At 41.9% G+C, this 143,760-nt stretch overlaps 8 protein-coding genes, 1 long non-coding RNA gene, 1 other non-coding gene and 1 pseudogene across 12 annotated transcripts; 4 read left to right on the forward strand and 7 right to left on the reverse strand.

Annotated features, from left to right (window-relative positions):
• Window positions 1-3,438: 3,438 nt before the first annotated feature.
• LOC120107273 (Ribosomal protein L18e/L15 superfamily protein) lies at window positions 3,439-10,420 on the forward strand. 2 transcript variants are annotated; one of them, XM_039120483.3, is made up of 5 exons: window positions 3,439-3,576; window positions 3,661-3,750; window positions 3,882-4,010; window positions 4,091-4,273; window positions 10,058-10,420. In XM_039120483.3, exons 1-5 carry the CDS (start codon window positions 3,574-3,576, stop codon window positions 10,214-10,216), a joined length of 564 nt encoding a protein of 187 aa, XP_038976411.1. In that variant the 5' UTR covers window positions 3,439-3,573; the 3' UTR covers window positions 10,217-10,420. The 2 variants fall into 2 exon arrangements, with proteins under 2 accessions (XP_038976411.1, XP_088573094.1); XM_088716968.2 differs by lacking the exon at window positions 3,439-3,576 and having other exon boundaries at window positions 3,732-3,750.
• LOC113461175 (small nucleolar RNA snoR53Y) lies at window positions 6,396-6,477 on the forward strand. The gene has a single exon (XR_003383277.3). It is a non-coding gene; the product is annotated as a small nucleolar RNA snoR53Y (small nucleolar RNA).
• Window positions 10,421-17,455: 7,035 nt separating the features above from the next.
• LOC120105568 (epoxide hydrolase 1-like) lies at window positions 17,456-19,701 on the reverse strand. The gene is made up of 4 exons (XM_039118149.3): window positions 18,835-19,701; window positions 18,564-18,746; window positions 18,164-18,399; window positions 17,456-17,873 (listed from the first exon to the last, which is right to left on the reverse strand). The coding sequence occupies exons 1-4, from the start codon at window positions 19,123-19,125 to the stop codon at window positions 17,624-17,626; spliced, it is 960 nt and encodes a 319-aa protein (XP_038974077.3). The 5' UTR covers window positions 19,126-19,701; the 3' UTR covers window positions 17,456-17,623.
• Window positions 19,702-21,789: 2,088 nt separating this feature from the next.
• On the reverse strand, window positions 21,790-24,353 carry LOC103696229 (epoxide hydrolase 1-like). Its single transcript, XM_008777771.5, has 4 exons — window positions 23,810-24,353; window positions 23,539-23,721; window positions 22,560-22,795; window positions 21,790-22,241 (listed from the first exon to the last, which is right to left on the reverse strand). Exons 1-4 carry the CDS (start codon window positions 24,098-24,100, stop codon window positions 21,995-21,997), a joined length of 957 nt encoding a protein of 318 aa, XP_008775993.3. The 5' UTR covers window positions 24,101-24,353; the 3' UTR covers window positions 21,790-21,994.
• A 12,801-nt stretch (window positions 24,354-37,154) lies between these two features.
• LOC103719777 (epoxide hydrolase 1-like) lies at window positions 37,155-39,777 on the reverse strand. The gene is made up of 4 exons (XM_008809170.5): window positions 39,380-39,777; window positions 38,550-38,732; window positions 37,736-37,968; window positions 37,155-37,563 (listed from the first exon to the last, which is right to left on the reverse strand). The coding sequence occupies exons 1-4, from the start codon at window positions 39,737-39,739 to the stop codon at window positions 37,317-37,319; spliced, it is 1,023 nt and encodes a 340-aa protein (XP_008807392.5). The 5' UTR covers window positions 39,740-39,777; the 3' UTR covers window positions 37,155-37,316.
• A 5,025-nt stretch (window positions 39,778-44,802) lies between these two features.
• LOC103719784 (subtilisin-like protease SBT1.5 pseudogene) lies at window positions 44,803-47,943 on the reverse strand (annotated as a pseudogene). The gene has a single exon (XR_015975828.2). The product of XR_015975828.2 is annotated as a subtilisin-like protease SBT1.5 pseudogene (transcript).
• Window positions 47,944-53,216: 5,273 nt separating this feature from the next.
• Window positions 53,217-53,957, forward strand: LOC149768398 (uncharacterized). Its single transcript, XR_016399688.1, has 3 exons — window positions 53,217-53,306; window positions 53,396-53,497; window positions 53,592-53,957. It is a non-coding gene; the product is annotated as an uncharacterized LOC149768398 (long non-coding RNA).
• Window positions 53,958-61,638: 7,681 nt separating this feature from the next.
• LOC148714913 (zinc finger BED domain-containing protein RICESLEEPER 1-like) lies at window positions 61,639-72,082 on the reverse strand. Its single transcript, XM_089928436.1, has 3 exons — window positions 71,117-72,082; window positions 61,768-62,275; window positions 61,639-61,677 (listed from the first exon to the last, which is right to left on the reverse strand). The coding sequence occupies exons 1-2, from the start codon at window positions 72,080-72,082 to the stop codon at window positions 61,790-61,792; spliced, it is 1,452 nt and encodes a 483-aa protein (XP_089784562.1). The 3' UTR covers window positions 61,639-61,677; window positions 61,768-61,789.
• Window positions 72,083-76,475: 4,393 nt separating this feature from the next.
• Window positions 76,476-85,715, forward strand: LOC103719775 (enolase (DUF1399)). Its single transcript, XM_008809169.5, has 8 exons — window positions 76,476-76,928; window positions 77,012-77,135; window positions 77,214-77,597; window positions 77,688-77,951; window positions 82,817-83,334; window positions 83,421-83,545; window positions 83,709-83,854; window positions 84,815-85,715. Exons 1-8 carry the CDS (start codon window positions 76,708-76,710, stop codon window positions 85,295-85,297), a joined length of 2,265 nt encoding a protein of 754 aa, XP_008807391.3. The 5' UTR covers window positions 76,476-76,707; the 3' UTR covers window positions 85,298-85,715.
• Window positions 85,716-86,595: 880 nt separating this feature from the next.
• On the reverse strand, window positions 86,596-87,880 carry LOC103719783 (ethylene-responsive transcription factor ERF071-like). Its single transcript, XM_039118156.3, has 2 exons — window positions 87,573-87,880; window positions 86,596-87,462 (listed from the first exon to the last, which is right to left on the reverse strand). Exons 1-2 carry the CDS (start codon window positions 87,682-87,684, stop codon window positions 86,957-86,959), a joined length of 618 nt encoding a protein of 205 aa, XP_038974084.2. The 5' UTR covers window positions 87,685-87,880; the 3' UTR covers window positions 86,596-86,956.
• An 11,452-nt stretch (window positions 87,881-99,332) lies between these two features.
• On the reverse strand, window positions 99,333-100,204 carry LOC103719774 (ethylene-responsive transcription factor ERF071-like). Its single transcript, XM_008809168.6, has 2 exons — window positions 100,049-100,204; window positions 99,333-99,952 (listed from the first exon to the last, which is right to left on the reverse strand). The coding sequence occupies exons 1-2, from the start codon at window positions 100,149-100,151 to the stop codon at window positions 99,489-99,491; spliced, it is 567 nt and encodes a 188-aa protein (XP_008807390.4). The 5' UTR covers window positions 100,152-100,204; the 3' UTR covers window positions 99,333-99,488.
• Between the last annotated feature and the right edge of the window lie 43,556 nt (window positions 100,205-143,760).

A 143,760-nucleotide genomic window follows, 5' to 3' on the forward strand; every position in this document is an offset into this window, starting at 1 on the left:
CAGCATGGCATGTGTGATCAATTGATGACAGAGTGGAGACTCATCTTTCCAGAGAGTGGACTAGTAACTAACACATGAGGATGGGGTAGAGAAGAGAAATGGAATGGAGGGTGAGAGCTGAGCTTATATTTCCATATATACTTTGTGGTGAGAATTGGAATGGTGAATGGAGGGGGCATCAATGCTACCATGTGAGGGTAGGCATCTTGAGACATCAAAAGGCCACAAGTTATGTCCACCAATTATAGAGTTATCCATCCATCCGCTTGCTTTTGGCTAAGTGTATAAGATATTTTTGATCCTAAAGGAAGGAAATTAAATAGGGTTGTGAGGAAGAACTCTTTCCTTGTGGAATATCATTTTGTAGCTTTTTAAACATTGAGAAGGAAGCTATTGACTCTTGAAAGGACAAAGGCTTGATGTTGTGCATGAAGGAACTATGATGTACCATAGATCGATAGCGATCGAAATGAGGAAAAGATGTCGATTGTTAGCTTTAATTAATAGTGTAACTTTGCATCGGCCCACCATTTGTCGTCCCTTATGTGGACGCATCGTGGTCGGCCATCCTAGCATCGAGCTGTTCATTAGGGAGATCCATTGATTAAGCGACCAATATTGCTATGATTTTTCGTGGCTTGGTGTAGTTTTAGTCTTTGAGATGCAGTGGACATCAGTTGAACAAGTGTTGGGTGCAAAGGGTTGTGGGTTTTCATGATTTTATCTGGTTTGGAATGTTGGTGTTCATGTGATGCAGTTCGAAGTGTTAGGCATTGAGGAACTTGTTTCATAACATACAGATATTTAGCAAACCTGCAATAACTCCAAGTTATTGAAAAATATGATGATTTGCATCATCAAAGACATAGTTCATTTCTAATATTTTCATCAAGTTTTGTTATTTGGTATGTATTTAATATTTTCAGGGATGCACATACTATGCACATCTCTGAAACAAATCTTGAATGAATGATGAAATAACATTTATTGCTTCCTGGTATGCCCGCCATACATATGATTCTTTCTTATTGCCATTATTTTCTCCTTGAGTTTTTAGAATTTGCATGAATTCTTTCCGTGCATTAAAAAATTATTAGAATCTTTAATACTTTCTCATGTATGGTGTTATACCTACCATCACATTTTTTCCTCCAAAGCTTTATGCCCTGGGTTCCATGGTCTCCAAGTACCAAAGCAAATGATAAGTCCGACACCGTGCATAAGTTTTTATGCATATTTGGAGGAAAGTTATATATATCTAATCACATTCCTGACTAGATTTAAAATTATTAGAATTGAAGCGACGATTAAGTCTAAGACTATGACAGACAAAATTTTGCCAAGCATCGAACCAGAGCTAGTGAAAGAGATAAGGGATGATTAATATAAGCTTCATGCCTTGATCTTAATCTAAAGGGGAGTTGCACCCTGGGTTGATTAGGTCAGGGTAATACCAGGCTCAGATATGTAGTCCTTGAATGGGTGTTAACATAATGTTGGGTAGGGTTGGGCCGGTATGGGGCTTGGACGGTTTAAAACCGACTTTTTAAAAACATTTAAAGGCCTGGCCTGCGAATCCATATCATGGGCCATAAAAGACATAAATGCTATTCCCATAAAGTCTTTTAGTGACCCCAATATTGAGCCCACAGAAGGATAGTGGATTAGAATGTAGCAAGTCAACTTAGGCTTGCAGCCCAGGTATTTGCTGCAGTTGTTCTTAATTTTTTTAGAGTAAACTACAAAAACCTCCTTGAGATTTATATTTATTATACCTACATCTAATAGTTTGTAAAACCTACACCTATATCCAGTTAAATTAACGGCGTTGGTGAAACCGTTTCTCTTATGTAAAAAGTTAAAATTGCCTTTGGGTGGAGAGGATGCACGCGCTTTCTTATATTCTTGGACGGCTGTTATGTCACACTTAAAGATTATTTTGGTCATTTTTGAATTTTTTTCTGATGTAGTATTTATGTCCTATTTAAGGTTAATGTTTTGACTGCTGTTAAATTATGGATTAAAGTGTTGAATAAACTAAACCTCAAGAGGTAAGCATAAGTTTTTCAGACTATTGGATGTAAGTATAATTTACTCCTAATCTCAATTTTTTTATAATTTACTGAATTTTTTAATTAAATAATCTTTTTTATTTTTTTCTACGATCTAATACGACCAAAATCTACAATTGCAAAACCAGGGAAGGCCACCATGCCCATGCCAACCAAAACCAAGACCGATATGCTTCTGATACTCAGAAATCTGATATGTCTTGGTGAGTCAAACCTAGACAGATAATAGCTTCTCTTTTATTTGCAAAAAGTAAATGACTTTTATAATGGCTAATGTTAAGACATGAATTCCACGATTACTGAATATTAATAATTCCCTTGTCATCGTTTCTTAGAGATGGTTTTTTTTGACTAATTTGGGACTTTAATTGGTTTTTTGGTGTAATACATGTACATGGTGCTTATTGTCTCTCTTTTATTATTTCATTTGTTGATGGTGCATTTTTTTTCTTGTCCAAGTAATTACATATATCATGTACAGTCATACACCCAACTTAGACCTCCAGATAAGTATAACCTAGCTTGCATCATTGAGAACATGAGCATTTACATCATGAGCTACACCTATAATGTCAATTTCAAGCTTCAAACACCGATACTCTTGGTCATGTTTGGGGTCATAGCTTAAATATGAGGATCACAAGTTGGGCCAGGCTTGGGTTTATGTGAGCATATATATATATATATATAATTGGACACAAGTTGACATGAGCACGAATCCTTTATAGTGTATAGTTTGTATCAGAGTGTGGTACAATATTCAATGGCTGCCATCAAAAGATGGATATTCATCAAATAAAATATTATTACATGTCATACATAGTGCATATTGTTTGATGGCCGTCCTTTTTTTTATGTAGCCATTGAGCGCTGTACCAGACTCTATGATATAAACAACACACCACAGAGAATCTCGGGTTGGTGGACTTAAAGCATATTTATGAAAAAATAAAATTTATTAGGAAAATATTTTGATAAAGCGTAAGCATGAATATAAAAAAATTTCATTCGATTTTTTTTTGGCTACTTCTCTTGTACCTCGTATTATATGATTTACCTTTCCAAACTCAGGATATGTTTGGCTTCATGGAAATTGCTAGAAAAGCTTCTTTGAAAATTCTAATTTTTCTAACAAATTTTAAAAAATTATATGTAATCCCTTGAAAGAATTTTCTTTCCATAAATTGTAAGCAATCATCCTCTATGAAAATTAAATCAAATTATCTGTTTCACATCTTTTCTTTATTTATTTTTGCACTTGTATTAAAAATTGGACTAGACATCTCCCATCCTAAATAGTGAGGTCCAATAAGTCTACGAATCCACGGATGAACTGGGTCCATTTATTGGACGGTTCAGATTATATCTTCTGAGTACCCTACCACGATATCTAAACACCCGGTAAAAAGGAAGGCGACTTAAAACCCTAGAATCCCCTTCCCCCTTTACATGACCGCAGCCAGCCGCAGAACGAAGCGGTAGGAGCAAAACCCTTGCGAGAATGGTAACCTTAATCTCTCCTTTCCTCCGCCTCTCTTCCTCTTCTCTCTCGAACGCTAGCCGAGCCCTAATCTCTCTTTCTTGGCAGGGTATTGATCTCGTCGCCGGCGGCCGGAGCAAGAAGGCCAAGCGCACCGCGCCCAAATCCGACGATGTCTACCTCAAGCTCCTCGTCAAGGTGGGATCCAATTTGGATCCAAGCTGATTTGATCTTTCCTATGTTACTCCTCCTTGTAATCGATGCATGGGGTGAGGATTTCGATCTATTTCTTTATCTGATGGATTCTATTGGACGGTGTTGGTGATCAGCTCTACCGGTTTTTGGTGCGGAGGACCGGGAGCAAGTTCAACGCCGTGATCCTTAAACGGCTGTTTATGAGTAAGATCAACAGGCCCCCAATCTCCCTCAAGAAGCTCATAACGTTCATGGAAGGAAAGGTTAGATTTTTTCCAGCATTTGTTTCTGTAATTCTTTTTGTTTTGTGTTTGTGTATCGATTTTCTTGGTTTTTGGATCAGGAGGATAAGATTGCGGTCATAGTGGGGACTGTGACAGATGATAAGAGGGTGTATGAGGTCCCAGCAATGACGGTGACGGCTCTTAGGTTCACGGAGACGGCGAGGGCTAGGATTCTTAAGGCTGGTGGAGAGTGCTTGACATTTGACCAGCTCGCTCTCCGTGCACCCCTTGGACAGAACACGGTATGTGTCGATCTAAGCATCACCCTAAGCTGATTTCATTTGGCCTTCTTTGTCATATGGTGCGTATGAAAATGGTAGTGGCGAATGTTATAGACTCGGTGTTCTTATTCTTAGTTTGATAATGTTGGCAATCACAACATTCGCTTTATGTTTTGTCATATGGGGTTCTGTAGATCCTAGGATAGTTTGGAACTGTCAGCAATCATCACAATGTATATGGGTAATTTTACAATTACTGCATCATTCAGAACATAAGCTGTTAGTGATGATTCATAAGTCTGTACATCTCATTCTCTTATGGTCAACCGTGGATTGATATAGAGATCAATGAAGAAAGGACATTTCTTAGTTTGCCTCTGATGCGAGGACTTAAAATTTTGCTAAGAGATCAAAATAAAGAGAACAAAAGGGAAGCCCCTGAGATATCCTTTAGAGTAGGTCGGACCTCTACTCTAGAGAAGAACCTAAACTTAAGATAAAGGGGATTAAGAGAGCTCATTCAGGGTAGAAACTGGTGTAGAAATTGAACCTAAACCTAAGATGAAGGGTAAAAGGGCCCATTCAATACAGAAACTGGTTCAAAAATCATTGTGGTCGAAGTTGAGAGTCAATAGATAAAGTCTTCTTGCTGCCTCTATCATTTCTCAATAAAGAGGAAGTTATTTCCAGCAGTACTTCCTTTGGGTGTTGGTTTCCGGTAGTTCCCCCCCTTGATAAACTCCTTGGCCAGATAACAAAAATAAATTACCCATATATGGTCTCTTGTACGAGTAACAAGTGGCTAAACATTGCCGCTCTGAGTGTCATACGTAAACAAGCAATTAGATCTTTGTTGATGCAGTGTTATCATCTGCTTATTATAGTTGGCCGATGACTATTTAATTTTGGGTGTAAACGTTATGGTATATTGATGATTTAACTATCTCGGTTTTAGAAGGCAAATGAGCATGCATGCATGTCTGAAAGTTTTAGAAATTAAACCAGGACCTGTCAACCACTCGGTAAGTCTTTGTCCTAATTATTTGTTCATTTTGTTGGACCTATACTGTATTGGAAGGAACGAGTTAGGGGGAAATTGGGTTTATCAATGTTACCCTGTGTCAAATTTCAGTTTTTGATAATTATCATTAAGGTTATTCTGTAAGGAAAAGATAAAGTGACTTTTTCCCACCTCCCTTGTGCCATACAATCCCCATATCCCTCTCCATGTTCCTCACACTTGCATTATCTCAATATCCTATCTCAATGTTCCTCATGCTTGCATTGCTATTTTGTAAAGTTTGTATGAGAATTGAGTGATGTTCCATGTAAGGGCAAATTTAACTTATGCAAAACCCCATCGTTGCTTTTAATATAATTTGTATGCAACCAAAGTGTTAAATGAGAAGAATTTTTTCTATTTTTTGGGAGAGGAGGTGGAGAGAGCGAGGGAGGGAGAGAGGGTGAGAGAGAAAGATGAGCTTTTATCTGATAAGTCCAATTAAAGGATCTATAGTTCTGAAGAATAAATAGTAAGCCTTGTCAAGTGATGGTTCATGTTGTCTATCATGCTCTCGACTATTTTTAGTACTTGGGAAATTAAAAAAACTGCGAATGTCTCCTGCTGATACATCAAGTATTTAACTCTTGCTGATACATCAAGTAGATTTAAAATGTATTGCAACAAAAAAAGTGTTTTGGAATATAGTTCATAATCCATATCATTGATCACGCTTCAAATTTTTTGGAACAGTTCAAACTGATTTGATAATTAGTATGTCGTGCTATTGGTATTGTTCACTGCACTAAGTAGGAAATCATTAAAATATATTATTTTTGGTTTCTAGGTGTTTTGGACATTGAGGTTCAAGCTTCGATGTAGATATTTAGTGTCTATGTTCCAACATTCATGTTGCACTGATAAGATTGAGTCTTCTATTTTACTAGAAGGGTTCTAGTTTAACTCTCTATTTTTGACACATACACACACAATATAATATCTTTATTATAAGAGTTTCCATTAATCTTAAGATCTTGGAGTGATTAGCAACTCTGTCCTGTTTAGTCAAGTTTCAACAAAACTTATATGTTAACTTCTTCTTGTTCTTTTTTCTTTTCGTATACAAAGATTGATCCAATTTTTGGTCCCAGTGATGCTCATATAAACCATGCTAATGCTGTTATTATTTGATGATTATCTGACTATGTTCTTTTCTGAGGCAACTTTTTCACTCATTGAAATTTTATTTCCTTAGGTTTGATGATATAATACCTTCTAAATTTATCCAGATTGGAGATTTGATGCTTGCATTATAAGCTGGAATTATCACTATTGTTCAGAGGTTGAATTTTGGAATGTTTGTTTAGATGTGAATAAGGTCTTGCACTGTTATGTAGACATAGCATTTGCTTGCCTCATTTCTTAAACTACTTATAATATGTTAATAGTTCTTTATATTCAATATTTGCCACCTCAAGTTTCAGGCTTGTACTCTTGCCATTTGTTCATGATTTTATTTTATCATGATGCTTTAAGCCATGATGATATTGTCTTAATCCTAGGCAAGGTTTGCCGAATCGGTATTGGAATCCGTACCAACACACGGTACGCTTGGGTGTGCCAGTACAAACCAGTACCAGAATTCGTACCGGTCAGTAGATAGGTCTGTACGGTATCGAACACGGTATGCTTGGCATGCCAGTTCTATGCCGGCATGCTCAATTTTTTTTGTCGAGTTTTTCAAGTTGATTTAATCGGTAATCAATTATTTTGAACTTTTTTAATGATTTTAAGTCTAATTTGATATTTTTTTATGTTTCTATGATCTCGGTTTAACCTAAATGATGCATCTTATTGTTTTAAAATTATACAAATTATAAAATGATTAGTGAGATATTGCATGTTACAAAAAAACAACAAAATATCCTCAAATCAAGTGTGAGATAAAAAAATATAAAATAATATAATTAATTATATATATTTAAAGTACAACATACATACCAATATCTAAAATCTCATTGTACACGTGATCAGAAGCATCAATCGACTTGTGGAAGAAAGTTTTCGTATCATAATATGTCAGAAAGTTGATAATGCTTCGTCTGGTAGAATCAATCCAATCATCACAATCACCGTCAGTCCATATGTGGGCCACTTGTTCTTGTATGAGGCAATTCATTATTCTAATTTTTTATTATTGTTAAGAAGCTTACAGTAGATGTTCTTCGGGGCTGGAGGATCTACACTGGGACCGACAATCTGGATGGCGAAAATGGTAGACCCGTAGTAGTATTATCTGCCACATGCGTTAGGATGTGGTTGAAGTAGAACTAGGATCCAATAGCTCATCATATATCCTTCTTATTATTTTGCTTATCCTTTTTCAGCATAGATGCAAAAAGCCCTCAGCATAGATGTAAACTGCTATACGGCCATCGTTTCTGCTGACGGCCTCTCTTACTGAGGAGGTTCTTCTGAATTCTGGATCTGTCTTGCTGCTCGCAGAATCAGAGCCCGACTCCTAGTCTGAGGGCCCACATCGAGCTTTATGACTGGCCATCTCATCTTGCTGCCACTGATCATTCAAGCTCGCTTGCATAGTAATCTGAATCTGTCTTGTCATCTGGAGCGGACGCCTCTTCTAACTTCCTAAAGTGATAGGAAGGTGGCTCTCCGTTCGATGGTCCACCTCTGTATTCTTCGTGAAAATTCTCTTCTTCGCTGTTCTAAAATCAGCGAAGTGCTTTTTCATCATCTGCCGAATCTTTTGTGGAAATTTTCGGTACATAGATATATCGGGATAACCACCAGCTAAGCGCTGCTTCAACCTGCTTACCCTTCTTTTTTAACTCTGTATTGCACCGGTTGCATTTTCAATGGTGTCGACTCGAGAGTATTTGTCCATGATTCCAACTAATGTCACATTCTGCTTCTTTTTTCTTTATGGCTTCATTCCGGCAGATTTATCAAGTACGTTGCTGTATCAATTATTTAAAAATAGCAAAATTTTGTAACGATGAAGATAATTTTTTTATGTCAAAAAATACATCTGATTTACCTAATATATAATACTAATTTTTCATATTTATTTATTTATATATTTTTTAATAATTTTTAAATTTAAAACTACCTTTAAATATCATAAATTAAGAAAAATATGTTTTCTACTTTAGAAATTATTTTTTATAATTTTCGGTATTATTGATATATTTTTAATTGTTTTTCAAATTTAAAAATAATTTTTAAATATTAATATTTTGAAAAATTATTTTCAGCTCGGATCTATGTAGAACTCAACAATGGATGCTACATATATTTTTTAGGCCCATTGGCATAATCAAAGGCTACTTATTTTTTAAATTTTTTCAATTTAGGTTTAGGCTACTGTATGCATGATCACATCAAAATTTGAATAAATGGACACCAAATTTTGGTAGAGAGTAGCTTGCATGCCCTTAAATATGCTTCTAATTTTACAATTTTTTAAATTTTATTATATATATATATTTATTTTTTTATTCAAAAATATATTTTTAATTTTTAAAAATTATAAATAATTTAGAAAATAAAAATTTTTATGTCATCATAGATCATCCAAATCGAAAATTTTGGCATAATCTTTTCTTAGTTTGCAAATTTTGAGCTATTTTTTTTAGCAAAAAAAATTGAGAGAATGATATAGAGGAGAGGAAGCACACTTTATTTAGACTTGGATCTTTTAATCATGTCGAATCGGTATGATTTTCGCCGTGGGGGGAAGGAGAAAGTCGGAGGGCTTAGAAATGATATCTTTTAATCAGCAAACAAATGAAAGGGGAGGGGGCTCAGTTCAGAACCGGGTCGACTCTGTGCGAATGGATCCAGTTGGTTCCTATTGGTTTCGGCTGGTTCTGGTCAGTTCGGTCTAGTTCGGGCTTTTTTGACTAGTTCCGTTCGGTTCGAAACTGGTTTTGGCCGGTTCAGGATTGAAACCAACTCCAATAGACGAACCGATCCGGTTTCCCACTGAGTCGTTTTGGTTCGAGTCGAACCGGGCGGTTCGGTTTGGTTTGGTTCGGCCTTCCTTGATCCCAGGTCATTAAGAAACCTTCCAGAATATGGAAATCAAGGAATAAATACCATGGCAGTATCTGAGCAAAAATATATAATTTGATTTTTTGTATTTAGATCATCTTGTGCAGTCATATTTTGATTTCTTTTGACATCCTCTAGTGCCTCAGTATGCTGATGTTTAGATCATTGTTTTCCTTTTCTCTTAGTGTATTTATATGTGAGGAAACCATGTGTGTTGTCTTCATAGATTTGTATTTGTAACAATCTTAATTGATGAGTCTTCTCACGTACCATTTAAATTTGTCTGCCAATTCTTCTTTGTTGAAGTGTTGGTTGACAATGTCTTTGTTCATATTCTTAGAGGAATATCACAGTTTCCCCTTCTTGCAGTGTCTTCATGGTTTATTTTACATTTGATTATATTTTATGTAATTTTCAATGAAGATAAGAAGAAAATTCTATATATGGAGTGATAGGTAGTACTCCAATGGGTTATACTTGGCAGGTTATGTTTTTTTTTGGTACAGAGGTTATGCTTCTTTAATTTTATGTATCGGCACTACTACTGAAAAATACAGGGCGTGAAATTCTGATGGAAGCATATATCTTCTCAGCAGTTGTCCTATCAAATTGATATATGCGTAGCGTTCTATGGAAGTTGAACGTTTACCATGAGTTTGTTATGGCCATCTGTTATGATTTCGAAAAATGGGTGTATTTTCTAATTCGAAATAAACTTCTTGTTCTTGCAGGTTCTCTTGAGGGGTCCGAAGAATGCCCGGGAAGCTGTGAAACACTTTGGTCCGGCTCCTGGTGTGCCTCACAGCCACACAAAGCCTTATGTCCGTTCCAAGGGGAGGAAATTTGAGAAGGCCAGAGGAAGAAGGAACAGCAGGGGATTTAGGGTTTAGGTCTCATCCTAGTTATTCCAAGGGCAAACTTAAATGTTACTGTTTGAGTAGCAAGGATCTTCTATGTTTGGAATATCTTGGCATGTTTCAGTTTTCAGGACATGGGGAAATGAAGCAGACGTGCAGCTTTTCTGTTCATTTGATTCAAAGCTCGAACCATTTACATTGTTGTTTTATGAGAAATTTTTGATGGCTTGTTTTGTAGTCAAGTTGCTGATGGGATGTGTTCTGTGACTTGGGTTTCAAAAACTGCTAGAGATCGGCAATAGGAATCACACCTGCGTTCTTAACAATGAAAAATTAATAATTTTTGTCAACTATTTATATGCTGATGGATCATCAGTTGAAGCAGAGCTGATGAATTTCTTTTTTCAATGAAGCAGATTTCTGGTTCCAATTCAGTGTTGATTACTAGTGTCAATCGTCATACTGATTGCACCTGCTGAAGCTAAAATCAATCAAGCTATTTTGGGGTTCCTAATGTTCACGGCGGACCAAGATCCTGGATTCTTTCATAACGTTTTTCTTTTTCTTTTTTTTTTATAAAATATATCCTTTTCGTCATTCGATTGATCGTTTTTGTGTTTGATTTCCATTTAGGAGCCGGTGCTGTTCTTGAAACCTACCTCGTCCTACCTCCAGAATGGGGGGATCATCGAGGTCCCGCACACCATCCCCAGAATACATGGAATCATGCTTCTTCTCTTCCCTTGCTCTAGATTCAATGCTATAAATGAAGTGAATTAGAGATTTGATTCTAGATAACCAACAGTATTACTTGCGAATGAAGCAGGGTACGCATTTGCTTTGGATATGAGTCATATGACTGCAAGAGAGATCCAATCTTCTGCTTTTCTTAAAAAATAATTTAGGTATTGGTACCTTCTATGTAGTCAGTATGGACATATCTTTTCATATGCCTCAACGTGTCAACTAACCTTTCTCATGCTGCAAGGCACGGTCTACTTCATTTTCTTCTTTTTAATTATTTCATAGTTTATCGCATGGCTATCTACATCAATTGTTCAACATCCAAAGGTAGCCAAGGATTCGTTGAGGTATAATAAGTAGCTACATGATATGAATAAATGCAATTGATTGGATAACAAAGGATAGGAAAAATGTAATTTCACATCAATGTTTTGTTGGAGGAGCCATCAAGTGTCGAAATGCACCAAAGTCCATGCTGATCCTCTAGGACTCTAAAGAGTGCAAAATTGCAATCCACAGTCTCCTGGTTGGTTGCCTCTGAAGGTCTCAAAAATTGTATCGCATTATTGCATTCATTTTATGCTCAATATATGCTTTCCATAAATATTCGTAACATAGTAATGGAGGGATATTGACAAGCAAAGCATGCTTAATCAGAGCTTTCTTTCTTTCTTATTTTTTTATTTTTTTTTTGGTACATCATCGACTCACACACAACGGGTGTGAGTTAGCCCTTAGAATCAGAAAGCATAAGAAATTGCAAGGAAGACGGAATAGAGTTGTAGTTCTCTCAGATAACATCTCCGAAATGATGAGCCACATAGGATACCATCCAATCTGCAGCATTGTTGGTCTCTCTGTAAATATGAGTAGCCCGAGAGCCGACGTATTCACCTAAAAGACGGTGAATATTGTGGAGCAACCGCAACCCCCTGGCAGCACGCCCGAGACCCTGAATCCCTTCGATCATCGTGACGGAGTCCCCCTCAAGAATAATGCGATCCGCACCCAGCATCTGCCTCGCGTAGGAGGCCCTCCCAAGCGGCTCTGACCTCGGCGACAGACTGATCGAAAATCTGCCGACCCTCGGCCGCCACTAATCTGGCTTGTTGATCTGCTGCTACATCCACCCTCCTTGACACTACCGTTAAAGTTCACCTTAAGAAAACCAAGGGCGGGGGCTCTCAAAAGACGAGCACAATTCTGGACGCTGCAAGAGCAAAATGAGAGTCCCAGATTTTCCTAGCCAACCCAAGGACAACGACGCATTGATGTCAAAGACCTCCACCGCATGAAGTAGGGCCCTATTCACCACTCTCGGGTGCGCACCTCTATCCTCAAAGACTCGGACGTTCCTATCTAGCCAGCAGTGATAAGCCAGATAAGCCACCTTAATCCCCTGCTCTAGAAGGTCGGGCCTCCGAGAGGACTCAGCCAGAAAGAGCAGAAAATCCTCAGTCGATGACCACCCCTGTCGTAGCTTAGAGGAGGCCGAGGTGCACTTCCAAATCCGAACAGACTATTGGCATCTAAAAAGGATATGAAAGATAGACTTCTCCGCCTCCTGACATGCCCAACAACCTAGGGTGATGCTCACCCCTCGCCGAGCCAGCACTCTTCTTGATGACCCAAAGATTGATTTAAAGATTGATTTTGATGATCACAAAACCTTGAAGTATAAATACTAATGTTTGTGTTGCAAGAAGAAAGATAATTTGTTTTGCAAGGAACATAGCAAGTTGGAAAAATACAAGAAGGCCTCAAAAGCTCTCAAGAAAAGTTGGAAGAAAGCTACAATTTATTGGCCCAAGTTTCAAGTTCAAAGGATTTAAGTTGGAGAAGCAAATTCAAAGAAAGATTCAAAAGAATAGTCCTCGAGTCGACTCCTGGAAGTTCAGAGTCGACTCTGGCACTCTGGAGTTTCAAGGAACAGTGCTCGAGTCGACTCCGGAACTTTACGAGTCGACTCCGACTGAGAACAGACAAAAAAAACAGAGAGTTGATTTTCAGTGCTACAGTGCTCGAGTCGACTCCGAGATCGACTCCGAGACTGCAGGTCGACTCCAGGACTGCAAACAGACAAAAAATAGAGAGTTGATTTTCAGTACTACAGTGCTCGAGTCGACTCCTACTTTAGCCGAGTCGACTCCAGCACGCTGGGAGGCATAACGGCTAGTTTTTTCTCAACTCCAACGGCTCTATTTTTGTCTCTAACGGCTAGATTTTTATTCCCAATCCCTCTAAAGCTATAAAATCAAGGGGAGAGCAAGGGGAGAAGGTATGGAAGTGGGAGAGAACACTTAGGAAAGAGATCTCAAAGAAAAATCTCCCAAAAGCACAAAAGGGCCATTCAAAGCAAAATAGAGAGAAGAAGAGCATCCAAGTGAATCCCAAAGCTTCCTCTTCAACTGTGTGCTGCCTCAGTGATCTTCTACCTCGTGCCAAATCAGAAGAGGGTCAAGTAAAGAAGAAGCCGAGTTCCTTCATCTACAAATTTGTTTGAGGGCTTCTTCTCTTTACTCTACTTGTTTACATTGCTATATTTGCTTGTTTAAGAAGCTTGTATTTGTTTTAAATTCTTGTTCTAATATCTTGTAACTTGATTCAATCAAGGGATTGAATCAAGGGGTTAAGGTTTGTTGGTGAGCCAAAGGGAAAACCAACGTTGTAAGGTTGTGGTTGGTGAGCCTTTGGGAAAACCAACTGGGTTGGATTGTGAGCCCGTGAAAACAATCGATTGGTTCTAGTCGGTGAGCCTGTGAAAACCGACCGAGTTCGTTGTGATCTCGCAAAATAAGTTGGGTTGTGAGCTTGTAAAACAACCGACTGTAATCTGAGGGATTATAGTGAAATTCCCAAGAGGTCTTGGAGAGTGGATGTAGGTGCTGGGGTGCACCGAACCACTATACATCTTTGTGTTTGTGATGCCTTATCTCTTGTATTTCATGCCTTACATTCTTGCTTGATTATGTAATATCTCTAGCTTTGTTTTCTATAGAGTTATAAGTGATTGTTTAGAATTTGCTTAGCTTCCACTCCATTCTTACCATACACATAGATTAAAATTGATCATACAACTATAAGTTAATTTTAGATTAATTGCACCCTAAAGCCATAGTATAATTGCTCTAGCTTAATTTTCCACTGCTTTACTTGTAATTGCCTAGAGCTTAAGTAAATAACATCTTATCATTCCGCTGCATTCTATTCAAAGTAAAAATTAGGGAACATAATTTTTAGAAAACCCAATTCACCCCCCCCCTTAGGTTGTCACCTTGGGCAACACTTCTGGTTGGCAAACATCCCCAGGCCACCTCCAGACAAATAAGGCCACACAGGTGGATACGCAGTCGCCAATTCCAATCCCCCTCAATCAGCCGTGCCGTAGTCCTCCTGACCAGCCCAAGAAGGTCTCGAGTCCGCAGCTGTCCTGCCAATTTGGCCCCACACCCTCCTATCCTCCACCATACCTGCTAGGATTGGCACCGCCAACTCCCGCTCAGCCAGTTGCTCGCCAAAGGCCCGCTGCACGAGGTCCACATCCCATCCTCGCTCTTCTGGGGCAAATAGATCATGAACCCTGTGCCCCTCCAGCCCCTCGAGGTCGAAATAGGTGCGCCACCTGCTCAGCAGTACGCTGGCCAGCCAACAGTCCCCCAAGACATCCACTGATCGCTCATCACCAATCTCTCATCTGATCTCCGAAATCACCGAGGGAGCATGAGAGCATATCTTTTGCTAGAAGAAGGAGCTGCGCCGACCCATGCGGAAGATGGACGGGTCCGCCAGGTTTCCATACTTGGCCCTCATCAGGGAGCCCCAGAGACTCGCCTGCTTCAGAATAAACTTGACTGCCATCCTAGTATAGCGAAGGCCTTCCGCCGCTCGATCAGGAAGTGGATCCCCAGTCCACCACAGCTAGTCGGCTGGCAAATCATATCCAATCAGAACTTTCCATTAGCATCACCTTCTTCGTTGTTCATTAAACTTTTCCTGTATAATACTGCCATGTATAATCTTATGGGCTTTAAGAGGTATAACCTTTAGCATAGGTTTAGTTATATGACTATGTTATAGAGTTACGAACTGAGATATAGTTAGCTTACTTGGTGGAGCTGCTGCTACTGGGTAAAGAAATCTATGTCCATTCTATCCTAAAGCCCGCTGTTTGATTGCCATACCATAAGCGGTGATCCTCATGGTCGCTTAGGCCATTTCCAGCCCTGCTCTTTTCTTATACCTGAGAGTAAACAATTACAAATATATGTATTTCTCTTCCTTCTAGTAGCTTTGTAGATAAGGGGTCCAGGGAATAAAAGCAGGTATACATTTTTCTGTTTTTTAATCATGATATTATATATTTTTCATTTTTTTTCTGAGAGTGATGAAATAATAATGTGTTAATTTTATAGAACTTAGAAAATATTTTAAGTTGTATAATATGGCAACATTCTTTTAGATTTGTGCAGCAATGACATAGTCGTGCACATTTTTATATTCCGAGTATGAGAAACTGATGTTTTCAATAGCTGAGTAATTACCATGTTATTGCAGTCAGCAGGTCTCCCATGGGACAGTGGCCAAAGGGCAGGACGCATTCGCTCCAATCGGTGCACTTGTAAGGAAGCCTGATTTCTTTGAGGGTTTATCAGAGAATACCAATCATACATTTCGCAAAAAGTTCGAGTGCATGCAACAATAAACTAGTTATCATGTTTTGTCTTCCTAGTTTCAAGTTCATATCCTTTGAGGGTTTTTCAGAGAATACCAATCATACGCATTCACTCCTCACCAATGCAGTAAACAGTTTGATATATGCCATTGGTTGACCCTTTAGCACTATAATCCTTTAGAATTCAGACTATTATATGACCAAGTTAGTGTTAGTATAAGCATATTGAGCTGTTTGACTGTCCTATCAATTCCTTCTGCCCAGGCCCTCAGGGTGCTGGCCCCGTCAGTGTGCGCCAACCGATTACAGCCGGCACAACAGGTCTGATAGATATCCACTTTGATGTCCAGAGATGCCAAAAACCAGTCAGTGGTTGCTGCCGTAGTATAATAAGGAGATATTTATGAAGCTGATTTGAGCTGGATTTTATGCTGGAGCACATTAGTGATCGGAACAGAGTTGCAGCTTACGAGAATAAAGTTGGCATGAACATAGCCACCAAAATCGAGAGAGAGAGAACGACTCAGCATTGGAGGAACAATTGTATGACACATCCAGAGGATCTCTTCAGAGTATTGGGCAGCAAAGGAGGCGATACAGTTAGCGGCGTTGTTCGCTTCTTGGTACACATACACGGCCTGAAAGGCATCACACTCCCTCACCAGCCACCGGATGTCGCCTAGTAGCGGGTGTTTTGCCCTTCTCCGCCCATCTTTTTGTATCCAACCAATCACCACAGCTGAATCTTCCCTCAAGGATGATACTCTTGGCCCCTAAGACCCATCTTGCGTAGAAGCTTCCCTCTTGCGCTACCCTGAGCTGATGCCGCGAAAGTGCGTCGCCCCCACCCCAAAGGCAGCTCCAGCTCTATCTCCACTAGCAGACAACGAGCAATCAAAGTCATCTTGAGATGGCCAGAGAGTGGGGGCTCCCAAGAAACCAAGACAGACCTAAGCACTATAATAGCAGAGAGGGGACCCCAGATGTCTCTAGCCATCCCAGACGAAGCAACAATGGCAGCCTTAGTGACCTCAACGACCTGACAAAGGGCTCTTTCCACAACAGTTCTCAGGGTGCCTTCATATCCTCGAAGACTCTACTGTTCCTGTCCAGCCAAATGTGGTACGCCAGATAGGCACAGGCGATGCCCCACTCAGCAGTACTTGGTGATCACATGACAACCCTCATGTGGCGAAGTAGATTCTCTACTACTCGGTGGTCCTCGGCATAGGAAACGAGGCCCTCCTCCAGATCTGTGCGGCCCGTGGGCATCCAAGTAGAGCATGGCTGACCGACTCCATCATATCAAGGCAATCCACACACGTCTGAAGGATCCTGACCCTCCTCCTAGCCAGCACACTTATGGTCAGCAGACAATCCTAGGCCACCTTCAGATAAATAAAGCCACTCGGGGGTGAACCCGCATCTTCTAGATCCATCCGTTGTCAAGCTGCTAGGATGCCTCTCCGCCAATCACCGTCTCCAGATCCGCTGAATGTACCTTGGCCCTCCCTATGGTCGTCCAGAGTAGACCGTCCGTCAACGCTCCTTGAGGCAGCAGGATAACTAGGATCCTCTATTAGATCCGAGGAATGATTTTATCTTGTTTAATTTCATTATAGCCCCTTTCTCCCCTCTATGATTACAGGTTCCTCTGTCAAGGTGCCATTTCTCATGCAACAAGACCACAACTAAATCAAAAGATATCATCCCAAGCCACCATCTCAATGGTCGCAACTGCATCCAGATGCCAAACATTATGCTCCTGCTGCTAGCCAATAATTTTTCCAAGTGGATTTCATGGATGTAACCGCAGTCTACTGATGGCACTGGGACAGAAAACTAGCTATATCACGTAGGATCACCAAGCTCATAATTTCTATATATGCTAGAACAACAACAAAGAAGAAGCACTCTCAAGACAACCTCTTTGACAAAGATAGTTGGCACTCGATGCTTAGCATAGTTGGCTTATTAACATCGGCTAAAGATGATTTCACCATTACTAAAGATCACACACCATATCAGAACTTCTGGATGAAGTCAAAGATGTGATCGGTGATCTCCTGCGCCTTCTCCTGGTTGATGAAGTGAGCAACTCCCTCCATGACAACTACTTCCTGAAGGAGAGGAACATCTTTCTTGAAGCCACCCTTGTGGATATAGTCCTGCCTGCGTGGTGGGTCATGGTAATTGAGATCCAGGTCTCCGATAATAAACTTAGCTGGTACTTTTATTTGTGCTCCAGTCCATGCTGCTGCAAGCTCCCAGTTTCTGCAAGGAAAAATAATCCCAACAATGTAAAGGAGTCCAGTTATACACTGCTTATGTGAGCGAGCTTACCAAGTATCGACACCACATACTTGATAACAAAAAACAATATCAAGGGGGAAAACATATATAACATGAGCGTAGCAAGTATTCCAAATAACTTCACTGGATCAAGTAATCAAGATAACAATTTTTGATCATTTGAGAAGCTGAAAAAGCTTGCTCCCACCACATATGAGGCATTTTTTCTGATACAGCCATGCTGATGGAGTTGAAGGTTGCAGGTAACTTACAAATCAAGACATCGGTAGTAATTGATCGGCCCAGTAAAACCAGACTTCTCAAACTTGCTCGTGAAATAGTTGATGTCTTCTTCCGAGAGCCAAGAAGGCAATGTAATGTGCTCATTAGGTGAACCCCAGCCTTCCTTGGGTATGAAAAGAGGCCCTGGATTGCGATACGTCAAAAATTTCCTGAGGACTGTTGCAGTTCCAAGCCGAGCAAATTCTGCTTCTACGGCTCCGTGTTCCTACGTCAATATTATGAGATGCTTACAACCATTTTAAAGAGTGTTCATCCAAAAAATAGAACAAAATAAAATGACTCCTTACAGCCTCCCTTCCCTTAAATAAATTTAAAAAGAAAAAAAAAACATATGCATATGACTAACCATATCGACGTAAAGAAACAGACCTGGAATCTAGAGATATAGTACTCATCTCCATTAAGAGTTCGAACGTGATTCAAGGGCTTCGCAGCAGGGTTCCGGGGCATAAACGGCACGCTCAAATTCACCAATGCTTTCACCCGGTCCGGCCTAAACAGGCACAGATGCCACGCCACGAACGCCCCCCAGTCATGCCCCACCACAAACACCTTATGTTCAAACACTCGAAAATATAAAACTTACCGTCAATGGCAAAAGATATTCGAACTTTTTATTATTAGATAAAAGAATGGTCACCTGAGAGAGGGCGAGGGCGTCGAGGAGGGCGACGAGGTCGCCGACGAGGTGGAAGATGGTGTAGGAGGCGACGTCGGGCGGCGCGTCGGTGTCGCCGTAGCCGCGGAGGTCGGGGGCGATGGCACGGTAGCCACGGGCGGCGAGGCCGGCGATCTGGTGGCGCCATGTGTACCAGAGCTCCGGGAAGCCGTGGAGGAGGAGCACCGGCAGCCCCTTCCCCTTCTCCGCCACGTGCATTCTTATCCCGTTGGCCTCCACCGTCCGATGCGAGATTCCCGACGCCCCCTCCATTTCTCTCTCTCTCCGCGTCTGGGGGCAGGTAAATTAGATGACGCGGAACAGAGGTCCGAGAGGATTTTGTGGCCCTTCAAACGTCATCGTCATGGTTCGCGAACCTCCCATGTCTTTTGGTGCACCAACCCCGCTCCCATTTTGAGAAAATGATATTCGCCATTGACCTCTCCATCGTCGGCAGAAATTGGAGGCGGCTGGGGCCGAGGACGGTAGAAGCTTGCACTCCGTCAGTTATCTCTATCCTTCCATGGAGGACTCTGTTCTTTTCTAAGAAGCACCTTTCGATCAAAGAAGGCGGTTGTTTGGGAGTGATCGATCAAAGCCGGCTTTGTAGACACGCGTTGCGACGCAAGCCATGTTTTTTTTAGATGGATCTTGCAAGGTTGGAGGTCGCTCGTCACCTTGACATTTCTTTTTCTTTTTCGGTCAAGCCGTCGCATTGACATTCGCCAATGGCACTCCGACACACAAGTTGAAACGAGTATTTTATATATCATGAGTACAAATACATCGGCAAATAATGAGCCTCAAAGTGCCCCGAACAAGTCTCTCTCCTCCAGCCTACAGGGCGCCTCCTAAATAGCTTGCTACCATTTCGATAGATATCATAGATAATCTTTGTGCCGGAGTGGCATTAGCACCATGATATTTCACAATGCAAATGATCCTATTATATATTACACTTGCTCTTGTGAACTTTGCTATTCTTCTTGTGCCATGCATGTCCCACGCAAAAAAAGTTGTGTGATGGTTCAACACCCTGTAATCATAATATTTTTAATGTCATGTCTCCTCCTCCTCTTTTCTTTTCTTCCCCCCCCCCCCCCCCATCTTCTTCAAGGCGGTTGGAACCTTGGACCTTTGCATCACTGGTGGTGAACATTCAACAACAGGGATGCGACCAGTGATAAGTAGGGGTTGGTGGTTTAGGATTTGCGGATTGTGTTGAGAGAAAAAGAGCCAACGATGATTAGATCAGCAAGGAGAAGGTCGCGGTGATGCCGTGATGGTGAGGTTAGCATGGAATGGACTTGTCCAGGGTCGGACAGAGAAGGATGGAAGCCATGAGTAGTGGTCAGTGAGGTTAGCATAGGTTCTTGTCCACATTAACTAGAATAAATCCGGGCTTAGTTTTAGTAGAGAACCTAAGCCTAATCCTAATAGATTTTCTTTGATTTTTAGTTGAGAATGGTGATAGAGAGTGGTTTTGTAAAATATATATGTAAAAAAGAGTAACGCGAAAAGGAAGGAGATCTTTGTGAGGCATATGCAAGGGAACCGAATTTGAATCTTGGCTTATATTTTTTTTTGATAAAAAAAAATTTCTCCTCTCTCCTAATTTCTTTTTTTAGCATCACTTTCTTATTATTTTTTTCTGATGTTTATTCTGAATCCTGAATGGACTCATTTGATCTACACTTACTAGTCGGTATTAGAGTTATAGACTTTGAGGTTTATTATTCATGTGTTCAAAATTCGACGTATTTGAAGAGCTTCCGGTAACAATAACCACGATGCAAGACGCAAAGGATGTAAACTCTTATTTTGGTGATTCAAAAAGGTAAATCATTATAATTGATGCAACCATTTCTCTCACTGAGATTAAAAAAATTAAACAATACTACTTTTGAGTATTGAAAATCCGGCATCAAGTTTGATTTGATCGGGCCAAATTTATGAGAGATTGTGAACAGTAATGCCACCAAAAACCCCTAATATTGCAGAAAAGCAAGGGAGAGAAAAAACAACCTGATCCCCTAGCACCCTAATCCTTTAGGTTTCAGACTCTTATATGACCAAGTTAGTGTTAATATGGCCATATTGGGCTGTTTGATATCTTAGCAGTTTGCAGAATATTATTGGTGTCTTACCGTGCCCGTAGATTCCAGCCGGCATAACAGATCTAATGGATATCCACTTTGATGTCCAGTGGCGACCAAAGCCATTCAGCGGTTGATGCCGTAGTATAATAAGGAGGTATTATTATGAAATAGATTTCCTGTTCCACCGCTGATTTGAGCTGGATTTTATGCTACAGCACATTAGTCAGCAGAGCAGAGTCTCAGCTTACGAGAATTATGATTTTTCTTGGAATCCAGTTGCAAACGTTAAAGAGTAATTCAAAGCGAAAAATTTATAAAGGTTGTACTGAATGTCTTTCCAAGAAATATCTACTGCCCTGCTGTCCAGAGAACACTCTGTACAGAGTAAGGGGACAGGCAGAACAAGCCACAGAATACCAAATGATGATATACATTACTTGATTGATGATATGCATAACAAAAGTATAATACCCTCCCTATGTTTTGCATGTGTGGATGCATTATTATTATGAGCGATATTTATAAATACATTAATGCTTCCATTAAAGAGAAGATAGTATATATCAATTTTTATGAAGGAAGAGAATCCAAACCTATATTCTCTTTTGATAAGTCACAGAGACATTAGTAACCCAAGCCTCTATGAGATCTGAGGAGTGATTGTACCTTCTTGTTTGATTTCATTATAGCCCCCTTCTCCTCTCTACCATTACAGGTTCCTCTGTCATCAGGTGCCAATTCTCATGCAACAAGATCACAACTAAATCAAAACATACCATCACAAGCCACCATCTCGATGTTCGCAGCTGCATGCAAATGCCAGACAATATGCTCCTGCTGATAGCTAATAATTTTTCCAAGTGGATTCCATGGAAATAAGGCTAGAATAACACACCACATAGTCATAGTTTCTTTATCTGCTAGAACAACGACAGAGAATAAGCACTCTCAGGACAACGTCCTTGACAAGGATAGTTGGCACTCGATGCTTGGCATAGTTGCCTTATTAACATCCGCTAAAGATGATTTCACCACACACCATATCAGAACTTCTGGATGAAGTCATAGATGTGATCAGTGATCTCCTGCGCCTTCTCCTGGTTGATGAAGTGAGCAACTCCCTCCATGACAACTACTTCCTGAAGGAAAGGAACATCTTTCTTGAAGCCACCCTTGTGGATATAGTCCTGCATACGTGGGAAATGGTAAGTGAGATCCAGGTCTCCAATAATAAACTTAGCTGGTACTTTTATTTGTGCTCCAGTCCATGGTGCTGCAAGCTCCCAGTTTCTGCAAGGAAAAATAATCCCAATAATGTAAAGGAGTCCAGTTATATAGTCCTTATGCGAGCAAGCTCACCAAGTATCAACACCAGATGCTTGATACTAAACAACAACATCAAGGGGAGAAACACAGATAAATATGTATATGATACGAGCATAGCAAGTATTCCAAATAACTTCATTGGATCAAGAAGCTTACAGCGTTCATAATCAAGATAACAAATTTTGATCACTTAGCAAGTTGAAGAAGCTTGGTTCCACCACATATGAGGCATTTTTTCTGATACAGACATTTTGATGGAGTTGAAGGCTGCAGGTAACTTACAAGTCAAAACATCGGTAGTAATTGATCGGCCCAGTAAAACCAGACTTCTCAAACTTGCTCTTGAAATAGTTGATGTCTTCTTCCGAGAGCCAAGAAGGCAATGTAATGTGCTCGTTAGGTGAACCCCAGCCGTCCTTGGGTATGAAAATAGGCCCTGGATTGCGATACGTGAAAAATTTCCTGAGGACCGTTGCAGTTCCAAGCCGAGCAAATTCTGCTTCTGCAGCGCCAGGTTCCTACCGCAATATTATGAGATACGTACAACCATTTTAAAGAGTGTTCATCCAAAAAAATAAAACAAAATAAAATGACCTGAGAATTGCCACAACCAGCAGCCATCCTGGAACTTAATCCAGCAGTGACAACTGCTACAATCTACAAAAACCCTTATGGCATTCGGAGTATCTCTGTATAGGCAAATTACACTTGTGAAGTCCTTGGAAGAAAGATCCTAGCCATGGGAACTTAGGCCGAAGAGAGAATGGAACTTGTACTGCAAGTGAGGTGACTGAATTGATGATTAGGTTCCTAATGGTTGGGTTCTTTGTTGAAAAGGATGGCACGAGCCTCCCTTCGCTAGAAGGGAAAATATTGAGTGTAGTCCTAATGCTGCATGGGCTTTACATCTTAGTTACAAGAAGCAGGTGTGGGTGAAAGAAGAAATGGAGATGCGGATGCAGAGAAATAGGTCTTTTTAAAATTTTTCTAATGAAGAATCAGTTATGAAGCCAGGAAGATTAGAAAAGTGAGCAGCACCTTAAACTCGTGACCAGTTTGCATGTGGGTGGAGGTTCTAATTGAGAATTATGACACAAATAACTATTGAGTGCAGCTGCTCCCAGCACCCTTATTCACAAAGAGAAGCAGCATACACACTCATGTATCCATACGAAAGCATATGCATATGACTTGCCATATCTCAACAACCAAATTTCGTGACAACAGCAGAGTAAAGAATACAGGGCGTAAAGTAACGGACCTGGAACCTGGAGATATACGAGTCATCTCCATAAAGAGCCCGAAAGTCATCCAAGGGCTTCGCAGCAGGTTTCCGGGGCATAAACGCCACGCTCAAGTTTACCAACGCTTTCACCCGGTCCGGCCTAAACAGGCACAGATGCCACGCCACGAACGCCCCCCAGTCATGCCCCACCACAAACACCTTATGTTCAAACACCCAAAAATATAAAACTTACCGTCACCGGCGAAAGGTATTAGAACATTTTATCATTAGTTAAACGAATGGTCACCTGAGAGAGGGAGAGGGCGTCGAGGAGGGCGACGAGGTCGCCGACGAGGTGGCAGATGGTGTAGGAGGCGACGTCGGGCGGCGCGTCGGTGTCGCCGTAGCCGCGGAGGTCGGGGGCGATGGCACGGTAGCCGCGGGCGGCGAGGCCGGCGATCTGGTGGCGCCACGAGTACCAGAGCTCCGGGAAGCCGTGGAGGAGGAGCACCGCCGGCCCCTCCCCCTTCTCCGCCACGTGCATCCTTATCCCGTTCACCTCCACCGTCCGATGCGAGATCCCCGAAGCCCCCTCCATCTCGATGTCTCTCTGTCTCTCTCTCTCTCCTCGTCTGGGGAACAGAGGTCCGAGATGATATTGCGGCCCCTTCTTCTTTTTTTTTTTTTTTTTTTGGCAAAAAATGGCATTTTAAATTACCCTAGCATAAGTATACCCAACCTGATCATAAGAAAGTAAAAATTAAAAGGGAGTGGAAATATCTGCTGCAGACATCCAAAAAAAACACTCCAAAATGCCGAACTATAAAGGAGGCAGCTCAGTCTGCAACCCTATTTGCCTTCCGGAATACATATACAATATGAGGATCATACATCTTCTGAACCAACCTCCTGATATTCCGGATGAGTGGGTGCGGCCCTTTAAACGTCATCGTCTGCCGTGCTTTTTGGTGCATAAAACCCCCTCCCATTTTGGAAAAATGACATTCACCTTTCACCTCTCCGTCGTCCGTAATGTTGCTAGCACGCATGTACGACGAAATAATTAGTATGATCATTTAAAATTCAAAGTCGTATCATGTTCTATACTCTATAAAATATCTAGATACTCGAAATCTCATTTCCAAAAACTCTTTCCCATATACAAAATTGCAGTAAAATGATCAGTAGGAATATAGCTAATAAATAGAAGTCTATCAAAACCTATAAATTCTACAAATCTGATCTTGATCTAAGCTAATTTGGATGTTTTTATACTGTATATCAAACAAAATAAATTTGATGCATAAGGAAACTACATAAAGAATATATTATTTTTTATTTGTAATTATTTTATGTAATACAAATTATGCGCGGTGATATGGATTTTGATTTTTACTATATACATGTATATCTATATTTGTATATATTTATGTAAGCAATCATTATCAGAATTATTTAAATATTTTTGTTGTTATTCTCGGTAGTTTTATGTTTTAACTTTATGAAAATCATGGATAAAAAAAAAGCATGACTTGGCATCATATCGACAAACTAGATGTCTTGTCAATTTGAATGGCTTGACATGATATTCCACCTAAATTAAAAATAGAATAGTTTCTATATTTTAATATATTATTAACATATTTGGAAATAGAATAGTTTCTAATTTTTTAATATTTAATTAATGTGGACTTGAATACTATTGTAAATGATAGGTGAAAATAAAATGGATAATATCCAACTTGACCCTTTTGGGTGCACAAATTATTACAAACTAGCATCTAACAATATTCATATTTATATTTGTATTCATAAAAAAAAATAAATATGAAAGTATGAGAATAAACTAAAAATTTAGTGTATATCCAAATATCCAATTCTATTTGTAATTTAGATAGTTCTCATAAATATTTTTTTTTTAAAAAAAAGAAACTATATCAATATGTTTTTAAACTTTTTTTCGGCATAACAATGTCTTTTGACTTGATAGATTGCATCCTTAACGGTTAGTTTCTTAATTCAAGATACATAACTCAATAGGATTATGAGGATCCACAAAATGGGTGAGATGATTAAGCGGCAATCGCACCACATCGGCAAATTATGCAGTTGGCTTATTTCTTCCAATCTTTATGAGCAATGCTGTGGCAATCAACATTCTTAAACCAATAAATTTTAACAATTTTCAAATGAAATGCATGTATGTGGCAAGTTGATCAAAAGTTGCTTTGACAACCAGTTTTAGATACAACACAGCTTCTTTGACCTTGGTAGGGGCTTCTTCCAATATCGATTTTCTAAAAAAACACAGCTTCCGTAGCTAATTTTCTACTCCTTGCAGTAGGGAGAATCCAAACTTTTTCCTGAACAAAGGAGAGGTACCAACTGCATGGATTGAGCCTCTGACATAAAAAACTGTCGAATGGATGGAGATTTTTTATTCCTTCTTTTTTTGCCAACTTTCTGAAGAGCCTTTCGGCATGCATACTCAAGTAAAGTAAATTCCGCTAGAATTAACAGAGAACAGACATCTTTTACACTCTCCCCCCAAAAACAAAAGTGAGGGGTAAGAAAGCAAGCACTAAGAACTTAAACCCTTTCCAGCCAGAGAGATTGTTGGAGCTTTTTGTTCTTTCAACTTATTTCATGCTTTCCATGGCACATCAACCACATATTAACTCAGAAGTTTTGAAAGAAGTCATAGATATGTTCAGTGATCTCATGTGCCTATTCCTGGATGAAGTGCTAGGCTCCCTCCATAACAACTAACTCCGGAAGGAATGGAACATTTTGCTTAAAGCCACCAAGGTATGTGGTCTTGGACATACCTGGGTGATCCAGTTCTGCTTCGATAAACCCAACTTGTACTTTTATTTGCACCCACTACAAGAAAAAAAAAAGAAGCATAGCCGATGCATAAGCATCGGTAATTTGCTTTCTGATGTTTTTTAAAGCATCGCAAAAGCGTCGGTAATTAGTCGCTAATTGCCGATGCTAACAAGCGTCGGTAATTCTGATTTTAATTATACTTTAAAACGTCATTAAAAATAATTTTTTTATTTAAAAAAATTTAAAACTCTGTATGCAAATCCTTCCTATGCAACAGAGTCTATATATAGCTAGCATGTCCAACAGAGTCTCTTCTCTGATCTCTTCAAAGATTGCAGCTTCTATAATCTCTCTAATCTCAGATTGGTCCATTCTTCTCTAGACTCCAAGACTGGTAGATTACCAACTGGGCTATATCAGCGACATCCCCTCTCTACTTTTCCCACGTAAAGATCCACTCCTTAATGATGCTTTAGCCCTCTCTGGGCTAAAACATTCATAGGAGTCCCAAATCCGTTTCTCCACCTCCCTCACACGGTCCAACAGAAGTTGGAATGATCGATCTAGCTTCTTGGTATTGGCATATTGAGAAAGAAAAGAAGCAGACCCAAGAAGCTCTTCAAAACCAACCCAAAAAACATCACTGAACTTGTTGCGGGGACGGCGCTTTGGCCGGAGCCTCGCGCAACAGCATAGCCCACATTAAGCTAACAGAGAAAGAGGACCACATTCCTCCCGAGGTATTGTCCGCTTTGGGTGCTCCGGCCCGCGCGTCCAGCGCTGACGGGGGGAGATTGGTGCCCTCAAGGGTTTGCCCTTCAAAAGGCGCCTCGAGAGGAAAGGATTTCCACCCCCCATTTAAGGCATGGAACCTTTCCGCTACTAGCCGATGTGGGACTAAATTCAAGGCCCCCTCCCCTCCCCACAACATAGCCCCCCAGCGGAAAGGTTCCTTGCCGGTTTTTAACGCCGGGGGCCCCCACAGTCCTAAAGGGTAGTCAATGGAGGGAGGAGGCGCCCCTTCCTGGCACGCCATCTGTTGCAGCGCTCGGATTTTCTCGGGGTTGGCTTCAATCCCACGCTGGGTCACTATGAAGCCCAGGAATTTGCCCGAGGTGACTCCGAACGCGCACTTTGCTGGATTGAGCTTCATTCGGTATCTCCTGAGCTTGGCGAACGTCTCGTTGAGATCAGCTACATGGCGTTCCGCCGCTCGGCTCTTCACCAACATGTCATCCACATAAACTTCCATATTTCGACCGATCTGGTCCTCAAAAATTTGGCTGACCAGCCTCTGATATGTGGCTCCAGCGTTCTTCAGACCGAAAGGCATCACCCTGTAACAATAGGTGCCCTTGTCGGTGATGAAGGCCGTTTTCTCCTCGTCTTCTGGCGCCATTCGGATTTGATATATCCCGAGAAAGCATCCATGAAAGTCAGCAATTGATGTCCTGAGGTGGAATCGACGAGCTGGTCGATGCTTGGAAGGGGGAAACTGTCTTTCGGGCAAGCCTTATTCAGGTCGGTGTAGTCCACGCACATGCGCCATTTCCCATTGGCCTTCTTCACGAAGACTATGTTGGCGAGCCAGTCTGGGTAGGAGACCTCCCGGATAAAGCCAGCTTCAAGGAGTTTGTCCACTTCCTCGGCTGCAGCTCGTTGTCGTTCCGGGGCGGAGCCTCTCTTTTTCTGCTTCACAGGCCTGCTGGTCGGCTTTACCTGGAGTCGATGGGTCATGACCTCAGGGTCAATTCCTGGTACGTCGGCGGGTGACCAGGCGAAGACATCAGCATTGTCCCGCAGGAAGCCGATGAGGTGATCCCTTTCGCGGACGCCAAGGCCGGGGCCGACCTGCACGGTTAGCTCGGAAAAATTTTCTCGTAGAGGAACTTGAACGAGGAGCTCACCAGGCTCTACTTGCTTCTTCCAGAGGTCGTCCCTTGCGTCCAGGGTTTCCATGGGTAGCGAGGGGCCCGTTGTCTGAGGCGGCGCCTTAGTTGGTTGTTTCACTCTGTGAGCCGCCATGTAACACTGCTTGGCGACCAGCTGGTCCCCGCGGGCCTCGCCTACTCCTTGGCCGGTGGGGAATCGCACGAGTAGATGGTGGGTCGAGACCACGGCTCGGAGGGCATTTAGCCCTGGCCGTCCAAGGATGGCGTTGTAGGCTGAGCATAGACGGACTACAAGAAAGTCCGTCCTCACGGTGCTTTCCTAGGGAGCGAGGCCGACCGTAATAAGGAAGCTGACCTTACCCTCAACTGGGACCGAATCTCCGGTGAACCCGACTAGTGGGGTATTAATTTTTCGGAGATGTCCTTCTGGTAATCCCATTTTTTGGTAGGCATGGTAATACAAAATATTGGCCGAGCTCCCATTATCAACTAAGACACGCTTTACATCAAACTTATTTACAATCATGGAGATGACCACAGCATCATCATGAGGGGTCTCAACCCCTTCCAAATCCTCGTCCGAGAACGAGATGGCTTCGGAAGCGCGTGGGCGCTTCGGGGAAACTTCCTGGGCTGGACCTCCAGCGGAAGTCCCTCCCCTAATGACATTGATGGTGCCGGCGATGGGTATGTTGTCATTTGGATTCTCAGGGGGCGTGGTGTTTTCTGCTGGCCTCCTTTCTTCACGTCGGTTCCGTACGAACCGATTGAGCACCCCCCCTCTGACTTAAGCATCGGAGGGCCGGCGCCGGAAGACCCGGCCACCGGCTTTTCTGCAGGCACCCCGATGGAGGACGCCGCCCGCCGATGGACCGCCGCTCTCCTGTGTCCACCGCCGCTCCCCCTCCTCGACCGACGATCGCCCCCGGGTCCAATTTCCAGCAACAGAACTAAAACTTGATGTTGAGGGAGAACCAGAAAAAAAAAAAGAAACAAAGAAAGAATTCATTACAATTTATATAGATGTTAGGGGTTAAAGAAATGTTGTTATACTTCCCAATAAACATGCAAAACAAAAGGAAAGGATGGATGCCTGATAGCAGGCATATTTCCTCTGCGCACATTAAAAAAAAATAATAACAAAAATAACAAATTTAAGCTTAAAAAAATGAAATATAAACATGCACTAATGATCAACACCTTCTTCGCCCCGGCCTAGATGTGCTTCCGAGACCCTTCCCTGTCCACGAACACCCTCGGGAGGAGGAGAAGGCTCTCCGGCGTGGGGAGGTCAGCCAGAGGGAGGAGAAAGAGGAGGACGACAAGAAGGAGGCCACCGAGGGGGAGAAGGAGAAGGGGACCGGTGAGGCTAGGCATGGAGGCGGAGGCTCTTTCGGATCTAGGGCTAAAATTGATGGATGGAAAGGGTTGGTAGGTATTTGAGATAAGTGTCATTTCCATTTTGGTTTCCAACGATGCTTTTTAGTGTCGTCTAAGTCAAGCTCTCGCCGACGTTTTAGAGAAAGCATCGGTATCTCCCAACTCTATTTAGAAGCCTCGACAAATTTTGGCACGCCAGCCAAATTGCCAATGCTTCTCCCTAGCGTCGGCAGTTGGATGTTAGAAATTAGTGTTTTTCCTATAGTGACCACTGTTCATGGTGCTACCACCTCCCATTTTCTGCACAAAAGCCTCAACAATACAAAGAACCAGTCCATTTAAAACACTCTAAACCTGCAATTTTTAAGGGACAGAATAAAAGAGAGGTGGATTGGTTGCAGAAAATTAAGGAGCTTAATCCCCTCCAAATCTAGAATACTAACTAGATTAACTATTAACTTGGTAGGGTTGCCTCATTATATGTGAGGCACTTCTCTGATGCTATAATTTTAATTTGATCTAAAATTGTTGGAAACTTACATTGCTAGCTGATCGGTCCCATAAAAAAGGACTCGTCAAATTTGCTTGCACAATATATAGTTGATGTCCCTTCTAAGAGCCAAGAAGTCTATGCAATTTGCTCCTACACATACTAACCTTCCTTGAGTATGAGATGATATCCTGGATTTCTGAGATGGTAGAAATCTTCTGAAAATTGATGCAATCTCTTTGTGAGCAAACTATGGCTCTATAGCTCCAGCTTCCTACCCTAACATTATGAAATAATTATTAAACAAGAAGATTAGAAATGAAACGAAACCGACGCCAAACCACAATCCCGGATGGTAGATGCATACTGTCACGCCCCCGGCCCGAGATCGCGAGCCGGGGGTCCGCGCCAACCGCTGCACACCCGTAGGAAACTCTCCCCACGAGCATGCAAGGCATCTTAACCAAATCTCAAAAATGTAACTAAAATAATTCAGATGAAATACATACAATCTTATTCCATTGACTAACTTGAGTCATAAAGTCTCACAGTTCTAAATACGCAGTGGAACAATAAAGATAAAACATCAATTTAAATAAACCCTAATCTAAGATAACTTATGCCACAGTTTTTCTAGTCGCTTTCCCATTTTGGAAACCCCGATAGGTTAGTTCTCGGAATCTGTAAAACAACAAAAAATTGTATAATGAGCTAGACAGCCCAGTAAGTAATAAACACCTTAACTAGTCAAATCATATAATAACATAAAATATAAATTACAAATTACGATGAATCAACATAATAACATAATCAATTCATTTTCAAATACAAATTCATTGAAATCTGTATCTTTTAAATATCCATATGCATAATCGTAAATCTGATTCGAAACAAATCACATTCATCTCAATATTCTTTAACTACGACCACACTTATACCCTGTGGCTAAGCTAGAAACAGAACCATACTTATACCCTGCGGAGTGGGCCAGAATACCGTACTTATACCCTGCGGAGTGGGCCAGAATACCGTACTTATACCCTGCGGAGTGGGCCAGAATACCACACTGATACCCTGTGGTGGGGCCAGATTTGCCAATGCATAACCCCCAATTGGCAGGATCCAAAACATAGTCAGGCTGAGAGTTCCAAATCTGATGCACATCAAAATTCTTTTAGTAACATAATAGATATATCATAATCCGATCTAAATATGCATATACGATGCAAGAGCAGTAAATATAATAATAGTCCGAAAAATAGTATTCCAATTAACATATCTATTTTTCATTCAAATCATCATCTCGTAAACGATCTTGACAAGGATGACATGAAAATCCAATCCGAAAATCAGACACAGACAACACAAAAAACAGAGCAACAAGGTCAAAATGGCCCAAGACAGACACAGAGGTCTCTTTTTTCGGATTTCGTTTCTCGGATTAGGGAAACACACCTGAGGTTGGTAAGAACTGAGGGACAATGCCCCCCTAACCTAAGTGGGCCCACCAGCGAAGCAACTGGTACTTAATCGGGCGGGGGGGCGGTTTGCTTTCGTGCAACGCCGTCTCTCTGGGTTGTGGTATTCGGCATAGGGAATTGATTTGACGGTTCCATTAGTGTGCTGTTTCCTCTTCCTACGCCTGCCTGCTGCCCCGCCCTAGCTGCTCCCCAATCCTGTCAAGATGCTGGCTTGTACGAGTCTACCGGAACTCGATTACTGGGGTATCTAATCCCATTTGCTCCCCTAGCTTTCGTCTCTCAGTGTCAGTGTCGGCCCAGCAGAGTGCTTTCGCCGTTGGTGTTCTTTCCGATCTCTACGCATTTCACCGCTCCACCGAGTTCAAAATGATCAATATGTAGAATCAGAACAAGTAATTGCTGAGATTCGTGCCGGAACGTCTACTTTTCGTTTTAAAGAGAAGGTACGAAAACATATTTATTCTGAATCAGAGGGAGAAATGCACTGGAGTACCGATGTCCACCATGCATCTGAATATATACATGGTAATGTTCATCTATTACCAAAAACAAGTCATTTATGGATATTAGCAGGAGGTCCGCGCGGATCCAGTATAGTGTCTTTTGAATCAGAATGAGGAATAAAAATAGATTCGAGATGAGACAAACAAAAGAATATCTTTCTCTTTGAATGAGATCTCAATTCCAGCTACGGTTTCATTAGATATCTTACAACTAGAATCCCTCTTTTTTCCGATCCGGTTCCTCCACCACCGCGAACTCCGGTTTCATAAATCACATATAAATTCATTAACAAGTTATTCGATGCAAAAATAATATTATATAAATGAAGAGTCTAGAGAAGGCAGTTCATTACTTACCTTGAACACGATCTACAATAAATCTAATTAATCTTACAAATCTCTCGCAGAACCTAATATCCAAAAATCATATTTTTCTTTTAAAATTCATCACAATATATATAAAACTTAATTTTTAACATTCTCCCAGGGCCGACACTTGCAGAAGTGTCTAGCACCCCGGGTTCGGATTCGGATTTAGGTTCATACCCGTAAAACACCCTCCTTCTTTTATTTTATTTTATTATTATTATTTTCTTTCTTTCTTTCTTTCTTTTTCTTTCTTTTCTTTTCTTTTCTTTCTTTTCTTTTCTTTTCTTTCCTTTTCCTTTTTCCTTCTTCTCCCGAAGCTTCCTCTCCTTCCTTTTTTTTCGTTTTCTTCTCTTCCCCTCTTCTCCTGTGTCCATGGAGGGGGAGGCGCGACCCCATGCCGAGGCTCGGAAGAGGCGGCGGCCTGAGGCCGGTGGCGCTAGCTGCGCTTGCGGCCAGTCGGCGATGCCCGCAACTCGCGATGGCCGGCTCTCTCTCCATCCCGTGGAGAAGAGAGGGCTCGGGAGGACGGCAACCGACCCTCTGTTCTTCCCCTAGAGGAGAGGGAGAGCTCAAGAGGGGAAGTGCCCGTGGTGGGGATCAGTGGCGTCGAAGATGCTCGCGGCCGCACACGGGTAAGTCCCCTCTTCCCTCTCTTCTTCTTTCTTTCTTTCTTTCTTTCTTTCTTCTTCTTTTTCTTCTTCTTCTTCTTCTTCTTTTTGAATCCAATCCCGGCATTTGGCCGGCTCAAAACCTTTGTAAATCATGGATAAACATCAAACAGGAGGAGAAGAAAGTTAGGAGCCCTTACCTTGGCCCCGATGAAGGTCCGGCGGCAATGGAGGAAGAGGAAGACCACCCGTGCCGTGGCTTCTCGACTCTCTCTCTCTCTCTCCCTCTTGGGCAGCTGCACGAGGAGGAAGATGGGACTCGGGGTTTGCGGCTCCTCCTCGAATGGCTTCAATGGGAGGAAGAAGCCCTAAAAAAACCAGGGATCCGGTTTCCACAGGATGGCTCCCTTCATCCCGTGCCCTCACGTGCAACGCACGTGAGGCCGAAAACTTGGGGCTGGGCCGGTCGAGTGGATCGGGCCCAGTTTCAGGTTCTCACATCCTTCCCCCCTTAATAGAAATTTCGTCCACGAAATTTTCATACATATAGTTCAAGAGTAGAGAATACTTCTTACAAATCAAGTCATAATGCTCTTCAAATCAAAATCGTCTTATCTGACCAATGCCAAATAATTCTATTCACCGCACTTCCTCTGCACACTCTGATTTAAACCTCAACATACCCGTGTCAAGTCCAGATTTTTTTTTCTAGAATTAATTGCTTATTGGTACATTCATTATTATGTGTTAATCCGCGTGAACACTTTCAAAATTTAAAAGTTCATATTCTTCTTTTAACAATTAATCAAAAAAATTGTTGTGTAACTATTTAATCTTTTGTAGCAGTATAATGAGTTGTCTAACAAAGAGCAGTGGACATGGCTAGACAATAATTAGAAATAAATATTGGAACTAGATTAATACCTGTTGTCAACACCTCAGAAGCCTGTGCATCTTGCTGTATAAGTGCAAATACTCTTTCTTCAGTTTTTGGCCCCTGACTTCTTTCTATTGCCTGAGTAGAACTATTCTCGTTTCTCTGTAGGCAGTCTGCAATTTTATAACCTATCTTACCGCATCTAAAGCAGGCACCAGTGTTCCAATGGCAATCCTTGTCGGCATGAACCTTACCACATCTGGAACATTTATTGATATTCATCTGCTTAGGGTTGTCACTCGCTGATTTCTTGTTTGAACTCTCGGCGTTTTCATTGCTCTGCCCCTGAAATTCATTTGACCTGTTCCTCTTCTTTTGATTCCTTTCCCTTTCCAACCGTTCATCATTAACTTCCCTTTCAATTATTAAAGCCTTATTTACCACAGCTACATAAGTAGTCAATTCATAAGGTACCACTTGTTTTCTAATTTTTGTCTTTAGTCCCATCTCAAATTTATGCGCTCAATCTAGCTCATCCTCGACTAACTTTGGAACAAATTTGGCTAGCTTAGTAAACTTAGCTTCATATTCTGCAACAGTCATATTTCTTTGCTTTAGATGAATAAACTCCTGCTCTTTCTGTGTCCTTACACTCCGAAGAAAATACTTATCATAAAATGCTCCTCGAAATCTTTCCCAAGTGAGTGGCTCCCTATCCTGCTCATATTTATGTTCCAACATCCGCCACCAGTTGAATGCCTCACCTTGCATCATGTATGATGCAAACAAAATCTTTTTATCATCCTGGCATCTCAAGACAGCAAATGTTTTTTCCATCTTTGTAAGCCAATTATCTGCTTCCAACGGTTCTGTAGTCCCCTTGAAAGCTGGAGGAGCCAGCCTCTTAAATATAGCTATATTACTACGCTGTTCACACTGTTCCCCTCATCCTTGCTATGGTTGTGTCTGGGGCAACTGCGCTTGTTGGAGCAACTGCTGTTGCACCTGCTATTGCATCTGCATAAGACCCACTATGGTCTGCATAACCTGGCTTAAGCCCGGTTCTTGTTGTCTTGTCTGAGTATCACTAGCAAGATTGACGACTCTCTCCTACTGAGGGGTGTTACCAACTTGTTGGGGTGCGCTGCTATTTTGCAGGTTTGGTGCCTTATCAGTAGCTCTGCGAGTAGTCTTTCTCATCCGACGTGGAGGCATCCTGACTTATATCTATCAAATAGCAGCACGCCAATAATAAGCTTACCAATTAATTAATAGTATATAGGATGGCTTGTTACAATTATCATAAACTAACGTCCTAATGTCCCTAGTGTCTACCTACCTACACTCATATCATGTCAGATTTTCTTATCTTAGAATTTTTTTTCTTCTATTCATGCTCTGATACCATTTGTAACAACCCATGATTTCACCCAAAATGGCTAGCCGAAAGTTATTATTTAGGTTTCTTGATCCTGTATAAGTACCAAAGATCTATCCAGCGAATAACCGATGTGGGACTAAACACATGCCCGCACGGGTCCTCACAGTCTCTCCCCGTTCAAGCCCTAACATCCTCGTCAGGCTAGGGTTCAAATCCATTCAAATCAAATCACAAACACCACGATTGACTCGTGGTCAGCCTCAATGGATCCGTGCTGCAGTGTTCCCTAGTCCACATAGGTTATGGGCCGGGTCCGCTCTAATACCATTTGTAACAACCCAGGATCTTACCCAAAATGGCTAGCCGGAAGGTATTATTTGGGTTCCTTGATCCTGTATAAGTATCCAAGATCTACCCAGCGAATAACAGATGTGGGACTAAACACACGCCCGCACGAGTCCTCACATACTCCCCCCGTTCAAGCCCTGACGTCCTCGTCAGGCTAAGGGTTCATATCTATTCAAATCTAATCACAAACACCACGATTGGCCCGTGGTCAGCCCCAATGGATCTGTGCTACAGTGTCCTCTAGTTCACATAGGTTATGAGCCGGGTTGGCTCTGATACCATTTGTAACAACCTAGGAGCTCACCCAAAATGGCTAGTCGGAAGTTATTATTTAGGTTCCTTGATCCTGTATAAGTATCCAAGATCTATCCAGCGAATAATTGATGTGAGACTAAATACACGCCCGCACAGGTCCTCACACATACAGATACAGGTAGAGAAACCGCACAAAAGGAATGGATGGTCTGTCATTTCCACTACAGTGTTCTGGCAGAGAACACCAGTAACCAGACAAATTCCAAATTCCCTTTGTCAAGTTCTCTGCAAGAAAGATTTTGTTGAGTCCAAGCGGACAATTGAACCCTGAATTTTGGAGGGTGAGGACATTTCTACAATTTGATGAACGTTCTATTAAACACCACTATTGTTTAGCAACTTGTAGGCATTGTTTACAGTGAGGAAATTAGCACTAGTCCAATCCCAGCAGAAAGAATCTTGAAGCATGGTATGCTGAACCGGCCCGTACCGACCGGTTCAGCTTGTACCGGACCGGTCCGGTCTCTGACCTGTCCGGTTCTGCAATAAAAAACGGTTCCAGCCCCAATAAGATCGAAACCGAGCAGTACAAAGTCCGTACCGGCCTGAACTGACCGGTACAAGAGCATACCGGACAGAACATGACTGGTTCCATCCAATTTAGCCTAAGAACCGGATACCATACTATGGTGTCCAATTCGCCGAAGAGTGGCATTGCCGCTATGTGGCATTTAATGCCACTTTGTGGCATTTGCCACAATGCCAAATAGTGTCATTTAATGCTACATAGTGGCATTTAATGCCATAGAGTGTCATTAATGGCATTAAATGCCATAGAGTGGCATTTACCACTTTGTGGCTTCGACTTGCCCGAATTGATACTATATCAATTCGGTAGGCGACGTACTATTACAGCATATCTTGAGTAGGCCGGTACTGATACATCATATCTTGGATAGATGACGGATACGTCTATCGGTACCGGTAGAGCATATGAAGCATGTCCATAATCTAGCAATTTGTTCTCGACGTAGTTGTTCCAATGGATATCTAAAAGTCAGATTCATTGCATCTTCTTTTGAGTACAAGAAGCAAAATAGCAGACTAGTGCATTCGGATGGAGAGAAATTTAGAAGGGCTCAGGGAAAATACTCAACAGTAGCCCAACTGTTCATCTTTCTGGAGCTCTTTTGGATGCATACTCACTAAAAATTCTGCTAGAATTAACAAACAACAGAATTTTTACACAAAAGCAGGAAACAAAATGCAATCATTAAAACATAACAAACACCTTTCTATTCATTCTTTTTTAAAATTCCCCTTTATTACATCATTTCGATGGTACATCGGAGATGATTTCACTGTCGCAAATTTTGGATAAACCACATACTAGCTCAGAGGTCAGAACTTTTGAATGAAGTCATAGATGTGATCAGTGATCTCATGTCCCTTTTCCTGGTTGATAAAGTGACCAACTCCCTCCATAACAACTACCTCCTGAAGCAATGGAACATTCTGTTTAAAGCCACCCTTGTGTATGTATTCCTGGATACCTGGGTAGTGGTAAGTAATATCCAGGTCTCCCACAATAAATTTAGCTGGCACTTTTATTTGCACTCCTGTCCATGGCGCTGTCAGCTCCCAGTTTCTGCCAAAAAAAAAAGCCCCGGGATATAGAAAGCACCACTCCAGATAATACACTCTAAACTCACAATTTTTGAGAAAATTTAAGAACAAAAAGAACTAGTGGACTGGCAGAAGAATTGAGGAGCTTAATTTAATACCCTCAGGATAGTAGTTGAAAGCTGTCTAAAACTTACAAGTTCATGCATCGATAGTAGTTGACCGGCCCGGTAAAACCAGACTTGTCAAATTTGCTCGCATAATAGTTGATGTCCTCTTCCGAGAGCCAAGAACACAATGGACTCTTCTCAGGCAGATCCCAGCCTTCCTTTGGTATAAGAAAAGGTCCTGGATCTCGACTTTGTAGAAGTGTTTTGAAGATTGATGCAGTTCCTATCTGAGCAAATCTTGCCTCTATAGCTCCTGGTTCCTACACCAACATTAATTATGAAATGGATAACAAGGTTAGAAAAGAAACAAATAAAGCATGAAAACTTTTTAATCAATCAGAACCATACACCTCCGTGGACAAATCTGCAACCAATATGTTTAACTACAAGAAGAGCGGAAAATCTTCTCCATCCATTCTTTATTGTCTTACTGACTGGTTAAGAAGTACAAAGTCTGAAATATGAGAACAGGTTCATCTATATTCTTCTGAACTTTATTAATCAAAAATTAGTCTAACATTATGTCATTTCTGTTGAAGGATAATTTAGTTGGTTATTTGTTATCATTGAGCTCGAATGCCATGGTTCACTTTTGCTAAAGGTTGAAGCAAGCAGTAAAAATTGATGATAGACACTTCCACCATGTCTTTCTTCAGATTTTAAATAATATTTCAGAAATTATCTGTTCTCCAATGAAACTTTTCGGATGTGCTCATGGATTTCATCTATCTAGTAAATATTCGGCATTCTGATATCAACCAGGTTAGAAACCGAAAAAGATAAAAAGAAAATATTGGAAGAGAAGTAATAAATATAAAGAATAAAATGTAGGGATCCGAACCTGGAATCTACAGATATAGTAGTCATCTCCATAGAGCTTCCGAAAGTAGTCAACAGTTTTCATGGCCGGGTTACGAGGCATAAATGCGACGCTCAAATTCACCAAAGCCTTCACCTTGTCCGGCCTAAACATGCACAGATACCAGGCAATCAGCGCCCCCCAGTCGTGCCCCACCACAAACACCTGCATTACAATTATAAAAAAATAAAAAAAGAAATCAGAAACACCATAAAAATTAGTTTAAAATAACTAAGTGAGTTTTTAATATAAAAATAAATAAATACCTACATATTCCCTCTTCCTCAAATACTTGTACACACTATCATGAAAAAAAAAAGGGTTCCAAACACACACAAAAAAAAAAGCAATCCATTTAATCCATTTAAAACTTAAAAAGAGGTTCAGTGGGGAAAAAAAGTAGATTTCCTTAATCTATTCCTTCCACATTAGTACACCAAGCAGCAAAAACACAACTAATTTATTCTGATAATAAACCATATATCTTAAAAATTTGTAAAGCCACCTTTTCCATCATTCCACCGTATAAATTGAATCATTTATTTCAGAATAATGAAGATAGCAGTAGGTTAATTTATTTATGCCGGATTAACTTATTCTGTAATCAAACACAACCTAATCAAAAACTTAACCAGCAACTTTATCCAAGTGTCAATCTCTAAGAGAACAAATATAAAAGGGAGTATGAGAGAATAAATTACTGAAAATGAACAAATAAAATCAACGAACATTTAAAAAAAATATATATATCTTTTATAATAAAAAGAAACAAAGAAAAAGACGAGAGAGAGGGGAGACTCGAGGGGTCTCACATGTGGGAGGGCGAGGGCGTCGAGGAGTGCAACGAGGTCGCCGACGATGTGCAGGGCGGAGTAGGAGGCGACGTCAGGCGGCGCGTCGGTGTCGCCGTAGCCACGGAGGTCGGGGGCGATGGCACGATAGCCGCGGGCGGCGAGGCCGGCTATCTGGTGGCGCCACGAGTACCAGAGCTCAGGGAAGCCGTGGAGGAGGAGCACCGCCGGCCCCTCCCCCTTCTCCACCACGTGCATCCTTATCCCGTTCACCTCCACCGTCCGATGCGAGATCCCCGAAGCCCCCTCCATCTCTCTCTCTCTCTGAGGACTCTGCCTTCCTTCTTCCCTATATGTAGCATATGTTCCGTCTTTTTGCATGGAGTCGGCAACCCCGCCGGTCGCTTCGCATCCAGAAGTTGTTGATGACGGAAAAAAATACGCTTCGCCTTCATTTTGTTCGCTTGGAAAAGATTTCGTGTGGGCCCACCCGCCACGGGCCGGTCCGACTACTGAAATGTCCAATATCTAGAAGAAATCTACGCCCACGACCTAAAAGCCAAAGACATTGTTTTGAGCTCGCTCAAAACCATCCAAGTAAATACAACGATGGCGGATATCCCATGGCGCTCCGGCGTAACAAGGCATGCGGAAAATTGGCAATTGATTGGCTTACCATTTTATTTAAATACTCTTTAATATTGTCCAATAATACGTTTTGGACGGCGTTTCTTTAATTGATAGAAGGTTATTAACTTATTATATCGATTCCAGTCATGGGTGATTTCTAGCCACCTATTAGTTTTCGTCAGCTGACAAATAATTTTATGGTTCGAAGGTACCAACTCATCAATCTATGAAAAGTTTTGACAGGTAGATCAAGTGACGTGGATATAATCGCATGTTTATCAAGATTTAGAAAATTAAAAATATGCATGAAATGTAACAAATTGCATTAGGACTATGTGACGGGATTCTTCAACAAATCTTTATGTTTGATTGTTAAATATTTTGTTTTCTAATTCTTACGAAGTTATCTATATTCGAATGATTTAATTTAGTGTGGAACTTCTATATCTAATCCCCACTTAACGATCTTCATAATTCTCGGTTCTTAATAGCCATTTCAGTATTCTAAAATCCTAAAGATTTCCTCCACGACCCCCAATAGAGATGGTTACAGCACGTTGATTATTCTCGATATCCTAAGTGATCCCAATTAATCGCATTCCGTTAAGGTAATTCATCATAGCACACATCAATGATGATCTTACATGCATACCCCAAATCTGTTATTTATGCAAATCTGTTCTTTAATCAACTGGCCCAAATCTCATCATTCTCTTTGCAGCAAATATTGAAACCGCTTCTTTATTCAATTGCCCCAAATATTTTCTTCCCTCCTTTGCCAAATCTCTTCTTCCCCATTTGTTTCTTTTTCTCTATAGATGGTGAACTGAAAACAGTCCCAATTCTTGTCTATTAGTGCATAAAAGGGGTTCGCAAAGAAGAATTCTCTCTACTTTATTTTATCTTTCTCTTCACAGCAAATGTTGAAATCGCATTTTGCATCATTTCTTCATCCCTTCATGCTCTTTCAACTATCATGGCTTTAAAGAACATAGGTAACCTGTTTTCATGGTTATTTTTGTTATAGTAACAAAGCTCATATGATTTTCATCTCTGAGGACACAAATGTTGATCAAATTTACAACAAAATAGTGAAAAAGGTAGAGACAACTATCTCTTACAATGATAAAAGTAAAATTTTATATTCCAAAAAAGTCTAGAATGCTAGTTACGCTCATGGGCAATAAGGATGTTCAAAATATACATCAAATACACATCAACTTAAATATTGCGGTAATCGAGATGGTTATTAGTCATTCACCATGCTTGACTGAAGTTTTTAGTGTGGTAATCGATATGAGGTAATGCACTAATCTTTGCATTCCTTTTTCGTTTGCTAGTTTTTGTTTTAATTAGTGTTGTAGTGTATATACAATGGCTTCATGTATGTACGTACAAATTACGATATGCGTATGTGCAATTTATTTTAGGCGCAAAATTTATTGTAAATATATAAAAAAAATTTCTAAAATATTGCAGAGTTAGTGGCCCATCCCAAAATGTTGAGTGTAGATAAAGTTGCAAAAATGATTCAAAGAGTGCCTTATCGTGTTTTACCTCTTTTGGTAGCTTAAGTAATTTCTATTGATTTGTTGAAGAAACTAGAGTCATTATTGAAGAGGAACTTAGTTAAAGAAATTATTTGAATGCTTGCAAAAGCTATATAAAGGGTGTTGGTAAGGAGCTCAAAAATATGGAAACTCTTCATGACACAATTTGCAAAGAACCGGGGTAATAGTTCGTCCAACTTTGCTTACCTCAGCAGGACCTGCAGCAGTCTCACCAAATTCGTCATTTGCCATGAGACCCTTCTCTTGGAGGATCTTCTCAATACACGATAGCCTCTTATCGAAGAGAACCATCCGTGTGTCCTCCCCTTTGACATCCCCAAATGTTTGAGGGTCCTCTAATTTAAAGCCATGTGCGATAAAGGACCTCTCAACCATTGTCATACATATCTCTAAAAGATCCATCGGACGTCATTCGCTTTAACTAGATAACGGTAACTAAAAAAACATAAATTATCCTAATAAGTGTATGCATTAAACTGTGTCGACAAGCGAGTGGTGTATACCAAATAAAGATACTTGCGTGCCAAAGGATTATAAATGTGTGCTACCAAGAACTAATAATATGCAGAGACATGATAGGTGCGTGGTGGGCGAAGTTAACTGTGTGCCAACAAGTAAAAAGTGTGTGCCAAATGAAAATAAATGTATACCAAGAGTTTCTAAATGTGTGCTACCAAGAACTAATAATGCGCAGAGACATGATAGGTGTGTGCTAGGTGGAGTTAACTATATGTCGGCAAGTAAAAAGTATGTGCCAAATAGAAATAACGTGCTAGAGGATTATAAGTGTGCTACCAAGAACTAATAATATGCAGAGACATGATAGGTGTATGCTGGGTGGAGTTAATTATATGTCGGCAAGTAAAAGGTGTGTGCCAAATAGTAATAAATGTGTTCCAAAGAATTCTAAGTGTGTGCTACAAAGAAATAAGAGTATGCATAGACCTCTCCTCTCTCATGCACACCCTCTTACAATCTCTCGTCTCCTCGCTTCTCTACCATAGCCTGCACTTGTGGCCTTCCTCGCGAGAGAAGGTACAACTCCTTCATTCTAGGTTCTAGCTTTTCGATCACCTAATACAGACAAAAACTTAAGTTATGCATCAACTTAAAATAATTGTGATGCTAGAAATGAACATTCAAACCTTAAATCTTCTTAAGTTCTTCATAACTTCAGCGATCGCATCCACCTTACAAGGGAATGGGGTGTTACTCCAACACAGGAGGCGTGGATACATGAATGGTGGCTGATGGCTTCCAGAAGGCTGTTCGCATGCTCAACATCCTATGCCTGCCAAAAACGAATGTAACCATCATATTTCAACTCAATATATATATATCAACAATGAAATCATAAAGAAACATAAAGATGCTTATCACCAAAGCAACCGTGCAGTCATCTATATACCTTACAGAGCAGATCCCTTTCCGGAGATACAATGCCAGACACCCACGCATGCGAAACAGAGGGTGACTTGGTGAGCGAAGAGGAAAATGTGGAACAGTGTGGAAGTCGGAAAGCCAAAAATTAGTATGTGGATGCCACAGAGATAGAGTTTTCACGGATTTCGGTCGGACGGAGGAGTGGGGCAGTCCGGAGGGCTTGGAAAAGAAGGGTTCCGAGTGGCCATAGAAAAATGAGTCAAAATCGAAAAAATCGGATAAGCGAGTCACAGGTCGGACGAGCAAGAAGGCGGAATGAGATAGAGTCTGAAAATTGAAAATGAGGCTTTGACCGAATAGGTGTCGGCCGAAGTTGGAAGGGTTTCAAAAGAAAGATTAGTACCAACCGACCTTAGGAAAATGAGTCGAAATCGGAAAAGTCGGATGAGCAAATCGCAGGTCGGAGGAGCGAGGAGGCTGAGTGAGAGGGAGTCGAAAAATCGAGAAAAAGGGTTCAACAGAATAGCAGTCGAAAAATCAGGAAGTGACTTCGACATAATAGGAGTCAGAAATTTAGGAAGGAGTATTTGGGGATGACAGAAAGTGAAGAGCATTTTCGTCCTCAAGGATCTATGGTTAAATATAGAGTTACTTGTGGACCGGTTGTTATAAAACCAGTCCACAAGGACCAACAGTTAAAGCAAGGTCCGAGGATAGACCGGCCACTAATTTTCCCTTTAATTTACCCGATATATATATAAAGCAAGAAAGAACTTTCTTACGTTGCTTGCCGTCATTCACATCAAAATGATATTGCACTGATGTAGCATCCACTTGCTATTCTTTTTGTGCCATGGCTCACCAGAAAAAGGTTGTGCGATCGTTCAACACTCTGTAATCATAATATTTTTAGTGGTTAGGAAAGAAAAAGGCAACTTGAGCAAATCACAAGTAAATTATTATGACAATATATGGCATGAATGCGATTTTTTCTCAATAAACATGATATTATTCGAGGCTGCCATTGATTGAATTGCTAAATTAATTGCGAACCTCGATTCAGTCCTACGCTCGCTCAAATTTTGACCGAGCTGCGCGTTCCTATGGTTCAAAAATTCTCTGTTGTGTTTCTCATGTAAACCCCTCGTAGAGAGAAGCTCTGAAGTCTGAGATCCCCAGCCTTTGGTCGCCATGGAACCCCACCCTTGCTCTGTCCCTTTCTCTCTCCTCCTCGCTTCTTTTCTTTCCCCTCCTCATCTTCTTCAAGGCGGCTGGAACCTTGGACCTTTGCATCACTGGTGGTGAAGATTCAACAACAGGGATGGGACCAGTGATAAGTAGGGTTTGGTGGTTTAGGATTTGCGGATTGTGTTGAGAGAAAAAGATCCGCCGATGATTAGATCAGCAAGGAGAAGGTCGTGGTGATGCCCTGATGGTGAGGTAAGCATGGAATGGGCTTGTCGAGGGTCGGACAGAGAAGGATGGAAGCGATGAGTAGTGGTCAGTCTGGGGAGGATGGGTGTCCCGTGTTTGGCTTAACAAGAGAAGGTTGGTGAAGTCGGGCAGGAGGGCTCAAGAGTTCCTGGAAGCCGGGTGGGTTACGTGGCAGGGAGGTCCCCTCTGCGATGCCAATGGAAGGCAGCTCCCCTAGCTTGGTATAATCGATTTAATTTCGTTATTCTTCTTAGAAACGTTACTAGAAACGCGACCACTTGGAAATGAAATTGCCACAATGGAGCATGTACGTAGGATCATGAGTTGCTTAAATGTCTTATTCCAAGCTATAAGACGCTTCTACAACTGAGCTCCTACAGCATACGTGATGCTTCATTTCATTAGCAGAAATACAGAGAGAGAGTATCCAGTTAAAGCATCGCCATGTCATTGCATTATTATTCATATTTCTATTAAGCACATCAACATATAACCCTACCACGAGGGACATGCTTATTAAATATTTCTATAGCACAAACATTTCTGCCAACTGCCCACAAAGCAAGTAACCTGGGAAACAGCATCATCCCTCTCCTTATCCCGCAACCGGGCGCTTCCGCCACCTTTTAAGAGCTTCTCAACATTTCTAGTACTCCTGGCCTACCCTAATACGGCTGCTGCCATGTCACTGCAACCGGACTCCTCACTGTGTGCTTCCCGTCGCTCCATGTCACTGAACCGAACTCCGTCCGTGAATTCCCCGCGAGCAAGTTAACAGCCTCCGCCGAAACCTTAACGACGAACTCCTGCTTCTGCCCTTTGCCTTCGAACACCAACTTCTGAGGCTCCACCACCAGTCGCACTCCTTCTGGTTCTCTGATACTGGCGCTGTACTTTGACTTCTCCTCTCCCACATTCATCACCGTCCGATGAACCAGAGCTTCGAGCTTGCTAGTCCCGGATTGCTCCAGAACCACCAAAACTGATGGGTAATTGAGATCCCAAGGCTTCCGAGTCTTGTCCGAACAATTCGCTTGTCTCTTGGTTATGATCCCGATGGCGGCGCTGCTGTAATTGGAGCTGCACATGAAGTCCAAGTAATCGTCAACCGTCAGATCATAGACCAGACCAGGATCGACGGCCTTCTCCGGGTCCACATGCCCGGACCCGTAGGCCCATTCGGTGGACCTGTTTCCCGTGCCCTCGTCCACCAAATCTTCGCCCGTGTTATCGGCGACATAGGCCGTCGTCATCAGTGCCGACTTGATAGCCGCCGGCGACCAGTCCGGGTGCGCGGCCTTGAGCAGCGCCGCCACCCCGGCGACATGAGGACACGACATCGACGTGCCGGAGATGATATTGAACTCCGTTCGGCGAGGGTCGGCCTTTAACTCCGTCGGACTCACCCCGTCCGGCCAGGCAGCCAGGATGCCGACACCTGGCGCGATCACGTCCGGCTTGATGACGTTCGTGGAATGCAAGCTGGGCCCGCGCCCGGAGAACCCGGCCACCGTCGGTGCGGGCTTGACGTCGACCTGGGTCCCGCGGAAGTGCAAACGGACACGTGGATCGCTGTTGGCGCCGATGTACGCCTTTATGGCTCTCCCGGCCTTATAGCCGATGGACACGGCGGGGAGGACGTTGGCGTCCGGGGTCACGCCTTCCCCGTCGGTGAGAGCGTTGGCCAGGATCATCGCGGTCCCGCCGGCGTTCTTCACGGCCAATCCCTTCTCGGCGCGCGGAACCGCGCCGCGCTCGCAGAGCACCACCTTTCCGCGTACCGCCGCCGGGTCCAGCGACCCGTTGAGGCAGTAGGGGGCGGAGGACCGGAACCCCGGGGCGGATGTGGACACGTTTCCCGCGTACACAAGCGGGAAGGACCGCCTCCGGGAAACGCGTATCCCGTCGTGGATGGCGACGCCGATCACGACGGTGCCGTCGCCGAGCACGACGTCGGCGGGGAATCGGCGGTCGATAGACCCGGCGCCGACGGTGGTTATCCAGGGGGCACTGTTGGCGACGGTTGACTCGCCAGGGCCGCCGTTTCCCGCAGAGGCGGCGACGAAGACCCCATGCTCGATCGCGCCGAAGGCGCTGATGGCGACGGGATCGAGATGCGTGGGGACGCTGCCGGCTCCCAGGGAAAGGGTGACGATGTCTGCACCGTCGGTGACGGCGGCGTCGACGGCTGCGAGGATGTCCGAGTCGTAGCAGCCAGTGGACCAGCAGGCCTTGTAGACGGCGACGCGGGCGCCGGGAGAGACGCCGGAGGCGACGCCGGCGGCGTAGCCGAGGAAGGAGGCGTTGGCGGTGACGACGCCAGCAGCAGTGGAGGCGGTGTGGGTGCCATGGCCTTCGGAGTCGATGGGGGAGAAGATGTCGGGACCGTTACTGGCACCGCCGTGGGTGGCCGCCAGATAGCCATTTGAGAAGAAGCGGGCTCCGACGAGCTTTCGGTTGCAGGCCGTGGACGAGAAGGAGAGGCCGACGTCGCAGGAGCCGTTCCAGCGGGAAGGGGGTGGGGGCAGGCGGCCATCGTCGGCGAAGCTCCGATGGTCTGGGCGGATGCCGGTGTCAACGACGGCGATGACCACGGAGGAGCCGGAGTCGGCGGCAGCGAGGAGGGAGTTGGGCTTGGAGTCCGCGGAGACGAGGCCTAAGAAGAGGGGGGTGCGTGTTGTGTGGAGTTGGCGGGGCCGGTCGGGGAGGACGGCGAGGACGACCGGGTCGGACTGGAGAAGCTCGGCCTCCGCCGGGGTCAGCACGGCGGAGAAGCCATGGAAGACTGCGCGGTACACGTGTAGGAGCTTCCGGTTGCCACGTGTCGCCCGGGAGGATCTCTCGAGAGAGTCGGTGGAAGAGCGGAGGGTATGGAGAGTGGAGGAGTACCACTGCTCGACGTCGGCAAACACAGAGGGTTTAAGGTCACCCCGGACGCGAATGATATAAGATTTTCGAGCACTAGTATCGGCAGCATCGCCGCCGGGAGAAGAAAGGAAAAGGATGGAAACCGAGACGATAAGGAGAAGGAAGGAAGGGGAGAAGGCCATTTGGAGGAGGTAAAGGGAGTGCTGGGAATTAAGCTACGAAGGGAGAGTGGGTATCGGATATATCTATATATAGGAAGGGATAAGAGAGCAGCAATTAAGAAGGCGGGGAGAAGCGGTGATGCATTCCATGAAGGATGTTGTTGGTTGATTTCATGAGCGAGAAAGGTGGCGGGGTTTTGGCAGAGCGCGATGCAATGGTGCATTAGAAAGCGCAAGGAAGGGGAGGTGTAACCTGGGGCGGAGAAAAAGGTTGTTGCTGAAAGTTTGGGAAACGGACGAGAGAGGAAGAGTGAGAAAGGAGCTGGTGAGATGAGCGAGGACGTGGGCAGAGGGACTGGGGACGGATGGAACATTTGACTGGTCGAGTCTACAGTGTGACCCCTTTTTTTGGGTAGAATAGCCCGACTTCACTTTATCGCTTGTTTTCCGGGGGGGTTTCAAGTAGAGCTGGCTGCTGGCCAGCTGTGACGCAGGTGGCGGTTCCTGCTACGTGCCAGGGCAAGGCCATGCATGATGGTTGCTTTGAGGTCACTGTGCTTTGGCTCGTTCGGAGAACGCTCGCACTGTGGCTGCAAGTAGCTCGCATTGGTGTCAATTTTGTCTTTGACCTCAAGCGCGTGACACGGTTTCCTTGCTGTAACTCGAGCCCAATAAGTTCGATCTGTAGAATCTTCTTCATCAAACTTTGACCCAGACATCCGACAGTGGGAACGGGAGAGGGGGTGGGAGGGAGAAGAGAGACACAAAAGAGAAACTAAACAATGAAGCAACCAACCAAAGACCACTATGGTGCGCGGGCCGCGCAGCAAAGTACTGTGCAATATTTGATGATCGTCCGCAAGAGGTGGGTGATCAAATAACTAATATCATATATGATATGGCATGTATTTATAAACTATTTTATTTGATATTCATTCATCTTCTAATAGCAGCCATCAACAATCGCAAAAGACACGTACTCATGCATCCTACACCAATTATTTGGTGGAGAAAAAGTCATGCTGAAGCCCAACTTGATTCAAAATAGGAACAATTAGGTGTGAACCTAGCCACATATAATTATATTTTTGATAATATTTATTTTTCATCACACAATCTCACTCATGATGCTGAGTATGTGTCTACATTGGACATTGGCTCAACCGCACTACACAAAATTCTGGTTGTATGATGGTGCTATCATGGCTGCATGCAAAATACTTTCTTAATCTAGAGTTGATTTTAGCAATTCCACCTTACTGATACCAAACATAGGAGATCTTGAAGTATATGCAAGATCCCAACGTAATCCAGAACATGAGCTAATAGATTATGAACCCAACCGTATGTAGTAAATTTTGGTTAGCTGTAGACTGTAAACTTTATGGCCAAGGTTTTGCCTTAGACAAGGTCTCAGTGAAAGAAAGATCTCCAATTCATGTTCCTAGCGGCACGTAGAGAAATACATATCCATGATGCCATCTAACATTAGTCTTACATGGTTAATATATGCAAATGAGCCGGGTCTCTCGATCGGGCTGACCTGAAAGGTGGGCTTAAGACGTTAATTGCTGATGAAAGGGGTACTTCGCGTCAAACTATGTCTGATAACTGACGTTACTCATTTCCTCACAAATGATCTTCCACACCATTGCCATCTTGCATGACCTGAACAAACATTTATATTTGGAAGCCCAGAATATCCGGTAACATCCCAATTGACTGAAGATCTTGATAGATTGGAAAACCAGCAGAGAGAGCTCTCTCACCACATGGATCAAAAAACTCCCATGGAGTTTTTATGCTTGGTGTTTTTGAATCCTTTTTTTGATATTTATTATTAATTTATATGAATTTTATTGTTAACCAAGAGAATGTGTATAACATATGCTACATTCTGATAGCTAACACATTCCCTTGTTGCTAGATTTCATGTTTTCATCGACTACATCAATCATTTGCATGTCCCTCCCTCCCACCAGTGACATGTGTTAGCATAATTTTAGGGCATAACAACCTACATCAACCATAATATTTTTTTTATTGGTGTGATACTGTATCAACCTATATTATTTTTCTTTGTTAGCATGATCTTGTTAGAATGATTTTAGGGATCATATGATAACTTGTATCACCTATAATATTTTTCTTTATTAGCGTAATTATATATCAACTTATATCATTTTTTCTTATATGGAGTCTGTATATATATATATATATATATATATATATATATATATATATATATATATATATATATATATAACCCCTAAGATGTACCGAATGTGACGGAATAAAAAAATAACATTACTTTTTTTTCTCTTATTTTTCTCTTCTTCTGCAAATATTTTAACATGGTATCAAAGCCACCGATCACCTAATTTGTCGCCAGCATCTCTGTCTTTATTGTGGCCAACGTTGCCATGTCTAGAAGATTTGAAGGCCTACACAGCTACACTGTCGATCTATCGATCTCTATCCCTAGGTGAAGATCCTCTAGTTTTTGCTCCTCTCCACCTCTTTTTTTCTCAGGGCCAGATCTTTGGCTGTCTTTCCTCACCGTGGCTCGGTCCTTTTCTCTCCATCTTTGATTTTATTTGCTGCCTCCAGCTCCTTTACCATCCAGTTCGACGTCTCTTGCTCTACTTCCATGGTGCCTCCGTTTATGAGAACCATCGACTTTCGGTTGTCTTCTCTCCGAGCTCTGTCCTTTTATGTGTCTTCTCGCTGCCATATCATCAGACAAATCAATCAACCAATGCTCCTCTTCCATGGTGCCTCTATCTATGAGGATCGTCGACTTTCGATTATCTTTTCTCTAAGCTCTATCCTTGCTGCAACTGCCATCTTTTATGTGTTTTATCACTATCATATCATTAGACAAGTCAATCAGCTATATCGACAGACATATCAGTCTATGACGTCAGTCGGACACATCAGTCTACCATATCGGCTTTTGAGTTGTTATGTCAACACCTAATCTCCTACATCAGCTTCTGAGCTGTTATAACAGCTCGTGTCCTGCTATATCAAACTCTATGCTGCCACATCAATTCTTAATTTACCACCATGTCAGTTTCTGAGCTGATACTTCAGCTTCTGATCTATTACATCAGTTTCCGGTGCATTCGTGATCTAGTTTTCAAACTCAAGTTGGCATATACAATACTATCTTGAGTTTAAGAGAGGATGTTAAAATAATTTTAGAGATCAGATAACAACCTGCACCACTAATAATATTTTTTTAATTAGCGTGAGCCTTTATAAACCTATATTATTTTTTTTGTTAACATGATCTTGTTAGAGTGATTTTAGGTATCACATGATAACCTGTATAACTAATAATATTTTTCTTTATTAGCATAATAATATATTATCCTATATTATTTTTTTTATATGGAGCCTATACATGAGTATATGTAACCCCTAAGACGTACTGAATGTGACGGAACAAAGAAATAAAATCAATTTTCTCTCTCTTTTTCTCTTATTTTTCTCTTCTTCTACAAATATTTTAACAACATGCTTATTGAGCATACATCTATATGCCATAAACATTTCTATCATTAATTATTTCTCTTACCATCACTGCAAAAAAAAGAAGCAAAGCCGACTCTTGAATGCCGACGCTATGGAAAAGCGTCGGCAAACTTGGCTGGCTTTAGAACTTTTGCCGACCCTTATTAGAAGCGTCGGCAAATTAAAGGAATCCACGACGCTCAAAAGCGTCGTCATAGTCCTCAATTCCAAATGACGCTCGGAAGCGTGGGAACTGCTTATAGGGCAACGCTGTTACGCGTCATTGTTCTTCCAGACCTACAATGACGGTTAAATGCGTCGGAATAATACGACGCTTATAAGCGTCGATATTAGACGACGCGTATAAGCGTCGTCGAAGGCGAGCACACCACCCTAACCCAGCGACCGACCCCGATCGAGCCCTTATTTCTCCTCTCCGGCGCTGCTCGAGCTTCCATGTTGCTCCTCTCCGGCGCTGCCCTAGGTTCCATCTTGCTCCTCTCCGGTGCTATCGTCAGTTCCGTCTTGCTCCTCTCCGGTGTCGGCCGTCCGACGCCAACCCCTTCTCCTCCTCCCTCCTCTCCAGCGCCGACCGACCGACCCCAACCCCTCCGTCCGAGGTATTTTTCTCCTCCTTCCTCCACTCCCTCCTTCTCGCTTGTTCTCCTCCTTCTCTGCCTCCTCTTGTTCGTGTGTTCGTTAGTGTTTCTTCCAAATTTTACTGATTCTCTTGCTTGGCCTCCACCCGAGGATCTCCTCCTCCTCCCTCCTCTCCGGCGCCGTCCGAGCAGCCCTCAAGCCTCGATCGAGCAGTATCCCTCCTGTCTGGAGACCGGCGTCGACCGACCGGCCTAAATCAACAAGGTACTGTTCTTTTTATCTGATTTTTATTTAAAGGAAAATCCAGGTTGGATTACATTACCACCCGGTGGAAACATTCCTATGATTTCTCGAAAACAGCCCTAATTTCTTCATGGTAACTCCATTGAACTGGGTTAACATTAAGGAACAACCTTTCTTCATCAAAGAAGAAAGATAGAACTAGAAAAGGGACCTTATTTCTTGATTAATTACATTAACGAGAGATACACAATTTTTTTCCTTTCTACTGCACAACATATTATTTCCTCATTTTACAATTTTAGATATTTCATGTACAATGCATGTGTAAATTTTTATATAAATTTTTATTGATTATTTTCTTCCATGAAAGACCTTGTGAAGTAAATTGTTTATTTTATTTAGTGTTTGGTAAATCCCCAGAGCATGTCTTAAGAAACAGCATATAATCATGGAAGGAGGGATACCATAGATGACTTCACGGCAACTATTGCTGAATTAGTGAAGAGAGAGAATCATCACATAGATGGTTTTTCTATTGAGGTCTCGATACCACCTGTTATGGTGGCTAAGGAACGTGCTATCTGGTAACTTGTCTTTTCCTAATTATCTGTGCCACAAATGTTGTTGAAGCCCTTGTTGAATTATCATAAATATAGAATCATTACTTTTTGAAAAAGCATAAACCTATATCAAGGAGGGAAGAGAAAATTTTCAATGTCGCAACTGATTCCTTTTTATGACGTTTATATTGATTTTATTTATGCATTTATTATCATGGTTACTTATGTATGAGAAAGTTTATATTATTATTATTATAATTTGGCTCACAAGTCACAAGGATGGTTTTAATTATTGCGATGCTTTAAAGATTATCATGTTAAATAATGAGTAAATAGGAGAAAATATAATTTAAACTTGTGGCTGTTAGTCTCAAGCCATGATGTTGTTTCAGATGAAAATTTTGTTAAATTGAAGGGCATTTCAATATTTTTGTGAAGCTTTGCTGTTGTGCTTCTTTTAAGATGCTAAACTATTGCTGTTGTTATACCTTTAGTTTTGATTAATTTAATTTTGTTACATGCATATATGTGCATGTTTATCTTCATGTGGATCTGATGTGTGCATTTTCTGGCATTTAGAGGATGATTTGGTATCCATTCATGCTGCATCACTCTGTAAAGCAAAATACCTTTTTCCTTTAATCACTGCTGCACTTTGAAGATCATAACTGTTTAGTGCAGCCTTCAAGATTCAAACTTCAGGCTGCTTTGCTTGTTGGTGATTGGATTAAGTGGCGTAAAATCGGATTACAATCCTTACTACTGGTTTTCTAAAAAAGGACAGATCACGTATATTGTTTCAATATCTTATATTATCTTTATTATTAATATAGATTGCAAATATATACATTGAATCATATTATATTGTGTGCTTTTATTTTGGCAGACATATTTTAATATTGGTAGAGCTGCACGAGCATCTTAAGCAGTTCCTCATACTTCAGGCTCGAAGAGTTATGCGAGACGTAGAAATAAATTCGTAAGTTCTTTTTAAACTATTTGAAACTCTACTAACATATAGCACGTATCATGATATATAGTTTGCCAATATACTTTCCGTATGTGTAGATAGTAGAGCATGGAAGGGAGCCTGGTGAGGTAGAGTTTTATAAGATGACCCACACTCACCGAGATGGCAGCTTTGTCCGGGATGAGTCGAGAGATATAGTTGTATGTATTCATTTTTTATTTGATCACAATTTTTTTATTAATTTTACTTCTTTTAAAATATTAATGTGACTGTTTTTTTTTGAGAGAGATATAGGAAAGAGCTACAAATCTTATTTCAGAGTGCGTCGGGGAGTCATCATCATCCGACGCGGCCAGTCGCGTCGAGGCTCAGGTCTATGCCGAATTGATGGGCCCAGAACGTTATGGTCGCGTGAGGGGTTACGGTGTCGGAGTTACCCCCACTCAGCTATCTGCAGTGAGCCGATATACCCAAGATGCCAGACAAGGTACTAGCACTGTAGAAGTTTGTAGTTTGAAGACAGAGATGGCACAGATAAAGCAGTCATATGAGACAAGGATAGAGAAGATGAGGCAGAGTCATATGACTGATATGGCGGAGTTGAAGCAGAGCCAAGAGTTCAAGATACAATCTTTGCAGGATCAGCTTGACCATATTTCATCCTTTTTGTAGAGATTTGCTCCTCTGGTACATAACTAAATCTATTTGAATATTTTATGTAATTATAATGTATTCTTGTATGAGCGCGATGACTTTCGTATTTTTAGTTTCTAAAATATTTTTTTTTTCTTGTAGGTTGATGATACTTCATCTACTCGTAGAGATGATGATGCCGTCGACCCTTGATACATATCGTAGATTGTATACTTAGAAATTTGATATGTATGTTTTTAGAATATTTTTGAAGTACAATGTATTCAAATATGATAATATGAATGCAATCAAAGTTCTAGTTTGTGACGTGTATTTTGTTATATATGTGATTTAGTGTATTTGTTTTGTTAGAATTTAATGTATACAGAGTATTAAAAATTACTTTTACGAAAAAAAAAATTTTAAAAAAATTCTTTTGCCGACGCTTTTAAGCGTCGGAAAAAGCGAGTGGCACGAGAACTGGCACGCCTTTAACGACGCTTTATGGCGTCGACCTAGTCTGATAGTAACCAACGTCGGTCCAAGTTCGCCGGCGCTTTTAAGCGTCGGTTATCTCGATGATGAACGACGCTTAAAAGTGTCGGCATAGATCGACGACGCTTTCTTGACGCATCGGCCTAAACCGAGCTCACGCCCACCTGCCCGACGTCTTACCCACGCTTTGGGGGGCGTGGGCAGGAAATCTACCGACGCTTAAAAGCGTCGGTAAAGTCCAAACAAAGCGCCGGGAGATATCTTTTCTTTTATAGTGCATGCGTCTCTCCAAACATTCTATGACTCCGGGCCAGCTTAGTTTGGCGGTGCCATGTCACTGCAATTAGACTCCTCACCGTATGCTTCCCGTCGCTCCAAGTCAGTGATCCCGTCGCTCCCGTCGAAACCTTAAGCACAAACTCCTGCTTCTGCCCTTTGTCGTCGAACACCAACTTCTCTGGCTCCACCACCACCTTCACTCCTTTCGGTTCTTTGATATCGGCAGTGTACTCCGACTTTTCCTCCTTAATACTCATCGATGTCCGATGAACCACAGCCTCAAGCTTGCCAACATTAGATTTGCCCCAGAACCACGGCAATTGACGGGTAATTCAGATCCCAAGGCTTTCCGGCCTACTCTGAACAATTCATATCCCTCCTGGCTACTGTAATTAGAGCTAGATAACCACTCCAAGTAATCATACATCGTCAGATCATAGACGAGGCCAGGATGGAGGGCCTTCTCCGGGTCTATATTCCCGGACAATAGGCCCATCCGGTGGACGCAATGGCCCACGTCTCATCCACCAAATGTTGGCCCATGTTATCATTGGCGTAGGCTGTTGTCATCAGCGCCGACCGGATGGCCACCAGCGACCAGGCCCCGCGCGGAGCCTTGAGCAGCGCCACCACGCTGGAGGCATGGGGGCATGCCATCGACTTGCCCGAGATGATATTGAACTCTGCTCGCCGCCGATCTGTGATCATCCCCATTTGGCCCACCCCATCCGGCCAGGCCGCCAGGATGCTGAGACCCGGCGCGACCACGTCCGGCTTCGTTGACGTGCAGGGAGTGCAAGCTGGGCCACACGAGAAGGATTGGAGTTTTAACTTTAAAAAAAAATAAATAAAAAATAAAAAAAATAAATATACTAGCTTTATCTCCTAAATTTTAAATAATTTAAAAACTTTATAACTCTTATTTTTTTTCAATGCTTTTTTTTAGAAGAGTTGCGACTCTTCTGAAAAAACGTTGTTTCCGATTTCCATATGGATACGATATTTCTAAAACATCGCATTTTCGGAAATGCCGCACTATTTCGATCACCGGACAGAGTCTATAAATAGGCTCTGGATCCAATGTTTCGGATAACTCAATCCATGTTACTTCTCTGCTTCTTCAGACAAAACAGAGAATTTCTCTCTTCCTTTTCTTTTTCTCTTCTTCCAAACCTTTTTTCAAGTTTTTCTTTTCATCTGGGCAATTGAAAGAGTCGATCGAGTCAAGCCTCCCTAGTAATCATGCTCGTTAGAAGAGAATCAAGCAGAGTCGGGTTATTGTACTTTAGAGACGAGATTACCGTAAACCTGTATGTAGGGGGTGAATTACGTTCTTAGGACAATATATATCACACGCCTCAATCTAGACAAGTTCTTTTCGATCTTCTGATTTTTTTAAGTAAATTATTCCTTTATAATACTTCTATAAAATAAAAATATAGCAATTTTTAGGTAAAATATTTTCAACAATCTAAGAACATATTTTTGATTGTACTAAAAATTGCTATATATATATATGTTTATCAAAATTTAATTTGATATAATAGAATTAGATTTAGTTTAATTATATAGCAATTTAAAAGCCTTAATTTCCTTTAGAATGTTATTTTCTTCAACAAAAAAAATTTTAAGAAAGTCATATTGCTCTGAAAATAGTGCAAACAGATTTCTACAACTTTAAAAGCACTACAAAAAATTTTCTGCATATTCAAAATTTTTACAGAATTTTCTACATCTTTGAAAATAGTACAACTTTAAAATCCATACAGATTTTCTACAACATTAAATTTTGTGCAATAAATTTTGTGCAATCTTTAATTTTTGTGCAGAATTTTTTGTATCTTTAAAATTTGTGTAAAAAACTTCTGCATTTTTAAAAGCTGCGCAGAAATTATTGTTGCTTTAAAAACTATACATATTACTAGTTGTTCTCAAAATACATATTACTGTTTTTAAAAAAACATACAGAAATTACAAAGTGATATTACTTGTTTATACTTCTTAGTGTGGTTATTTAATTTTATTGATATTATTATTCGTTATTGCATTTATTTCAAACCTAAAATCTAACTTAAAACCTTACAATCAGAAGATTACTAACAAAAAGATGAACCAAAATATCCAGATTTATCATAAATTTGTAAGTTGACTCAAAAAGAGTAATGTCAATTTTTTGAAATTTGTCAAGTACAAGAAAAACTATGAGGATGGGGCTTAAGGCCACTATTCGATCACCGACAGTGGATACCTAATCTTTGTAATTAGAGATCCCACGAAGGAGGTTCGATATGGTAGAAACGAAGTTGATTAAGTAACCATGTCAAAGTACATTTTTTTTGGAGTATATCTCCTTCTATCCCTATAATAAGCACTTTTATCAGTAACAAAAATATATATTGAAAATGTTGAGTTATACTCCTAATGAGTTTAAGATAAAAAATCTGCAGGGTATTAGGTCACAAATATTCTTGGAGGACTTATCTATGTGAGAATTATCGTATAGGCTACGACTAGGAGTTTGGGCTAACTCTAGTAAAATTCTTATAAAAAATCAAGGTACTAATCGTAAGGCCTTTAAATAGCGCTAATCATATAAAACCCAATTGATATGTACTGTATGTGTGATAAGTAGAAGTTCGAGTCAAAGGACGTCTAATCCACTATAGTTCTTTCAGATACATACTATCAACACTAAGTGAGGTTCACGTACACAGGACACCTCACCCATTGCATAGTATAAATTGCCCAGATTTTTTTCTATGTATTTTTTTAAATTTAAATCTTTTGTACGGATTGTTATAGTTTTACCTTAAAAAATAAAAATTTAAAAAATAAATATACCAATTTTATCTTCTAAATTTTAGATGGTTCAAAAACTTTAAAACTCCTATCTTTTTCTTCAAATGATTCTTTTGGAAGAGCTGCGACTCTTCTAAAAAGAACGTTGGTTCCGATTTTTGTAGGATGTGATGTTTCTAAAACATCGCATGTTCGGAAACACCGCACCATTTCGATCACCGGATAGAGTCTATAAATAAGCTCTAGGTTTCGTATTTTGGATAACTCAATCCACATCACTTCTCTACTTTTTGAGATAAAATAGAGAATTTCTCTCTCCTTTTTTTTTTCTCTTCTTCCAAACCTTTTTTTTTTGATATAGTGGTTACTCGCACTAGTCGTGTTTGAGCGCACCCAACAAAATCATAAAAAAGTATATGGCAAAGACGAGTCGATTCCTGATCCTCCTAAAGAAACTCTCTTGTATGATGCGCCGATAGACATGAGAGGCCCATAAGGAGCCACACTCTCCTGCAAGCCTTCGAATATCTCGGAGGAGTGAGTGCTGATCGTCGCAGGCGTGCTCCCCTCGAATCCACTCAATCACTGTAATTGAGTCTCCTTCCAAGTGAATGCTATCAACTTCGAGCACCCGCATCGCATAGATGATCCCCTCCCAAGCCACCCTCAGCTTAGCTCCACATGCTGTCTCATCAAAGGTACGTCATCCTCTGGCGTCGCAGTGCCTGACCATAAAGCCGATCCCTCCTCTGCCTCTAGACTGAGAGGTGCTGCCATCAAAGTTTACCTTGAGAGTGCCAGGAGAGGGGGGCTCCCATGATACAAAGATCACCCTGGTCGTTGTAATAGATGAGTGGATGCCCTAGATGTCCCTGGTTGTCCTAGGTAAAGCCGCCGCATCCTCAGGTGCGCCCTTTTATCCTCAAAGATTCGGGCATTGTTGTCCATCCAAATATGGTAGGCCACATAGGCGCTCCTGATGGCCCATTTCTCCCCGAGGGGGACACCTCCAAGTGGCCTAAGGAGTCCTCCATCGAGTGAATGACCTACACCATGCTGGGCAGAGCTCCTAGGCCCATGGCACAACTCCATACCTAAGCCACCCATGGGCACCCAAAAAGAACATGGCTGATCGTCTCCACCACCTCTGGGCACTACTCACATGCCGAGTTGACTCTCACTCCCCTTCTGGCCAACACGTCCCTGGTCGGCAGACATCCCAATGCCACCTTTCGTACAAACAAGGCGATACGCAAATGGACGCGCTGCCCCAACCTCCAAACCTTTTTTCAAGTTTTTCTTTTCATCTGGGTAATTGAAGGAATCGGTCGACTCAAGTGTTCCCAACGATCATACTCGTTAGGAGAGGATCGGGTTGAACCAGGTTGTTGTACCTTGGGGATGAGCTAGACTAGAACCGGAGTCACCCTCATAGGTCGACTTGTCCTTAGGCAGAGAGCGGTGCCCAGCCACCATTATCGGTTTCTGCCACCCTTGCAAGTTCGGCGGTGAGCAAAGGGAGCTCAGGCGGTTGGCCAGGGACTGCGGCCTCGAGGATGACGACTCGGGCGTGGACCCAATCGTCTTCCTTGGCCGCAGCGACCCTTTCGCAGCCCGTGGCGGCCGAATCCGAGTGGTTGCTAACACGGACCGTAGATTGGCCACTAGGTCACCTCTCCAAAGCTAGAACCCGGCTCCTTTCGGATGCCGCTCGTCTCCACCACCAGGGTCATCCGCTCCAGCCCCTCCTCCTCCAACACCAACATCGGAAATCTACATGACTCTTCTGCATGCTCAATTCACCTACACCAGTAGCAGAACTCGGGCACGTCCTTGTAGGCGAAGGGCTGCCAAAGCACCCTCACCTTCTCTTTGATATGGACATCGGGCAGCAACGAGGCGGTGGCATCAATGGCCACCCTCACCCTAGCAAACCCCTTGACTTTTTGCTACTCGGTGAACCCGTCAACGACAATCGGCCGGATCGTCGCCTACATGATCCGAAGGATCGTCTCGCTCGACTAGTACTCAAATGGGAGCGAGGCAGCCGGATCCAAACCACCACCGTTTTGATGGCGTATAGTCCGGCACGAAATCAGGAACCCTTGGCTCCATGGCAAGCAACTGGCCCTCCATCACCCATAGCCTGCCGGTCAACACACTGTCTCAGTCTGCCTTCGACTTGAAACGGAGGACAAGATGGTCGTCGACGAGAGGCACCACCACCACCTTGGCTTTCGTCTTCGCTCGGGTGGCAACATCCCTAGCCACCCACTCCGCCAGCACACAACGTCCCAAACTCCAGACCACCACCACACAGTCCTCCCATTTCCTTTGTGAAGCCTCGATCGGCTCCTCCGACAGATCGAGGACTGCCGAGAAGAGGCCCTGGAGCTTCTCCACCTCTGCCTCCAAAATGGGGTGCGTGGCCCATCCCCCAGGCCTTGCCCGACCACTTGTTGCCTCCTCCTATGCCGGCAGATCCCGACTCCCCCCCTCCCAGGGGCGCCATCCACCATCTTCCCTACTTTAATTTTCTCTACCATGGCCAATCTCGCATGATTCTCAAAGCATTCGCTGGAGCGAACTAGCCGTTAGAACCCCTCTAGCTAACCACATTTGTACCTGCTTTCTTGTAGGGCTGGAACTGGGCCAGGCCGGGCCGGGCCACACCCCTACCCAAGCCCGGCCCGAAATTATTTTTCAAACTTCGGGCTGGGCCGAGGCCCGAACAGTTTTACAGAAACTCAGCCCGAGCCCGGCCCGAGCCCGATTGGGCCAGCCCGCTCACGAGCCCAGCCCGATCTCGAGCCCGGCCCAATTTACATGATTAATTGAGCAAAGCTTGAGCTTGGTCATAGAGTGAACCAAGAGCTTCAGCTTGCCTGGCTTACTTGGGTCCTGTAGAAACATGTACAGTAAGTTTTTTTACTGCAATGCTATACCCTTGCTACAAATTCATCCAACAATACTTTAAGTGTGTTAAAACATGGCCCAGCTAACAAAATTCTCAATAATCCTATCGAAATTGATAGATACGAAATTTGGAAGGGCATTTAAAAAAAATGGATAGGTAAGCCAAGCTATAGAAGAAAACTTCTTCCAGTTCAACAGCAGGGCAAATCCAGACTCGTCAACAGTACCAAACCTATAGCAGGAGAAGTAAGCAAAGAGGGCCATCCTACCTTTAGTCTGTCCAGGGAAAAAAGAAAAACAATCCAAGATCACTTTCTAAATGGTATTGAAGAGTGTTTTAGATTCAAGATCTACACTGGAATAGAAAATAGCAATGCTTAGCAGTCATGCTTTTAAACAGTCAATTTTGTAGCAGTTATAAATGACAGATCAATTGCACAGAGGAAAATTTCACAGAGGTGTATGTGCAAATACAAGTACATGAAAACATACAAGCAAAAATGTCCACAAGCAAACAATAGGAGATAAAAAAGAAAAAAACCAAGATGAAGATTCTGTCCACAAGCAACAACCTACTCAGCTTAAATCAAATATGAGATGGACCAAGTAGGCAAGCAGACAGATCATTAACAAAATATACAATTAAGAGGTTTCCTGCCAAATGAATGAATTTCCTGACTTTATCTTGGCACGACCAATCTGCTCAAACCAGTCCAACAATTCTAAAGAGCATCTGATGGTTTGAAGACAACTTGAAAAAAATTCATTCCATGCTATAGTCCTAAGCAGTTCTGTGCAGAGTTAGAATTTTTGAATGACAACATGCAAAGGAAACAGGAGGTTATGCTAGCTCCGATCAGGTAAAAGGATTAGTGCAATTTGACACTTCAATGATACAACTGCAACCAAACAAAAGGATTCCATCAAAAATAGGAGGATAAAAAAAATCATCGGCCTGAAGTCGTTGTTCCTTGCATAATAATATATTCATCATATCCATGTAATAGAGAAACCCCCTGAAGTCGCCTTCAGGCCTGCAGTTCAAAAACATACAACTCTCATAAAATTTTGCAACAAATAACCATGATCCACATGAAAATAACCATGATCCACATGAAAATATTCCATCAACAAACATACTTGATACTTTAGGTATGAACTAGATCTGATGAGGGTATCGTCATTCAGTTCTCCCAAGTTGCCCACTCCAGGGTGTCATCATCTACATTCAACGTTACAGTACTCGAGCAATTTGCAACTGTTAACACACAAATTAATCATAAATGTTTAAATTATAAGTACAATAAGCAAATAAAAAATATTAGATAAATTTAAAAGATTTATATACCTTCATCATATTGTTCACGAAGCTAATCTTGGGTACAAACTAAGGCTTCTACGGTAGATGGGCTCAAAGAGCTTCGATACTGATCCACAACTCTACCACCAGTGCTGAATGCCGACTCAGATGAAACAGTGGAGACTGGAATAGCTAGAACATCTCGAGCCATTCTTGATAGTATAGGATAGACTGCTACATTGCTCTTCCACCAAGCCAAGATGCCAAACTCCTTATTCTCCAAATCAGGAAGCACATCATCATCCAAATAACTATCTAGCTCGGATCTCTTAGGGCGTTTTGAAGAACTCTGACTTCTAAATTGAACAAAATCCATACCAAATTTTTTTTTGGAAGAAACTGAACTTATATCACCTTGTCCACCAAAATTAGATGTTCGCTCACTTGAACTCATAGAGGGCTGCATTCTTGTTGCATCTACATACTCATTATACAATTTAAAAAGACAAGCACGAATATCATCAATCTTTTTCTTGCACTCCTCCAACTCAAATGCCTTTTGATAACAAAACTCTACTGTTGCTGGAAATTGGACCCGGGGGCCGCCACGGAGCCAGGGGAGGAGGAGCTCCGCCGCAGGGACGGTGGTCGGCGGTGCGCCGGCTGGTGGCGTCCTCCTGGGGGATACGAGTGGGCGAAGGAGAGTGCGTCCTGTCCTGTCCTGTCCTGCAAAAAAGCCGGTGGCCGGGCTTTCCGGCGCCGGCCCTCCGATGCTTAAGTCAGAGGGGGCAAATATGTGGAGAGAGCAAGCAAGAGAGAGCGAAGAAGAGAGATATGTGGAGAAGATCAAGAGAATATTATGCTCAATTGTGTTTGTGCTGTTTATTTTTTGTCCCGGTCCGAGTCCGGGTCCGGGTCCCCCCTTCTTTCCCCCAGGTTTCCTTTTATAGAGGGATATTGTGTTACCTGGGAGGTGACAGGGGAATTTGTCCTCTTTTGTAATAATTGGGCACCATTTGGCCCATTAATGGCGTAGTGGAGAATAAGGCCGAATCAGACCGGAACCAGGGAGTTGTCACGGTCGATCGGACCTGTTGGAGTGGTTGAACCGCCGGCCGTGGTGGGCCTGGGGTCCGTGGATGGTAAGTGCATTTATTACCGAGTGAACCGGCGGTCAGGGAGAGCCATACGCTTTGATGGTTCAGTGATCCGGAGATCGCCTTGAGCCGTGTTCATTAAATGACTGAGTGCATCGGAGACTTGAGGGGGTCTCATGCATTAATGGCAGGTCGTGCCGAATACCTGCGGAGATCTTATGCCTTGATAACTTGGAGATAGCGGCAGGTTGTAGTGGAGTTGTCAGGTCCCTTAGAGGGTTAGGCGGGAGTTGAACATTTGGTCAAGGCAATCGGCTCGGCAGGGGTGCCGAGCCGAGCTGGTCGCCCAATGGGGCGCCCTGTGGCGGGGTTACTTCTAGTACTTCTGGTCGGCGCCCTTTGGGCAAGCGCTTTCTAGCCGAGCGCCTCTATTGGGCGGTTTTTCTGGTCGGCGCTCTTTAGTCGAGCGCTTTCCTGGTCAGTGTTCTCTGGTCGGGCGCCTTCCTGGTCGGCGCTTTTTGGCCGAGCATCTTTCTGGTCGACGCCCTTTGGCCGAGCGCCTTTCCGGTCGGCGCTCTTTGGCCGAGCGCCTCCGTGGCGGTATGACTTGGGGTTTTTCCCCCAACACTACCCCCCGACTTCCGAGTTCCAGTTGGCTACCAGCTGGAGTGCGGGAAGTAGCTTTAGTTGGGTCATTACGGATTTCGAAAATTTTAATTTATTGCGCATTTTGAATTATCGGACGCCTCGAGGTGCCTTTAATAGGCGGCGTCTCTTCTTTTCCGAAAAGCCTCATTATTGGGATACCTTTTGCGAAGCGTCCTCGCGTCGTGGGCTATGATGGGGCCGCACGATCCGATGGGGCGCTTCGGCGTCCGAAGCGCTAGCCCTAATTAAACGCGTCGTTCTGTCTTTTGGACCGACACGTGTGGTCATCTCAACGGGATACGGCTTTTCTTTTTGCCGATCGGGGCCGTTGGGGAGGTTTATATAAACTCCCCCCGGGCCTTCCATCCCCTTCCTATTGCCTTCTTCCTCCAGCTTTTTTTCTCCCAGCTTTTCACAGTCCGAAGTTCTTTTCTCCGGCGTCTTTCTCAGGTTCCCCTTTTTCTTTTTAATCTCTCTCTCGCAATGGGTTCTCTTCCCAGTGAAGTCGTGTCTACCATGAGCGTCCTGGAGGTCGAAATGACCGAAGAGTGGTTTTTCCCTCTTCACGGGTTCCGTTTGGAACCCGCCAGGCGTGGGGATCGGGTAACCGATCCTCCGGCAGGCCGGATCGGAGTGTACCTAGAGTCACTCTGGGCCGGTCTCCGATTTCCTCTTCACGGCTTCGTGAATGAGTTGCTGATGGTATGCCGGCTGGTTCCGGCGCAACTCGCTCCGAATGCCTGGAGGACAGTGATCGGTTTCTTGTCACTGTGCTTACTGCACGGAATTCCGACTTCTGTCAACGTTTTCCGGCGACTTTTTATCTTTAAGTCGAACCCGGGAAACGGAGAGTGGCTCTATATCGCCCTTCGGGCGGGTCGGCCACTTTTTCATGGTGCCCCCTCGTCCATTCATGACTGGAAGAAGAAATTCTTCTTCCTAGGTTCTGAACGGTCCTGGGGGTTTGACCCCAGGTGGGGGCCGGCCCAGCTCAGGTCCATCAACAAACCCCCCCAGCTTTCTCTACGTGAGCAGGGGATCATCGACACCATCCGCGGCCTCGGGGACGGCATTTTGCTGAACGGCCTCATATGTGAGGACGCTTTAGTGAACGTGGGCCTGAGCTCGGCACGCCCCCACGGTAAGGATAGTTTCAGTGTCTTTTTCGTTTTATTACTGTTCTAATGTTCTAATCCTGCTCACCCTTGCAGATATCGCAAAGATGGTGACCAAGAGCGAGGTCCTCTACGCCCGTTTCCAAAAGAGGGCGGCCGAGCTCCCGGGCGAGCCCACCGAGCCGAGAAAGAAGCAAAAAGTCTCGGCAACCCCAGCGACCCCGGCGACAGCAGTGGCCGAGGCGGGTCCTTCTCGCCCCGCGCACTCCGAGGCGGGCCCTTCTCGCCCCGCGCACTCTGGCGCGGATTCCAGGGGCACGGGGTCCCAGGGAGCTTCGGTGGTGCTCCCATGCCCGGTGCCCTTGGCACGAATCCCTGGTCGGCAGGATGCTTCAGTTGCCGACCAGGGGAGGAGTTCCGCGGGTCCCGTGCTTGCGCGCCCCGCCTCAGTCGTGCGGCAGTCAGATCGGCCGCTTGTCCGACCCCAGCCTCCTAGCTCCGAGCCGGGGAGCAGTCAGGGAGCCTCGGGGTTGGCTCCGCCTAGGCCAGCCGATGCTGGCCTTCCGGGCCCATCAGGCTCGGGGGAACGGGTGCCCCTTGCACCCGTCTGGTCGGTATACGAGGGCGATTCAGCCCTCGACAGTCCTCGAGTGGCGCGCGAAGTTTTTCGGGTCGCGCTGCTCCTGGCCGACCGGGCCAGGATACAGTCCATGAGCTATAATGCTTTCATGGACGCTACCCGCTGCAACGCCGTCCGGATAAGTAAAATTTTTCATCTGCGTAATTTGTAAAAGATTTTTACTCGCAGCGCCTTATGTTTTTCTTTTCGTCTCTTTTACAGCATTTGCACGAGACGGAAATGCTGATGCACATAGTCCAAGACTACCGGGAGCGGGCCCGGAGGTGCCAGCGTGGTTATGAGGAGGCCCAGGCGAGGTACCTGGCCGCCGAGGCGAGGTACCAGGCCTCCGAGGCCAAATGTCAGGTGCTCCAAGAAAGAATTGGAGCATCCGAGGAAGGAATTCGAGCTCTGACCGCCGAGCTCGATGAAGAGAAGGGCGCGCACACACTAACAAGGTCCGAAGTACGCGCCGCCGAGGCTCGTTTGGCTGAAGCCGAGCTGGCGTTGGCCTCCCGCGAGCAGGAGGTGGGGAATGCCCGCCTCCGACACTTAGAGCTCGAGCGGGAAATAAGAACCCTCGAGCGGAAGGCCGCATACCACGAGGCTCGGGAGCTCGAGGCTCGGGAACAAGCTCAGAGCGCGGTAGCGCTCTTTCGCGAGTCGGAGGAGTTCCACGACCTCCTAGCAGAGGAGGGCGTGAATGGGCTGATCCAGGGCTTCCGGGATTTCCGCAACCAACTGCGGCGGCTCCTCCCGGATTTTGACGTAAACCTGCTCCAATCGGGAGCGGGGGTCGAGAGGCTGGAGGCGGAGGCAGAAACTCCGGGGGCCGACCAGGGAGGTCTGGCCGAGGCGGTCGTAGCCGTCCCCGAAGTGACCGAGGTCGCCTCCGAGGCTGCTCCTGTTACTGCCGAGGCCATTGAGGAGGTCCCGACTGCTGAGCCCGCCGCTCCCGACACTGCCGAGGCCGAAGTGGTCGAGCTCGAGTCTTAGTGTAATTTTTGTTGTTTTGTTTAGTCGGGATGGCCCCCCATACTTGTAAGGGCCAAACCCGAATCTTTGTACTTAGCCTACGGGCTTTTTGAAATGAATATATTTTTTTGGAAACTCGTCTGTTGTAGTCCAAGTTTCTCTGCTCGGATCCATTTTAGGTTCCGAGGATATGGGCTCTAGGGCCTCAACTTAGTCCGCCACAGGGTTTGGGTTTAGGTTCGGCTTGCCGAGCTCCATTGCTCGGTCCTTCGACCAGTGGTATAGCGACGCTTATGCTTATACTAAGGGGATTTGGGCTCGGAGAATTTTTCCGAGCCTAGTCCAGAATTCGACCAAGCCCTGGGGCGGTCGCTAGGACTTAGATTTTTTTAGCGTAGTGAACTTTGAATCCGAGCCTCGGGTTGCCGGGGCGGATCGGATTCTTTTCCAACGAGTGGGTCGAATGCTCGTCAGCTTGTGACGGGGATTCAACAGACTAGGTTTATACCAAGTTTGTTGGTACCGTGAGTGTTTTCACGCCGAGGCGACTAAAAACATTCTGCTCGGAGTCCACTCTTTGGGGACGTCGGCAGAGATCCAAAACAGATAAGATAATTTAGAAACATTAAATTAATGGGTACCTTGTACCGTGTGCGTCCTTGCACCGAGGCGACTGAAGACGCTCCTCTGCTCGGGGTCTGTTTTTTGAGGACGTCGGCAGAGATCCAAGAACAGATAAGATAATGTAAAAACACTAAACAAATGGGTACCTTGTACCGTGTGCGTCCTTGCGCCGAGGCGACTGAAGACGCTCCTCTGCTCGGGGTCCGTTCTTTGAGGACGTCGGCAGAGATCCAAGAACAGATGACATAATGTAAAAATACTAAATAAATGGGTATCTTGTACCGTGTGCGTCCTTGCGCCGAGGCAACTGAAGACGCTTCTCTGCTCGGGGTCCGTTCTTTGAGGACGTCGGCAGAGATCCAAGAACAGATGAGATAATGTAAAAACACTAAATAAATAGGTACCTTATACCGTGTGCGTCCTTGCGCCGAGGCGACTGAAGACGCTCCTCTGCTCGGGGTCCGTTCTTTGAGGACGTCGGCAGAGAAATCCGGCGATGGAGAACGAGCCGAGCTCGTTGGTTGAAGCCGGTGGAGAACAAGCCGAGCTCGTCTTGGTCAGTGAAGCCCGCATCCCAACGTATCGGGGCATCCCGAAGAATCGGGGAATCTCGACGTCTCGAGGCATCCCGGCCGAGGTCGGGGTAGGAGAACGAGCCGAGCTCGTTGGCCGATGGAGCACGAGCCGAGCTCGTCGGTGGAAGTCGATGGAGAACGAGCCGAGCTCGTCTGGTCAGTGAGGACCGCAACTCATATCTCGACGTCTCGAGCATCCCTATAGCCGGGGCATCCCGACGTCTCGGGGCATCCCGACGTCTCGGGGCATCCCGACGGATCGGGGCATCCCGACGTCTCGGGGCATCCTGACCGTGGTCAGGGTAGGAGAACGAGCCGAGCTCGTTGGCCGATGGAGAACGAGCCGAGCTCGCCGGTGGAAGTTGATGGAGAACGAGCCGAGCTCGTCTGGTCACTTAAGACCGCATCTCGACGTCTCGAGCCATCCCGACGGAGCGGGGCATCCCGTTGTGGCAGGGCATCCCAATATATTGGGGCATCCTGACGTCTCAGGGCATCCCGACGGATCGAGGCATCCCGACGTCTCGGGGCATCCTGACCGTGGTCAGGGTAGGAGAACGAGCCGAGCTCGTTGGCCGATGGAGCACGAGCCGAGCTCGTCGGTGGAAGTCGATGGAGAACGAGCCGAGCTCATCTGGTCACTTAAGACCGCATCTCGACGTCTCGAGCCATCCCGACGGATCGGGGCATCCCGACGTCTCGGGGCATCCTGACCGTGGTCAGGGTAGGAGAACGAGCCGAGCTCGTTGGCCGATGGAGCACGAGCCGAGCTCGTCGGTGGAAGTCGATGGAGAACGAGCCGAGCTCGTCTGGTCACTTAAGACCGCATCTCGACGTCTCGAGCCATCCCGACGGATCGAGGCATCCCGACGTCTCGGGGCATCCTGACCGTGGTCAGGGTAGGAGAACGAGCCGAGCTCGTTGGCCGATGGAGCACGAGCCGAGCTCGTCGGTGGAAGTCGATGGAGAACGAGCCGAGCTCGTCTGGTCACTTAAGACCGCATCTCGACGTCTCGAGCCATCCCGACGGATCGGGGCATCCCGTTGTGTCGGGGCATCCCAACCGTGGTCGGGGTAGGAGAACGAGCCGAGCTCATTGGCTGATGGAGAACGAGCCGAGCTCGTTGGCCGATAGAGAACGAGCCGAGCTCGTTAACCTGAAAATAGATAAAATATTAAATTTATTTGAAGCCAAAGTGGTGTCCTGTACCTTTTGGAGATATTTTGATGGCTCTCGAGCTTCGAAGTCCCTCAGGACTTGATTCAGCACTGGCCTTCTTTGGCTCGATTTTCTAGGAGGTGTTTTGCGCTCGGGTTTCTGAGCTCGGTCTGCATGAGCTCGGCGGGGGCTTCAGTGATGGCGACGCTCTGAAAGGGGAGCAATGTCGCAGGCGCCGTCCCAAGGAGGGAGTACATGCTAGTTTCTTGCTTGCTGCCGGAAGACAGAAGACTTGGAAGGATAATAGGATTTAATGGGGCTGTACCCTTTGTCACAGAGGCTTACAATCCCATTTTAAAGCTCCATAACTCTCCTTCTCCAGACCTCAGCTTTTATTTCTCTTTCCCCCTAACTCGTTGACGTGAGACTTGGATACTTCTCACTGGTTGCCCCCACATATGTCGTTGCAGCGGGAGCCATGCCTGATTCGAGATAGCTCGGGAGTCGGGAGAAAGTTTCTTCCTCTGCTTAACATGATTCCGTGGAGGCGGCACAGGAGGGGCCTCCACTTGTTGCAGGCTTTGGGCTGCAATGGCTAGCGCTTGGACTTGCTGCACTAGCGCATCGAAGTGCTCGAGTTGGACTTGTGGAACTTGATCTACCGGAGATCTTGGTGGTGAATTCTGGACTGAGCGTTTGGGACTTGGAGCATGATACTCGAAGGGGAAGCCCGCTTGTAGGGGGCTCCGGTTGAACTGGAGCCGGAGGAAGCGGTGCCGTCGGGACGCCCCTGGGTTGCAAGCCTTGAACAGCGGTAGCCAAGGCTTGCACCTGTTGCACCAGGGCATCAAACTGCTCCGGTCGAACTTGAAGGGTTGACTCGGCCGGAGGTGGTGAGTTCTGGACAGAGTGTCCAGGACTAGGTGGAGGACGTCGAGAAGCATTGGAAGCCCCTTTACTCCTTAGCTTCATGGCAGCGACTCGGGCTCTTCCTCTAGCGCCAACTGTTGCTGGAAATTGGACCCGGGGGCCGCCACGGAGCCAGGGGAGGAGGAGCTCCGCCGCAGGGACGGTGGTCGGCGGTGCGCCGGCTGGTGGCGTCCTCCTGGGGGATACGAGTGGGCGAAGGAGAGTGCGTCCTGTCCTGTCCTGTCCTGCAAAAAAGCCGGTGGCCGGGCTTTCCGGCGCCGGCCCTCCGATGCTTAAGTCAGAGGGGGCAAATATGTGGAGAGAGCAAGCAAGAGAGAGCGAAGAAGAGAGATATATGGAGAAGATCAAGAGAATATTGTGCTCAATTGTGTTTGTGCTGTTTATTTTTTGTCCCGGTCCGAGTCCGGGTCCGGGTCCCCCCTTCTTTCCCCCAGGTTTCCTTTTATAGAGGGATATTGTGTTACCTGGGAGGTGACAGGAGAATTTGTCCTCTTTTGTAATAATTGGGCACCATTTGGCCCATTAATGGCGTAGTGGAGAATAAGGCCGAATCAGACCGGAACCAGGGAGTTGTCATGGTCGATCGGACCTGTTGGAGTGGTTGAACCGCCGGCCGTGGTGGGCCTGGGGTCCGTGGATGGTAAGTGCATTTATTACCGAGTGAACCGGTGGTCAGGAAGAGCCATACGCTTTGATGGTTCAGTGATCCGGAGATCGCCTTGAGCTGTGTTCATTAAATGACTGAGTGCATCGGAGACTTGAGGGGTCTCATGCATTAATGGCAGGTCGTGCCGAATACCTGCGGAGATCTTATGCCTTGATAACTTGGAGATAGCGGCAGGTTGTAGTGGAGTTGTCAGGTCCCTTAGAGGGTTAGGCGGGAGTTGAACATTTGGTCAAGGCAATCGGCTCGGCAGGGGTGCCGAGCCGAGCTGGTCGCCCAATGGGGCGCCCTGTGGCGGGGTTACTTCTAGTACTTCTGGTCGGCGCCCTTTGGGCAAGCGCTTTCTAGCCGAACGCCTCTATTGGGCGGTTTTTCTGGTCGGCGCTCTTTAGTCGAGCGCTTTCCTGGTCGGTGTTCTCTGGTCGGGCGCCTTCCTGGTCGGCGCTTTTTGGCCGAGCATCTTTCTGGTCGGCGCCCTTTGGCCGAGCGCCTTTCCGGTCGGCGTTCTTTGGCCGAGCGCCTCCGTGGCGGTATGACTTGGGGTTTTTCCCCCAACATCTACAAATATCAACTTTGATCTGGTATCCAAAATAGAAGCAATTACCAACAAATTATTGCACTGAGACCAATATTTGTTAAACTTCTTTAGCATCTCATTTGTTAATTGCTTCACTATTTCATCAGTATCGATACTTTCATCCATCAACAAAGCCCTAATTCCTCAAACTTTTTTTAGGTATAAATTGGATGTGGGATACTTACAACCAGAAAATACTTTAGTGGCATCAAGAAAGGCTTTTAAGAATTTAAGAATTATAGAAGCCTTTTTTCATTCATCATTGGTGGGGCATCCACATGAATGCTCAGTTGCATATCTAATAAGAGCATCTTTATAACCAAGTGCATCATGCAACATTTCATAAGTAGAATTCCACCTTGTTGGAACATCCAAAGTGAGTCCTTTTCTAGCAGAAAGTCTCATATATTGTACAGTTTCATTAAATGCTTGCATTCGTGATGAGGATGCAGAGACATATCTAACAATTTCTCTTATACATTCAATAGCTTCATGAATGATTTTCATTCCATCCTGAACCATAATATTTAATATATGTGCACAACATCTAATATGACTGTACTTCCCACTAAACAACATTGCATAACAAAAGTGATCTCGGAGCCTTCTCATTACAGCATCATTTGTGCTGCAATTATCCAAAGTAATAGCACATATTTTACAATCCAATTTCCATTCAACAAGACATTTTCTTATAGCATCTTCAATTGCAAAGCTGGTGTGAGGGTATGGGAGTTTCTTGAAACTAATAATCTTCTTATGTAGAATAAAATCAGAATCAATATAATGTGCTGTGAAAGAAATGTAACCAATTTTTTGATTTGATGTCCAAATATCAGTAGTGAAACTAACCCGAGACCTTAGGTTCTTGAATACATCATACAATTTTTTCCTCTCTTCTTGATACAAAGCCATACAATCATGTTTTACAGTCTTACGACCCATAATTTTGAATAATGGCTGAAGAGATCTCATAAAATCTAGAAAAATAGTGTGCTCAACAATACGAAATGGAAGCTCGGCACATATGATAAATTTTGTAAGAATTTTTCTACTCTTTTTTTGATTGAATTTGAAAAACTTTATCGGATCTTTTGAACTTGGTGGTAAGAGCAACTGATTAGTCAGATTCTTTTGATACTTTTTGCAAACATTTTCTAGATGGCGTTTTAGATGACTCATTCCTCCTTTAATGCTCCCACTTAAAACTTTTTTACAATATTTGCACTTAGCTATTGACCCTTCAGAATTTTTTTCCTCGATAAAGTGATTCCATACCCAAGATCTTTTTCTAGAAGAATTGTCACAATCATTTTCAACAGTATATTCATTTCTATCATCCTCATCCCTTAAATCTTCAACAATCTCATTTTCACCCATTTTAGAATGAGACATTAGTAAAAATAATCTGCCCAAATAAAAAAATAAATATCACAAATTTAACCTATAACAAAATAAATATCATTAAATTTAACCTATTTAAAAAAGAGCTCAAATCTTTCCCGTTAAAGCCTCAGATATGTATGAAGATAGAATGCACACAACAATAAACAGCAATAAGAATAGGAATAACCACTGTCACAATTATCCGTAAAGAGAAACAAAGCATAGGAAGGTTTAGGGAACATGAAACTTCTACAAAGGCTATGCTTAACTATGCTCAGAAATGCATGCCACTGTTATAGTTAACTTTATAGTATTGGTTAGGCATGTTTCATAAGCATAATATTGTGCTTGCATTTCACTGACAATGGTGCAACTCTGTAATATTGTACAAAGCTACTTAGTCAGGGATGAGGAACACCTAGATGTGTGGATCATTAACCATATAAATTCCAAAAGATCATGCTTGCAGTTAAGTGGATAGAATTGAAAGACAGTTAAGATTCTACTGTGCAAACATTGCATGCAAGATTGAAGTTTCAGTTGAAATGACACCTGAAACTCAGTTTTGGTCAGTTTCAGTAGTTCAACCGAATTTAATCCTTATACTATGCTAGACTAACACAACACCACCATCCGACTCCAGAACCAAAATTCCAGACAAAGAGATCAGAGAGATCATAATTCTTTTCAGGGATCGAAAGCCCTCAGATCACGATGGGGGTGAAAGCCCTCAGATCGCGATGGGGTTTGAGAACGGTCGACAAGCTTGGACGGTCGACGAGCCCTCAGATCTAGAGTTTTATCACTTCGCCGAGCTTGGATGGTCGACGACGACGACTAGCGACCGGCGACGAGCCGACAAGGAGAAGCGGAGAAACCCTAGCTCCACGCCTCCACCGCTCGTCCGCTCTGCGCCTCTGCAAATCCCAACCAAAAGGAAGAAGATCTTTCGTAATCGTACCTCAAAACCTAGCTTCGCTGATGATAGTGTGGTCGGGACTCCTCTTCACCACTTCGCCAAGCTTGGACGGTCGATGACGACGACCGGCGATGAGTCGACAAGCGGAGAAACCCTAACTCCATGCCTCGTCGCCTCCACCGCTCGTCCGCTGCGCCTCTGCAAATCCCTCGGGCAAGTTGGCAACTGGGTTTAGCCGCGATTCGGCAGACTGCAGACACATTCGGTCATCGCGATTCGGGCTGGAAGTGGGCTTGGGCTTGGACGGGCCCGGGCCGGGCCAATGAAATACCCGAGCCCAACCCGAAATAGAAATGGGCTTAATCATTCAGCCCGAGCCCGGCCCGAAATGCATTGAGCCTAGCCCATAGCCCATAGCCCATAGCCCATAGCCCGGCCTACGGGCGGCCCGAGCCCACTTCCAGCCCTACTTTCTTGGCAGTTCTTGTCCAAAATATTGTTGAGAATCACAACTTTGGTGTACATCGGGCTCAGGCTGGGCTTTATCCTAAGGTCAAGACATTCTAGTTACGCCCGAACCAAGACCGACCCATCTTTCGAGCTTACCTTCTAGGGCCAACCCCTGTTCTTAGTCTTCGAGCCACACCTGACAACCATTATTTTAAAATTTTTTAAAAGATCAAAAATATTTTTAAAATATTAAAATAAATAATTAAATATTATCAACAATTTATAATATATATATATATATATATATATATATTATTCTGTTAAATTTATATATCAATAACAACTGTCAATTAAGTTTACAAATATATTAAACAAAATAAATAATATAAGAAACAAGTGTATGGGACAGAAAATAAATTTAGCAGAAGTCGGTATCCTAAACATAATGCAGAAAGAGAATCCATAATGAATGTACCTTATTCTACATTAAGGAGACAGACACCTAGAAGTACAAGGAGCGGAAGATCTACCTTGCTTTTATGTTTTTCCCTTTCATACGATACTGCTATAGTGATCATCAACGGCTACTAAGATATGCCTCAATTATTCTTATTTACTTTTATGACTTTTTGTATTTTAATACTCTGCATCGTGTCTATGAAAATTCTATACTTCAGTCAACAAACCTAAAATAGAATCCGAGGGGCAAGGTTTGAGAGAGAGGGGGAGGCCTTCCAACTCTGGATCCCTCCCCAAAAAAGAGGGAAGAGGGTAGAGAAACTGCCGATGGAAGAGAGCAGCGTTATAGATATAGTTAATTTGGAAAGAATAAACGGATGCAATGAAGCAATTGATGAGCTAGGTTTCATAACATAGGAGAATAGGAGGTCCACAGGAGGAAATGGATTGTGATTAATTAAGATGTGATTTTATCAGAGAAGAAGAATGGCTAGAGCGAGAGGCAGAAGAAAGGGAGAAAAAGGATGCACCACATCATCCACAACAATCGTACTTATACTATTTTATTTAATTTAAGAGAGGGAATTTTAGTTAATTACATAAGGACGACCAGACAAACTTTACTATGTATTTTTAGGAGTAATATTAATTAGATTTATTAAAATCACTACTTGTCTCAAAAGCTTAAGCCTCACATGTGGGCCAGACTTTTTTTTTTAATGGGTGAGCCCATCATTTGAAATTTGTAATAATGGAGTTAAAGAGTGCAGAGACAGGGTTTGAACTCGGGACCTCTGTTCTGATACTATGTTAAAATCACCACTTGTTTTAAAAGCTTAAGTTGATAGGATGAGATAGGTTTATTTATATATTTTATATTTTCTTGTATTATTGGTTAGATTCAAGGATGCTGCACTCAAAATTTCAAAAAGGGGCCTGCAACAGAGTTTGCCATGGCAAATCAAAAGCTGTTAGGCTAAACCAGGAATTGGTCAATTTTGTGCAACTCAAAAGCTGTCGTTAGTTTTTCTCATCTTTGGGATAGAGTCAGTCTATGATGTCAATGTTTAGTTCCCCTCCATTTGGGATCTTTACTGTTCTTTTTCTTTTCCGGTGAAATTATCATCATCTCTGTAACTTTTTTTGTATAGTTTTTCGTTTTTTAATAATATCAGGTATATTTTCCACCTTCAAAATTTAAATGGTGGACCTCTCAGGGTTTCAAACATGAACCGAGCTAATAACTGCTGACCAAGATAATATTATCAAAAACATGATTGTAGCAAACTAGATTGTGATGAGAAAAGACAAAATTTTCAGAAATCTTCTGTCAGTTATCTGATTAGGCTTACCAGTTTAACTGGTCCGGTTTCAGCTCATGTCGCATTGAAAGCGAGATTATGAATGATTCAACTGATAGCTCGACAGGTGTAAAGGATGGTATTTTGTTGGCTGTGTCTCGTGGGCTCGATGACGTGAGGCCATTAACAAATCCCAATCATGGCTCCTTTTGGAGGAATTATTGGTTGAACCAGATCCACCATCTCAATTATTTATTGGATCAATATAGAATCAGCTCGAACACTCCAATTCTAGGTAAAATTGGTCTATTCTCACCATTCATATCCTGCCACATGTTTTTTTATCACGTCAAACAACATGGAACTCGACGTGCCTAGTACATACGAACAATGGTTTCCCAACAACAATCGCCGCCACTCTAGCCAATTCTATTTCATCTTTGATAACCCATTTAACATAAGCGCCAAGCAAACCTTTTCTTTATCGTTCCAATTTTATCAGATGTCTCCAAAGAGATTAGCCTGCAGTTTTATTCTACAACGTCAACTTCTCCTCTCTTATAAACTTTCATTGTGAGCACAATTTGATCTAATAAAGAAAAACCATTCGGGGCATTTTTTGCCTCCCTTTCGATCCAAAAAAGAGAGAGAGAGAGAGAGAGAGAAAATCATTCCGCACCTGCATAACCAAAATTAAAAAGCTTCAGAGCCATCTGTATGCAGCATATAAAATACTAGTGAGGCAGGGGCCGCCTTTTTGTCGATCTAGATGAAGCAAATTGTTAATTGGTAGTTAATTTGTTTTAGTTACTTTTTATTTTTACCATGTTAGATGAGTTTTTAATCACTCAATATTAAAATTATAGCTAAACTAATGTTTACTCTTAATTAAAAACATTAAAATTTCAACCTTCCATTCCAGACATACCCGTCCACTTCAGCAATTATCCCCCCAATAAGATGGAGCCAGGATCTTTCTCTCTCTCATATCTCCTCAATTATTCTCAACAATCTCAGACTATGCTATCCGATATTTATTGTCACAAATTCACAAACATCCATCCAAATCTATCTAAAATATGGTGTCAGACCCTTCTCAAGGTACCAACTTTCCATGCTTATTTATTTTTCATAAGTAAATTGACAAAACTCTTTGACATTGTTCCAATTGACCATGACTTGCATGCTACAAACGAGGTTCATGGTTACGTACTGATAACATCCCAACCACAAAGTTCCAACTTGAAACGTAGACCTTGTGATTTCCATCTGATGGCTCCAACTAGGCTTGCAGACAATATTCCCTGTATTTCAATGAACACCCTACGAAAAGAATAGCAAAGGCTCACCCACTTCGCTGCGGTACATACGAAACCACCGCCTTTCCCTTCTCTCTCTCTCTCTCTGCTGCTAATATAACAACCCCATGCTCCCGCCGGAGCCCACTTCATTAATGCGCGGCTCCGGTGTCGGCGCGTGAATGTTGGCAAATGTCGGGTACGAATATCACGCCGGTCTCTCCCTCCTCCGATTCGCTCGCGACCCGGAGTAACTACGAGAGCAGCGGCGGGAGCACCTCGGGCCGCCGCGGGAACCCCCGCCTCTCGCTGGATCTGGTCACCGCCGGTCGTTGGCACCTCTCCTTCCTCCGCTCCTTCGCCGGCTCTCCTCTCCTCGACAACCCCACCATCATAGCCCGATCCATCCGACGGTCCGGTCCCTCTCCGATCAAATACGTTTCCTCCTCTGGACCGCCTGATCGGCGGCTGAGATTGGGTTTCGCTTTTGTTACAGGTATGAGGAGCTCTGGATGCCGCTCATCGCCGAGCTCTCCAAGGCGGCGGCGCCGTACGCCCCCCCGATGCTCCTCCCGCCGGCGGACGTCCACTGGGTCTGGCACTGCCACTGCCTCCTTCCGGTAAGCCTCGAATGATGCGATTTGCCCTCGTATGCTTCGTAAATATCCCAACTCTGGCACCGGAGATCTTTGCCTCAGGCGAGCTACCGCGAGTACTGCGCCTCGAGATTTGGGGAGCTGATTGATCGGCCGGCGATATTCGACGAGGAGAACGAGGAGTACGCCTCCGGCCGGTGCCGGGAGATCTGGGGCCTCCGGTACCCGTCCGAGCCGTTTGACCCCGAGATCGCCGAAGACGATGAGAGCGGAGCAAGCGGCGGCGGCGATCTCTTCGCGGCGGTGGCGAGGTACGGGTCTCTCTACTCCCACTTCTCCGACCCCTTCGTGTCCGAGACCGTCTACCTCGTCTTCGCGAGGCGGAGGTACCTCAACTTCCTCCACATCTCGCGGCGAATCGAAGAAGAAAAGGGGCTCCGGATGGTGCCCACCTCGGATATCCTCCTCATGTGGCTTACCCACCAGGTGATTCCGCTTAAAGTTTCGACTTCTACGCGAGATTGGACATAAATTTTGGGTCTTTGAACCGATCAATGGGATTTACCGTATGGGCAGAGCTTTCCGGGGAGTTACGCGAGGGACACGGAGGGGATGGGGGATTTGGGGCGGCGAGTGGTGTCGTTCGGGGAGGCGACGGCGGCGGATGAGGCGGAGGCGACAAGGAGGGTGTGGGAGGAGGCGTTCGACGAGCCGTACGAGAGGGCGGGGGCGGGGATCGATCCGGCAGCGTCGCCGTCGCGGGTGTTCCTCAACTGGGAGGCGGCGGAGGCCGACGTTAACCGGAGGTACAAGTGCTTGCACCCGAGGTGCCTCATGGAGGTAAAGTTGCATACGTTTCCCAAACTAGTTTCCCGTTCATCGTTTCGGTTTATTCCTTTGATTTGTGGTCCTATTTAGGAGGGGGCCCCTTTCGTTTCCCAGCAAAGTTATTGGCTTTGTGGGTGGGGATGATGTATATTTGTTGAAGTGGGAAACAGTCTGTCTTTTCATGCTAAACTTTGGTTGGGCCTGTTGTTGGGCTTATATAGATTTTAGTTTGCTAGGCCCAAAGCCGGCCCATTGCTAGCAGCATGAAAGATGAACTCTAAAAAAGACCGCTTCGTCTTGGTGAATTTGTAATTTATGTTTGTTTCCTTAATATTCTCTCGATCAGAAATATATGTATATACTTATCAAAGAATTTAGAATCCTGCTTTTACCTGTGTATTGTAGTCTATAGATGCCGATTATATGTATACATATATATGTATGTATGTCTATGTATGTATATCTATCTATGTATATCTATATATGTATATATGTCTATGTCTGTGTGTCTGTCTCTATATATATGTATATGTATATATGTTGAGAAAAAATACAATTAAGAAACAATGATGTCGCAAACTTTTTTTTTCTCTTTATGTAATTAAATAGGTTATCACTCACCAAACAACAATCATCTCTACAATCTACTTAAGCAATTAACAGGTAAAATAATTAAGCACTCCAAAAACAAAAGGCAGCACAATTTTTAACGTGAAAAGCCCTTCTATGTGAAGGAAAAAAACTATAGAATATAGTCCGGCGAAAAACTTTCACTATTTAGAATAATGGGATTATAATAGATCCTCTCTAGTTCAACTAGAGGCTGCACAAACATCAACAAGATTTAATCTTGACTTCCACAATAATAACATTCATCACCAATAAGACGGATTTCAATAATAAACAACAAAAATAGATAATGGTTCTTACCAAGTATTGATGCTTGACATAATCAATAGAGAAGACTTTTCAATGATCCAAACCGTTCAATCTGTAGCTCTCAATGCCAGAAACAACATATTAAAATTTCAGCCAAATTTGGATAAAATCAACCATCCTATCATTCGACAATGTAGCACCTTTTCTTCCTCTTCTTCTAAGTTTTTCCTTTTTCTTTCTCTTCTGTTTTCGTAGAGCCCCGCACTCCACAGTTTCTTTAGCAATTTACTCATCCAAGCCGGCGGTTCCTTCTTATTCTTTTTTTTAATTCATATGAGATGGGTCCCACATGAGGAGGGACCACACCAACAAATCTCCCCTTCCGACTCATGTGGGGGTTCCACCAAGCCTGCTGTCTTTCTACAAGCAATAATTTTTTTCATGGACAAAGTTTTAGTCATTATATCCAATCCATTATCATCGGTATGGATTTTTTCAAGACACAGTAACTTCATCTCTAAAGCATCCTGAGCCTAATGAAATCTCATATCAATATGCTTGAATCTCGAATGAAATGTTGGATTCTTTGAGAGATAGATGACACTTCGGCTGTCACAATAAAGCCTGTATTTCTCTTGTTATAGGCCCAATAGAAAATTTTTTATCTACAAAAGTTCTTTACAAGCTTCTGTAACTGCAATATACATGGCCTCTATAGTGGACAAAGCAACATAGTTTTGTAACTTAGATTGCCATGACACTACTCCTGAAAAAGTTATCCAGTATCCTGATGTGGATTTTCTAAAATGTATTCACCAAAACGCATCCATAGTTCAAACATCAATGTAAATTAAATCCAAAACGCATGATCTTCTATTTGGAGGGAATTTATGAAATGCAACTCTATGTTGTTTGCCAGCTAAACAATGAGTACAAGTCTCTAGGGGCATACCTTTTATAGAAAGGAATTTTTTTTTGGCCAGAATATTAAGTCCCTTCTCACTCATGTGTCCAAGCCGCTTATGCTATAATTTAATAGAGGAGTCTTCAATTGCATTCACCTCCCCCTTGCTCAATTTTGCTTGCATCATGTAAAGTGTGCTTGATTTATTTTCTTTTGCTACCACTATATAACCTTTGGTAAGCTTCCTTTTTCCTTCATCGAAGTGGTTGTGGTAACCTTCATCATCAATTACTTCAGTAGAGATCAAGTGGAGACGGATATCTAGAACATGTCTTACATTTTTCAACAATAGTTGACACTAATGTCAGTTTTCAAGCAAACATCTGCCATGCCCACAATCTTAGTTACTCTATCATTTTCCATCTTGACACTACCAAAATCACTAGTGTAGGATGTGAAGAAGTTTCGTCGAGAAGTAACATGAAAAGAGGCATCTGAGTCAACAACCCAAGTACAATCCTAGCATGTAAGATTTATACAAGCATCATCACAAATAATACCGACATCACCATTACATGCAACTGCTGTTATTTCATTTCCTTCCTTCTTTTCTTCACTTCTTCCCCTTGATTGCTCTTTTTTAAATTTTCTGCACTCTTTTTTTTTTCATGTGCCTTAGCTTGCTACAATAAAAACATTTGATCTCTTTTCTAAATTTGGATATTTTTCTGGACTTATCGTGATTGTTAGAATTTTGCAAGATTCTAGTATTACTCCTCCCCTGCCTTTCTGTAACTAATGTCTCTGACTATGTAGTCACATTATGTTCTATTCTTCTGGTCTCGTCATTAAGCATACCATCTTTTATCATTCCCAATGTTACCACACCATTAGGAGCTGAATTATTAAGTGATGCAACCAGAGTTTTCCAACTATCAGGCAAGGAGCTAAGCAACAATAATGCTTGCAACTCATTATCTAACATAATTTTCATAGTATTTAGCTGATTTACCACATTCTGAAATCTACTCAAATGCTCGGCCACTGAACTTTCCTCCTTATACTTCATATTCACAAAGTTTCTAATCATGAATGCTTTGTTCTGTGCAGTTTTTCGCTCATAGAGACTCTCTAATTTCTTCCATAAACTATGGCCATTAGTCTCCATAGCAATCTGATGAAAAACACTATCATCTGTCGACTGCCTGATTAATCCAATTGTCGTTCTATTCATTTTTTTTCACTGCTTAATAGAATCTATCTCGTTCGTCTCTCAATCAATTAGGTATTCGATAAAGAAGAAGAGTTTTCGTTGCCGAGTTTTGTCACTTGGTTTCGCACTATCTTCTTCAATAGGATTATACAATTTTTTGCAAAATAGTAAATCTTCCATTCGAGGCTTCCAAATTGAATAGTTGGAATATGTGAGTTTGACCATACTGTCACCTGAATGCTCTTCCATTTAATCAACACAAGAAAAATTCAGCCACTAGCAACCTTTCTGACACCACTTTGTTGGAAAAAAATGCAATCAAGAAACAATGATGCTGCAAGATTCTTTTTCCTTCTTTGTGTAATTAAATAGGATATTACTCACCAAGCAACAACCATCTCTACAATCTACTCAAGCAATTAACAGACAAAATAATCAAGCAATCCAGAAACAAGAGACAACACAATTTTTAACATGTAAAACCCTTCTATATGAAAGAAAAAAAACTACGGAACTTAGTCTAGCCAAAAACTTTCACTATTTAGAATAATGAGATTCCAATAGATCATCTCTAGCTCAACTAGAGGCTACACAAACATTAACAAGATTTAATCTGGACTTTTACAACAAGAACATTCATCACCAATACGATGGATTTCAACAATAAACAACAAAATGGAGAATGGATCTCACCAAGTGTTGATGCTTGAAATAATCAATAGAGAAGGCTTTTCAGCGATTGAAACTGTTCAATCTGTAGCTCTTAATGCGGGGAACAACATACTGGAATTTTAGCCAAATCTGAATAAAATCAACCATCCGATCATCCGACAAAGCAGCACATTTTCTTCCTCTTCTTCTTCTCTATTTTTTCTTTTTTTTTTCTCTTCTGTTTCCGTAGAGCCCTGCACTCCATGGTTTCTTTAACAATTTACTCGCCCAAGCCGGCAGTTCCTCCTTTTTTTTTAAATTCAAATGAGGTGGGTCCCACATGAGGAGGGACCACATGCACCAACAATATGTGTTTCTGTGTGTGTGTAAACTTGACCATAGAATTTAGAATCCCTCATTAACTTGGCATCAAATTCTTCTGAAGGCAATCCTATGATATTTTGTCTTAATGCGAAGATCCTTGATGCACAAATCAAAGTAACATTGCACACTTGAAAGATTCTTACTTTATGCATTTGCTCAAAAATTAGAAAAAAGTACTTTGCACCCAACTTGAAGATCCTTTTGCTAATTTGTTAATGTGTCGTTGTGATGTTGGTCATAGAGCCACCCACAACTCTCATGATTTGAGTTTCTACTGCTTCTTCTTTCACTTGATTATTTATTACTATTTTAGTAGGCTTTTGATGTTTATTTCAGGTGGAATGTAGGTGATGTATTATCTTCATCTGTAATACTGTATCTTCTTAGGCAAGTTGTCAATAATGCTTGTTTCCAAGTTTGATGAAGTTGTAGTTATCACATACTGCTGTAATTGAAACAACACCTGCAGAAGTCAATCTTAATCAATAACCAGTGGTCGTTGTTTGCTCATGGTCGATTCATGTAATCCTTAGTTGGACTTCATAATGCTCTCTTTCTTTTCTTCCATCATTTTCTATATACTCTTCTTTGTCTAGTTCATTCAAGAATCATGCATTTCCGAGGACCTCATAATGGCACGTGTTTTTTTGTAATGGGATTAAGTTGATTGAGAATCAGAGTATATTTTGGTCATTCTTTTCAGAAAGAGATGAGCATCATTTTCTGTAACTCCCACATCCTTTCTCCTGTAATTAAAAAAATATTAATTTTAGACCTGTAGTCTGTGAAATCTGGTAATTTAGTCCATTAGGCTTCATTGGATGTTGAATTAATTTCTGGTTACAGGTCTGCGTATTCCTCAAAGGAAAATGGGAGGAAAAAGAGGCTAAAAATTTGGACAAGATATTTCTACGGTTGAGAACTGTCAGGTGTCACAGAGAGATGAAGATAGACCAGCCGGTATCTGAATCATCATCTGAGACTTGGCAGAGAACATGGAATCTTTACTGTGAATTTGGCACCAGAGGCATTGCAATGGAGCTACGGCAAAATGGAAGTAGTTGCTTAAGAAATAGCAAGTTGCTTAAATCTCTAGTCTTCCTGTGGAATGACTTGCTGCGGGCAACTACTCTCACTCTAACAATAGAGATAGAGATGCAAGTGAGAGCCATGACATCAATCACACCCCCTATTCAGGCCCCTTACTTCTTAAAGTGTGTTCCAGATAGAGTAACAGATGATGGTGGTGCAATGATTTCAGATGTGATACTGCGGATGAATAGATATCGCCCACAAGGTGGTCGATGGTTATCTCGCACTGTTCTTGATCATGCTGGAAGGGAATGTTTTGTGATACGAATACGGTAAAAACTTTATTGCCTTTTGATATTCATGCAAGTCACTAGAAGATATGGCGAGTTATTGACTGAGTTTTGATGGATTTGTGTAGAGTAGGCAGAGGGATTTGGAGAAGAGGAGCTGAAACTCCAACAGCAATAAAATGGGAGGACCGAATCACAGAAGTACGAGAAGGCCCCTGGAAATATGTGGGCGGTTCTGTTGGCACTGCACCTGGTAAGACATGACCTAATAAGATATGAATCATGTATTGCTACAAAAGGCAAGCTTATAATGGCAAGCTAAATTTATTTCTTAGTCGAATGATATAAAAAGCTATCTGCTCTGAGTTTTTCATTATATTATTAAGAGATGCGTGGATGTTCTCCTGTGATTGTAGGGAAGGTGGTGGGCACCGCAACACCTAAGAAAGAAAATCTACTAGAGAAGAAGGCAACTTGGTCTCTATCAACAGGTGATGTCCTGACAATACAATGGGAAGATAGACTGGAAATTCAACTTGAAAATGAAAATTCTACTGAATCGGTATTACATACATACTTCTTGTACTCCATGTACTTCATTATTCCATCGGCATAATTTTAGTAAAAGCTAATACCAAAGGTTTATAATGAAAGGCGATTTATAAAATTTATGCACTGATAATGGTGGCTTTGATATTTTTTAATTCGTTGCCATATATCCTCTTTAATTTATAAATTATCCACTTTTTGGTGTAAATTTTCGCCGTCTCAATGCTAGAATGTATCTTGCATCTATTTCTTGGGCACAACTTTCCTCTGTCTTGATAAAAGTAAGGAGCTGAGGGGGTGGGGGGGGGGGGTGGACATTCTTCAAACAATAAAAAAAATCAGTTTATATTTGACTTTGCCCACGAAATGACAAAGCTTTGAATAGGGTTAAATGCTGATAGCAGAACTGCAAAAGCATGGCTTGCCTTTGAGATATGAAGATTGATTGGCTGAAATAAGGATTCGGAGATGATTTACTCAAATTAGGATAAACTTTGCGTTAGGTTTGTGTAAGAATGCAGAAAACCTTAGAAGTGGAAGAAAATCTGGAGTTTTTCTTCAATTAGTGAAGTCTAAGAAATGTTAAGGCTAAGAGCTGCTACAGTTGAAGCTAAAACTTGCACGTGCTTTTTTACACTATTGCATTTAAAAAGAGATCAAAACATAAGGAAGATATTGAGTATCTAAATTGAGAGGTTTTATTTTCTGAATTAGGCTCATGGTTCCATTTTTTTAAATTAAACTTAAGTGCTTAATATTGGCCCGAAATAGTAAGGTCGCAGGTCTTATATTTAGTCACCATGTGATTCCTTTTATCTATGCTTTCTAAGTTAACTCCACTCCATTTAGTAAAATTCCTACTCCGAACAAAGTTTGTTTCAAGGTTACCAACATTTTATTTGGTCGTTTGGGCCATTACTACTTTGCGTTGAAACACTGAATGGCTTCTATTATGATGCTAATTCTTATTCAGGCGAAGCTGTTGAGAGGGAGAAAACTACAGTACCAGGTAAAGGAGGTTAGCCCATCAGACAGGCAGGATGAGGAGGAAGCGCAGTACTTTACACTAGTTCGATTTACCTCGGAACATCCAGATGGAAAAGCTACAGCTCTTCTAAACTGGAAGTTGTTTGCAGTAGAGTTTTCACCAGAAGAGGATGCGGTGCTAGTGCTGCTCTTGTGCATGGCTATAATACGAACCATTTCAGAGATAAGAAGGGAAGATGTCAGTGGCTTATTACTGCGCAGGAGACTGAGGGAAGTGAAAGCAGGACACAGAGACTGGGGCTCGGTGATTCTGCCTTCATCTTCGTCATGCTTGTCTCCCCATTTACAACCTTGGTATTGGAATGCTGAGAAAGTATTAGCCTCAGCAGATGATGGCAGGGGGCCGGCTTCTAAGTATTCCCCTGCTGATGGGAAGGACCTACTGTATAAGCAAGCAATCATACCTTGAAGAGACCTTGACTACATTCACAAGGTTCCCAACATCAACAGGATATACTTCAGATGAGATTATGTGTGTTTCTTGGTTAAGGACTCTTTTTCCTTTTTATTTCCTCTTTATTTCTTTAGAGAGAGAGAGAGAGAGAGAGTTCATCCTTTCAGTAATGTGGTGTGTGCAGTAGTGCAGCTCTGTTTGGTATAGCTTCACATGATATTGAGTGCAGACTGGTTCAGTTTGTTGTCTTCTGCTTGGGTCCAAGTGCAGTTTGACACAGATTCAAGTATGGCAAGGAGTTAATGATGTCATGGGCCCTTGCATCATTTACCAAGAACAACATGAATAATAGCAGTATCTTTGATGCGGGCTGCATATATTGTAATACTCAACTTTTTAAAATAATGGTGCATATTTTGGCTTTACGTTACAATTCCTTCTCTACCTGAACCTTTATATTAGTCTGCACGCCGGTATTTTTTGAGCAGTATTTCATAATTGCATTCAACCTACAATCCATTAACAATGTATATAGCAATAACTTAAGTTATTAGCATGCAGTTTAGAACATCTAAGGGTATAACAGATTGTTATTGTCTCAAACTTTAAGTGCTCATAGTCCCCCTTAAGAACTGGAAATCAGATAGGGGCTGTCGCATTAATGGAATTGCCATCAGGTCAAATGAGACTTCTCTTCTGGTCAAAAAATGAATGATGATTTGGAAATGAGCAACTAAATGATTCTTATTTGTTCTTCTTTTATCAGGTTTGGAGCTCTGTTTTCTTAACACTAAGAAATGCCTATGCTTCTGCTGGTGGTGGTTGAGCTTCACCTTGCTGCGATGATTTATATAGTGTGATAATTTTCAACTTCTGATCTTTGTTATGGTTAGGAATTTCCATTGCTCATCATATAATTGACACCAAATTATAAATTAACTATTTGCCTTAGAACCATTCAGATTGCTGATTTTTTTGCTTAAGAGTTTCTAATAATTAGCTTTTTTCGGTGATTTGATTCGGGTTGAAATCATCCTTCGATAAATAGGATGAGTATAGAGTAGAAAGGTGGGGGTTATCCCTTCTAACCTCAAACCGAGAAACCAAAAAAAAAAGTTTCTAAAATTATGACAGAGAAATTATCTTCCACCGTACCAACTCAAGCAGCAGAGTTTTGTGGGAAAGGTTTACAAATACTGATCATTTGTTATTGACCAGACTATTAATATAATGGTTAATCAAATGGCCCGTCAGCTACCTGTCATCAAATGAGTGCGTTTGAGATGCTCCTGTTACTGATAATGACTCTTGACTACTAAATTAATCATCCATAACCTAAGCTTACCATAAGACAAAAATGTTGATAAATATAAAAACTTAAGAAAAGGAACAATAAATGCATTACCAACCTATGGAGACCATTACTTCAATCCAATAAGATCACAAACACTAAAGCTGAAAGATCACAGGAACAGGACAGGACAGGACAGGAAACAAAATTTGAAAAGGAAATAAATACACTAAAGCTGGTACTTCACCTCAGCAAGTAATTAAGTACTCACAATAAACCTTAATGGGAAGAAAGTATGACAAATATCAAATTACAAGCATGAGAGAGAGAGAGAGAGAGAGAGAGGGGGGGGGGGGGGGGGGGAAGAGACAGAGAGGTTGAGCTTAGAAAAGAAGGTCCTCAAAATTCCAGAACAGCTCCTCGTTGGAAGCAGGACCGCCCTTCCGACCGCCGGCGTTTGCACCGGACTGCGGTGGAGCCGCCGCCATCGCTGTCGCGGCCGAGCCCCCCTCCATGGACGGCACCTCAAAGAGATCCGCACACGACCCGTAGACCATCGCATCCTCCCTCAGCCTCCCAGCTTCCCCACCGCTGGCGGAATAAGACCCGCCGCCGCCGCTGCTGACACAGTAAGGGCGATAGCGGTGCTGGCGTGCGGCCTTCGCCGGCAGCGGCGAGGGATCTTCGTTGGGGAAGTTCACCTTGGCCTTGCTTCCCCGGATCCGGCGGGCCTCCCGGTCATAGGCCCGAGCGGCCTCCTCAGCGGTGCTGAAAGTTCCCAGCCACACCCGGACGCCCTTCGCCGGGTCGCGGATCTCCGCTGCCCACTTTCCCCACGGCCGCCGGCGGATCCCGCGGTAAAGGTTCTTCCTTTCCTTCTTCTTCGTCTCTGAATCACCGCAAGAACCCATCATCACTTATCAACTCCTCTGGAGAACGGCACCCGAGGACGAAACTAGGAAGAAGAAAATAAAGAAAAAATAAGGATAAAGCCGTCACCTTTTGGGGTTGGATCGGTGCAGGAGCCGAGCCAGAGTTCCGCGGAGGCGACGAGGTCCTGGGGTTGGCTCCGAGGAGGGAGGAGGTCGGAGATGATGGCCCCTCCGCACATGGTTCCTCCGTTCTTCGCTCTTCCTGGGTCTCCTCCGCTGCAATGGAGAAGAGAAGAGAAGAAGAGGGGAGAAAGGAGGGGCGTGGGCTCAGAGGGGAGATGAACGTGAGGGAGGCGAGAATGAGAAAAAGACCAAAAGAGAGAGCTTTATATAGCGATGCTCTCTTTCACTCTCTCTCTATCTATCTGTGTCTTTATGGGCCATTAACAAAAGGGAAAAGGGAAAGTAGGAGGGAGACAGAGAGGTGGGTGGGCGCAGGTTCTTGGATCCATGGCGTGTGTCGCGAGGAGCAGAGCGATGAGGGGGGCGTGGACGCCATCTTTCTCCCGGATGGGGCCCAGCTGGCCGCCGCACATGTACTCTCGATCACCTGCCCTGCACCAGAGTGAGAGGGGGAGTCCAAATTTAAATGGCTTTTAACCTCTTATCTAATCAAAATTCAACTCCTATTTTCATAGATGTGTTTAGGGTTTGGCAAAGTACACTAATCTTGCTTCTCTTAAAAAAAAAAAAAAAAGGTAAGAAGTGAATTGAATGAGGTTTATGCATTAGAGAAATGGAGTGTTTATGGAGAGGTAGGAAGACTTTAGACACCAAGAGTAACCTTTCAAACAAGAAGCTTGCATGGATGACATGCATGACTATGTACTTGTTTTATTTGACTACGAGAACACGAGATGCGTGGTTTGATAGTTTTCATGGTCATACTTGGCCAATACGTAGAGCTTACAGAATGATTAATGGAGCCCACAGAAATAAGAAATATGATTGGCATGGTATACTATTGATGTGCTGCATATGGTGTAGGATGTAATTTCTTCTATAGTTGGCTTTATGTGGTCTAAAAGGATGTGAACCGACAACTTTTCATCAGAAAGAACAATCATACAAGGTTGAAGACAAAACCATTTGAGTTGTATTTTGTACAAATATAGAATGCGTTATTGCACTTTGCTGTTGATGCTACAATCCACTACAATGTTAATTGTTTGCTATAGATTAGGTATTTAAGTCAAAAAAGTATTCGGTAGGTAGTTCTAATTGTATTAATTACTATTTTCTAAAATTAATTTGATCAAAATTAGTTTTTTATTTATTTCATTCAGTAAATATAGTTGAACTGTTATTATTTGGAGAGGAAAGCAATTTGTTCAATCAAAGGAGCTTGCATGGATGGCATGAAAGACACCATATCCACCTTTGCCTGATCTTAGTGTTGGGAGAGATATCATTTGATAGCTTGCATCATCAATTGAAGAACTCTGCAGTTGGTCTTACCCGTGATTTGATGGCTTTTATAGACATTTTTGTTCGAAAATAAAGTCTTTCGGGTTACCTATTACAAATTTGTATGCATCATTACATTTTATTAGTCATGTGATAAGCTACTGTAATGTTAGTTATTGTCTTGCATGGATTATACCATTGTGCATGGAATGAGTACCTAATTGATGCTGATAACAAAATCAATCATATTTTTTTCAAAAGATGATTTGACAAATACTCTTCCCTCGCACATACATATTATTTTTTCTTTTGAGTAATTCAATAGTGCATGTTAAGCAACATATTTATACGAAAAAAAGATTGTTTACAAGTGGACATGCATTTGTTGATCTCCATTTTAATATTAATGAATGTCAAACTTTTAAAAAAATATCATATAAACAAGTTATATAGCTAATGTTTGGCTCTTTTGCTGCAGGCATACAACTAGCAACCATAAAATTTAATTAGACAAAGTAAAAAAGAAAAGTTACAAACTAGTTATCCTTTACATGCAACATTTCTTTGTTACTAAAATAAATCTCGGCTTAAGGAATAAAGTATATCTCTAGTTAAAATATAGTAGAAATATAAATAAATAATAAACTTGTCAAACGAGGACTGCTATTTATTTTTATATATACTAAATAAATTTTCCTGTCTAATGCTGTTGCGGGATTTTCACCCCGGCGACGGCCCCAGTCCCAACCGAGCTAGCAGAGAAAGAGGACTGCGTTCCTCCCGAGGTATTGTCCGCTTTAGCGAGAGCAGGGATCGCCTTCCCGCCGCACGGTTTTGCCCTTCAAAAGGCGCCTCGAGAGGAAAGGAACTACGCCTCCTTTATAAGGCACAGAACCTTCCCGCTGCTAGCCGATGTGGGACTAAGTTCGGCACCCCCCACGACATAGCCCCCCAGCGGGAAGGTTCCGTGCCGGTTTTACCCGGGGGCCCCCACAGTCCTGGAGGGTAGTCTGTGGCACGGGGACCGTTCTCAACGAAAGCACCATCTGTTGCGGGATTTTCACCCCGGCAACAGCCCCAGTCCCAACCGAGCTAGCAGAAAAAGAGGACTGCGTTCCTCCCGAGGTATTGTCCGCTTTGGCGAGAGCAGGGATCGCCTTCCCGCCGCACGGTTTTGTCCTTCAAAAGGCGCCTCGAGAGGAAAGGAACTACGCCTCCTTTATAAGGCACAGAACCTTCCCGCTACTAGCCGATGTGGGACTAAGTTCGGCACCCCCCCGATATAGCCCCCCTGCGGGAAGGTTTTTTTATAGTTGTTTTTCCTGTAGCATATCCACGAGGTCGACACCCTGGTATTCATTGCCTCGGAATGCCAGAACGAGTCCCGGCAACTCTACCGGCAACTGGAGCCGGCCAAAAAGAAGATTGCCGAGTTGGAGGCAGCGCTGGCGGAAGCCGAGGCGAGGAGAGAGGCTACCGAGGCCGGGCGGTGAGCAATGGTGGACGAGCTCGAGGAGGAGCGGGCCACGCACACACTGGCGAGGTCGGAGTTGCGCGCCTCCGAGGCGCGCCTTGCCGAGGCCCGCGCCGAAGCCGCCGGCCTCAAGTATGAGGGCGGGGTGCTCCGCCTGAAGATCGAACAACTCGAGGCTCGAGAGCGGAGGGCACTCGAGCGGGCCGAGAATGCCGTGGAGCTCTTCAAGAGGTCGGAGGAGTTCTGCGATATGTTGGAGGAGAAGACCGTGGACGGATTTCTCCGGGGCTTCGAAAATTTTCGAAGGCAAATAGCTCGGTACTGCCCCCAGTACGATCTGTCAGGGATCCGGCCGAGGTCGGGATTCGGCGATGAGTTCGATCTGCCCTCCGGATTTGAGGATGGGGAGGAGGCCGCCGAAGCCGAGGTCGGGGGAGAGGTTGCCGAGCCCGAGGCCGCCAAGGTCGGAGCTGATGCAGCCGAGCAGGCGACCTTGGAGGTTCCTCCAGAGGAGGCCCATGAGGGCGTTCCGGAGGTCACTGATGAGCCCTCAGCCGAGGTCACCGCGGGGGGCCTCGGGCCGACGCCCGCCGAAGTCCCTCGGGTCATCATTGTAGATGACCCCGAGGTGGAGATTGGGGGAGCCGCCGACTCTTAGGAGGTAGCTTTTCTTTTGCTTTCTTTTTGTAAACCGGTTCGGCCTTTAAATGTAACCGGACCATAATCTTGTATTCGGCCTTTAGGCCTTTATTAATGAAGGAATTCTTTTTGGGATCTTGCACTTGTCTTTCCTTTCCTTTTTCTTTCTACTGTAAATGAGGTCGGCTTTCAAACTTGTTGTACGGCCGACCTTCAATTTCGTACTTCGGCCTTCGGGCTTTTTACTAACGAAGGAATTTTCTTTTGCAACTTCGTGCCTACTTTTCTCTTTCTTCCGTGTAGTAAATGGGTTTTTACCTTAGTCGTCAGAATTAAGTTATTCCCGACGAATCCTCCCAAGTCCTCGAGCTCGGTCGACAGACTTAGGCTCCGATCACGTTCGCCGGGTTGTTAGGCTTAGCCTTAGCAAAGATTTTAGGCTTCGAGCTTAGACTTTTAGGAAAATTTGCTAAGTCTTTGAGCTCGGACTTTGAGGGGGTCTCGCTAAGCCCCTTAGCTTACCTCCAAGGAGAGATCTGCTGAGCCCTTGGGGCTCGGCTTCCAGATCGCCGAAGCATTTAGCTCGGCTTTCAAAGAAGTTTCGCTAAACATTTAGATTTTCTTTGAAAAATTTAACCAAGCCCTTGGGCTCGGCTCCTGGGTCGAGCTCGCCAAGACTTTGAGGTCGAGGTCCGAAGGGACCCTGTGCCCACATTGGGCATTTAGATTTATCCTTTGGGAACTTTTACCGAGTCTTAGGGCTTATACGAGCTTATTAAAGCTTCGAGGCCTGGCTCCAAAGGGGTCCCGTGAGGCCAAGGTTGAATTTTCATGCTTTCCGGTTCCGAGCTTGGTCGGGATTTTGTCGATCATTACGTAGTATAAATAAACAGAGATAGCGATCTAGATACTGGGTTGAATCGTACCTCCTATTTCATCGGAGTCGGTCATCTTAGTTCGAGGGGAGTGACTCCGCTCGGCCTCTAGGGATGTCCCTTGGCTAGCCATTTGCTTCCGTGAACGATGTGACCCATTGCGGGGGTGGCGCCTTGGCGTGATCCTCATGCGGCAGTATTCCCCGCACTGGCCGAGTCAGAGGGGAATGGCGCCTTCCCTTCGAGGTAATGTCTACCAGAGGCACGTCGGCAAGTCGGAGGGTTTGCGAAGGTATGACTTTATCATTAGAGTCCTCGGGTGGCCGCACAGATACTACTTTGCTGTAGCGCCAACTGTTGCTGGAAACTGGGCCCGGGGGCGACTGTCGGCTGAAAAGGGGGAGCTCCGGTGAGGATCAATGGGCTGTGGGTGGTGGTGGTCCGTCGGCGGGTGGCGTCCTCCGGGAGACCTGCAAGAAGAAGTCGGTGGCCGGGGGTTTCCGGCGCCGGCCCTCTGATGCTTAAGTCAGAGGGGGAATATGAGCAAGAGCAATTTTTTCAAAGTTTCAGTCCTCAGCCCCTTTATGGTAGAGGAATTCCTCTTTTATAGTAGAGTGCTGGGTTACCTGTGACGCGACGGGTCCAGGTTACTGTACGGCTGAGCAGGTCGCACAAATTGATGCACGATCATGGGAATTAATGCTTTGCCGTAGAGAATGAGGTCGGAATTATGGAGTTGTCATGGCTGATTGATCACAGCCGAGCTGATTTGCTGTGGAGGATTGGAGATCCGTAGACAAAAGGAGCCATACGCGTTAATTGTTGAGTAAGCCGGAGGTCTGCAGAGACCATGCGCATTAATTGTCGCGTAAGCCGGAGGTCTACAGAGACCATGCACATTAATTATCGCGTAAGCCGGAGGTCTGCAGAGACCATGCGCATTAATTGCCGCGTAAGCCGGAGGTCTGCAGAGACCATGCGCATTAATTGCCGCGTAAGCCGGAGGTCTGCAGAGACCATGCGCATTAATTGCTGCGTAAGCCGGAGGTCTGCAGAGACCATGCGCATTAATTGTCGCGTAAGCCGCCCCAGGCGTAGTTCCGAGCTGGGCCGTAGGAGGACGTGACAGTGGCGGGCAGTTGGTGAGGTCTGACTCCTAGAGATTGGATGCCTTCTGAGGTCGGGCATTCTCTAGGTCGGGCATTTCGAGGTTGAGAGTTCAGGTTCGGATACCTGGTCTGGCGACAGGCCGTCCGAGGTCGGGCACCAGGTTGGTCGTCCGAGGTCGGTTATCCAAGGTCGGGCGTTTGAGGTCGGTCGTCCGATCAGATTTTTGGGGTGACCTGTATTTCCCTCAATACTACCCCCCGACATCCGAGTCCGAGCTGCTAGCGAGCTGGGACGTGGGAAGTAATTGCTTTTACAGAGTGGTGGGGGTTATGGAGGTTTAAATTACGCCGACGTTCCGCATGCTTCGAGGCGCCTTTAATGAGGGGAGAGGAAACGATGCCCTTTCGTCCCTCGAGGTTGCTTCGAATAGCGGACCCATGATGGGGCCCCGAGATCCGATGAGACGGCGCTTTGATCCCGTATCTGAGGCGTCCGTTCGGAATAAATGCGCTGTTTCGGCTTTCGGAGTTGACACGCAGCGCGATCTGGACGGAAGGCAAGATTCAGCCCCGCCGATCTGGGCCGTTGGGGAGGTCTATAGAAATCCCCCGACTTAGCCCTAAAAAGGTCCTGCTTGTTTGTTTGTTTTTGCTGCCGTTTTCTCTCCCAACTACGACTGAGTCTTCCCGGCGAAATTCGGAGGTGATTTCCGGTGGTGTCCAGAGACAATTCTCGGTGTCCCCCTAGTAGGTCGTCTCCCACATTGGCTCGGAAGTCCTTTTCTCTGCTTCCCTCCCTTTTTGGTCATTCTTTTTTCGCTTTTTCCCTTCATTTTCCTTTTTCTTCTTCTGGGATGGGTCTCAGTCCTTTTTCTACCTTGACCGAGGAGGAACTGGATCTGGTCCGTTCTCGGTTCTTCTTCCGACCCGGGTTTCATCTCGAACTTGCAGGGTCGGAAGACTAGGTAACGAGACCTCCGCCAGGTCGGATCGGGGTGTACACTGATGCACTCTGGGCCGGCCTGCGGTTCCCCCTCCATGAGTTCGTGAATGACTTGCTGGTGGAGTATCGACTCGTCCCAGCACAGCTCACTCCGAACTCGTGGAGGACTATTGTCAGGTTTGCATCCCTCTGCCTTGCGCACGGGATCCCGACCTTGGTGAGTGTCTTCCGTCGGTGTTTCATGCTAAAGACAAACCCGGCGGATGTAGAGTGGTTGTACTTTGCCTGGAGGAGCGGTATGTCGCTCTTCCGAGGTGCCCCTTCCTCTATTCATGAGTGGAAGGGGAGATTTTTCTTTCTTGTGTCCGAGCTCTCGTGGGGGTTCGACCCGAGGTGGGGGCCCCCGGGTAAAACCGGCACGGAACCTTCCCGCTGGGGGGGCTATGTCGTGGGGGATGCCGAACTTAGTCCAACATCGGCTAGTAGCGGGAAAGTTTTGTGCCTTATAAAGGAGGCGTAGTTCCTTTCCTCTCGAGGCGCCTTTTGAAGGGCAAAACCGTGCGGTGGGAAGGCGATCCCTGCTCTCGCCAAAGCGGACAATACCTCGGGACGCAGTCCTCTTTCTCTGCTAGCTCGGTTGGGACTGGAGCTGTTGCCGGGGTGAAAATCCCGCAACAGATGGTGCTTTCGTTGAGAGCAGTCCCCTTGCCACAGACTACCCTCCAGGACTGTGGGGGCCCCCTGGTAAAACCGGCACGGAACCTTCCCGCTGGGGGGGCTATGTCGTGGGAGGTGCCAAACTTAGTCCCACATCGGCTAGTAGCGGGAAGGTTCTGTGCCTTATAAAGGAGGCGTAGTTTCTTTCCTCTCGAGGCGCCTTTTGAAGGGCAAAACCGTGCGGCGGGAAGGCGATCCCTGCTCTCGCCAAAGCGGACAATACCTCGGGAGGAAGGCAGTCCTCTTTCTCTGCTAGCTCGGTTGGGACTGGAGCTGTTGCCGGGGTGAAAATCCTTCAACAAATGCCAATAAATATGTATATGTAACATATTGACGTAATAAAACACCTTCACAAATGTTTTAACGGCTGCTGAAATGTTGTTATGGCCATTATGTTGAAATTTTGTGAGGCATTAACACAAGCACTCAAGAATGGCCACCGTGGGTGTGGGTTTGAGCTGGCAAAGAGATATCCTATTTGATGAGAAATTATACCCTACACTACGTGCCTATAAGACTATGCATACAACCAATCCCAAGCATTTATTATTATGAACCTCATTCATCAAGCATTCATCTCGATGCACTACTATAGAAACAAGCAGCTGTGATTGGCTTCATGCATGACTATATGGTGCATATAATGTAAAAAATAGTTTCTCGAGTACACCACCGTGGTTGTGTTCTACTTCTTGACCCATCAATATCTCTCTATGTGTGTGCTAATTAGGCCAAATCTGTGAAGCCCTGCAGTGATATACAAAACTTATGACCAAGGAGAACTATTCTATCTTTAGAAGAAAAATAGTTCAATTAATTGCTGAGGCCTTCAAAGTCATGGGACGGGCTTGCTATTATTCTTTCAGTCAGGTTAGGCGAAAGTGGTTGGATAGCTGTTGGAGCATGATCGTGGATTGTTTTAATCTATTGATTCGTTCAAAAAACAAAGATATTGATCTCCTTTTGAAAAAATGAACATTTAAGCTCCTAAGATGATTTGGTTTAAAGAAAAATTTATTTGGAAATTGAGTAATTACTTAGTTCTCGCACTCCTCCATTCGAAGAGGTACCAAGTATAAAACTTAACAAGTATTTTTAAAAAAAATTAGATTTGGATAATTCTGTTGGATGGTCTTCATTCCATTTCATCCAAGAGAGATCCCAGAGTAACTAACGCTATATTCATTTTGCTACACAATTTTTTTAGCTATTTTATCTTTGTTTATTTTTTCCCCATCAGTTTTAAAGCTTAATAAATTCTATCAAACTTTTACTTTGAAAATATTTTGACATATATTAAAATACTGAAATTGGGAGATTGAAAATATTTTTTTTTCCCACATGTCATTTGTTTAGGTGGGCACCCTAGACTGGCTCTTTGACTGATTTCAAAATGATAAAATTGTTTGAAATGCAACCATACTGATTTGCAATAAGTATATTTAAGAAAGCATTCTTGCAGTTTCAATATCCTAAACATGTCTTTGTCTATCTGTCACTTAAAAATGTTTTATTGATAGAAATCTGGCCAAAAGTTGCAAATGCAAACATGTAGCTAATGTGATATATTTATGTGTGACCTGCCACTAATTCAGCATGAATAATAGTTTAGACCATTGTACCGAAAAAAACAATAATTTATGGCTACTTCGAATTTTTGGTATTCAAATCTTTAAAGTATTTTAGTCGTCGATCGAGTCATTCTGTTAATTAGTCATGTAATCTACATGCTGGCTGAAATCCATGACATAAATAGTCAAGTTTTAGGGCCTGGTGTCAAACTATTGGCTTGGTGGCTCATCTCATATGACTAGATTTGAATCCATAACATAATTTAAAGCAATATGAAGTTCATGAGTGGTGCACAAACTTTTTGCTTTTTATTTTATTTCTGCTTGCCAATTCATTTAAATCCAAATTTCAAACAATAATTGATATAAAATACTCAACATCACTCTTTCATTAGTCAGGTATCTAATGGGCAGAGAGTGGCCAAATATTAATATCAGTTTTTAGTAGGTGATCAACCAATGTATGCATGCAGTGCTGATTGAGGAGCTAAATCTTATAGCTAAGCCAAGGATTATACTATATTTTGATAAGGATTTGCTCCATGGCATAAACAATTTTAAATACAGTGCAGCAGCCAACTTTCATTAACAATATTGGCGGTTCCTGGGTTCGACAAATTGCATGATATCAAACATCACCTTAGATTCGATGAAAATGACTCGATTTTTGGACTAACATGTTGCAAAGAATCTTGGAATGGATGGCTCAAACTCCAGGAGTCAAAACCATGGGGCCAACATTAGTATATGACAATAAAAGAGAAAGATTTCCTGATAGCTTTCGAGGAAATTCAGGTTGTTGAAGAAGATTTCTTCAGTCTATGGGAGAAGGAAAAGGCTCTCAAATGGTTTGCCCTTTTTTTTTTGATAATGCATGGTTAATTTTCTCCAAATCATTTGACTATGAAACATCATTAAAAGGACCCAAAAATACCACTCTCTAGTGCATAAACCTCTTGCGGGTACATAGAGGCCCCTAAAGTCCTCCATTTTGCTCTTTATGGCAGTAAAATGCTCATCTTTTTGGATGAACGAAGAAATCAAAGGAATGAAAGTTTGCTGAGAAGAAAGGATGGCAAAACTCTTTCTTAACCTTTTATATATTCTTTGTGCGCCTTGCTCACAGAATTTTAAACCTCTATCAAAGCTTTCTCATATTATCACAAGCCATCTATGAGTTGGCCACCAGGCACCAGTGGACTCAGCTTGGGCCAATCATATTTAATTTTATTTTTTTGGGTGACAATCATATTTAGTATGCCTAAGTCGAGGCCGAAAAGAAAGCACATACTAAACCCCATCCATCAAATACAGAATGCAATTACTCATGAACCAAATGGGCCAGAAATTATATAATTGGTGAATTAGGTAATAAACAAACACTCATGTAATTCTTGATCTTACTTTTTTAGATGAGAGACGGGTGATCTATATATATTTGTCAAATATATAGATGAAACCACAACTACATAACAAATTCTTCCTCTACTTTCGGTCGTGTGTTAACATGTTGAACTTTTCTCGGGCACTAATTAAGCCCTCTTCATTCAACCATGAATGAATGAATTATTTATTCTTGCCCCGAGAATTACGGGATAAAAGGCAGCTCGTAGCTACATACATCTTCTTCCTTCAAATTTAATCAAGCATATACCACCTTTGCATGTGCATGCATCTTGGGCTGCATCCTTTGCATGAAAGAATAATTGATTTTTTTTTTACAATATCGATTGTTGAATTGTATCGTATCTCAAAATACTCCAAACTTTATATTTATACAAACTTCGAAGAAATATTGAACAATCCAATGATGGATTCATGTAAAAGAACCTAAATTCTTATATCACGCAATAGATACGTCCTCTCCTATATTTGATGCATCAATCTTTTAGCTGCTCTAGATTAGCATGCCAAGACATGGACATTGATAATCCCTAGAACGTATAAGATTCGTTTTTTTTTTTTTTTTTGATCGAAGATAGTATGTTATTCTTCAGTAAAGCCCATGCTCCAGTGCTGCACATCATGGCAATCCGTCTCCATGATCTGAAGCCTGTCCGAGTAAAGAGTCGTTGGAAACTTGTGCCTCTCGCCGAGTCCCGAGCTCAAGATACACAGAATCCATGGGCACCACCTGCGTAGATCCGCACACCGAAAGAGAGCCCACAGATCGGACATTTTTCCCTCGCTTTCCTAAAAAAAGCCAAATATTCCGCATCCAGAATCCGACAAAAAGCGTTACCATAATCGGCAGCCCGTTGACCGGTCGGTTTCTAATGTTGATCAAACGAGGGGCGGGAGTTCGAATCCCATCCATTTAATCCCACGCGTCATCCCGGTGAACTTATTGTGTTTCACGCATATAAATATTTATGCGGTCGCCTCTACAGTTTTTTTTTTTTTTTTTGGTTGTTTTCTCTGCACATAAACTAAAAATATAATCCATCCATCCATCCATGTGAAATTTTTATCTATTTATATACTCCTTAAAATAAATAGTAAAAGTCATTGATCATACTCGTCTAACTGATCAACATACGCTAAAATACTAAATTATATTATTTTTTATTTCTATTTCATGAAAAAATAATATTTTTTCAAGAAAAAAATTTCTATCCTATATCAAGCTCTTTCCATTTTTCTCATGCACTCTTTCTCCCTCTCATATCCAACTAAAGAGAGATTTTCTATTTCAATTTCTGCATCCTCTCTATCCATCTTAATTATTTGAGAAAAAAACTTCTAATTATTGAATCGTCTAAACCTTTCTCTTCCCCAATTCTAACCTATCAAATGGATGCGTATGGTCAGTCAATTACATGTCACCATAAATATTTGATATTGCTAGAAAGAATTGCGAAGTACTTCATCTACTTATTATTGATTTGCTTGGTAATTGAATGTGAAAACTTCTTGAATATTTAAAAAAGCAATGATGTGTTTAAAAGGGTAATAAATAAGAAAATATAATTACTGGGTGAAATATTTTCAAATTAATGGATAAAGAAACTATGCCTTCGCATCAAAATTCAATAATAATATGTATAAATATTTAAAATTTATTAAATAAGAATTAATTATAAAGTTCATTACTGTCGTTGATATCCATGCTGGTTCTATTTAAAAAGGAAAAGAAATGATAACCATTTTTACAAAAAAAAAAGAAAAAAAGAGGTGATAACCATGTCTAAAGGGTCCCATAAGCTACGATACATCAAGGCCGTTCATCAAGATACTCTTTCCATAGATCAGATGAGGCGCAGGTCACCGCACCGGCCCCCGTTTCCCCATCGGCTCCCGTTTCCCCTGCCCGGCACGTACGTCGACTCCACGGAATCCATCGCCGACGAGACGGAGCACGACGACGCGGGCGACGGCGACGACGCGAGGCTCTCCACCGCTGCCGCAGCTCGGGGCTTCTTGGCTATCGGGCAGATGGAGTGGGGGTCGGGGAAGTTGAGCCTGGCCTTGGCGCCGCGGATCTCGCGAGCGGCAGCGTCGTAGGCGCGGGCGGCCTCCTCGGGGGTGGCGAAGGTCCCCAGCCACACCCTCGCCCCCTTCCGCGGGTCCCGAATCTCCGCCGCCCACTTCCCCCACGGCCGTCGCCGGATCCCCCGGTACGCGTTCTTCCGCGGCCGCCGCAGCCTCGCCCCGGTCTTCCCGTCCTCCTGGGCCGCCGCCACCGCCTTCTTCTCGCCCTCATCGCCGCCGCCTTAAAGTTCACCAAACAAGGTAACGGAAGTAAAAGAATCGATAAGATGGGCCGCGGGACATGTCATGGAGATGCGGGGGAGGAATAAGGTGTTACCTTGAATAAGATCAGATGGTTCCGACGGCCAGAGATCCGGCGCGGGGAGCTCGCGGCCGCCGTTGGCGGCGACAAACTTCGGTACGTCCGTTCCTCCGCACATCTTTCTTACCGGCTATGAGAGAAGGGGATGCCGTTTCAAGTGACTTCGGCCTGTCACAGCCGCAGAGCTTTATAAAGATTAAAGGAGGGGTTGGAGGGGTTTTTTTTTTTCTCTCTCTCTCTCTCTTTTCTTTGAGTTATTTAATTTTCTTTTTTCGGCAAGGACAAGCTAGGAAGGGTATTAGACTGTATTCGGTGTAAATTTAGTCTTTTCTATGTTACTTTTGAAAGATTGGTCAAAAAAAAAAAGAGAAATTGTAATTGCTAGGTACGCTTATGTGTGAACCACGAGATAAAAGGGTGTGGTTTTGTGGATTCTGCGGCTTTCAGTGACAGTCCAGCGAGTCCATGCAGTTAGAAAGTGGGGTGCCACTTACCTTCCTTTCGTTGAACAAAGGGGGCACATCTATACTTTCAATCCAGTTATTTGAGGAAAAAAAATTTGCTGTTTTTCATCTCAGAGCTATCTATAAGTTTCCATATCTGATTCTATCATCAGATTCGTAACAAATCAAGACCTCGCCAAAAAAAAAACTAGTCAAAAGATATCATTTGGATTCTTTAGTTTTGTATCAGTACCCAAAATCTCTTCTAATATGAAACTAAATACACGCCTGCACGGATCCTCACATACTTCCTTCGTTCAAGCCCTGACATCTTTATCAGGCTAAAGATTTAAATCCATTCAAGTCTAATCACAAATATTATAATCGGCCCGTGATCAGTCTTCATGAACTCGTGCTGCAGTATCCCCTAATCCACGTAGGTTATGGGTTGAGTTTACTTTGATATCATTTGTAATAACTCAGAGCCTCGATAAAAAAAGATTAGCCAAAAAGTATTATTTGGGTTTCTTAATCTTATATAAGTACTCAAGGTCTACCCAAGAACTAAATGATATGGGACTAAACACGCTCGTACGAGTCCTCACATACTTTCTCCATTTAAACTTTGACAATCTCGCTAGGTTAATGGTTCAAATTCATTCAAATCTAGTCACGAGCACCACGATCGGCCTATGGTCAGCCCAATGGATCCGTGTTGTAGTGTTTCCTAGTCTACATAGATTATAGGCCGGATTTGCTTTGATACCATTTGGAACAACCCAGGAGCTCACCCAAAATAGTTAGGCAGAAGGTATTATTTGAGTTCCTCGGTACTGTATAAGTACCCAAGATCTTCTCAACGAATAACCGATGCGGGATTAAACACATGCCCGCACAGATCCTTATAGTATGTGTCACAATGCACTGAAGGATATGTTTCATGGATAACAAAACAAGCCTTAAAATAACAGTAAGTTGAAGGGGTAACTAAGTTATGTGCTTCGATATCAACCGCTAAGTCGATGCCAAGGACTATTCAATCAGAACCTCCTATGAAGCCTCCAATCTGTTAACCAAGATCCATCAGATGGCAAGTCTAGAAGCACAAGAGAAGCCTTTTAAATTTTAAAATTTTTTTATAGCTGGCAACATCTCGGCCACAATCGCAGGTGGTTTCCCAAACCGTACACATGTCATGCATGGAATGCAACACGCCTACAAAATAACTGCGTGTGATCTCCAATACCTGCAACAGCTTGCCAAAGACGACCAACCCACGAACCCGAATTCTTCGACGACTTATACAATTCAATCCTGGAAGGAGCCATCTAGATAAGTGCTTCTGAGTTCTGACGGATCATCATTATGTCATTCTCCTAATTTTCATAACTTTTTAGGTGTCATTCTAACTTAGGCATCGAACGATCCTTCGTTGCACTCTCTCCGATAAGAAAACTTCTTTATTTTTATTGTTTCATACCAAAATCGATATCGGACTAGAATCCTAAGCACAACCCCAACCTTCCAGCATTGTTTCGAATGTGTCGCTAATTTGCACAACTGGAACAGCCAGTCGTCAAGCTTTCCCGCAATTTTTTTCGCTCAGCGCCTTGGCTTAGCGGCAACGCTAGGTACTTATTTTGCAGTAAATTGGAACCATAGAAAAGTTCAAAAAGGAAGTTGGCATTTCGGCAATCTCTATTTTCAAAATACATGCAAAAAAGAAAGTTCAACTAATATTTCAGAACCTGCATTGGCTAACATGAAAAGCTAATTCTTGAACGGTCTGTCACTAATTCAGTTAATTACAGGCTACTCGTCCATTAAATTCGCATTTAGTAGGCATCAAGTGAAGTATGTCATGGGAGTGTACCATGCAGCTAATAAGACTGCATCTATTGATTTCTACGAGGGAGAAAACCAAAGCAACGTGATCTATGGGCACGGCCACTGGAACTTTTTTTTTTTTTTTAAACGGCAGGTCTCGCCTTAAGCCTTTAATTCGAATTGACTCCACGCAGTTTCGTACGGCTGCCGCATAAAAACCTCCGTAGGAGGTGAACGGAGAACGGCAGGTCTCGCCTTAAGCCTTTAATTCGAATTGACTCCACGCAGTTTCGTACGGCTGCCGCATAAAAACCTCCGTAGGAGGTGGACGGAGAGCTTGGTCAAAAGTTGGTCTCCCGAGGTACCCCACGTGGCTCCATACAATTGGAGGCGGTCGTGACGTGGCTGTTCCTCCGGAAGTTGGCAGCTTCCGCTGTAACGCACCGTCTGGGCCCGCCTTTTGCAAATGCACCCATAAATTGATGAAATTACGGAGGCTGCCACATAACTCGCGGACTTGTGGTACGTTAGGCCTGGTAGAACTATAAATAAGTACAAAAAGGATACGATCGGACGGCTATCAGGTATTGCTGGACATAGACAGCGGCGGCCCAAAACATTTAGGGGCTAAGACGGACTTAGTAAAAATATTTTTTTTATGATAAAAAAATTTAAATAAATATAAAATATTTTAAAATTTTATTTAAAAATAATTCGTCTAGCTTTTTGAGATGCAAAAAAAGGCCGAATTTGACAGCAAGAAGAGGCAGAATATTGCCGAACTCGATAACGAGAAGAGGTTGAACCGCCAAAGTCACAACCAACTTACAATTGGACCAAAAAAAATCAATTGTAGTATTCTAATTTGACTAAATCAAAATTAATTGGATCAAAAAATTAATGAGCAAACTTGCTCAGAAGCATATAATCAGCACTACAGCACATATCCTAAAATCTAAAATTAATTCCTTCGCCAACAGCCAACAACAACTCCAGCCGTCCAGCACATATTCTACTTGTCTAAAATCTAAAAGTTGGCCATATATTCTCCTGGCTTTTCCCATTAATGTATAACATTAAATGCAATAACAACAACCCAGAGAAAAACTAATGAAAGAAATTTTCTTCTCTTTTTATGTTAACAATTTATTGCTACCGTATGCTTCCACTTCTATCATTTGTGGATGTGGAAAATGGTTCATGTTCTAAGCTTCTATGCAAAAGAATAACAGAACCTGAGAGGCTGAGAACCATGATTCTAGATTCTCACCAGTCACCACTGCCTAGGATGCTACCGCCTAACGGAGGATGGTGGAGTTGTGGACTTTAGAGAGGAGGAGCCTGTTAGATATATGCCCTAGAAGCCAATAAGATTGACACATTATTAATTCTGGAACATAATTTTGTACTTGACTATTTATTATTGAATAAATAAAATGCATCTTTTTCATTCATATTGTTTATGTGTCTATGAATCGTCCAAGGAATTAATAAAATGATGATGCATATTCTCAAAAGTTGAGAATTTGAGCTATGTATCATTGGTGATTAATTTCTAAATGCTCCTAATCAATGGATCATCACGAGGATGGTGATCGATCCGACAAGATCAGTGCACACATCACTTTCATTACGGATGGACGAGACTCGAGTCCACAGTGTAGGGACACTGAAGTGATAGTGCAGGTGCTTGTTAGAGAATAAGGGTACTGAGCGTGACCAAGACAAAAAGTCACTTGGATGTCTATCCACTCGTCAGTGACTTGCTTGATGTTGCAGTAGTGTGACTGGTCCTTTGACCTGCGATGCTTCGGCTACTCACAGTGAGATTATTATAGTTTGACTGCACATATACATGGTCTCTAACCATATGGGTCCATGCAGTGTAGATTGGCTGCAGTAGGTTCACTGTAGGAGTAGGGTATGCACCTATAAGGAATCTATCGACCTTGATAGATAAGGAGAGATCCTATATGATTTATAAGACTGAGTTCGTAAGACCTCGGCCGGGGCAGATTGTATAGTGGAGAAAGAGTTTTCCACTCTCGAGCTTAAGTCGAATAAATCTTGACATATGACAGGCGATGGGGTTTGACGAGTTGTCCATGACCTCCGCCCTGTAGGGATCCACGATAGAAGGACTGTATCACATGATAACTGCACCTAGAGGTTCATCATTCTATTCTGCTGGGTAGCCACTACATGCTGCTAGGTGTCACTGGTGGATGGTAGGACTCACAGGGATTATCTCGATGATCGATAAATCCTAATGAGTAGAGTTGGAATCGTTCCGACCCATTGAAAGAAGATTTTAATGATATTGTGATAGAGATCACAATATATCTCACTATCAGTCAGAATAGAACCTATGGGGTCATACACACTAGAGGCATTGACCAATCCGATGGTTGAATCGTGATTAGGAATCACAAGTAATCAATTCGATTGATAATCAGTTGAAGAAGGAACAATGGAATTAATTAATTGGACTTAAACACAAATCCTACTTCGAGTAGGATTCCTAGAGTCCTAATTGGATTAGGATTGGGAATCCTATTTGGAGTAGGACTGGGATTCCTACTTGGATTAGGATTCCTACAATCCTAATTAGATTAGGAGTTTTGAATTAAAATTCGATTCCTACTTGGAGTAGGATTTCCAGAGTCCTAATCAGATTAGGACTTCGGATTCAAATTAGAGTTCTAATTGGATTAGGACTAAAATTAAATAAGTCCTAATTGGATTAGGGTTTCTTAAGTCCTAATTAATTATTAATCTAATGAATTATGATGACTTCTAATTTGATTAGGATTGAAGGATTCAATTGAGTCATGGTTCAATCAAATCCTAATTAGATTAGGATTTGAAGGGAAAGCAAATAGGTGCACCTAATCTTTTTTCGAAGAGGACTAAACCACCTTACATTAGACCCCACGCCCTAGTTGATTGGATCAACTAGGGCATGCGTGATGAGGAGAACCCCCTCCCTTGGCCGAAATCAAAGAGAAAAGAAGAGGGGCGTGCGCCCCTCTTCATGGCTCCAAAAGGAAAAACATGAAGCTCCTAAAATGTAGGAGCTCCATGTGTCTTTATAAGGAGGTAAAGGGCCAACCCCTAGGGCATTCTTTTTCCTCCTCTTCCAGCCGTGAGCCACCTCTTTCTCTTGGTTTTTTTTCAGCCGCCATCAGCAAAAGGGAAAAGAAGAAGAGGCGTGCACCTCTTCTTGGCCTCCTTCCTTGGTTCCAACGCAGGGAAGAAAAAGAAGGCTGCAGGGGCTTCGTTCCTCTTCCTCTATCCCTCCTTCTTCCTCCTTTCAAGCATATTCAAGAGTTGAAAGAAAAAAAGAAGATCAGCCATTCAAAGTTGTCTCTGCAAGGGAGCTAGCACCCCGTGGAGATAAAGAAGCTAGGATCGGTTTTTGCTTCGTGTGATACCCGTAGAGGCTGGATACTTGAACGGCTTCAAGCGAACCTTCTTTCAAAACCACGATCATCAGTTTGCGGTGATCATCTACCCGCACAAAGGTGAAGATATGATCTTCTTAATGTTTCAAAAGTTTTTAATCCTTAACTAACTATGAACGGTTTTTGAACAACGTTCATGCGATGAACGGTTGATCCCGCACATGCCTCTTCCGCTGCATCTGAATTTTTTTAAAAAATTTCTGCGGCATGGGCGGGTTCTAACAGTGGTATCAGAGCCTAGGCTTCGTAGATTAAGGTAAGGATTAATTATCTAAAGGCATCTTAGATCTGAAAATTGAAAGATTATGCATGCTAAAAATTTTTTGCATGCAGATTTTTTAGGGTTGCTGAATATTTGCATGCTAATTTTTATATAATAAAATGATAATTCTAATTGCATTGTTAATGAGATTACAAAGTTTAGAATCATGATTAGCATGATCAGCAACCTATGTCGTAACATAATCAATTAAGTTTCAGATCTAAAAAGTATAATTGTTGCGTGTGGTGATGATCATAGGATTCAAACCCTTTTGGTATCAAATGTAATGACCTGCGATGTGATCTGTAATGTCATGTAATTTTTCAGATGCTTGCATGCATCTTATTTGATATTTTGAGAGGCCTGCGTGCCTCCTAAAAGGGGATGTAATTTATTATTATTTTTATTTTATATCTGGTTGTATTTCTGTGATGTGATGTGCGTCAACGATCAAGTCGAAGATAGTGCATGAGATGAAAGACGATCTGAGCGGTTGATGGTGATTGGATCAAGAGTTGATCAAGGATCGAATCAAGGAGGCTTGGAACCAATTCAAAAGTTGAAGACTAGTTGATCGATTGACGTGCATGTGCTTATAATATGACCTAATTAGAATCCATGATCATCACCTATTTAAAGTTTAGCTTTATTTATTGCTGCGATTATAACTGCCTGCGATGTGCCGTTTGCATGTGATGTGAATGAGAGCGGGGTAGATAGGTTTATATGTGATGTAGCAAACCCAATGAGACCTAAACTAAAACCTCCTCAATCAAGTCGAGAGTGAACCAACATGAACGAGTCATATTAGATTAATTGATCTAATTAGTGTCTAGAAAAGCATGAAAGGTGATTACTTAATTAGGACCTTACTCTCTAAGTAAGGGGAGCCTTCCACATGCTTACCTGGCCAATTGTTCGATTACCTCTTATGAAGAGCTCAAGTTGCAAACACTAAGACCTGATTAATCAATATTAAGTCAATAGGTCTTCCACTGTAGTAGAGCTGCTAAGGTCTTTCTGATGTTGATTTGTCTCGGCTGGACATAGTGGGCAAGTTGCATTGAAGGGCTGGACCTCTCTATAGACATAAGATGTTGTAGGGTAAAGGTGGGGTTGGGCACCAATAACTGTTGGGTGAGGACCTAATGACGACTTTATTTCTACGGTTATACGGTGGGTCTGACTTAACTAAGAAATTGGACCAATAACTGTTAGGTGAGGTCTTTATGGCTTAGAGACCAAGTAGCACTGCAACATGCTTGAGAAACATTGTACAAGAGTTGTACACTCATCTATTTATGTGTTACCAATAACTGTTAGGTGAGGTGCCATGTAAATCGGTGGGACTGCAGTACCCACTAGAAATTCTAGTCGCGAAGATTTTTCGTTTTCCTACCAGGGGAGTGTAAGGGATTCGAGAAAATAGTGGGAGGAACATTTATTCTAAAAGACCTTAGGACAAATTTAGATCAAGTACAAAGTCTAACTAGAATCTTTACTCTCTGCAGATCACAATGTCAGCTTCAAATCCTTTGACCCGTATTCTTGAGACCAACCGATTGACTGGAACCAATTACAAGGACTGGCTTAGAAACCTCAAAATTGTTTTGAACTGTGAGAAATTAGGCTACATACTCGAAACAAATATCCCCAGACTACCAGCACGTCCTACTGATGATCAGCGTGAGACGCATCAAAAGTGGACGGATGATGACGTTAGAGTCAAGTGCTACATCATGGCATCCATGTCCAATGAACTCCAATGCCAGCATGAGAATATGAAGACTGCTAGGGACATACCTGGCACACCTGCAAGAGTTGTATGGTGAGCAGAGTCGAACAGCTCGTTTTGAAGTATCCAAAAGGCTCTTCAAAGTAAAGATGCGCGAAGAGTAGTCTGTCCATGATCACGGTCTGACTATGATCAAGGACCTAGAAGAGCTTGAGCAGCTCGATATGAACATGCACAAGGAATTGCAAGTAGATCTGATCCTTCAATCCCTTCCGGATTCATTTGGACATTTTATAGTAAACTACCACATGAATAAGATTGAATGCACTAAGACTGAACTGTTAAACATGTTGGTAACTGCTGAGGGAGCCCTGAAAGGTTCAAGGGGCAATGTCCTTGCTGTTGAGTTGACTTCTGGTTCCAAGAGAAAGTCTACTTGGAAGAAAAAGAAGCCTGCAAAGAAGTAGAAGAAAGACAAGAAGCGAAAGAAGGAAGTTCAAAAGAAAAAGGCTAATGACAAAGAAAAATGTTTCTACTGCAATGTCGATGGCTACTGGAAAAGAAACTGTCCTTGATATCTTGAGAGCTTGAAGAACAAAAAGGGAGATACACCTTCAGAAGGTATAGACTTGCTCGTAATTGAAACTAATCTAACGGTTCCTTCTACTTCTAGTTGGGTTATAGATTCTGGTTCTAGTGCTCATTTGTGCACTATCATGCAGGGTCTAAAGAAAAGTAGAAGACTGGCGGAAGGTGCGGTAACCCTTCGGGTTGGCAATGGAGCAAAAGTTGCTGCTGTGGCTGTGGGCACCTGTCCTCTGCGACTACCGTCTGGTTTTAGTTTATTACTTAGAGACTGTTATTATGTACCTGCTGCTAGCAGAAATTTGATTTCTGTTTCGTGTCTAGCACAGGATGATCATATTTTTACTTTTGACAAAGACTGCTGTTCTATTTATTTCAGAAATAAAATAGTCGCACGTGGTTTTATGATTGACAGTTTCTATCATTTACATATGGATGAGTTTGTAAATGTTTCTGAGCAAGAAGTGAATGCCATAGGATCCAAGAGATCCAGGGATGAGATAAACCAAAAGTATTTGTGGCACCTCAGGCTTGGCCATATTGGAGAAGACAGAATGAACAAAATGGAGAAAGATGGGCTTATCGACTCATTGACTTCCGAGTCATATTCAATTTGTGAGTCCTGTCTTCAAGAAAAAATGGCTAGATTACCTTTTATAGGACATGGGGAGAGGACCACTGAAATACTTATCCTAGTACACACAGATGTGTGTGGCCCATTCGATGTGCTAGCTAGGGGACATTATTCATACTTCATTATCTTTACCGATGATTATTCACGATATGGGTATGTGTATCTTATGAGACACAAGTTTGAATCTTTTGAAAAGTTCAAAGAATTCAAAAATGAAGTAGAAAAACAAACAGAAAAACCTCTTAAGGCTCTTCGATCAGATTGAGGAGGAGAATACCATAGTGGAAAAATTCGGGACTATCTCAAGGAAAATGGCATAGTCTCACAATGAACACCTCCTGGTACACCTCAACTCAACGGGTTATCAGAGAGGAGAAATCGGACTCTATTGGATATGGTCAGGTCCATGATGAGCTTCACTGATTTACCTATATTTCTTTGGGAAGATGCCTTACTCACAGCAATTTATTTATTGAATAGAGTTCCCTCTAAATCCGTTCCTATCACACCGTATGAGATATGGCATGGTAAGAAACCAAGTCTTGGTCATCTCAAGATTTGGGGATGTCCGGCCCATGTCAAGCGACTACAGGCAGAAAAACTGGAGGCTAGGACCATAAAGGCTCGTTTTATCGGATATCCTAAAGAATCCTTAGGGTATAATTTTTACATCTCAGAGGATCATAATATATTTGTGAGCCGACATGCCATCTTCTTGGAAAAACAGTTTATCCTTGATAGAGGCAGTGGGAGAAAAATTGAGCTTGAAGAGAAAGTCTCTGAAAAGCAACGAGTCATGGATCCTATAAAACCCATTCATATAGAGCCAGTACACATTGTCCTCCCTCCACCTCGTGGATCAAGTAGAGTCTCCCATCCTCCTGATAAATACTTAGGTATGCTTGAAGAGGATATTGAGGAAATATTTCTCATAGAAGATAGGGAACAAATACAAGATACCAAAACCTACGATGAGGCGATATCAGATATCGATTCCGAGAAATGGCTGGAAGCCATGAAGTCAGAGTTAGACTCCATGCATTCCAACCAAGTCTGGACCTTAGTAGATCCACCAGAAGGTATTGTACCTATTGGATGTAAATGGATCTACAAAAGAAAAATAGATTCGGATGGAAAGGTAGAGACCTATAAGGCAAGGCTTGTGGCGAAAGGGTATAGTCAGCGCGAAGGCATTGACTATCAGGAGACCTTTTCATCTGTAGCCATGCTGAAATCCATCCGTACAATGCTTGCCATTGCAGCATTTCATGATTATGAAATTTGGCAGATGGATGTGAAAACTACTTTCCTGAATGGATATTTTGATGAAGATATCTATATGGAACAACCTTTGAAATTCACTTTCAGTGATGGAGATCACAAGGTCTGCAAGCTGCAAAGGTCCATTTATGGACTAAAGCAAGCATCTCGGAGTTGGAACACTCGTTTCAATGATGCAATCAAAACGTTTGATTTCATCACAAATGAAGAGGAACCGTGTGTTTATAAAAAGGTTAGTGGGAGTACTGTCGTTTTTCTCATACTGTACGTGGATGACATTCTCCTGATAGGGAATGATATTCCCATGCTAACCTCGGTCAAGATCTGGTTGTCAATAGAATTCTCCATGAAAGACCTTGGGGAAGCATCCTATATTTTGGGGATAAAGGTCTATAGAGATAGATCTGAAAGGATACTTGGCCTATCACAGAAGATGTACATAGAGCAAGTACTGAAAAGGTTCGGCATGAAAAATTTTAAAAGGGGTCTCTTATCCCTAAGGCATGGAATTCATCTCTCCAAGAAGATGTGCCCCAACACATCTGAAGAGATTCAACGCATGAGCAAAATCCCTTATGCGTCGGCAATAGGGAGCCTCATGTATGCCATGCTGTGTACATGACCTGATATAGCCCTTGCTGTGAGTGTCGCTAGCAGATATCAGTCGAATCCAGGTGAGGAGCACTGGACAGCTGTGAAGAATATTCTTAAGTACTTAAGAAGAACTAAAGATTTATTCTTGGTCTTTGGAGGAACATCAGAGTTAAAAGTAGAAGGGTACACAGATTCAGACTTCATGACTGATATCGATGATAGAAAGTCTACATCTGGATATGTATTCTTGTGCAATGGTGGTACGGTGAATTGGAAAAGTTCTAAACAACCGATCATTGCTGATTCTACTATGGAAGCTAAATACATCGCCGCCTCTGAAGCCGCTAAAGAAGGCTTCTGGTTCAAGAAATTCATTGCAGAGTTGGACGTGATGACATCAGATGCCATAACACTCTACTGCGATAATAATGGCGCCATAGCTCTTGCTAAGGAGCCAAGGTCTCATCAAAAGTCCAAGCATATAGAGCGGTGTTTCCACCTCATACGCGACTATGTTGAAAAGAAATATGTCGTGGTGCAGAGAGTAGACTCCGCGGATAATGTGGCGGACCCGTTCACTAAGTAGCTGAGTCAGCAAAAGACTGAAGCCCACCTTAAGAGGATGGGGCTTAGATATATGACTGATTGGCTTTAGTGCAAGTGGGAGATTGTCAGATATATGCCCTAGAAGCCAATAAGGCTGACACATTATTATTTCTGGAACATAATTTTGTACTTGACTATTTATTATTGAATAAATAAAAGGTATCTTTTTCATTCATATTGTTTATGTGTCTATGAATCATTCAAGGAATTAATAAGATGATGATGTATATTCTCAAGAGTTGAGAATTTGAGCTATGTATCATTGGTGATTAATTTCTAAATGCTCCTGATCGATGGATCATTACGAGGACGGTGATCGATCTGACAAGATCAATGCACACATCACTTTCATTATGGATGGACGAGACTCGAGTCCACAGTGTAGGGACACTGAAGTGATAGTGCAGGTGCTTGTTAGAGAACAAGGGTACTGAGCGTGACCAAGACAAGAAGTCACTTAGATGTCTATCCACTCGTCAGTGACTTGCTTGATGTTGCAGTAGTGTGACTGGTCCTTTGACCTGCGATGCTTCGGCTACTCATAGTGAGGTTATTGTAGTTTGACTGCACATATACATGGTCTCTAGCCATATGGGTCCATGCAGTGTAGATTGGCTGTAGTAGGTTCACTGTAGGAGTAGGGTATGCACCTATAAGGAATCTATCGACCTTGATAGATAAGGAGAGATCCTATATGATTTATAAGACTGAGTTCGTAAAACCTCGGCGTATAGTGGAGAAAGAGTTTTCCACTCTCGAGCTTAAGTCGAATAAATCTTGACATATGACAGTCGATGGGGTTTGACGAGTTGTCCATGACCTCCGCCCTGTAGGGATCCACGATAGAAGGACTGTATCACACGATAATTGCACCTAAAGGTTCATCATTCTATTCTGCTGGGTAGCCACTACATACTGCTAGGTGTCACTGGTGGATGGTAGGACTCACAGGGATTATCTCGATGATCGATAAACCCTAATGAGTAGAGTTGGAATCGTTCCGACCCATTGAAAGAAGATTTCAATGATATTGTGATAGAGATCACAATATATCTCACTATCAGTCAGAATAGAACCTATGGGGTCATACACACTAGAGGCATTGACCAATCCGATGGTTGAATCGTGATTAGGAATCACAAGTAATCAATTCGATTGATAATCAGTAGAAGAAGGAACAATGGAATTAATTAATTGGACTTAAACACAAATCCTACTTCGAGTAGGATTCCTAGAGTCCTAATTGGATTAGGACTGGAAATCTTATTTGGAGTAGGACTCGGATTCCTACTTGGAGTAGGATTCCTACAATCCTAATTAGATTAGGAGTTTTGAATTAAAATTCGATTCCTACTTGGAGTAGGATTTCCAGAGTCCTAATCAGATTAGGACTTCGGATTCAAATTAGAGTCCTAATTGGATTAGGACTAAAATTAAATAAGTCCTAATTGGATTAGGATTTCTTAAGTCCTAATTAATTATTAATCTAATTGATGACCCAAAGATTGATTCATAGATTGATTTTGATGATCACAAAACCTTGAAGTATAGATACTAATGTTTATGTTGCAAGGAGAAAGATATTTATTTTGCAAGGAACATAGCAAGTTGGGAGAACACAAGAAGGCCTCCAAAGCTCTCAAGTTGGAAGAAAGCTACAATTTATTGGCCCAAGCTTAAAGTTCAAAGGATTCAAATTGGAGGAGTAAAATCAAAGGAAAAAATTCAAAAGAATAGTCTTCGAGTCGACTCCTGAGGAATTCGAGTCGACTCCAATGTTTACCGAGTCGACTCCGGGGAAGTATGAGTCGACTCCTAGGAGTCACAGGAAAAAATGTCAGAGAGCAGTTTTCGGGTCTGAGATTCGAGTCGACTCCAGTGGAACGCGAGTCGACTCCGATGGTTGGTAGGTCGACTCCAAAGAAAGCAAGAGTCGACTCTCAGCGGAACACAAGGAAAAAGTCAGAGAGCATTTTTGGGACTCTGAGATTCGAGTCGACTCCCGCATTGCACGAGTCGACTCCGAGACTGCGCGACCATCAACAGACAGAAGATCAAGTTACTGCCTCTGAGATTCGAGTCGACTCCCAGACAGCTCGAGTCGACTCCACGATAGCTTCACGTCAAAAGGGAGAAGACCAACTTTCAGAAACTGAGAGCCGAGTCGACTCCGAGGAAGTTCGAGTCGACTCCAAGACTGGATGAGCCAAACGACAGAGAATCGAGAGTTCGGGCTCTGAGATTCGAGTCGACTCCCAGGACAGTCGAGTCGACTCGAGTGGATCAAATTCAAAATTGGATCCACGGACTTCAGTGGATAAGCCGACTTCGAAATTGCCAAGTCAGCTCCAGAAGTTGGCGAGTCGACTCCAGGTTAAGACGAGTCGACTCCCAGTCAAGGCATGCACTTTAATTCAAATTTGGAACAGTGGCCGAGTCGTCTCCAGTAAAGCACGAGCCGACTCCTGCAACAGGCGAGTCGACTCCTGATCGCGCGAGTCGACTCCGATCCCAACGGTAACATTGTCAGGAAATGCAGACTGTGTCCAACGGCTCTTTTTCTTGTCTCTAACGGCTATATTCTTGTTTCCACGCCATCTAAAGCTATAAAAACAAGAAGAGAGCTAGGGGAGAACTCATGGAAGTGGGAGAGATCATCTAGGAAAGAGATCTCAAAGAGATTACAAAGGAAATCTCCCATAAGCACAAAAGGGCCATTCAAAGTGAAATAGAGAGAAAAAGAGCATCTAAGAGAATCCCAAAGCTTCCTCTCCATCCGTGTGCTGCCTCAGTGATCCTCTACCTCGTGCCAAATCAGAAGAGGGTCAAGTAAAGAAGAAGCCGAGCTCCTCCATCTTCAAAACTCGTTTGAGGGCTTCTCTTTACTCTATTTGTTTATATTGTTATATTTGCTTGTTTAAGAAGCTTTGATTTGTTTTTATTCTTTGTTTTAATATCTTGTAACTTGATTCAATCAAGGGATTGAATCAAGGGGTTAAAGGTTTGTTGGTGAGCCAAAGGAAAAACCAACGGGGTTTAGGTTTGTTGGTGATCCTGTAAGTGAATCCTAGGTTCTTCGGTGTTAAGCATGCTGATTTTTTTTTTTTTTTAAAAAAAACCATGGCTGAACCTGATCGGGTTGCCTACGTACCCCTTCATAAGGGGGATCAAGCCATACGTAGTTCTTTTTAAGTTTTAAAACGCAGCGGAAAAATCGAATCAAACAATTTAATTCATGCATGCTTACAAGATCAAATCTAGAAATCAGCACCTTAAGAACACATAGGATTATGCCGGAATCGTTTAAACAATTATGCTAAAACTTTTATGCATGATTAACTATCAGATCTGAAATTTAAGAACTCTATTCCAATTAATCTCCGAATATCCATTGAATGGATTCTGGAGATATCTCCGTGAGGAGCCCCAAAAGAGGGTAAAACCTCGGAAAATCAGACCTAGATCTTGACACCATAATAAAAGATTAATGTAGGATTAATACCTTTTATGATGGAAGAAACTTGTGGATCTGATCCTCGACTTCGCAGCCACGCACACGAATGGCCTCTACGAGAAGTCCACGCGAAGTTCCTGAAGAGATCCAATCCTGCGGAAGTGCTAGCTTGCGCAGAATTTCTTGAAAGCTGAAATCTGCCCGTCGGGATTCAATCAACTCTTGATCAATCGTCTTGAAGCAGATGGAGATGAGGTTTGTAAGAGAAGTAGAGGACTCAGATCTGATCTTGAATCTTCTAGATATTCACCCTGAAAACCCTATCTAAAATGGAGAAGAAGAGGAAGAGGAGGCGGGTGAGGAAGAAGGCTGCAATGGATGTGTTTTTGGTGCCCATGTTTGACCCCTTTTAATGGCCTCCGAATTTTCATTCAAAATTCGAAATTTATTTTTAGAAAACCTCTTTTAGTTGGCACATGCAAAGGAATAGGAACAACCCAAATCAGATCTCAACCAAATCTGATTTAAATTCAAATTTTAAACACATGTGCAAGAGGGAAGGAATTTGAAATCCATGCGGCAAGGTAAAACACTTCATAATTTCGAAATCACCTCTTGAAATTCGAATTTAATCCATTCAAAAACTCATACGCCACCTTGGCTGATGGTTTGAGTGATTAAAATCATTTAACACATTGCTTAATGTTTGAATTTAAATTCAAATAACAAACAATGTCGCCATGTGTCAAGCAATGGGTCCATGTGCCATGCAATAATTTTGGTTTATTTAAAATTCATGAAATCCAATTCCATGTCACCAATAATTGCCACATCATCTGAGCCTAATCCTCTTGGGTTGCACCTAATCAAATTTGGTCAAACCCAAATTAAAACAAAGCAATTTGGTTGAACCCAATCTAATCAGGTCAGACCCTGATTGAGCTCAAATTGAATCCAATTCAATTTTGGCTCATGCAAACTCAATCAAATTGAATTAATTACTTTGTGTTGGACCTAATCCAATTAGGTCAATCCCCAATTAAGAACAAATTAATTTAAAATTAATTTGATCAGCTTAAGTCCTTTTTGGTTCTAACCTAATCCAATCAGGTCAAAATCCTGATTGAGCCCAAACTTGAATCCAATTCAATTTGGCTCATCCTTAGCACAATTACTCAATCAAATTGAGTTTATTAGTAATTTAATTACTAATTAATCCTTCAATAATTACTTTAATTATTTTATAAGATAATTTGCCAATCAAATTGACCAAATTATCCCTGAATGATTCTTAATCATTCATCAGCTTTCTTGATCAATCAGGAATCTTCTATGCGTGTGACCTCATAGGTTCGAACCTAAGCCGGTAGTATAGGAACAATTTCCTACACTAATTGATGTGACCATCTAGCAATGGTACCCAACGTCCGGATAGGCCGAATATATGCGAAGCAAATATTCTGGAACCCTGAACTATGGTTACTGTATAATTCAATCCCTTTGACTCCTAATGCCAGGATGACTTAGAGCTCACTGTCAACCCTATAATTAGTACATCCATTATATGATTAACTTTAGATATCCCGTGACTCCTCACTGGGATTACCCTGGCCAAGGTTTTGCTAAATTAATCACAAGACATTATCTCCTATTTTCAGGAGGGGTCAATTCCATCTTGACTCACAACTGACTACGCAAGTACTTGACTGCACCCAGTGACCTTCCGTCACTGAATTAGAAATTCAGATAGTCCGGTACCAAAGTACAGTGAGTTGCTTCTAGTCACAGGTTGCGGTCTCAGGTCAGAGGGCCAAACTTATACCCATATCCACTCGGAACATCTCTCGACAGTAGAGCATTCCGGAATTGGTCACGTTCAGTGAAATGTACTCCTACACTTCACCTGTGTGGCATACCAGTGTCTCCACACTCCTTGGTTAAGAGGACAACCAACGTATATGTCACATAACGACCTAATCTCGATAATGCTGTCGTCCTAGTAACAACATATCATTTGGTCGCGAACAAGTTTAAGGACTCAAAGATAAATCCTCCTTTATCATAACATAAGTCCTAAGGACTTCATCATATAAGAGTTCATTTGAAGATGAAATGATGAATAATGCCAAATAACACTTTATTAATTTGTCAATTCATTTACAAAATTCAATCATTAATATGCTGACGATTGACATTTAGGATACAAATCCCAACAACTCCCACTTAGCCTAATGCCAATCGGCACAGTATCTAATACCCATCTTCGACTTGTGTTCGTCGAACTCTTTGATGCCGAGGACTTTGGTAAATGGGTCAGCCAGATTTTCTTTTGTGTCGATCTTCTGAAGATCAATATCACCTCGTTCGACGATCTCTCGAACCAAGTGGTAGCGACGTAGAATATGTTTGGTCCGCTGATGTGCTTTGGGTTCTCTTGCTTGAGCTATGGCTCCAGTATTGTCACAAAATACAGGTACTGGACCATCAATTGAGGGTGTCACTCCAAGCTCGGTGATGAACTTTCGCAACCATACAGCTTCCTTGGCGGCATCAGATGCTGCGATATATTCTGCTTCACATGTAGAATCTGCCACTGTATGCTGCTTGGAACTCTTCCAGCAGATGGCCCCACCCTTAAGAGTGAAGATATATCCCGACACGCTCTTGCTATCATCTTGATCTGACTGAAAACTTGAATCGGTATATCCTTCAAGTTTTAAGTCAGAATCACCGTAGACAAGCCACTGATCTTTAGTATTTCTCAAATACTTAAGGATGGTTTTGACAACCTTCCAGTGGTTGCTACCTGGATCAGACTGGTATCTACTCACTACTCCTAGTGAGTATGCCACGTCTGGTCTAGTACATGTCATGGCATACATTATAGATCCCACTGCCGAAGCATATGGAATTCTATCCATACTCTCTCTTTCTTGAGAGGTTGTCGGACAATCCCTTTTAGAGAGGTTAATTCCATGGCCCATTGGAAGATAGCCTTTCTTGGAATTAATCATACTGAACCTTTTCAGTATAGTATCAATGTATGTGGATTGGGATAATCCAAGCAATCTTCTAGATCTATCTCTATAGATCTTCATCCCTAGGATGTAAGATGCTTCTCCCAAATCCTTCATGGCAAATTGAGATGATAGCCAAACCTTTATTCCTTGTAATGCAGGAATGTCATTCCCGATTAAAAGAATGTCATCCACATACAAAACAAGAAATATAATAACTGAACCATTTGCCCATTTATAAATGCAAGGTTCCTCTTCATTCTTAATGAAGCCATATGATTTGATCACCTTATCAAATCGTATGTTCCAACTCCGTGAAGCTTGCTTTAATCCATAAATGGATTTTTGAAGCTTGCACACCTTAGACTCATCTGCAGATATAAAACTTTCAGGTTGCATCATATACACCTCTTCTTCTAAATCTCCATTTAGAAAAGCAGTTTTAACATCCATCTGCCAGATCTCATAATCTAAGTGTGCTGCTATCGCAAGCATAATCCGAATGGATTTGAGCATTGCCACAGGAGAAAACGTCTCGTCATAGTCAATACCATAACGTTGACGATATCCCTTGGCAACCAGACGGGCTTTATAGGTCTCTACTTTTCCGTCTGCGCCCCGTTTCCTTTTGAATATCCACTTACACCCTATGGGTTTAATTCCTTCGGGTGGGTCAACTAATGTCCAAACATCATTGACCTTCATGGATTCCATTTCGGATTGCATGGCTCCAAGCCATTTATCAGAGTCATACCTCTGCATTGCATCCATATATGTGATCGGATCCTCATCGTTTTCATCAAGTTCGATAGGATCCCCATCCCGGACCAAGAAACCGTAGTATCTGTCCGGCTGACGTGGTACTCTACCCGATCGCCTTAATGGTACATCTAATATGGGTTCTGGATCTGATCTAATCAAATCCGACTCAACTGGTTCAGTAGATGGTGTCGGATCTTCTACATGTTGAACTTCTCTAAGCTCAACATTAGAGCTATTTGTTCCTTCACCAAGGAATTCCTTTTCTAAGAAAATTGCTCTATTGCTTACGAACAACTTTTGTTCTTCAGCAAAGTAGAAGTAATATCCTTTAGTTTCTTTAGGGTAACCAACAAAGAAACATTTGTCAGACTTGGGTTCAAGTTTGTCTGTCTTCAAACGTTTGACGTACGCCGGACACCCCCAAATCCTAAGGTGAGAGAGCATCGGCTTACGTCCAGTCCACATCTCATGTGGTGTTTTATTTACAGACTTACTTGGAACCTTATTTAGAATATAGCAGGCTGACTCAAGAGCATATCCCCAAAAGGATATGGGCAGATTAGCAAACCCCATCATGGATCGAACCATGTCTAACAGAGTTCGATTTCTCCTTTCTGACACACCATTATATTGTGGTGTACCAGGAGGAGTCCATTGAGAGAGAATCCCATTTTCTCCTAGATATGTCAAAAATTCACTGGAGAGGTATTCACCTCCTCGATCTGATCGAAGAGTTTTAATACACTTTCCAGTTTGTTTTTCTACTTCATTACGATATAATTTGAACATTTCAAATGATTCAGATTTATGTCTCATTAAATAGACATAACCATACCTAGAAAGGTCGTCTGTAAACGTAATGAAATATGAATACCCACCTCTAGCATCTGTGCTCATTGGCCCACATACATCAGAATGTACAAGGGTCAATAAATCACTGGCTCGTTCACCTTTTCCGGTAAAAGGTGATTTGGTCATTTTACCAAGAAGACATGATTCACAGGTTGTCAATGATTCACAATCATTAAAATCAAGGATTCCCTCTTTACTTAACCTGTTCATCCTGTTCTTGTTAATATGACCTAGCCTATGATGCCAAAGGTAGACATCCGTGACATTATCTATTCTAGGGCGCTTATTGGATTTATACATTACATGAACAGGCTGTGACAAAATGTAAATGCCATTACTCAGAATTCCATTCATTACAACAACACCATTCCAAATGACATTGCAATAATCCTTTTTTATTGATATTTCATAACCATTTTTGGCCAAAAGGCCTACAGAAATGATATTCAATAGAAAACTTGGACAATAGTGACAATCACTAAGGACATTTACATGAGAGCTGAATTTAAGTTTAAGAATTCCTAAAGCTAGAACTGGAACTGGTCTTCCATCTCCAACATTCAGGAACCTTTCTCCTTCTTCAAATCTCTTACTGACTTGTAGCCCCTGCAACAAATTGCAAATATTAAAAGGACTACCGGTATCCAATACCCAGGTCGAATTATCACAAATAGAAAAATTGCAAGGTGTTATCATATAAGTACCTTGATTGGCAACTGATTGCCCATTTTTCTTAGGCCGGTTCGGATCGAGGGATGCAATGTAAAGAGGACAGTTCCTCTTCCAATGTCCTTGCTTCTTGCAGAAGAAGCACTCCGCCTTTCTCTGATCAGCCTTTTTATTCTTTTTCTGACTAGGCTGAGCATGGTGCACCTGTTTCTTTTGGATTTTATTTTTCTTTTTTCCTTTCTTAAAGGAGCGACCCTTGGATGAACCTCCCACTAAATTCACCGTCTTCTTAAGAAGTTGGTGATCATTCTCAAACGTTTGTAGTAACCCCAACAATTGGTGATAATTCACTACAGGTTTCGTCATACGAAAATGAGTGAGAAAAGGACGGTATGATCCAGGCAATGAGTTTAGTATGGCATCCTTCCCCAATTGATCATGAAGGGGAAAGCCAAGAGAGCTTAGACGCTCGATCAACTCAATCATGTACAGTACATGATCAGTTATCGAGGTCCCATCTTTCATTCGGGCGCTGAAGATGGCACAACTAGTTTTGTGCCTCTCAACGTCGTCAGGAACGCCGAATGATTCATTCAACACTTGAATGATATCTTCCGGCTGCGTATTCTCAAAACGCCTACTAAACTCATCACTCATTGCTGCCAACATGATGCATCGAACAGTGATCCGGTCACTGAGCCACTTCTGATAAGTGTCTCTGGCCGATCTTGATGCATTAGCAGCGGGCTGCTCAGGTGCTTGATCCGTTATCACATAAAGGATCCTCTCATGCTCTAGCACTATTTTCAGTTTCCTATGCCAATTATTGAAATTTGGACCAGTCAACTTGTCATTGTCCAACAATGAGCGAAGTGACAAATTAGTGGCCATTTCTGCATAAAAAGAAAATTTGGCTATTAGTATATGAATTGACTAAACTCAATAGACTTGGACTTTAGTCTAAAGGTATTCCCACTATTTTATACAAATTGGTAGCCTCTACCTCTAATTCGAAAAATTACTCCTAATTCTTTAGTGGGCACTAGAACCCAATAGATCACATATAGGCCCGAGTGTGGCTCGGCCAACCCATATGCACCTATTGGTAGGTTCTTAACCAATTGCTTCACCAAGCAACTTCTAGTGATGATTTTGCCCTAGGTTTTCCGGCAGGCGTGTGGCGCCTCCACCGAATACCCTAGTCAGGTCCAACCATTAAATGATAGGGTTAAGTCTAATCAACTAATAGACGACCAAGCCCGAGTGTGGCTCGGCTCACCTGATCGCCTATTGAAGGTACACTTAACTCATCATATATTGAATGACAATTCCAATGCTTGATAAGTACCAGGCGTGTCGCGTCTCCAATAATTATCAAAACATTGGACCCATTATCACCCAACTTAATGGGAGGCTATGACCTAGTTATCTCCATAACCATTTCATTTTAAGGACCTAATAATTTTATAGGATTTCATAATTAGGATAGATGAGAAGATCCGGTTAGTCTAATTTCTCCCACTGACTTCACCAAATCAGATTAGACTCAAACCGGTTAAGGAGACACCTAAATCAGTCAAACTGATTTTCCTTATAGGCATGGGCTAACTCGAATCATTAAGTGATCCAATCAAAATGTGATTGACCATGTCGGCCAGGTAAGTGAGATCGGTGGAAGGGATATGCCATTAACTCGGCAAAGACGAATCAGTGCGAGTAGCTCCCAATTAAAAACCACCGGTCAAAACTGCCAAACTTACCTTAGACACCGACTGGTTAATCAATTTCGATTTGATTACTCAAATGACTCGGGCTACACCTCTGAGCCTAAATCAAGTTCCATCTTGGTCTAATCAAAGACATGGACTTGATCCATCTACAACTATTGTAAATTGATCTAGAATTTTCTTGACCTAATCTAGTTACTACTTAATTAGATTTGATCAATTAATTCTATTTCTCCATGTATGATTCTAACCTTAGGTCTAACCCAATCCTAAGAATTTGATTCAAGCTAACCCATATGCCCAAAGAATTATACAATGTCAATTAATTGAGTTACAATTCTATTTCATAACACTTAATTCTCAATTAAGTTTAGACTTATGAAAGTTTTGATCATTGCATATTTCTTTTTAATTACATATTAATTACAATCTTTCAGTTCTTAAAACATATTTTCAGATCTGAGTTTTTGTAATTAATCACATGTAATCAGATTTAATTCATGTTTAAGTCATTATGTTTTATGTTCATGCATCACATATACATAACAACATGAATTAATACAAACAACATACATCTTATGTATTTTTTTTTTTCACTTTTATTTTCAGATCTGATTTGTTCATTAAAATCAGAGATCATATGAATCATAAACTTTATTTAGATCTAATCTAAACAATATTATGATTTTAGATTTATTCATGTTACTAATCCTAACACAAACATGCATCATATGCATCCAAAATTTCAGATCTACTTAATCATGCATAATCAGCAATTAAATCAATCATAAAAAGCACTTTAGATCTAATCTAAACATGTTAATAATTTCAGATTTAATTGCAAGAATTAAAACATAAAAGTTTAAACATAAACCTTGCTCTGATACCACTGTAAGTGAATCCTAGGTTCTTCGGTGTTAAGCATGCTGATTTTTTTTTTTTTTTAAAAAAAACCATGGCTGAACCTGATCGGGTTGCCTACGTACCCCTTCATAAGGGAGATCAAGCCATACGTAGTTCTTTTTAAGTTTTAAAACGCAGCGGAAAAATCGAATCAAACAATTTAATTCATGCATGCTTACAAGATCAAATCTAGAAATCAGCACCTTAAGAACACATAGGATTATGCCGGAATCGTTTAAACAATTATGCTAAAACTTTTATGCATGATTAACTATCAGATCTGAAATTTAAGAACTCTATTCCAATTAATCTCCGAATATCCATTGAATGGATTCTGGAGATATCTCCGTGAGGAGCCCCAAAAGAGGGTAAAACCTCGGGGAATCAGACCTAGATCTTGACACCATAATAAAAGATTAATGTAGGATTAATACCTTTTATGATGGAAGAAACTTGTGGATCTGATCCTCGACTTCGCAGCCACGCACACGAATGGCCTCTACGAGAAGTCCACGCGAAGTTCCTGAAGAGATCCAATCCTGCGGAAGTGCTAGCTTGCGCAGAATTTCTTAAAAGCTGAAATCTGCCCGTCGGGATTCAATCAACTCTTGATCAATCGTCTTGAAGCAGATGGAGATGAGGTTTGTAAGAGAAGTAGAGGACTCAGATCTGATCTTGAATCTTCTAGATATTCACCCTGAAAACCCTATCTAAAATGGAGAAGAAGAGGAAGAGGAGGCGGGTGAGGAAGAAGGCTGCAATGGATGTGTTTTTGGTGCCCATGTTTGACCCCTTTTAATGGCCTCCGAATTTTCATTCAAAATTCGAAATTTATTTTTAGAAAACCTCTTTTAGTTGGCACATGCAAAGGAATAGGAACAACCCAAATCAGATCTCAACCAAATCTGATTTAAATTCAAATTTTAAACACATGTGCAAGAGGGAAGGAATTTGAAATCCATGCGGCAAGGTAAAACACTTCATAATTTCGAAATCACCTCTTGAAATTCGAATTTAATCCATTCAAAAACTCATACGCCACCTTGGCTGATGGTTTGAGTGATTAAAATCATTTAACACATTGCTTAATGTTTGAATTTAAATTCAAATAACAAACAATGTCGCCATGTGTCAAGCAATGGGTCCATGTGCCATGCAATAATTTTGGTTTATTTAAAATTCATGAAATCCAATTCCATGTCACCAATAATTGCCACATCATCTGAGCCTAATCCTCTTGGGTTGCACCTAATCAAATTTGGTCAAACCCAAATTAAAACAAAGCAATTTGGTTGAACCCAATCTAATCAGGTCAGACCCTGATTGAGCTCAAATTGAATCCAATTCAATTTTGGCTCATGCAAACTCAATCAAATTGAATTAATTACTTTGTGTTGGACCTAATCCAATTAGGTCAATCCCCAATTAAGAACAAATTAATTTAAAATTAATTTGATCAGCTTAAGTCCTTTTTGGTTCTAACCTAATCCAATCAGGTCAAAATCCTGATTGAGCCCAAACTTGAATCCAATTCAATTTGGCTCATCCTTAGCACAATTACTCAATCAAATTGAGTTTATTAGTAATTTAATTACTAATTAATCCTTCAATAATTACTTTAATTATTTTATAAGATAATTTGCCAATCAAATTGACCAAATTATCCCTGAATGATTCTTAATCATTCATCAGCTTTCTTGATCAATCAGGAATCTTCTATGCGTGTGACCTCATAGGTTCGAACCTAAGCCGGTAGTATAGGAACAATTTCCTACACTAATTGATGTGACCATCTAGCAATGGTACCCAACGTCCGGATAGGCCGAATATATGCGAAGCAAATATTCTGGAACCCTGAACTATGGTTACTGTATAATTCAATCCCTTTGACTCCTAATGCCAGGATGACTTAGAGCTCACTGTCAACCCTATAATTAGTACATCCATTATATGATTAACTTTAGATATCCCGTGACTCCTCACTGGGATTACCCTGGCCAAGGTTTTGCTAAATTAATCACAAGACATTATCTCCTGTTTTCAGGAGGGGTCAATTCCATCTTGACTCACAACTGACTACGCAAGTACTTGACTGCACCCAGTGACCTTCCGTCACTGAATTAGAAATTCAGATAGTCCGGTACCAAAGTACAGTGAGTTGCTTCTAGTCACAGGTTGCGGTCTCAGGTCAGAGGGCCAAACTTATACCCATATCCACTCGGAACATCTCTCGACAGTAGAGCATTCCGGAATTGGTCACGTTCAGTGAAATGTACTCCTACACTTCACCTGTGTGGCATACCAGTGTCTCCACACTCCTTGGTTAAGAGGACAACCAACGTATATGTCACATAACGACCTAATCTCGATAATGCTGTCGTCCTAGTAACAACATATCATTTGGTCGCGAACAAGTTTAAGGACTCAAAGATAAATCCTCCTTTATCATAACATAAGTCCTAAGGACTTCATCATATAAGAGTTCATTTGAAGATGAAATGATGAATAATGCCAAATAACACTTTATTAATTTGTCAATTCATTTACAAAATTCAATCATTAATATGCTGACGATTGACATTTAGGATACAAATCTCAACAGATCCGAGGGTAAAACCAACGTGTAAGGGTTCGATTGTGATCCCGGAAAAACAATCGGGGGTGGTTCTAGTCGGTGAGCCTGGGAAAACCGACCGAGTTCGTTGTGACCTCGTAAAACAACAAGTTGGGTTGTGAGCTTGTAAAACAACCGGCTGTAATCGGTAGGATTATAGTGAAATTTCCAAGAGGTCTTGGGGAGTGGATGTAGGTGCTGGGGTGCACCGAACCACTATATGTCCTTTGTGTTTGTAATGCCTCTAGTTATTGTCTAACTAACACACTTACTTACTTAGATAAATTGCTTGCTTAATTCTTATCCGCACATCTTTTAGTTGCAAGCATATTTAATCAAGTCGAAGTCTATACATCAAAACCTTGCTAAGTTTAACTTTCACTGTGTATCTATACAACTTAGCATAGTTAATCAAAAAGTTTTAGAAGTAGCATAAAAGTTTTAAAAGACCCAATTCACCCCCCCTCTTGGGTTGTATCTACTGGGCAACAAGTGGTATCAGAGCAGGTGCTCTAAGTTTAATCATTGATCTCACGATCAAGAGCCAAAGATCATGACAACTCAAATAGATAGTTTTCTAGGAGAAGGACAATCAATTAATACACCTCCACTATTTAATGGCATAAACTATACACATTGGAAAATACGCATGCGCATCTTTATTCAATCACAAAACTATTACTTATGGAAAATCATAATAAATGATCTTCACATACTCTCTCAAACTTTTAATGAAAAGGACTTAGCACAATTGAATGCTGATGCTATGAACATATTATATTGTGCTATTCAAGAAACAAAGTTTAATGAAATTTCTGCATGTTTATCTGCTAAGGAGATCTGGGATACTTTAGAAAATATTTATGATAAATCTCAGATTAGCTCTCATGTGCTTCAATTACATTCTAACAATGAGACTGCAGAAAAAGGTGTTGAATCTCCCACCTCAGTCGAGTCGACTCCAAGTATTTCAGAGTCGACCCTCAAGATAACCGAGTCGACTCCAATAAGGTCCGAGTCGACTCCGAGGCAAATCAGCTTCCTAAAGACAAAGAAAAAGAGGAAGCAAGAAGAAAGGAAGAAAGAGATAAAAAGGAAGAAAGCCTTGACCAAGAAAGAGTCAAGCCATAAAATAAAAGTTAGGAGCAACAATGATGATATTAGCTCCAAGAAACTACAAGAGGTAACGGACTTGTGCTTTATGGCACAGGAAGACAAGGTAAAATCTGAATCTACTTTTACCTCAAATGATTTTCAAGACGAATTCTCTTATGATGAATTATTAAATGCTTTTCACGATTTGTATAGTGAATGTAGAAAATTAGCTGTAAAGAATAAAAATCTTAAGAAACTAAATCTGAAAATTTCAAAAGAAAATCAAATTCTAATAGATGAAAAACTGAAACTAACTAGTAAAACTGAAATCTTAATGAAAGAAAATCAAGAACTAAATCAAAGAGATCAATCTCTCACTAAAAGTCATGATATACTTAAGAAAAACAATGAATAACTTTCAGAAGATAACAGAAGATTAACTAAAGAAGTTGACAAATTAAGATCTGTTGTTGAAAGATTTACCCTCAGCTCTGAAAAATTGAACCTAATGATAAATAATCAAAGAGCTGAATTTGATAAAGCTACATTAGGATATCAACCTTGGTACACCCAAAAATCTTTTAAGAATATGTGTGTTAAAACAGTTTTTAATTATTCTAAAACAGATTCTTATAATACTGATAAACAAAAGCTAAGTAAAATCTCTTCTGTTGTTCCTAAATCTATACATTACAAATTTGATGAACCTAAAAGGGAAAAACAGAAAACCGAAAGTTTTTCTACTACTCATGTTCGATCTAAGTTTGTTAAATTCAACAAGAGGATACAGAAATACATCCCTTGTAATCCTAAAATCTGTAAATTCATGGACAAAATAGCTATTAAGAAAATATGGGTTACAAAAGGAACAATTATAGCTAACCTACAAGGACCCAAAAGAGCTTGGGTTCCTAAGTTGAAAATATGATTATTCTTCAGCAAGTATGTCTAGCTATCCAAGGTTCTAATAAAAGATGTTATCTAAACAATGGGTGCTCTAGACATGTGCTAAGGAATTGAATTTAAAATGTAATTAAGAAGAATGAGTTAAATAAAAGAAATAATGATATAAGTTATTATTGCATCCTCTCATATTGAAATTACTTTAGTATTCGACTAAAATATGAATTGCATGTATTGATCAATTTTGAGATATAGAAAATACTTTTGGAAATATAATCAAATCACTTCATTTTATAGTATACTTTACTCACTATTGAATAAGTTGCAAAATGATTAATTTATTAAGAATAATTCTATGAATTCTCTATATGCTTGATTGAGAGTTTTTATCCATGGCATTATTGTTTATTGATCATAAATATGATAATGTGTACTTGGTATGTTTTTGAATATATGCACTATGAATACCAAGATTAAAGAAACCATCTTTAGCATACAAAATCAACTCATGCTAGTATGTACTTAATCTCAAAAGACCTTGCCATTGGCTTACTTAAAATTATCTTCTTAAAGGTCAAAGTTTGCTATGCATGTTAACTAAGGAAACAAACAAGAATCAATTTCTAAATCTAAAGATGTTGTTTCCAACACTAAGTTTTCAAAAGCTTACATTAGCCTTGTTCTTGGCACTCAAATTGAAATATTTTCTGCATTGGCACAAACTCACAAAAAGCGATCAAATGATAAAGGTTTGCAAACTATGAAAGTAATGTATCATGGCATAGTTCTGAAAACTAATTTTATGTTAAGTTGTGCACAGAAAATAATATTAAATTCGATTATTTCAGCACCAAGGACACCTTAGGTAAAATAGGATTAATAGAATCTTTGAAGAATTGAAAAAGGCAATGTTGTATGATAGTCATCTTCTTAAATGATTTTTTAAAAGCTATCATCACTGCTTGTCATACATATGACTTCTATTAGATCTATCTTTGATGAAAACTTCTTTTGATCTTCTGAAAAATAGAAAACGAACTATTGCGTATCTCTCATATTTTTCAGTCGTACATGTTATGCTTGGTATGTTCTCTTGAAAAATAATGCCAAATCTAATAAAGATATTTCTATCCTTGGATATCATTCATCAAGCAAAGCATATAGAACATTCATGAAAAATTCTAGTTGTAGAAGTATCAATTCATTTTATTCTTTATGAGACTAATGATCTATTATCAAAATACTAAAATCAAATTATATGGTTAAATCTTTTACATATAACAATCTGAAAAACTTGTTAATTAGAACCAAATTGGATTTTTCAGATATACACTTAATGATGACTACTAAAAGATTAAATCAAGAAAAGATGAAATAGATCTTGATAAGATTCTTGCATGATTAGAAGTAAAAATCACCTTTATCATTTGTTTGCTTTATAAACGTTATATCCTATCAAATGAGTGTGTAGAATGGACTCCTATGTGCTTACTTTATATATGTTAGATAACCACCATATTTGAAAACACTCATTACAAATATGATAAAGCATTATATGATTTGAAACAAGCATCAAAAGCTTGATAATTATCTTAAGTAAATAGAATCTAAACTAAATTGATTTTGGAAATAAAAAATTGATTTGACCTTGATAAATCTTTCCATTGCCTCACATGCTTGTCCTTGAACTATCTTGGTTAATGAAACTATTTCTTTAGTTCAAGTGATATGTGCTTGCTTATATTTAGGCAATCTCTTGAGTAAAATGACTCAATATTCAACTATTATCTTATCTTAAATTGAGTCATCTAGTTAGAAATATGTTGGATGAATGGGTTGTATCTTAAAGAAACTAAAGACTTTCTTTCAAGAAAGAAAAGGAGTTTGGTAATAATGCAGAATCCTTGAGCAAGAAAATGAGTGATTTTAGCTTGAAGGACACCTCCACATAAGATACAATAAACATTCACATGCAAACAAGAGAGAGGATCTTCTTCAGGCAAAAGTTCACACATAAGAAATCTAGTTTGGCTTGAAGAACATATAATGAATAAGTAATTCTAGATATCTCTCTCATAAATTAGCTGAGCAAAGTCAATAACTTTAAATCTTATTATGACATGATTAAAATCATTAATTGTTAATCGTTTGATATCATGTCCATATATGTATTCATTGACTTATGCTTTCAGAAATTGATTCATGGTATGCTCAATCTAAAATATTTCTATGGCTATATCATAACCATGAAATACACAAGTATATGATTAAAACTCTGATTTAGAATGACTTGTGAGAAGCTACGAATTCTTGGGCATAATGAAAATAGTGTTTGCATGATATACCTCTATACGATACATTTCATTATTTCTTTATTCTGCTCTTTCATGTAGATTACTTGAGAATAACAAAAAGTGAGAGAGATAAAGAAAAGAAAATGGACATTGTTCAAGAGATGAAAAATCTGAGCAAAGGCAAGTACTTCAATCTTAAGGAAAAGCAAAACAAGCATAATATATTCGGCACATTTGGAAGGGATAAAATCTATAATTAATTACACTCAAACAGGAAGAGTTTGAAGTAAACATTTTAACCTTTCTATATTGCTCATCATAGGGATGGTGCCAATGGGGAGGCTAGTGGTAGTACCCGGCACTATTTGACCCAACTATTCGGTGTAGGGCATATTAGGGACGGCACAAGAGGGAGGCTAGTGGTAGTACCTCGTGCCCCTTCCAACTCCACCGGATAGGGAGCAAATACAGTATAGAGCATAAGAAAGTAAAAATGAAAGACAAAGTAAATGAAAATATATAAGAAGAATCAATTCAATTTCTTTGTCACTTGGAAACACACCTTAAGGATGAAATCAATGCAAGATTATATTTAAATAGGGGGAGTTTATTTGAAAAGAATTGATTTTGATCCTTGACATGCTTGTTCTTAATGCATGACTTAACACATAATATATGTTGCATGTGGAATGATATTTTGAATTATGGGTTCTCAATATTTTGTAATGCTCCATGCTTAGATAATTTAATTGAATGTTTGAAATACTGCATAAATTTTTGGGTATTATTGAAAAGAAATTTCAGATTTGTCGTTCACAATCATCTTTAAAATCTGAAAGTTAATTAAATTTGTAAAAAGGAGAAGAGAAAGATATCTCTATTTAGGCAGAATGAATTAATCTTGATCTATCTTTCTACTTGCCTAACTTTGATACATAATGTCCTAATACTTATTAAAATATCCTCCATTGTGTATCGAAACTCAATATTAAATATAAAGATTCTGAAAGTGCTCTAATGTTATTGAAATATGTGTTTTCAATCTTAGTGATTTAAGATGAGCTTCAATGTGAAAGATACATATCTCAAATCATGATTTAAAAGCCTCTATTGAAAATCTTTATAAAATTCAGAATCTGATTTTTAAACTCAATATGATTCCTATATAAAAACTACAGTTTAAGAAAAATAGAATAATGATGCCTTGATTGTTTGACCCGATACGCATCTGAAACATATCATTTCTTTGGTCCAAATGATGTGTCTTTCGATGATCTTGATTGCAAACAAAAATTTCTAAATATATAATTTTATTTTGATATTAAAAAGGGATTTATTGTGTTTCATGTATACATTGCTGAAAAACTGTGATTAAGTAATTGAGTTCTATAAATCTATATACCTCAATGATCATCTATATGTTTTTCTCTCCTACATTCTTCAAGACTTCCATCAGAATATATATAGAGTGAATGATCTTAAAGCTAGAAATATTTCAGCTCACTCGAATGATTCTAAGAGAAAGAAAATGTAAATGCTTTTGAAAGAAACTGAGCTTAAAATGAATCATTTTCTGTTTAATATTTCTATACATTTTCTCTAAGATTAAGAGAAAGCATAACTTGTTCTTGAAGGATTAGAAAGAGTAATTGCCACAAATTTTGAATAATACTAGATTACTCTACATTCTCGATATCATAGAATTTCAGTCTTATTCACGTTTATCATTAAAATCTGAAATTCAACAATAGAAAAGAATGATTAAAGAAGAATGCATCTTTTGAGGGAGAGCTTCAGATATTTAGTATCTTTTTTATGGATTGTTTTTAATGAACCTCCTTATATTGCACGACTTGCTTTAATTATATAATGAGTTTATACCTTGAGATGAGTTCTATAAAGGCTGTCTTATCTCAAACCTTGAGTCTTATGAAAATGAGCTGAAACTTATAGAAAATATATTTTTGAGATTGACAATTTTATTGAACATTATCTTCAAATTCTAAACTCTTAAATGGAATGATCAATAGAGGGGGAGAAAGAAAATTTCAGAAGGAGAGGTCTCACGGAACTTAATCGCGTATATCTATAACTAAAGGAGAGAGGAAGAATACAAAATGAAAAATGATCCTAATACTCTCCAATATGTATCATCTAAAATTTAATCTGAAAATCTTTATGATACACCTTGAGGCGTGTTATTTGGTTAGTATATCTTATGCATAAATCATGAACCAAATTGCAAGTTGAGCTTAAAGAGCCTCTAACTTAATGAAAAAGGGGGAGAATAACGTGTAAAATTTTCTTGAGCATCTTTTAGAAAACCTATTTTGATATTCACTAATGAGTCCTAATTGACTTGATCTTTAGAACTTAAATTGTGTGCCAATTCATATTTTTATGCATCAAATTGTGCTTACTTTCTAAAGAAATAAAAGAAAGTCTTTAAAAGAGCTCTAAGATGTATCAAAAAATTGCATGATTTCATATTTTGGTATTTGTGCTCCAATGCTCTTATTATCATAGAAGAACTTTGAAGTCATAGAAGAATTAATGATCCAACATGATGATATGTCTTTCACATATATAAGTTTTGATCTTTTACTCTGAAACTTAATTAAAAATACTTAATAGATTGGGCAAAAGGTCTTAAATGAACAAGCTTTCATACTTATTGAAGAGGTTAGATTTCCACTCATGTCTTGAATTAACCTAAGGAAGATTCCACCTACACTTGATTAGAAAACTATCTGTGGTATCAAATTAGAAAACCTCTTGAATTCACACTCGATGTGTTCTGCTCTGATCTTTGTGCTTAATGTTTCACTATCTTTTTGATGTTGTCAAAAAGGGGGAGAAATATCTAAGTATATGCTATATATACTCATAATGCTTTATTACTTTGAATTGAATACAAATCAGCTTAAAATTTAAATATGTTAATTGTGTTAAGCTGATTAAATCTAAAGCATTATCATGAAGTATGTTTTTACATATATATGTTTTCTACTTCATACAACTTAGCTATGTATTACTTCTAGAAATCAATATCTTTTATATTGCATATACTCCAAGTTTTGTCATCATCAAAAAGGGGGAGATTGATGACCCAAAGATTGATTCATAGATTGATTTTGATGATCACAAAACCTTGAAGTATAGATACTAATGTTTATGTTGCAAGGAGAAAGATATTTATTTTGCAAGGAACATAGCAAGTTGGGAGAACACAAGAAGGCCTCCAAAGCTCTCAAGTTGGAAGAAAGCTACAATTTATTGGCCCAAGCTTAAAGTTCAAAGGATTCAAATTGGAGGAGTAAAATCAAAGGAAAAAATTCAAAAGAATAGTCTTCGAGTCGACTCCTGAGGAATTCGAGTCGACTCCAATGTTTACCGAGTCGACTCCGGGGAAGTATGAGTCGACTCCTAGGAGTCACAGGCAAAAATGTCAGAGAGCAGTTTTCGGGTCTGAGATTCGAGTCGACTCCAGTGGAACGCGAGTCGACTCCGATGGTTGGTAGGTCGACTCCAAAGAAAGCAAGAGTCGACTCTCAGCGGAACACAAGGAAAAAGTCAGAGAGCATTTTTGGGACTCTGAGATTCGAGTCGACTCCCGCATTGCACGAGTCGACTCCGAGACTGCGCGACCATCAACAGACAGAAGATCAAGTTACTGCCTCTGAGATTCGAGTCGACTCCCAGACAGCTCGAGTCGACTCCACGATAGCTTCACGTCAAAAGGGAGAAGACCAACTTTCAGAAACTGAGAGCCGAGTCGACTCCGAGGAAGTTCGAGTCGACTCCAAGACTGGATGAGCCAAACGACAGAGAATCGAGAGTTCGGGCTCTGAGATTCGAGTCGACTCCCAGGACAGTCGAGTCGACTCGAGTGGATCAAATTCAAAATTGGATCCACGGACTTCAGTGGATAAGCCGACTTCGAAATTGCCAAGTCAGCTCCAGAAGTTGGCGAGTCGACTCCAGGTTAAGACGAGTCGACTCCCAGTCAAGGCATGCACTTTAATTCAAATTTGGAACAGTGGCCGAGTCGTCTCCAGTAAAGCACGAGCCGACTCCTGCAACAGGCGAGTCGACTCCTGATCGCGCGAGTCGACTCCGATCCCAACGGTAACATTGTCAGGAAATGCAGACTGTGTCCAACGGCTCTTTTTCTTGTCTCTAACGGCTATATTCTTGTTTCCACGCCATCTAAAGCTATAAAAACAAGAAGAGAGCTAGGGGAGAACTCATGGAAGTGGGAGAGATCATCTAGGAAAGAGATCTCAAAGAGATTACAAAGGAAATCTCCCATAAGCACAAAAGGGCCATTCAAAGTGAAATAGAGAGAAGAAGAGCATCCAAGAGAATCCCAAAGCTTCCTCTCCATCCGTGTGCTGCCTCAGTGATCCTCTACCTCGTGCCAAATCAGAAGAGGGTCAAGTAAAGAAGAAGCCGAGCTCCTCCATCTTCAAAACTCGTTTGAGGGCTTCTCTTTACTCTATTTGTTTATATTGTTATATTTGCTTGTTTAAGAAGCTTTGATTTGTTTTTATTCTTTATTTTAATATCTTGTAACTTGATTCAATCAAGGGATTGAATCAAGGGGTTAAAGGTTTGTTGGTGAGCCAAAGGGAAAACCAACGGAGTTTAGGTTTGTTGGTGATCCGAGGGTAAAACCAACGTGTAAGGGTTCGATTGTGATCCCGGAAAAACAATCGGGGGTGGTTCTAGTCGGTGAGCCTGGAAAAACCGACCGAGTTCGTTGTGACCTCGTAAAACAACAAGTTGGGTTGTGAGCTTGTAAAACAACCGGCTGTAATCGGTAGGATTATAGTGAAATTCCCAAGAGGTCTTGGGGAGTGGATGTAGGTGCTGGGGTGCACCGAACCACTATATGTCCTTTGTGTTTGTAATGCCTCTAGTTATTGTCTAACTAACACACTTACTTACTTAGATAAATTGCTTGCTTAATTCTTATCCGCACATCTTTTAGTTGCAAGCATATTTAATCAAGTCGAAGTCTATACATCAAAACCTTGCTAAGTTTAACTTTCACTGTGTATCTATACAACTTAGCATAGTTAATCAAAAAGTTTTAGAAGTAGCATAAAAGTTTTAAAAGACCCAATTCACCCCCCCTCTTGGGTTGTATCTACTGGGCAACACTAATGAATTATGATGACTTCTAATTTGATTAGGATTGAAGGATTCAATTGAGTCATGGTTCAATCAAATCCTAATTAGATTAGGATTTGAAGGAAAAGCAAATAGGTGCACCTAATCCTTTTTCGAAGAGGACTAGACCACCTTACATTAGACCCCACGCCCTAGTTGATTGGATCAACTAGGGCATGCGTGATGAGGAGAACCCCCTCCCTTGGCCGAAATCAAAGAGAAAAGAAGAGGGGCGTGCGCCCCTCTTTATGGCTCCAAAAGGAAAAACATGAAGCTCCTAAAATGTAGGAGCTCCATGTGTCTTTATAAGGAGGTAAAGGGCCAACCCCTAGGGCATTCTTTTTCCTCCTCTTCCAGCCGTGAGCCACCTCTTTCTCTTGGTTTTTTTTCAGCCGCCATCAGCAAAAGGGAAAAGAAGAAGAGGCGTGCACCTCTTCTTGGCCTCCTTCCTTGGTTCCAACGCAGGGAAGAAAAAGAAGGCTGCAGGGGCTTCGTTCCTCTTCCTCTATCCCTCCTTCTTCCTCCTTTCAAGCATATTCAAGAGTTGAAAGGAAAAAAGAAGATCAGCCATTCAAAGTTCTCTGCAAGGGAGCTAGCACCCCGTGGAGATAAAGAAGCTAGGATCGGTTTTTGCTTCGTGTGATACCCGTAGAGGCTGGATACTTGAACGGCTTCAAGCGAACCTTCTTCCAAAACCACGATCATCAGTTTGCGGTGATCATCTACCCGCACAAAGGTGAAGATCTGATCTTCTTAATGTTTCAAAATTTTTTAATCCTTAACTAACTACGAACGGTTTTTGAACAACGTTCATGCGATGAACGGTTGATCCCGCACATGCCTCTTCCGCTGCATCTAAATTTTTTAAAAAAATTTATGCGGCATGGGCGGGTTCTAACAGAGCCGACAAGGCTGGAGCCGTGGAGCGGCGGAGCTCGGAGGTCAGAGGAGCTGAGGACGGCGAGGAGAGCTGGAGAGGAGATCCGAACTCCGGAGCAGGGGCGGCCCAAGAGCTGGAGAGGAGATCTGGCCGACGGCTCGCCCCTCGCCGGGTTCTTGCCTTCTTAGAGCCGGAGGAGGAGAGCGGTGGTCTAGAGCGGAGCCGAGGAGCCGGAGGCTATAGGTCGGAGGAGCCGAGGATGGAGAGGAGAGCTGGAGAGGAGATTCGGACTGCGGAGTAGGGGCAATCCAAGTCTCCAAGATCTGAAGATTTCATTTTTTGTCTTGAGAAGCTTCAAGCCGTCGACGGTCGAGGTTGAGCCTACTGGCAGAGAAGGGAACTAGGGAAGGGCTCAAGGGCCGAAGAATTGAAGTGAAGAAGCGCTAGGGGGAGAGGAGAATTGAAGAAGCCGAGTCTGCCCTGCCGAGAAGGTTCAGCTGCTTCAGCAAAAAAGAAAAGCACCGATAGAGAAGGGGGGAGACCAGGAGAGATGGGGGGAGGAAAATAGAAATGCCTGTTGCTTGACATTTTCAATTGTCATAGGCTCATAGCCGTCGCCCAGGGCTGTAGGTTGTCTGTCATCGGGGGAGAAGGGGATGCACTGTAGCGGCGTAGCCATGACCCGTCGCCCTGCTACTCTGCTAGCTTTCTGATGTGAAAGCTGTTCAGGCAAAAAAAAAAAAAAAAAAACTTTGCAGCGGGCAGAGCGGGGCTTTCCATCGGCTGGGGGCCTTAGGCAACCGCCTCAGTCGCCTAATGCTCAAGCCGGCCCTGGACATAGACCTATAGGTGGTCACACGGGTGACAATTTGTTCGCAGTTCATGTACGTGAGTTTTTTTTGTGCTTAGATAAAGTTAGAACCTCTTAAGTATTTATTTGGAAAATCCAATAGAACTGAGCTAGATTTCCTATAGAAATCAGATTTGTTGATCCGTCAGCTCATATTCTTATAAAGATCTATTCTAATTGTAGCCTAAATTTTATCTGCAGGCAGGCATGTTGGTCTGCAAGGAAAAAAACATTTATAGAATTTTTTTTTTGTCCCATAAGATTTAGGATGGGAAGATATTAGGTAGATATGGGCTACTCAAATGGTCCCTAAGTACGAACATGATATTGAAGTGGGAGAATTAATATTTCGTGCTCATTTTGATGCATAAATGGCAGGAAGAGTCAATTATAGCAATTTTAGGGCAAACAAGACTTTATGGGAATCTTAGACTTTCTCACTCAAAACCCTTCTGACTTAAAGTCAGGAGGGTGAACACGGTGAAGCTACATCTTAGCAGTCTCTAGAACAACGAGATCAACAACCTAAACGTGCAAGTACCAACCCCTAGATTAGCAAAGTTGAAAATCTATTCTTTTGTAAGAACAAGAAAAAAGGAAAAAAAAAAGGAGAAGGGATGGTTATATTCTATCCAGATATAGGAAAAGGTTAATATGTTATTAATGTGGATTTTTCTTTTTCTAGAGTTCGATCCACATCTCAAATTAAAGCCATGAAACAAGTAGCTGATAAATCAAAATTGAAACATTTATTTGCGTCTAATCTCGATAAAGCCAACCTAAGTTGTTGGGTACTTCCACCTGATGATTTCAGTAATTTGACAAGTTGGCTTTCCAACTTGGGAAAGTTAAAGCCATCCAATGGGTAACTTGGACGTAAGTATTCGGAAAATCAGCATATTTAATGCAAAGATCTCAAAAGAGCCTATAAAAGCCAAAGAGATTCAATGAGATACTTCTTCCTTCTCGGACAAATAAAGCATATATTTCTTATTCTGTGACCCACAACGAGAGAGAGAGAGAGAGCGCCGATAGCCCTAAACCTTCAATCCGATGAATATTATTTTTCGGAAGTGTTTTTTACCCTTCTCCTCATCAAATTGTTAATCTCCACTAAAAATCATAGTTACTATGGTGTGGAGATGAACTTTGCAAGTGCCACACAAGTAGAGGAAGAATGGTAGAGATGGGCAGAGGAAGCACAATACTGGAGCAGGCCCAATCAGCCTGATATCTGGGCTGAAATAAGCTTTGGATTGGCTTGGCAGGTGGGCTAAAGGGCAGAGCATGAACCAAGGTTTTTGGGCTGGAACTTATAAGTTCCAAAGGCTTAACTTGTGATCAGAGAGCATTTAACTAAATCCAAGTGGCCTAACCCTGGACCAAGCATGCTAAAGTAAAACACATCTTTGACCCATGCTAGGTTGATGACACCCAATATAGAATAAGTATATAGTATTTGTCATGTGCCACACAAATGATTAATTCTAGAGGGATAGTTGATGGATTGTTGTGATACCATCAATCGAAAAGGAAATTTTAAATTACAATATTTGTTATAAGATTTTTTTCCCCCTTTATCTTCATGTGCATATTCATCAACACATGAATCATGATACAGCAAATCTTGGGGCATTCCAATACACTAGAATTTTTAGTGTGGGGGCACGCACCCAGCAACTATAAGTAGCAAACACATCATATGATATGCATATCAGGGAGTTTCACGCATATGTGCAGATCGATCATCACGCATCTTTGTGTGCTAATTGATAAAATATGCAATTATTCTCTTAATATCTACTCTTATTTCTCTGTCTCCTAAAGAAAAAGGGGAACAATGAATGTATTTCTTTGGCAAATATTGGAGCTAAGATTTGCAGATCATAGTTGAGCTTGGGATAGGCAACAAGCTTCATTCCGGGTCATGGAACTTTGGCTCTATCTCTAACAGGCTTGCAAGAGATGTTCCCAGTACTAGTGGTGCAACCTTGGCTTGGCTCAAGCAATACCTACTCACCTAAATCAAGTTGGGTAGGGCTTGGACTCAAGATTTCGAAGTTGGGCCGAATAGGATTGGGTTAGGGTTAGGGTTACTCTTCAATCGAATACGAATCCAAACCAACCTGCCCTATCCTAACTTAATATGACCATCCTGAAATATAAATAAATAATATATTCCATATATATATATATATTACATAAATGTGTCATCGAAAATGATGAACGATTGAAGTCTGAATATAACAAATACTGATCTAAGGAAAATATGTACCAATCTTTTCTCCTCTCTTAAAATTTCTACTCAACCTGATCTAATCCAATTAATGTGGCGCAATCCAACTCGAATTAGCTTGAAAGAGGGCTGGTTTAGATTTGGTCGGAGCATCACAACAGGAGACCAGGTTGGACTGCATTAGGTTTTGAAAAGCTGGTTTCGGGTTATGGTCTGCCCACAACATGACACAGCCTATTCCTTACAGCCTTAAACCTATTACTTTCCCATAATAAAGGCAGTGTGCAAATGTATTTGTATACGAGGGTAAACTAATGAAAGAAACCTTCCCTGCAAGCCTCATGACTCTGATTTGACCTGGTTTTTGAACAAAAATATTCATTGAATTGTTAAAACTTCTCAAGTATATTTGCTTGAACGGCTCCATTCGTTTCCAAGAACTTTTTTCGTAAAATCTCTCTCTCTTTTTTTTTTTATCTCTTCATCATTTTCTTCAAAATAATCTGAAATTTCTAAATTTTATTTTTTAGGATTTTGCTGAATTATCGATCTTTGATCCCAACTGAATTTTCTGCCATTGATTGGCATGTGGAGATATGTGCTTCCTAAATCACATTTTAGTGGCAAGCTTCAAAACATCAAAAAGTAGTTGGACATTCTAGTGTGTTGACAACTTTTTGGTAACAAAAACCTGGAATGGGTTATGCGAGACTTGTTCCATTTATCAAGAATGAATGCAATGGCTTTGATTGATGTAAGAGATTCAAGTTCCAGTCTAATGTAAGCTCAATAAGGCTTGAAATTAGAACTGAGATTTTTTTTTTGAAAAAAAAAACAATAAACGTAGGATAATGCTCGCAATTGCATGTCGAATATATGTTTCTTAAATTTATACCCTATAACAAATAAACCTTTGTTCATGGGATACTAGAATATTATATTTCATAGAGTGATGGTATATATACATGTTCGATAACATATCTTATTTTTTAATTCTTTTTTGTGATTGACTTTGATTTGTCAATTATTTAATATTAGAAGCATGATCTCAAACTTTAGGCTTGAGGATTTGGCGATATTAACTTAAAAACAACCTCATCGAGTCCTTGGCTCAAATCTCAATCAATCTCAACTCAATTTCACCCCCTATTCCTGATTGCAGCAGGGTCGAAGCAATTCACGGGTTGAGCGAGAATTGTAATGCAAGTCTGTTGGCTCTTATTAGCAATTCTTGCTGAAAATTGATATTGAAATCATGAAAATTTTCTCAAAAATATGAAAGTTTTTTCTTGGATTTTTTGTATGGATACCCTTCTAAATATCGAATTTTATATGAATACACTTCCGAAATTGATATTTGCATGTATACCCTTGTAAAACTCTGTTATTGTACAAATATCCGTAATATAACGGTTGTTTTAACGGTATTAAAAAAATATATTTATGTTAATTAAAAATAAAATAAAATTTTAAAATTACGCTATTGTCCCTGTCCTGTTTTTCTACTATCAGGATCGTGATCTATTTGTATGTCTACCCATTAAGGATATTTAAGTTATCTTAATTTGAAATCTTTAATTTTTTAATGTTGTTAGATAGCATGGGTACATATGCAAAAACAAAAAATAATAAAAAAAAAAGATAGAATGACAAAATAAGTGTTTTACGAGGGTATACATGCAAATATCAATTTTGGAAGTGTATTCATGCTAAATTTAATATTTAGGAGGGTATTCATGCAAAAAATCTTTTTTCTTTTAAGAGAGTTCAAACTTATATATGGATAGCGAGATTCTAAGACCCATTGAGGACTAGGGTCACTAGCAGCCACAGAGAAGGCCAAGGCAAATCAAACTAAATCTCTTATGGTCTTATTATGGTTATTATGATATACTAGCAATACCAACTCCCATAGCAATTTAACCAAGAAAACATATAATATTGGAAGAGAGCATCCAAACACCACCAAAAGAAGAACAACCTGAGAAAAATAATAAGGATCAAGTTGACTGCATGGTGCAGATAATTTTGTACTATCTCAACGGTTCAATTAACAACGTATTCGTATAGAAGTTATTCCATGGTCAGCTTCCATGCTTGAGGTTCCTTTGTATAACTTTGTTGATCATCACTTTACAATATATTCTACTTTTCAAAAACATTAAAAGCATGTTGTAGTCAACATTGGCTGCTATTATTAAGCTATTGGTAGCATTGTTATGATTCATTAAGCCAATGACATCAGTAAAAGCTTAAGAATTTGTTTTCGGAATTTCTAATATCACCCGAGATCTTGGCGGAAATATCAGCATACATCAGGCACTTACCAATATATAATCAAAATCTCAACCTTTATTAACTTCTTCAGTGTAAAATAATAGATCCCAACATATTGATCACTATAATATGAAAGTATCGATCGAGATTTCCTAATTAATATTTCAAAATTTTACAATAATTGTTAATATAATATTGAGATTTGAGATCAACACTAAAATGATATTTATGCTCAGATTCACTTCATTAATTGAGACTTTAAGATCCCATGTATTATTAATCAAGAGTTAGAATAACCAAATTGTTTATCAGTTTATTTAAAATTTTTGATGGTTAAGATAAATTGAGACCTTAGTCCATCTCAACTTCTAAAAATCAGTCCTACCATAAAATTGAGGGCTCCATTCATCAATGATGTAATCTTGAAGCTTTGTTTGAAGGAAGGGATAAAGTATTCCAGGTGGCATCATGGCCGACCTCCTTGTTCATCTTTTGAAACTAATCCACCACCAGCCCACCCTAGAATGCTTTGATCATCACTTTGATCAAGTTTGCACTCGCTGCAGTGATTCCATCCCTACTTCCGACATCTAAATTATCTGCGGTGGCCTCCCATGTGGCTAACCAATCAAGTTCAGTTGCGTACGAGATATGCTCCATGTTGATGCTATAGGTTGTATCTACTCAAGGGCCATCTAATCATCCAAAAAAAATAAAAAAATTTGGATGCTACTACTTCTAAGGAATAGCAGGCACAAGATACAAAACAGCCATGCCAAAGATTGTTGAAGAAATAATACTAGATTGGCTTGGCCATAATGCACGCGAGAGCCATTTGCTTCCTTCCAAAAAAAAAAGAGAGGAAAGAAAACAACCTTTTGCTCCCTTGTCAACCTTGGATTTGGACTCTTGGCCTCTTCGATGCAGTGTGATATGGTTCATGTTTGTCAAACACACCTTGGCATAATAAGTCGTCATTCTTATTTTGGTAAAGTTCGAAGTCAACTTTACTCGAAATGCCAGTTTGATCCAAGGAAATACTAGAAAATAGTTACGTGTTTCCAATTCGTACCTTTTTTAAAGCAATTAATGCCAATTAATGGCGCAATCATGATCTCACCAATTTAGAAATTGTAAATCCCAGACCAGATGGACTGGCTCGGACCAAAGTCGGCGGTCCATTTGGAAAGTCTTGGAAGGAAGGCGGTGGAGATCGGCAGCTATTGAGACGGTTTTAACCACCTAACAGCTGTGATTCCCACCCCTCCGAGCAGGATGGGGGGTTATAAAAGCCCATGGAGTCCGCTGTATGGGACTCCATCGATCCCCCTCTTACCTTTCTCACCCTCCTTCCCTCTGTGCAAGGAGTCGGATTGGGAGCAGCAGCGCTGGGGGAGGAGGGACCTACTGATCGTCACCACCATGTGCCGCCGGAGCAGGCACAGTAGTTTGCCGGGAACACTTCACGGCTCCTCGGAGCTAGTTGAGTCCTTAACCCTTCCATACATTAATGATTTACTTGCTGGTAGCCTAGATCTAATCTAGCCAGGAGGTAATTAACAAAGGAAGAAGGAGATGAAATAACAGAGAAGAAGAGGAGGAAGGGGGGGGGGGGGATTTAACCTAGGGATGGCCTTGAGCCGACATCTGTTCAATCAAACCGAAGTTACGGCCGACTCACGTTGTAGATCTCCTTCCTTCATCCAAGCACAAATGTTCTTCCCTTGAAATCAAACCCTAACTTAATATCTCATAGATCCGACCCTACCCCATGATCTCTTACAAATCCTAACTCTAGATCCGATGACCGATCTACGGAAAGAGCTCGGCTTGTGCAAATCCGGTTCCCATGGGTGGAACCGGTTTGATCTTGGCCGGAGAGGATCGGAGAAGACGGGCCAAAGGGAGATCTTCCCGTTTTGGCCATGGACGCCACCAGCTCGGGCCACCGTGGATGCCATCGGGCCGACTGTGGGTGTCGGCCGCGTGTTACGCGAGCACCACCGGCTTTGGCCGGTTCTACCACTCCTCGACGGGTGGCCATGCCCCATCTCCTCCGTCGGAGGTGGAGGTGGAGAGCTGCCAGTCGGGCTGCGGCTGCTGCAGATGGGACCACGGCCGTCGCAGGTGCCGCCGGTTGGCCGCAACGCTGCCGGCTTCGGGCCGGCCTCCTCGCGAGCGTCCTTCCGAGCTTGCCTCTTAGTTCATGGGAGAAGAGGAGAAGAGGAAGAGGAGCTTGGGAAGGGAAGAAGAAGAAGGAAAAAAAAAGGGAAAGAAGGTTCGGAAAGGGAGGAGAATAAAGAAAAGAAAACAAAAAGAGGAAAAGAAGGAGAAAAAAGAAAAGAAAAAAATAAAAAAATAAAATAAAATTTATGTGGGCCGAATTGGGCCTGATTTCTGGTTGGGCTTTAAATAAATTTGACTCTGGGAGCCCGAAATCGGGCTAGGCCCTGGTCTGAGCCCAATAATCTTAAACCCAGTAATTGGGTCAGACCTGAACCAATATGTAATTGATCCAGACCTGAACCAATAATTGGGTCAGATCTGAACCAATATGCAATTGTGTGGAGTGATTGATTAAAACCCTA

Source organism: Phoenix dactylifera, chromosome 2 (assembly GCF_051530095.1).
Source record: "Phoenix dactylifera cultivar Ajwa chromosome 2, Ajwa_hap1_PhDact_Kaust_v1.1, whole genome shotgun sequence".
Taxonomy (NCBI): domain Eukaryota; kingdom Viridiplantae; phylum Streptophyta; class Magnoliopsida; order Arecales; family Arecaceae; genus Phoenix; species Phoenix dactylifera.

Coding starts and splice junctions, on each gene's coding strand:
- LOC120107273 (XM_039120483.3), top strand. Junction 4,011..4,090: donor TAACGTTCATGGAAGGAAAG/GTTAGATTTTTT, acceptor TTTTTGGATCAG/GAGGATAAGATTGCGGTCAT. Junction 4,274..10,057: donor CACCCCTTGGACAGAACACG/GTATGTGTCGAT, acceptor TTGTTCTTGCAG/GTTCTCTTGAGGGGTCCGAA.
- LOC120105568 (XM_039118149.3), bottom strand. CDS start 19,125: ATGGAGGGGGCGTCGGGAATCTCGCATCGGACGGTGGAGGCCAACGGG. Junction 18,747..18,834: donor ACGCCCTCGCCCTCTCTCAG/GTGACCATTCTT, acceptor TTTGAACATAAG/GTGTTTGTGGTGGGGCATGA. Junction 18,400..18,563: donor ACTATATCTCTAGATTCCAG/GTCTGTTTCTTT, acceptor ATATTGACGTAG/GAACACGGAGCCGTAGAAGC.
- LOC103696229 (XM_008777771.5), bottom strand. CDS start 24,100: ATGGAGGGGGCTTCGGGGATCTCGCATCGGACGGTGGAGGTGAACGGG. Junction 22,796..23,538: donor CGTATATCTCCAGGTTCCAG/GTCCGTTACTTT, acceptor ATATTGCGGTAG/GAACCTGGCGCTGCAGAAGC. Junction 22,242..22,559: donor TACTACCGATGTTTTGACTT/GTAAGTTACCTG, acceptor TTTTCCTTGCAG/AAACTGGGAGCTTGCAGCAC.
- LOC103719777 (XM_008809170.5), bottom strand. CDS start 39,739: ATGCAAAAAGACGGAACATATGCTACATATAGGGAAGAAGGAAGGCAG. Junction 37,969..38,549: donor ACTATATCTGTAGATTCCAG/GTTCGGATCCCT, acceptor ATGTTGGTGTAG/GAACCAGGAGCTATAGAGGC. Junction 37,564..37,735: donor TACTATCGATGCATGAACTT/GTAAGTTTTAGA, acceptor TTTTTTTGGCAG/AAACTGGGAGCTGACAGCGC.
- LOC148714913 (XM_089928436.1), bottom strand. CDS start 72,082: ATGGGTGAAAATGAGATTGTTGAAGATTTAAGGGATGAGGATGATAGA. Junction 62,276..71,116: donor TGCAAGCATTTAATGAAACT/GTACAATATATG, acceptor TGTTATCAAAAG/GCATTTGAGTTGGAGGAGTG.
- LOC103719775 (XM_008809169.5), top strand. CDS start 76,708: ATGTCGGGTACGAATATCACGCCGGTCTCTCCCTCCTCCGATTCGCTC. Junction 77,136..77,213: donor ACTGCCACTGCCTCCTTCCG/GTAAGCCTCGAA, acceptor TCTTTGCCTCAG/GCGAGCTACCGCGAGTACTG. Junction 83,855..84,814: donor ATGAAAATTCTACTGAATCG/GTATTACATACA, acceptor ATTCTTATTCAG/GCGAAGCTGTTGAGAGGGAG.
- LOC103719783 (XM_039118156.3), bottom strand. CDS start 87,684: ATGTGCGGAGGGGCCATCATCTCCGACCTCCTCCCTCCTCGGAGCCAA. Junction 87,463..87,572: donor CACCGATCCAACCCCAAAAG/GTGACGGCTTTA, acceptor GCGGTGATTCAG/AGACGAAGAAGAAGGAAAGG.
- LOC103719774 (XM_008809168.6), bottom strand. CDS start 100,151: ATGTGCGGAGGAACGGACGTACCGAAGTTTGTCGCCGCCAACGGCGGC. Junction 99,953..100,048: donor ACCATCTGATCTTATTCAAG/GTAACACCTTAT, acceptor GTGAACTTTAAG/GCGGCGGCGATGAGGGCGAG.